Source organism: Phycodurus eques, chromosome 20 (assembly GCF_024500275.1).
Source record: "Phycodurus eques isolate BA_2022a chromosome 20, UOR_Pequ_1.1, whole genome shotgun sequence".
In the NCBI taxonomy this organism is placed as follows: domain Eukaryota; kingdom Metazoa; phylum Chordata; class Actinopteri; order Syngnathiformes; family Syngnathidae; genus Phycodurus; species Phycodurus eques.
This window is the reverse complement of record NC_084544.1, coordinates 115,001-237,500: the sequence shown is the minus strand read 5'-3', so window position 1 is coordinate 237,500 and position 122,500 is coordinate 115,001. Positions and strand designations below refer to the sequence as shown.

At 48.0% G+C, this 122,500-nt stretch overlaps 12 protein-coding genes across 39 annotated transcripts in view; 9 read left to right on the top strand and 3 right to left on the bottom strand.

Moving 5' to 3' along the window:
- Positions 1-15,251, top strand: part of LOC133395465 (zinc fingers and homeoboxes protein 2-like) — a 25,779-nt gene extending 10,528 nt beyond the window's left edge. For both annotated transcript variants that reach the window (XM_061664382.1, XM_061664383.1), the window contains exons 2-3: positions 3,358-6,009; positions 10,094-15,251. In XM_061664382.1, coding sequence (XP_061520366.1) covers positions 3,545-6,009; positions 10,094-10,103 — 2,475 coding nt within the window. In that variant the 5' untranslated portion in view covers positions 3,358-3,544 and the 3' untranslated portion in view covers positions 10,104-15,251. The remainder of the gene's footprint in view (positions 1-3,357; positions 6,010-10,093) is intronic.
- Positions 15,252-16,487: 1,236 nt separating this feature from the next.
- LOC133395463 (zinc fingers and homeoboxes protein 1-like) lies at positions 16,488-26,260 on the bottom strand. 5 transcript variants are annotated; one of them, XM_061664374.1, is made up of 8 exons: positions 25,798-26,260; positions 24,746-25,079; positions 22,332-22,985; positions 22,131-22,257; positions 19,741-20,859; positions 19,547-19,672; positions 18,525-18,826; positions 16,488-17,565 (listed from the first exon to the last, which is right to left on the bottom strand). In XM_061664374.1, the coding sequence occupies exons 2-8, from the start codon at positions 24,988-24,990 to the stop codon at positions 17,460-17,462; spliced, it is 2,679 nt and encodes an 892-aa protein (XP_061520358.1). In that variant the 5' UTR covers positions 24,991-25,079; positions 25,798-26,260; the 3' UTR covers positions 16,488-17,459. The 5 variants fall into 5 exon arrangements, with proteins under 5 accessions (XP_061520358.1, XP_061520359.1, XP_061520362.1 ...); XM_061664375.1 differs by having other exon boundaries at positions 26,105-26,260; XM_061664378.1 differs by having other exon boundaries at positions 17,472-18,300.
- A 3,418-nt stretch (positions 26,261-29,678) lies between these two features.
- On the bottom strand, positions 29,679-33,408 carry LOC133395469 (major histocompatibility complex class I-related gene protein-like). Of its 2 annotated transcripts, none has more exons than XM_061664397.1 (10): positions 32,991-33,408; positions 32,509-32,784; positions 32,071-32,361; positions 31,686-31,970; positions 31,349-31,465; positions 31,232-31,264; positions 31,090-31,143; positions 30,942-30,995; positions 30,809-30,844; positions 29,679-30,705 (listed from the first exon to the last, which is right to left on the bottom strand). In XM_061664397.1, exons 1-8 carry the CDS (start codon positions 33,238-33,240, stop codon positions 30,943-30,945), a joined length of 1,359 nt encoding a protein of 452 aa, XP_061520381.1. In that variant the 5' UTR covers positions 33,241-33,408; the 3' UTR covers positions 29,679-30,705; positions 30,809-30,844; position 30,942. The 2 variants fall into 2 exon arrangements, with proteins under 2 accessions (XP_061520381.1, XP_061520382.1); XM_061664398.1 differs by having other exon boundaries at positions 31,105-31,143; positions 32,991-33,405.
- On the top strand, positions 32,981-42,061 carry cibar1 (CBY1 interacting BAR domain containing 1). Of its 5 annotated transcripts, XM_061664406.1 has the most exons (8): positions 33,336-33,645; positions 34,688-34,922; positions 35,015-35,083; positions 35,174-35,332; positions 36,331-36,435; positions 36,504-36,617; positions 38,983-39,096; positions 39,170-42,061. In XM_061664406.1, exons 1-8 carry the CDS (start codon positions 33,617-33,619, stop codon positions 39,275-39,277), a joined length of 933 nt encoding a protein of 310 aa, XP_061520390.1. In that variant the 5' UTR covers positions 33,336-33,616; the 3' UTR covers positions 39,278-42,061. The 5 variants fall into 5 exon arrangements, with proteins under 5 accessions (XP_061520388.1, XP_061520390.1, XP_061520389.1 ...); XM_061664404.1 differs by lacking the exons at positions 33,336-33,645; positions 35,174-35,332 and adding an exon at positions 32,981-33,324; XM_061664405.1 differs by lacking the exon at positions 35,174-35,332.
- A 3,361-nt stretch (positions 42,062-45,422) lies between these two features.
- On the top strand, positions 45,423-52,676 carry LOC133395468 (zinc finger protein 112-like). Of its 4 annotated transcripts, none has more exons than XM_061664393.1 (3): positions 45,423-45,886; positions 48,543-48,961; positions 50,662-52,676. In XM_061664393.1, the coding sequence occupies exons 1-3, from the start codon at positions 45,526-45,528 to the stop codon at positions 51,808-51,810; spliced, it is 1,929 nt and encodes a 642-aa protein (XP_061520377.1). In that variant the 5' UTR covers positions 45,423-45,525; the 3' UTR covers positions 51,811-52,676. The 4 variants fall into 4 exon arrangements, with proteins under 4 accessions (XP_061520377.1, XP_061520379.1, XP_061520380.1 ...); XM_061664395.1 differs by lacking the exon at positions 45,423-45,886 and adding an exon at positions 45,899-46,370 and having other exon boundaries at positions 50,662-52,674; XM_061664396.1 differs by lacking the exon at positions 45,423-45,886 and adding an exon at positions 45,899-47,070 and having other exon boundaries at positions 48,517-48,961; positions 50,662-52,674.
- Positions 52,677-54,923: 2,247 nt separating this feature from the next.
- atf6b (activating transcription factor 6 beta) lies at positions 54,924-67,527 on the top strand. 7 transcript variants are annotated; one of them, XM_061664387.1, is made up of 17 exons: positions 54,924-55,965; positions 56,701-56,765; positions 56,843-56,924; positions 58,394-58,447; positions 58,579-58,649; positions 58,747-58,927; positions 60,912-61,064; positions 62,290-62,420; positions 62,584-62,763; positions 62,870-62,952; positions 63,619-63,789; positions 63,864-63,980; positions 64,148-64,238; positions 64,327-64,397; positions 64,469-64,568; positions 64,646-64,730; positions 66,973-67,527. In XM_061664387.1, exons 1-17 carry the CDS (start codon positions 55,890-55,892, stop codon positions 67,227-67,229), a joined length of 1,968 nt encoding a protein of 655 aa, XP_061520371.1. In that variant the 5' UTR covers positions 54,924-55,889; the 3' UTR covers positions 67,230-67,527. The 7 variants fall into 7 exon arrangements, with proteins under 7 accessions (XP_061520371.1, XP_061520370.1, XP_061520369.1 ...); XM_061664386.1 differs by having other exon boundaries at positions 58,379-58,447; positions 64,330-64,397; XM_061664385.1 differs by having other exon boundaries at positions 58,379-58,447.
- Positions 67,528-68,044: 517 nt separating this feature from the next.
- Positions 68,045-70,444, top strand: LOC133395703 (histone H3-like centromeric protein A). 3 transcript variants are annotated; one of them, XM_061664835.1, is made up of 5 exons: positions 68,045-68,125; positions 69,116-69,307; positions 69,370-69,491; positions 69,575-69,649; positions 70,210-70,444. In XM_061664835.1, the coding sequence occupies exons 2-5, from the start codon at positions 69,142-69,144 to the stop codon at positions 70,339-70,341; spliced, it is 495 nt and encodes a 164-aa protein (XP_061520819.1). In that variant the 5' UTR covers positions 68,045-68,125; positions 69,116-69,141; the 3' UTR covers positions 70,342-70,444. The 3 variants fall into 3 exon arrangements, with proteins under 3 accessions (XP_061520819.1, XP_061520822.1, XP_061520820.1); XM_061664836.1 differs by having other exon boundaries at positions 68,050-68,125; positions 69,056-69,307; XM_061664838.1 differs by lacking the exon at positions 69,575-69,649.
- Positions 70,445-72,659: 2,215 nt separating this feature from the next.
- ints3 (integrator complex subunit 3) lies at positions 72,660-89,789 on the top strand. 4 transcript variants are annotated; one of them, XM_061664940.1, is made up of 30 exons: positions 72,663-72,787; positions 75,079-75,453; positions 75,698-75,781; positions 77,236-77,319; positions 77,400-77,513; positions 77,586-77,670; positions 78,684-78,750; positions 78,821-78,962; positions 79,041-79,170; positions 79,904-80,001; positions 80,083-80,274; positions 80,362-80,449; positions 80,525-80,604; positions 80,677-80,768; positions 81,553-81,659; positions 81,736-81,852; positions 81,925-82,054; positions 82,142-82,196; positions 82,273-82,376; positions 82,489-82,653; positions 84,110-84,263; positions 84,331-84,399; positions 84,466-84,541; positions 84,615-84,728; positions 85,953-86,001; positions 86,135-86,302; positions 87,314-87,414; positions 87,523-87,595; positions 89,289-89,445; positions 89,527-89,789. In XM_061664940.1, the coding sequence occupies exons 2-30, from the start codon at positions 75,370-75,372 to the stop codon at positions 89,602-89,604; spliced, it is 3,057 nt and encodes a 1,018-aa protein (XP_061520924.1). In that variant the 5' UTR covers positions 72,663-72,787; positions 75,079-75,369; the 3' UTR covers positions 89,605-89,789. The 4 variants fall into 4 exon arrangements, with proteins under 4 accessions (XP_061520921.1, XP_061520922.1, XP_061520924.1 ...); XM_061664938.1 differs by having other exon boundaries at positions 72,662-72,787; positions 87,314-87,595; XM_061664939.1 differs by having other exon boundaries at positions 80,525-80,768.
- Positions 89,790-91,360: 1,571 nt separating this feature from the next.
- On the bottom strand, positions 91,361-99,053 carry LOC133396013 (GON-4-like protein). Of its 2 annotated transcripts, none has more exons than XM_061665403.1 (22): positions 98,822-99,053; positions 98,332-98,472; positions 98,092-98,270; positions 97,940-98,014; positions 97,819-97,869; positions 97,345-97,398; positions 97,183-97,278; positions 97,021-97,110; positions 96,813-96,950; positions 96,491-96,707; positions 96,282-96,383; positions 96,174-96,214; positions 95,809-96,096; positions 95,078-95,155; positions 93,904-94,072; positions 93,681-93,831; positions 93,453-93,600; positions 93,268-93,384; positions 92,805-93,176; positions 91,899-92,065; positions 91,730-91,832; positions 91,361-91,666 (listed from the first exon to the last, which is right to left on the bottom strand). In XM_061665403.1, the coding sequence occupies exons 2-22, from the start codon at positions 98,441-98,443 to the stop codon at positions 91,547-91,549; spliced, it is 2,868 nt and encodes a 955-aa protein (XP_061521387.1). In that variant the 5' UTR covers positions 98,444-98,472; positions 98,822-99,053; the 3' UTR covers positions 91,361-91,546. The 2 variants fall into 2 exon arrangements, with proteins under 2 accessions (XP_061521387.1, XP_061521386.1); XM_061665402.1 differs by having other exon boundaries at positions 95,078-95,164; positions 98,822-99,051.
- Positions 99,054-99,326: 273 nt separating this feature from the next.
- LOC133395537 (protein disulfide-isomerase A3-like) lies at positions 99,327-103,726 on the top strand. 2 transcript variants are annotated; one of them, XM_061664533.1, is made up of 13 exons: positions 99,327-99,617; positions 99,863-99,941; positions 100,020-100,137; positions 100,204-100,311; positions 100,388-100,517; positions 100,619-100,732; positions 101,422-101,547; positions 101,636-101,818; positions 101,886-101,994; positions 102,066-102,194; positions 103,166-103,245; positions 103,323-103,373; positions 103,460-103,726. In XM_061664533.1, exons 1-13 carry the CDS (start codon positions 99,472-99,474, stop codon positions 103,476-103,478), a joined length of 1,392 nt encoding a protein of 463 aa, XP_061520517.1. In that variant the 5' UTR covers positions 99,327-99,471; the 3' UTR covers positions 103,479-103,726. The 2 variants fall into 2 exon arrangements, with proteins under 2 accessions (XP_061520517.1, XP_061520516.1); XM_061664532.1 differs by having other exon boundaries at positions 103,323-103,380.
- An 803-nt stretch (positions 103,727-104,529) lies between these two features.
- Positions 104,530-113,679, top strand: cct3 (chaperonin containing TCP1, subunit 3 (gamma)). The gene is made up of 14 exons (XM_061665339.1): positions 104,530-104,643; positions 106,733-106,794; positions 106,878-106,928; positions 107,007-107,069; positions 107,142-107,238; positions 108,274-108,391; positions 108,470-108,656; positions 108,720-108,869; positions 110,536-110,668; positions 110,745-110,826; positions 110,891-111,071; positions 111,221-111,466; positions 113,361-113,492; positions 113,552-113,679. Exons 1-14 carry the CDS (start codon positions 104,616-104,618, stop codon positions 113,642-113,644), a joined length of 1,623 nt encoding a protein of 540 aa, XP_061521323.1. The 5' UTR covers positions 104,530-104,615; the 3' UTR covers positions 113,645-113,679.
- Positions 113,680-116,733: 3,054 nt separating this feature from the next.
- Positions 116,734-122,500, top strand: part of glmp (glycosylated lysosomal membrane protein) — a 7,436-nt gene continuing 1,669 nt past the window's right edge. The window contains exons 1-6 of one of the 2 annotated variants that reach the window (XM_061664521.1): positions 116,734-116,939; positions 118,418-118,582; positions 118,665-118,763; positions 119,247-119,402; positions 119,566-119,784; positions 122,033-122,310. In XM_061664521.1, coding sequence (XP_061520505.1) covers positions 116,850-116,939; positions 118,418-118,582; positions 118,665-118,763; positions 119,247-119,402; positions 119,566-119,784; positions 122,033-122,310 — 1,007 coding nt within the window. In that variant the 5' untranslated portion in view covers positions 116,734-116,849. The remainder of the gene's footprint in view (positions 116,940-118,417; positions 118,583-118,664; positions 118,764-119,246; positions 119,403-119,565; positions 119,785-122,032; positions 122,311-122,500) is intronic. The other variant, XM_061664520.1, reaches the window with a different exon arrangement.

Here is a 122,500-nt window from a genome sequence, read left to right as displayed (position 1 = left end):
TAGATTACAAAAACCAGCTGTTCTTAAATATCAAATGCGCAAATGTAAAAAGTGTAATACTGCACGTCGGCAGTGATTCTTTAACTTACCACTACAGGGAGCCTGCGTACCAGCGGTTACGAGTCCCACGTGTTGAGAATCGCTGCTCTAAGATATCGCATGTAGTCTCTTGTGGAGACGGCCATCTTTGTCTTTTCTCTCTCGCGAATTCGTGAGAATGTGACGTGAAGTCGGCCGTTCCGTTTCATGACGCAGCTTCAGTTCGTTCGCTAATATTCCGAAAGGACGAGCGGAATCCCGCCTGTTCTTGCGCGGTTCGACTTGCAACCCTGTCGTCTACGGCCTTCCCCCGCCCCCCGCAATAGGCGAAATCCACGAAGTAGCGACCGCAGTTTTTTGTGATTCATACATATTCTAAAGCTTTCTAAACCTCCCCAGATTCTTATTTATCTTCCCCACACTCCCGTTAACCTCTACCATACTCTTATAAACATGTTCTATTGTCTTCGACACCTGTTAAACATGCAATAATGCACAGTAGTACTGTACACCAAGTACGTTTTATTCCTTGTAGTGTGTTTTAATAGGCTAGGAAGTGTTTATTTTACCTCAAAAAAAATTACAGCATACACTCAAAATCCCACGCTAGGCGAATTATGCACGATATGACTGAAAAAAATCTGCAGTAGGTGAAGCGTGTTATAACGATGGAACACTACGATCGTCGTACAGCGTTGCTTTGACATCTCGGGTTTGGTTCGACTTTAAGGGGCGTGGCTGGACTCGCTCCTGTTGTCGTCTTTTCCATGCTCCTTGCGAGTGTTCTCATTTCATTCAGTCATTCCCTATGCCCTAATCAACGTTTAGAGATTTTATGTATACATTATAACTAGTTTATTTACTAGCTGATGAAAATGTCCACTCAAAATCTTTTTCTAGCAATACGGGAGTCAGGAATGGTGACGTTAATCATTCGCTCATTCCGACCTCCCAGTCACTAGAAGATTTTGTGGTGGAGGAGCTGTCTCGGTCCATTATGTAAATATCACGAGACAGCGCGACTGTGAATTGACACCTGTTATTGTATTGGAATTTCTTCTTATTATTTTTAACCCCAAGAATTCTTGAAAAAGTGGGGACAAACCACCAAAAAGCGTCACTCATCAGCAAAAACAATCGGAAGGCCAGATCGGATTTTGCAAAGAAGTACAGAGATGAGCCACAACATTTTGGGAACAAAGTTATATGGACCGATGAGACCAAGATGAACCTCCAACAAAGTGATGGAAAGGCCAAAGCATGGAGAGAAAAAGGATCTGCTGATGATCCAAAATACACAAGCTCATCTGTGAAGCTTGGTGGAGGTCACGTCATGGCTTGGGCTTGAATGGCTGCTTGTGAAACGGGCTCACTAGTCTTTATTGCTGATGTAACTCGTGATGGGAGCAGCAGAATGAATTCTGAAGTCTACAAAACCGTTTCGTCTGGCAGTTTACAGAAAAAATGCATCCAAGCTAATCGGGAGAAGCTTCATCGTGTAACAAGACAATGACCCAAAACACACTCCCAACACAACAAAGGACTTCATCGGGGGGAAAACGTGGAAGGTCTTAGACTGGCCAAGTCATTCACCGGACCATAACCCAATTGAGCATGCATTGTACCTCCTGAGGACGAGACTGAATTGAGAAAATCCCAGAAACAAACAAGAACTGAAAGAGGCTGCGGTAAAGGCCTGGAAAAGCATTTCAAATGAAGAATGCAACAGTCTGGTCAAGTCAATGGGTCGCTGGCTTGATGCAGTTGTTGCAAGCAAGGGTCATGCCAGCAAATCTTTCACGTTAGTCACTTTAAAAGTTCATTGAATCATGTCTGTTCCAATACCTTTGCTCACTTGAAAAGTGGGTGGCTTCAAACAAAAGGTTCTCCGTCCTGAGTTGCTTAACACGTCAAGAAGTAAATACCATGAAATAAAAGCTGGAATCCTGAACTTTTGTCTCGTATTCATCTTTTGATCTGAAACCCGAATGTCTTCAGTACACAACAAAAACAAAGGAATTGACTTTGCCGTTCCGATACTTTTGAAGGGCGCTGTATGGGCTCTGCTTTGCTCTCCAGCTTGTGTGTGTGTGTTTGTGCCAGTCCTTTTTTAAAGTTGCCCAGCTAAATATTTTTGCTCTCTGTCACGACGCCGCCACTCGCCGGCCCCGCGCTTCCCGTGAGACTCGGCCCGTTGCCATGGAAACAACCCAAACGGCACTGCTGGGAGAGTGCGTGCGTGTGTGTTTAATAAATGTAGTCATCCTCTTTTCATCTAATTTATTATTTTGGGTCTTTCTTGCCAACAACCGAATATTTTTGGCTCATGCTGTCCAATCACCTTTGTCTGTCAGCGCTTCCTGTTTCATGAGGTCCAGTCACTTCCTGTGGGCTTGGCCTGTGTGTGTGTGTGTTTACTCCCAATAAGCATCAGTGTTGGTTCATGTTTTGTGATGCCACAAGGGCACATTGTGTCTCCTCTGCTGCTGTTGCCATGGTAGCGTCAACACAATGTACCTCCCTCAAACCCCAAATCACAACACACACACACACACACACACACACGGTGGTCGTGCTCGTCTCATGTTTTACCAGCACGAGCATGCGCCCGTCAACCCACTGGCGCCGTTTGTGCTAGTGAGCGTGTTTTTCATCCCGCGTGTGAAGTTATGCAAATGAATACTGATGAAGTTCATTAAGATCACAACTCAAAATGATCAAAGTTTGTTTTTAGTAGAAGGCGCATCATCTTCCTCTTCTCATCTTTTCTTCCTCTTCAAACCGTCCTCAACACACCTGACAGGCCACCGCCCACTTCAAGCGACTTTCCTCCTGCGCTGTCAATCATGTGATAATGTCATCATGATGATTGGCTTGGTTGACTTAAGGTGGCGTCCCTGGAGGTCAACTTGAGTGATTTCAACCACGTCAACAAACACAATTAGCAATAGTAACTAGAGGATGCAGTTTTTGTCAAAATCGCATGTGAATGGGGAGACTTGAAGTTGGGAGGGTTTGAAGCAGTCAAGAAATGTGAAAGAAGGTAAATCTGTAAAATTGAAAGGAAATTCCCAAGGGTTCCCAAGAATTACTGATGGAGCTGAATGTTTCAAAGTTGGAATAGTTTGAATCGGTCAAAATGGCAGAAGTAAAGATGGAAAATGTTGTGAATGTTTTCACGGAAAATTGGAATAGTGGAAAACAGGGAATTCGGGGAATGCGGTAAATAGTTCCCAAGATGTCCTGAATACTTTGAAAGTTATGTTTCATCTTCCAACATGGCTTTCTCTGCAGTGACTCTCTCTTTCTTTTGGCCAGGTCTGGAATGACCCCCCCCGCCCCCACAAAGTCCGGGTCAGCTGACATTCCGCCGCGAATGCCAATGCAAAGCGAAACCCGGGCCGGCACCCCACCACACTCTCCCTCTGTCTTGCACTGCGGACCCTCCCCGGCCCAGAAGCGCTTGGAGCTGACGCCCTACTGACGGCAGCCCCTCATCGTCGTCATGCCCGGTCGCAGAAAGTCGTCCATTTCCTGCACGGTCCGAGTCGACCTGAATGAGGTGCTGGATGTCGAAATTTTGGACACGAAAATGTTGTCGGAAAACAATATGATTGACGGGTCCGGGCCTTGTGAGAAAAGTGATTGCCTTCGGAGTGCGGAGGGGTCGGACCAGGAAAATCTCCATCCTGTGACATTGGAAGACCAGCAGTCAAGTGAACAAGACAAGGATGATAAGGACGTGTCGCAGTCAGACTATGAGGCTCAGAAGAAAGAGCCCAAAGGCTATGAGTGCAAATGTTGCCCGTTCTGGTGCCAGAACCTAAAAGACTTTAAAGATCACGTGGACTCCAGCCATCCCAATGTGATTCTCAATCCACTGTATCACTGCGCCGTCTGTGACTTCAACACCCAGAAATTTGAGCTTCTCACAAAGCACAACAAGAGCCTTCATCCTGATGAGAACAACTTCAAATTCAAGAGGATCAAGAAGAACAATCAGACCATCTTAGAGCAGACAATCCAAGTCCAGGGTCGTCCCGATCCCGAAAAACATTCTGGAAGTGACGCTACCGTGTTCCCGCCCTACTTATCCAGCACAGTGAACTCACCAGAATACATCGAGTCCCTCCGTGGCGGCGGCCGAGTCTCCGACCAGAAGGATCCGATCACAGCACTCAACATCAATGGCACCGTCATCATTCCGGAGCCATCTGTCCTCCAAGACCTGTCCCACGTCAGCCCTGTGCTCCAGCGCCCGCCCAACTTTAACTGCCAACCGAAAATAGCCGTTCCTTTGAACAGTACCAAATACAACCCATCCCTGGACCACAACCTGACCCTGATCACCTCCTTTAACAAGTTCCCCTACCCGACGCACGCAGAGCTGTCCTGGCTAACCGCCGCCTCCAAGCACTCAGAGGAACAAATCAAAGTTTGGTTTACCACCCAGCGGCTCAAGCAGGGCATCACTTGGTCCCCGGAGGAGGTGGAGGAGGCCAGGAAGAAGATGTTCAACGGTTCCATCCCTGCCCCGTCTACGAGTCGAGTCTCTACCCCGTCTGCCGCAGCCTTCCAACAGGCTCCCGTGGAGCGTCGTTTCCCAACAGCCACGCCAAATTCTGTCAGTGTCATATTTGCTGAAAACGTTCCCGCTGAAGTTGCCGTCAGTTCCAGTCACTTGCTTAAACGATCCCTGATGACTCATTGCGGTCCCAAGTCCAAGAGACCTGTCATGGCAGTCGCCCCTAGTCAAGGAGGCCCTAAAGACAAGGGCCTCATGGCTCCTGTGCCAACCGTTCCCTCCCAAAAAGAGCACCATCCAATGGCTCCACCGTTCACAACGGGTTTGAAGAAGTTGCCCGCTGTTGTGCCTTTAATGCCGTTATCATCACCGTACACAAAGGGGAAGCTTCTCCCTTTGTCAGGAAACCCCAAAACCAAACCGGTGGTGTCACTTCCATCCATCGTCTTTCCAGAGTCCTTAACGAGGCCAACGATTGCGCCGCCACCCATCTTTGCCCCGCCATTTAAAAGCTCATTACTTCTGCCTCGACTTTGCAAAGAGAGGCTCCCTACCCCGTTGCCAGCCGCTAATGTGACATTCCCAAATTCACCTCCACTCGTCACCCCTCATACAAGGAGGCTCCCCATCATCCAGTCCGCGCGCACTCCGGCGAAAACCCCCACTGGCATGCCAGGGCAAGAAGAGCGGAGTGCGGAAGAGGAAGGCGGCTCGCGGGGAGCCGCGACGCTCAATCCCGTCGATCTTCTGCTTGTAGATTCCCATCAGAAATCCTCACTGCTCACTCAGTTCCCGCTGCTTGAAAGAATGAAGGGCAAGACTCCAGACCAGCTGAAGATCCTGGAGGAGCACTTCCTGAGGAAAAGCTTCCTCTCCCACAGCGACATGGACAATCTGGCGCTCACCACCCGTCTATCCCACCGCGAAATCGACGGCTGGTTTGCGGAGCGCCGGGCACTCCGGGATAACCTGGAACTCGCCCTCCTCAACTCAATGGGGACAAAGAGGACTGAGGTCGGCAAAGGCGCAACTCTGCCCCTAAATGGGCTTCGCAAGCAAAGTTTTGGTGCGGAGGATCTTAAAAGTGGCTCCCTGCCTCCGACACGCTCCTTTCAAAATTCCTGCTCAGCGGCAGTCCTCAAGGACCACTTTGCTCAAACTGAGGGGGCGACTCCATCGGAGGTTTGGCCCGGACTTGCCCGTGTTGGCCTGGCACGCTGGTTTTGCGACACCCGCTCAACACTGCACGCGGAATTATTCAACAACGGCGGACTGAACGGGGGTCCTGCGCTCCCAGAAAAACCTGCTTCTTCCAGCCCCCGTGGGTGCGGCAAGGAGGGCGGAGCTAAGGTTCTGGAGGCCGAGCTGGGCCGGCTGATGGAACAGCACGCTAACGGTCTTAGCGTGCTGCAGCATGGCGAGTTACAAGACAGCCTCGCTACCAGGTACCGTATCCACACCTCTTCTGCTAGCGTTCCTCCGTTAGCTCCACTTGAAACATTGAAGTGAAGCCCTGCCCATTTTCCATTCACAAATTCAACTATTTGTATTTTGTCCCGTGGAACCTAACTAACGACAATTCGTTGGAAAACTTCCCTTATCGCGGCAAGCCGTGTATTTTTGTGCTCCCAAAATACCAAATCTGCTCGATGTTGGAATCGTCGGCTGGCCATTCCTTCTCAATGAACTTTGTCGTTTTGGGGGAATTACGTCCCCACGGTAACACGGAATTCTTAAAGAAAACATGGTTACCAATGGAAATGAGCCTTTTGGCTAGAATTGGTGAACTGTTCATTTATGTACATTGAGAATCACCGTTGTGGACTAGGAACAAAGTGTGGTATGAGTACCGAGTTCCCTTTAGCGGTGCGTGAAAGACTCTCAGTCAAAGTACGTTCCGTTGTGGTTTTGCACTTTTGTGTCATTAAGCAGTGTTAATGTTTAAACTGAAAAATGTACAGTGGCTTACAATAATAGAATCAAAAATGTGAACACTTGGGCCTCCTGTGCTACTGTATTTTAATGTCGGGCATTACGGTGGTACTTTTGTTTTGTGAGTTAACCGCTGCTCTGGAACAAATCAAGGAAAAAGAAAAAAAGAATCCCAATCATCTGCCAGCCATTCCTTTGTCAGGGCAGTGTTGGAAGAGGAATTGGAAATGTTTTGGGATCTATTTTCCAAAATTATTCCATTTTTGCTAAGGGTCAGTTCCTGTTGGATGTTTTATGCCTGGTGTCTGATTTTCTTATTTAGTTCATTTTGCGCCACATTGTGTGTGAGCGTGCACGTTCTCTCTCACACACACACACACACACGCGCGCAGAGGATCGGCGTTTGTACCCAAAATAGCCGCGCCGTTGTCGGCGCCCCCCTGTGGCGCGAAAGCCATGAAAGCGTCCCGTTGACAAAAACATGCTAAACAAGGCGGCGGCTGTCGGCGCTCGTCAATAATCAATTTGCGAGTCTGAAACGAGCGAACGATGACCGTGACCTTCGCTCAACTACCGTCATGTCTCGTGTGTAAGACGTATTTTCGAGGGTGCGTGTCTTACAAATTGCACAGACTGCAGCAACCGCAACCTTTTAAGTTCAAAAAATATGTACAGTTGTGCTCATAAGTTGACAGACACTGGCAGAATTTATGCATTTTTCAGAGAATGTGAGTTTCTTCCACTCACGGTTCGTGCTTTGGTGAAGCCATTTATAAGCAAACAACTGTGTGGACGCTTTTGCAACCATAATGACAACAGAAACCACACAAATGACCCTGATCAAAAGTTGACATCCCCTTGAGATTTTGGCCTGATAACATGCACGAATGGGTTTGGTAGCCAGCCACGCCTGTGATCTGCCTGCTCGTAATCAGCGTGCGTACAAAGGTTCAGTGAGTTTCTGGGCTCCTGACAGACCCTTGCACTGACATCTCTGGATTCGGAGTCATGGGGGAAAGCAAAAGAATTGTCAAAAGATCTGCGGGAGAAGCTCATTGAACTGTATAAAACAGGAAAGGGAGAGAAGAGGATATCCAAGCGACTGAGAATGCCAATCAGAAGTGTTTAAACTCTAATTAAGAAGTGGAAAATGAGAGATTCTCTTGAACCCGAACCACGATCAGGTCGACCAACAAAGATTTCTGCCACAATGGCCAAGAAAATTGTTGGAGATGCAAAGAAAAACCCACAGATGACTTCAGCTGAAAGACAGGAAAAGAGGTGCAGATGTTTCAAGATGCACAATAAGGAGGAGGCACTTGAAGAAAAATGGGCTGCACGGTCAAGTCGCCAGAAGAGAGCCACTACTGCGCCAATGTCACACGGGGGGAAAGAAAAATCACGCTTGCAAAATGCCGAACGGCGCAGAGACGAGCCTCAAAACTACTGGAACAAAATCATTTGAAGTGGTGAGACCAAAACGGAACTTTTTGGCCACAACCATAAATGTCCCGTTTGGAGAGGAGTCAGCAAGTCACCATGCTGCTCATGGTTCCTACTGTCAAACATGGAGGTGGATCGCAGATGTGTGAGCTACAAAGGCACGGGAAACTTGCTCCGGATTGATGCCAAGATGAATGCAGCATGTTATCCAAAAATAGGAGAGAAAAACTTGCACTCGTCGGGACGCGCTCGGATATTCCGACGTGAGCCGAGTCGACCCGTCGTCGGCTACGGCAGAATCGAGCGAAGGTTGCGGAGTGGCCGTCTCGGACTCCCGGCCGCTCTGGGGAGGCTTTCGAGCGTGCGCTTCAGACAAGACGGCCCAAGAATTGACAGGAACTGGAGGCCTTTTGCCAAGAAGAACCATCCGCAATGACCGCAAAAGACGCCGAGCTGTCGTTGATGTTAAAGGGGGCAATACACGCTTTGAAAAACTGGCGGAAGTCAACTTTTGATCGGGGTCATTTGTGTAGTTTCTGTCGTCGTTATTATTTCAAAAGAGTAAACGCAGTTGTTTGATAATAAACGCCTTCACCCAAGCAGCAAGTAACCTCGAGTGGAAGAAACGTCATTTCTATTCTGTGAAACGTGGCCAAGAAATCAGGAATTGTGCCAGGGTGTGCAAACTTATGAGCACCACTGTAACAATTTCCACTGAGATTTGGAAGCTATTTCAGTGCCGCAAGACGACTCATCTAGCTAATTAGAGATCAAGTTAGAAATATCTGTATAAATTGTGACTTTGTTTTAATTGGAGCAAAACCTCGTGTTTCACAGTGCGGGGAGTGAGACCGTGTGTACGTGTTCCACTGAGTCGGAAGGCTCGCGACACGGAGGGCCAGAGTTGAGTGCTACCGGCGCTTCTCGGCCTTACAAGCGTACGACAAAACATGGATCTATATGGGTCGCCGAGTCCACGTCGGGCTCGTAAGGTTCGGCTGCCTTGCCGCGTTTTAGATCCGACTTCGGGAAGGGGGGGATCGGTGTCATTACGGATCTGGGCGGGTACCGGTACCGACTGCGCCCTTTTCGGCGGCACCTCCGCGCCATCTGTGAGCACGGTGTTTCTCCGGCCCGCGATCGCGTTGCTACGTGAGCTTCGGTCAGCGGCGGCGAGTGCGCACTTGCGAGAAGACTTTCAACCGGCGTGTCTTATATAACGAAACTGTGTTCGAGGGAGCATTAAATATTGCACTCTCATGAGCGCAACCGGATGAAATTTCTACCATCACGCACTGAAACACGGGTCGCCTATGCAACCGTTTTGGTCGCAGTCTCGAGCCCTGCGTGGAAGTACTTATTTTTTAGCAACCATCCTTTTCCCAAGCTAATTGCTGACGGGGGGCAAGGAAGTGTCCCAATGAGAAGCTCATCATTGCTAAAAGGATTTAGATTTTCCCCCAAAGCTATCTGTGCGCCCATTGGTGGTTGTGAAAAAGGTGTTCCTTCATTCCGATATGATATTTCACGTCTAATGTTATAACCTAATTTTCACCGCTCACTGAGAATGAAGGCGGTCTCGCAGGCGGGGCTCTATGGAGATGTTATCTTTTGCTGGTTATCGGATATATTCTGCCTACTTTTCCTTCGCAACACGGTCTCCAGTCGGCTACCGGGAAACTTGGCCCGTCTCGGATCGCTACTCCGCACCGCTGCGGAAGCTAGCTCCCGCGACTACCTTCTGCGGTTAGCTCCCACGGCTAGCTCTCGCAGCTGCCGACCTCTCCGGACTCGCAGCGCAACACCGCCTAGTGGATATACAGCCGATGACTCGACTCATCCAAGGCTGCGCAAGTACCCTACCGGACATCTACTGTCGTCGCTACCGCAAGTACCACTCGGTCCCGTCGGCGACCAAATCCAGTTTGCGGGCTCCGAACGGGATAATGATGGCCCCGTTCTTGTCCGGGTTGCACCGGCTGTGCTTTTGTCACTCTCAATTTCTTTGAAAAACCTAATCAAATATACGTTACTATGCCGATATATTAGTATGGAAAGCAGCAATTTGGGGAGTCCATCAAAATCCCCCTAAGGTGGATCGGGAGGGATTCCCTCCATTAGTTTTTGACTTTGTTTCTCTCGTCGTCCTTTCAGGTGTGAATAACAACAATCGTCTTATTAACCCCCTGCTGGACACGTCGAGAACGGCGGCACACTGCATCCTCGGTTGTCGCCTTGGCAACAAGAAGTGTGTCCCCCCTGGCCCCGAAGGATGATTGACAGGAGGTGTGTCCCAAACAGGATTGTGACGGTTAGCTGGCGCGGCTAACGTGTTTCGTTCTTCATCTGTGCGGGTGGGGCTGGCAGCCATTTTGATTCTGTTGCTGACTTTGGGCCTTTAGGGAGGCCTGTTGCCATGGAGACTGAACTACAACACACCTTAGGCACTGCCTCCCCCCTACTTGCTGCAAGCTTTAGCCATACCCACACTCGTGTGTGTGTGTGTGAGACTTTGTTTTAGTGCGTGCGCTACTTCTACTACGTGTGTGTGTGTGCGCGTGCGTGCGTCTGACTGTGTGTGCATGTGTGTCAGTCTGTGTGAGACGTTCTTTTATGTTTAAGTGGCCTGCTTCCACCCGTTAAAAACAAGAATGCCGCGTGAGAGCTCGGACACACGCGCACACGTAGTGCTTGGCAACACTTAAGTCAGTCGTCGATGTGTGCGGTGCCTGGAATTCCGCCTGCCATTCCCCTGCTGAGAAAGGTGGGGGGGGGGCATTTTGGGATCTTCACATTCAATCATACTCAAAAACAAAGAAAAAGCACCTATAGACTTTTTTTTTTTTACTGCAGCAGTGAAGTGCCATTTTTTTTTTTCTGTCATGGCGGACAGGCACACTTCCTGTTTTGTCCAGCCAGCTTCCTGTAGTCTCATACATGTTGCGTGTAACATGTTCATGCAACGTAATGAACATGTAGCACGTACACGCTACACTTGTTTGCTTTGCTAACACTTGCGAGCGTCCTCATGTAACGCGGACTCGCAACACATCTGGACCAAAACGCACCAGAAGTCAATCAGCTATGCGCGCACGCATGCACGCACGCACGCACACACTTTCACTGCAAAAACACAAACTCTTACCGAGTGAGTTGGTCTTATTTCTAGTGAAATCTTCCTTTACTTATTTTAACAGTTTGGACTTTTTAAATAAAATTTCAGCTAGTCTGTTTTAAGATACAAGATCTTATTTTAAGAATGTTTTCAAGTCAATTTCTGCTACTTCCATGGGCACATTTTTATACTTAAAACAAGACATTTTGCCCTCCGATTGGCTGGCGACCGGTTCAGGGTGTACCCCGCCTCTCGCCCGAAGACGGCTGGGATAGGCTCCAGCAGCCCGCGACCCGCGTGAGGAGAAGCGGTAAAGAAAATGGATGGATGGAAACAAGACATTTTGTCCCGAAAATAAGTTTTCAAAAACTGCCAATGAAACTAGTAGGAATTGAGTTTTAAAATATGATCTTGTATCTTAAAATGTCTTTTTGTCTTGCTGAAAATCTAGAAAAAAAAATCCAAACCTTAAAATAAGTACGTTGTTTACGTGTTTTCACGAGAAAAAAGATGAATACAAGAGGTAATATTTAGTTTTTGCAGTGTCGACGTGTGCCTGTGTACTTTAACGTAGGGATGCACCAATAATGTCGGGGCCGATACTGGACACCTCTATGCGCACTTGTGTAAAAAAAAAAAAAAAAAAAAAGTCTGTTACACAAAAACAGGGGTTGGTTGGGTTCCTGAGGGGAAAAAAACAAAAACCCACCAATCGGTGAATCTCGGGTGCTGAACTGTGAAAACGCGGAGGTCCACTGTTCACATATTCGTATTCAGTCTGAAGAAAATCGTGGTATCGGCGCGTCCCTACTTTTGACTTGTTGAATGTCCAAGTCGGCTTCGTTCCGTCTCACTTCGTCGTCGAGGCTTGACACGTGAATGTTGCTGCTAAGCCTAACGCATACGTGCTAATTAGCGCCCGATTCCTAACAATTCGCATTTGGAACACGCCCTGTCCTACACGCACACACGATTCGTCTTCGTGGCACCCTTTTTTCTCCTGCGTTACTTCTGGCTCACGTTTGTGTTTCCGTGTGACATCCTCCAATAAAACGCTTTTTACACCGCCATCTTGTGCTCGCCATCTTTACTCATCATGTGCGTTGGCACCGCTTTGATTGATTGTTGAACTTTGAGGATCGCATCTTAAAGCGTACCTGCCGCACGGCACCTAAAACGTGTTTTCCTAAAAGCTGGTGAGCGACTTTGGGAACGAAAGAAGACACAAATACAAAATGTTCGAATGGCGATCAAAGGCGGCAAAAGTTTTTCCGTTTTTAATTCCCGACAGACAAGTTTGTCACCCAAGCGCTCCTCAAACTCGATTTGTCTGCTTTTCAAGCGGGAGCGGCACACGGCCGTCGTTCCCGCGAGGTCGGTGCCGTTTACGATCACGCTTTCTGTCAGGCTGCCGCCGTTTCTGATCTCGCTTCCTGTCAGGGTGGCGGCGGCTCGCTTTCATCAGCGAGCGTTTCAACTCGCTGTTCAAACGCGGCAGAAACAAAGTGCCTTTTCTCCGTTGAGGCGCGTCGTGTTCCAAATGTCGTTCTCGGCTACGAGGGCCGAAGGACGACACGAGCGCGCGACACGGGTCTCCGAAATCCCGGAGGAGTCGGCCACGCCCGGCGGTCCGACGGGACCTGCGAAGCGCGACAGGCGACGGCGTGCGCGGCCCGGGCTCCTCCGGGAGTTGGCTCGGCGCTGGGGAACGTCTGGAAGACAGAAACGCTTAGTGGGAAGTGACAGACTCGAGCGCCGCTTTGAAGACCGGTAGACGCCGGCGGAGTTAATGCAGGTTAATGCCGACGCTATACATCAAAAGTGAACGTGACAGACGCAACGCGTTGACGCGGTATACGCTCGTCAGTTGTACTTGGTACCTTTAGCACAATGCCACGCTTTGTACAACAACCGCTTCTTCAAACCTGTAGCCGCCACAACACCTGTTCCAAGCGCTGCTTTCAAAGTGTTTTCTTGAGTGGCCGACCGTTACGCTGCCATTCCAAGTTGAAATCGGAGGTGAAGCACATATGCCGTCGGAATGACAGCAGTGAGGGCCTTGACGGCCTTCTCTGCTGGCCTAAATGCTATCAAAAGCGCTGACCTACAATTACAACTTAATTAAATGATTAACCCTTATTATTATATGATATAATACAAATATAATGTATATTTAGTCTTCCCATCTTACGGCCGTGTAACAGTATAGGTATTTTTTTTTTTTTTCAGCTTCTATTTGTTGCCATGTAAATGTAATCTGCCCAAGGCCTTCAAAATCACAAGCGCTGGCATCAAACACACACACACACACACACACACACACAGTTATTTCGTTCTGTAACCAATAGGGTTGGGCATTGAGAATCGAGAACCGATTGGAACCGGGGACTAACGTTCTGGTTCTCCTATAGTCGTTCAAATTTAAAAAGTTCGGTTCCCAGTTTCAATTCCTACAGTCCGCCCACCCCGAAGAAGAAGTGGCGAAAACCAACGAAGAAGAGCGCGCGCCGAAATGCCCTTGCGCCCAACGGAGGCCGCGGCGAACAAAAGTGAGTCTTAACTTTGTTAAAATGAATGACCAGTGGCCTCAGTGCAACACTTGGAATAAGATTATATTGAGCCAAGGAGTTTTTCCCGATGTGTATCGTCTGACGCGCTCCGAGCCTCAGCCTCCGCCGCGTGGAGCTTCAGGCAAGTCAGCTCTGTCGATTTGCGTGAGTGAAACAATAAAAGATGTCTATGCCGACATTGAGACAGCTAACGAGGTAAACGGTTGCTTGTACTTTTGCACTGAAGGTTTTTAGTGTTTATTTTAGTCTTCCAAAACAACGTAAGCATCGATGACAGGACAAAAAAAAGAAGCTTAACATTGGGCTAAAACTTCCCCGTAGCAACTTTACATCACAATGAATTGGGACAAAAGTCACATAAATGTTGTCTCACAGTATCACAAACATTAACCTTGTGTCTCATCAGTGGGTAGGGAAAGGAATCAGCCTTTTAGAGCATTTGGTTCCATCCATTAAAAAAAAAAATCAATCAATCACCGGTGCCGTGTGAAGTTACTTTTCGAGCCAAAATGCTGAGTCCCGCTGGGTACCCTTCAAAATAAAAGGCTACAAGCTTAAAACGTCAAGTCAAGTCAAAACTTGCACATATAAACCATTTGACGTGATGTAACAGTCCCAAATAACCATTTTAACAATGCTGTATTTAACCTTTAGCTGAAACATTAATTAATGTAAAGCACATTGAGTTACCTTGTGCATGAAATATATATAAATTGTGCGCTATATAAATAAAATTGCTTTGCTTAATGAATATTAAGTCAATTGAGTTAGTTCCACACACATTTCCTTTTAGTTCATAGGTTTGATATTGATACTGATTATAAAGAACCCCGAGTCAGATGTTCATTTTAGTCTATGCTACGCGTTGCTAAGAAAACTGATGTTCATAATTTGGACACCCTTTATTTAAACCATGCAAACATTTTTGACCCAGCTAAATAGTCTGTTTACCCCTCTGATTGGTTGAGCTGAATACGCGCACTGGGGAGGACGATGTCTGATGTGATTGAAAATTCATTTTCAAAAAACTCGACTTTGGGAGGTTCAGTCAAGACACAGACGGGCAGGAGGAAAGAATGAGGTCTTTGCATGTCTGTATCAGCATCTCTGTATTTTATTGTATTCTCTGTATTTTATGTCAAGTACCATAATTTCGCGTGTATAATGCACATTTATTCACCCAAAAAATTGTCAAAAGTCAATAGTGCGCATTATACATGGGTATAGGGGAAAATGGGGGGGGGGGGGACAAATGTATGCCGCCATCTAGAGGTTATGAAAAAGCTGTACACTTTCCTTCCAATATGCTATCGCCACCTAGAGGTTAGGAGAAAAGTGTACACTTTCATTCCAGTATCCCCCCGCCACCTAGAGGTTAAGAAAAAGGTGTAGCCTACACTTTCATTCCAGTATGACAGGGGTACGTATGACTGCATATATGTACAGTTGTGCTCATAGGTTTATATAGCCTGGCACAAAGTATGACATATTTTATTTTTAAATACAACTGATGACTGAACAACAACCATCATTAATTTATTTATGGTTATGTTTTGTTTAATCATAATGCTTTTCTGAAATGCTTGACAGTTTAATTTGAATCCCATTAAAATAACATTAAATGTGTTTCGCCTGGCCCTTCATGTTTTTTTTAAAGAACTTGTACACATCTTACAAATTCTGCCTGGGTGATCAAACATATGAGCACAAACGTGTGTTTTCTCCTTTACTAAATAAAAGCAGGGCTGTGAATTTCAAAATAAGAGCAAGTAAATAAAACGTATTACGTGTTCAAATAAAGTGCTTAACTTCGGAATAATTATTTGAAAAAACTAAACTAACAAAATAGATAATACTTAATATTTTGATCATATGGGTAGAAGCAAAATCATGCATTGTAAAAATGCATTATACATGGGTAGAGAGGGTTTTCCAGAGTTTTGAGGTCAACTTTGGGGGTGCGTATTATACACAACAAATTACAGTAGTTGTGTTTTGGTCATGTTATGAGATAAATATTGATTGTGAACTGCCGTATTGTAATGTATACACCACAACCTCTGTAGAGGTTTGGACATATTTGGATGTGAAGTATTGGAAGATGAAGGTAAGTGTGTTTCTGGCTCATGGTGTTCATCCTCAAATACACTACAAGTCTCTCAGGCCACGCAGTCATGTCAGATTTCAGTCAATTATTTGGGACGTGATGGTGTCATTAAGAGGCGGATTAGATCACTGAAGGCCCAGGTCTGAAGCTCGCCCCCCGCCACTGAAGAACACTAAGAAATGAGATTTCTGCAGTACATTAAAGCACACCGCCAGGGACACTTTGAAGTGCGCTGCTCGCTGTCTTGAGAGCCAATGTGTACCCTTAGCCTAAATCAGAGCGGCCGTGTGCTTGTGGCTCGAGCCAGGCGTACGAGCCTATGTACGCACAAAGTGCGTGTAGTCAGTATTTTGATGACAATGGACCTGTGGCTAAAAAGCGAAATGTGGCAAGTCTCTGTTGCCCAAATGTGCAGTCAAGGAAAGGGACTTTCATTGCCAGCAGCCTAAAAAAAAAAATCCACACTTCTCACCTGTTTCCTCTATTACGATCAAGCTAACAATCAGCTTTTTGCTTGACAATCGCGCCATTTTGTCTCTGGTTTAGTAAAATAGTATGGCAGAGTTATGTGGAGGCTCAAAACATTTTGCGATAAGGATAACGGGTTTTTCAGTTTTTCCGTCACAGGTGTGCATGGCGACCTGAACTGTGTGGACAAAGCATGGAGGGCAGGGGTCAGTGACCTTTTGGAAACTGAGAGCTGGAATATTATTGGGTTAGGGTCACCAGTTTGACACACACTCCTGAAAGAACAAATTTGCTGAAATGACCTTTAATTGTATGGAATTCTGAATCATTAATGTGGAGACACAAATTGTTAATCATTTCTCACAATGTTTAGCAAGGTAGGAAAAAGATGAATATCGCTGTACAGCATTTAAGTTGTATGAATCTCTGCAAGTGTATTCCAATATTCCTAGGAAATCACAATGTTCTATCTGTTTTTTTTTTATCATATCAGAACCGGCCTGCAGGCTACTCGTGGTCCTGTTGGTGACCCCTGATGTGGACCCGAACCTTATGACACCCTAAAGATAACTAACACCAGTACCGTGAAGACTGTTCGAGCAGTCAGGGGCGTGGCCGCAGTCAGTCACTTGCGACTTTGTAAAAAAACATCTGACGTCTTCATTTTTTTTTGAAAATGGCAAACAGACAAGGTTAAGAGAAGTGGACGAAGCCAAGAAGGAGAATAAATAAATCGGTGGTGAAAACGGCTTCAGGAAACAGGAAGAGTGTAAAGAAAAATCTAATTAAAAGCTGATGCAGGACTCGTCTCAAGTGCTTTTTGTTCTGCTGGAAAACAGTTGAGTCCAGGACCCGCATTACTGTAATATCACTGTTATATAACCAAGATATTCTCGTGTTCCAGGAATTGCACATGCAGGAACGTGCTCTCTGCGACTACGACGAGGAAGGAAAACCACAACGGCGGTAACGCCGTTCCTTCGAGACCCAGTAAAGGGACCCCAAAAAATATCAATTCCACACACCAGAGAGAGTAGTGTTGTTAGCAAGTCTGCCAAATCAGCTGCAGGACTGTGCGGGCGTGACCGCTGAGTGCGAAACGTCGAATCTTCCGCTGTCGGTCACGTACGTGCTTGTGGCTCTTTGCTGACGCTCCGTGTCTATTCAGCGGTCAACTTTCTTTGATACGTCGCTGCTACGTGGGCGTGCGCGCGCGACACACAAATCCGAGTGAGGCGGCGCCCTCGCACTGGTGAGCTCCTAATTTACCGCTATCTTTCCCTGAAGTGTCGCCGTGGTGAAGGCCGGCGCACCCGTCGGGTCAGTCGCTGTCTCGCTCCGCGCCGTGCGGTGCGCAATGGAGACGCTGTAAGCCAAACAACACAAAATACTTGTGAGATGTCGTATTTATTTTTGGGTTGGAGGCCTTGATTGACGGATGACTGCAAGCTGCAGTGGTAAAAATGGGCCAATTTTTCATCTATAGCTCCGAACTGCCACTAAAGGTGCTTGGTACTTCTATAGTGGGCGAGGGCCGACTTGTCAGATCCCAAAGTGCGTCACCCGGCCACCGTTTTGGCCACGCCCCAAAAATCCTGACACCTGAGATGGTGAAAGTTTAATGCTATATCTCAACAATTCAGTACGACATTGTTCTCACTTTTCAGTACTGACCTTCAAACATATTTTATATATTTAGAAACAAAACATCTTTAAGTGGAAATTGACACGATAGAAAACATTTCGATATAAAAAAGTGATTTTTATAAATGTGATTCACTGAAGACGAGTCTGTGGCTGAGTCACGCAAAAAAGTGCTTTTCCCAAATTGTCGTCTGCGGTGGCCGGCGTCCGTGATGTCGATAAAGTTGTCGGCAATGTTTGCGTCAGTGGAGGCCGGGTGTGGGTGACATCGTGATCTCCGTCATAACTTGACAAAAGTAAAAGATCAAATACAATTTCCAGACACGTTTGCACGTTCGATGGCACTGAGTGGACTTCCTTTCACTTTTCACAATAAAAGCCCGCAAATGTGCTTGGAGACAAAGCTGGAAACAGGTGACGTCTCCGAGAATCAGGTCAGAGAAATATTTGTGATGGTCTTCATACACAGTGGACCGAAGGAAGAAAGAAAAGGCCAATAAAAAACCGTTTCCGCCACAATAAAAGCATGAACATCGGGTAGCCGCGTCCTGAACGTTCTTCCCAAAGCCAACGACACGCATGCTGAACCCGTCACGACTGTGCCGCGGCCATGTTGGCAAAGAGCGGCCGCGTCTTGCATTTACTTTGGAAAACAGGAAGCGGCACTGAGCGGTCGCTCACGTTTGGCACTCCGATTGGCTCCCGCGAGGAGACGGTTCCTGGATCATTTCCTCGTCGGCGTCCTCACGGAGGTCTTTTGCCTGCGCGCCTCCTTCGCTGGCCGCCTCCTCTTCCCGCTCTTCATCTTCCCGTTGGTGGTCGCGCAAGGGCTCCTTCCCCTCGTCGGCCCGGCGTCGCACCTCGGAGAACCACTCGCGCCGCTCGCTCGTGTCCGACTTGGACGCCGAGTCGTCCGGGTGGTCCTCACTCCCGACTCGCTGCTGGAGGAAGTAGGTCCCCAGGAAGGCCTTCCCGCTCTTGGCCTGCCCACACACAAAAGCGGTTCTCTTCCAACATGTACAAAATGGAGGATCTCACAAGAGCGAGTGGAGCCCTGCTGACATTTTGATCTTTTCATGGGAACGCTGAAGAAATTCAGCTCAGACAAACAGGAAACGTGTAACGTGGAACCCCAATTTGCCAACGACTCAACGTTGCAACTATTCCATTTACAAACCGCAGACCTGAAGCAAAATATCGGCAGACAGGAGAACCGTGGCACATATTGTGGCACTGACTAACTGGGCTAATCTGGGACCTCGGGTATCATTTCATGCCATATCATATGTAAATATGTGTCGGTAGGACAAATTCTAAACGCTATAATTTAAAAATGTCTCCACATATCTCCTCGACCGCTTTGTTTGGTCTGCTACTCGGGGAAGCCCTTCTGACGAGCTTCGGTTAGAAATATCCACCAATAAGCGTGTATGGAATTCGGAAACTGTAACTCGTCCAAATGAGCGTGACTTTTCAAACGGCGTCCCTTGCCTTAACATCTCGACTTAAACTGCGCAAATGGAACAGAAGATGATCGGCGAGAAGAGCGGCAGAATCGGTCGTGTACGTCAGTCAGCCAAGTGTCCTTTCTTCAGGTCGCCCCACGGAATGATTGACTAACAGCCGAGGGCTGCTGTACTCATACTGCACGTTCTGCACACAGATGCACAAGTAGCGTTGAACCTTTATGTGTCTTCACAGACCTCGCTGGGCGCGTGCATGTCCTGTTTTCCGGCGCACGCCCGCCGCGTCCTCCTGGACCAACCCCGGAAACGCTTCCTGGACTTCTTGGGCATCCTGGCGGGTCCGTCCAGCGAGGTCTCGTCCACCTGCGGAGCACAAACAGGGTGGGTGCACGGTGGCGCCGTCTGGCGCTCGCGTGAGGCAATCTCCTGACCTTGCCGCTGTGGTAGAGGTCAAACCACTTGAGGTTGCTGTTCTTGGCGGCATATCGCGTGTCCCCGAACCAGTTGACCACGTAGTTGCGAGGCAGACCGCAGTCCTCCGCCATCTTGTCGTACTCTTCGGCTGTGGGCCACCGCGAGCGCAAAAAAGCTTTCTTTAGGATGTCGAGCTGCGCCGGAGTTTTCTTCAGCACTCTGCGGCCCATGGGGGGCGGCGAGGCAGGGGAGGGGGGCGCAGCCCCCTTGCGCCTGTCGCTGAACCAGGCATTCACTTCGCGCCGCGTCAGCTTGGTCTGCCCCCGCAAGCGCGTCAGCTCGTCGTCGGACGGCATGTCGCATTTGCGGAAGCTGGACTCCAGGATGGCGAGCTGCCCCGATGTCTTCTCCTTGAACTTCTGGGGCGTGAAATCCGGGAAGGCGTGGCGGAATTTGGCGCGGCGTTCCCGGGAGGTGCGGGGCGAGCCCTGGGCGGCGGGGGCCGAGGTCGGCGGGAAGTCGCCCGCGTCATCGCTGGAGTCGATGACGATGGCGGCTGCGGAGGAAGCGGGGTTGTCGTCGGCGTCGTCTTTGTTGTCGCTGGCGCCAGCTTGGCCGCCGCCGGCCGTGCTGTCGTGGTGCACGTCCCTGGAGTTCCTCTGGTTGTAGCGGGTGTCGCTGAACCATTTCTTGATTGCGCGCTTGGAGAGCCCCGTGACTTGCATGAGGCGGGAGATCTCGGCGTCGGTGGCGAACTGACGCCGGCCGTAGCTGGCCTTCAGCTCGGCCAGCTGCTCTTTGGACTTTTTGGGTTTGGAGGCGGAGTCTAAAGTGGCGGACGAAGAAGACGTTTCCGCGCGGGACTCGCCGGAGGCTTCCGCGGCTTTACGTAGGTTCCCGGGGACGCTGGCGACGGTCAGCGTAACGGGGGCCGCCACGGGAACATTGGCGACCGCCGCCCCGCCGCCAACCTGCGCCAAGACTAGGCCCGGCTGGCCGACGATCTGACATGTCTGGAAGATGGAGTGCACGCCGTTGGCGGCCATGTTGGCGGGGATGACGGTGATAGTCTGAGGGACGCTTTGATGGAGCGTCTGGACGGTTCCGTTGGACCTCTTCCTGCGCGCATCCTCCACCTGCCGTGAAAAGTGCATCAGATCACATCTCTCATTGGCCGAAACTCGTCCTGAAGTCCGACTTGCCATGACACCTGCTAACCCTGAGCTGGTTTTCTTCTGCCGAATAAGACACAAACACATTCTCTTGAAAAGACAAAAAATGGATCAAATGAATTACCCTTGAAAAAAAAAAAAAAAAAACAGTACCGTGGACTTTATGCTCCCAAAATGAACCATTACAGTGGAACCCATCCATCCATTCTCTGTACCTGTACCTGTACAACTAGGGTTGCGGGTATGCTGGAGTCAATCCCAGCTGACTGTGGGCGAGAGGCGGGGTACACCCTGATCTGGTCGCCAGCCAATCGCAGACAGTGGAACCTCGGTTCACATAAACTATTGCCTGGGTTCATGAAAAATCTCTGTACGGATGCGTTTGGCTCAGTTGTGCTTTTTCTGGCGCCACGTAACTGGCGCCAGTCACCGGGTCTGCACGTCACACATGGCAGCCGTCTAACCCTTTTGGCTCCAACGAAACTGAATCGCGCAAGTGGTAGTCTCATTAGAAAGCCAGAATTTCTTCTGGTGTTCGCTTTTGCGCAGTTCGTGTTGGCTAACGCTGCCATCTATCCTTTTGTTTGAGTCGATGCAGCGGAAGTCGGCTCATCGTGCCCGGAGAGGCGCGAGGTTGAACGGAAGGTGCCAAAGTGGGCCTCTACGCTGGCGCCATCCTCGCGCCTCACTCTCTGGACACGACGAGCCGACTTCCGCTGATGTTACAAACAAGGAAGCAGTAAAGGCAGCCCGTGTGGAGGAAGGGGGGACTGATTTGAAGAAAAAGGACTGTTTGTGTAGACAAATGAGAGAACTCGCTGGTGATCACTTGGTTAGCGATCTATTAACCCGATCCACAGGAGCGTTGCAAATGACAATCTGTTCTCAATTGCCTTACTTAAATCAAGAAAAAAAAATGCAAAAGGGTCAGACACGACTCAGTGATTTGCTAACACTGTGTTATGTCCTAAAATAGTGTTTCCACGTATTCCCATATTGTGCTGTATTTATTTACACCGATTAAAAACAATGTCAACGTAACTTGATTGTGGGGCAGGAACGCATTCATTCTCTTTCCCTTCATCTCAATGGAAAACATGGCTTTGGTTCGCGAACGTTTGGGAACCAATTCATTTGTGAACCGAGGTTCCGGTGTACTTTGTTTCTCAACAACTGCAAGATATTGGTGATCGGATCCAGAAGGTCGTGACGGCGCATATGAGCCCGGTACCGACCTCCTCCGGCGTCCAGCTGACGCCATGTTTCAGCCTCTGGGCGGAGAACCACACTTTGACGTTCTCCTCACTGAACTTGGTCTGCGACGCCAGCGCCACAATCTCCGACGGGGACGGATAGGGAAACCTGCGCACGGGTCAATGGGTCAGAACGCTGGAATCGGACCGCTGGGCTGAAGTGCGTCTCAGCCCCCTCCCTACCTGTTGTAGGCGCCCAGCAGAAGGACGTTGTTGTCCATGGCGGCGTTGTAGGCCGGGATGCTGCTGATGGGGATAAGGAGCTGACTCTGATTCTGCTTCTGCAACGCCGACAGAACCTGGGCCAGGGTGCCGGCCGGGAGGGCGCCGGCCGGGAGGGCGCCTTTGATTTGCAGCACGTTGTGGCCGTTGACCGCGAAACTCTGCGGCCCCGCCTGGATTTGAAGCGGCGCAGATACGGGGCCCTGCGGAGCGGGGGCGGTCACAAGGGCCGGAGGGGCAGGTGACAGAGCGGGCGGATCTTCGTACTCGTCCTCGCTCTCCACCTTGATGACATCTTCCGCGGCCGTTTTGTGCGAGGCGGTGAACTTCTTGGGCTCCGCCCGGCTCCTCATGATGGGCATCTTGCTGATGGCGATCTCTTTACACCCCGCGTCGCCCTCGCTCCCGCCATCCTCCGTCTTACGAGGGGCCGTGTCTTTACGCCAGGTGTCGTACTCCGCCCCGCTGTCCCCCATCTTGACCGAGCGGTCATCAGAGGCCGGGTCGTCGAGGGTCTGCCGGTAGACCGTCTGGTAGCTCCGTCGCGCCACTGTGTGTGTGAACTTGTCCTGGCCCGGGTGACGCCGTGCGTTGTGCTTCGCGAGCATGCCGTAGCTGCGGGTGGTAGAGAGAGAGAGAGAGAGAGAGAGAGTGAGACTGCACGTGAAAGCGTGACTACAAACACACCCAACGAACCAAATACAAATACAGTGAATAATTGAACCGGCCTAAAAGCGCCGTGTCTCATATGTTGCTCATGTGCTCCGTGGCTAACATCGAAAGCGGGAACTCGGAAGCCCGGACTGGCGAGCTAACCGAACTGAGCCCAATACGGCAGAACTGACAATGTCGACAAGCCAACGAAGCGCTCCGGCGAGCGTGGATTTTGGCGCAACGTACGTGAGCGTTGCGTGACATTTCCACGGTGACGGAATGTGCGTATGGGGCTGCCGAGGCCTTACTCCGGGGTAACAAAATCACTTTTTTGTTTGACGTACATCGATCTGTTCTGATTGACTTCAAAGTTAGGCTTACTTTGCTGTGTCATTCAGAATTTAGGCTTGAGATAGATGCCGGTGGTGCTTTTCTTCAAATTGTTTCCCAGCTTTTCTTTTTTGTGGTCCAGGCATCAAAACACAGTTTGTACTGAAATGTAGACCTAATGGGCTTTTGCCTGTCGATTGCAGATGTAAGTTTTTGTTGTTCTTTGTTTTTAAAAGGAAACTGTTTTCAGAGATTAGTTGTGTGTTCAAAAATCACTTTGTATTTCTGTGTTTGGGGAATACATTTCTCCACGTTTATGCATTATTGTCCTTCAGTAGGATCAAAATATTCATTGATGACACCGGCAGGTAAGACGTAGTTGCAAAATCACAAAAATTCTCAAGAGAAAATGTGCCTACTAGTGCCATTTCGAGATCGTTCAACGGCGGACTTTGCTCGCGCATCCGCTTGCCAATTCACAGAGGTTGGCGGGTTCAAATCTGGGCTCCGGCCTTGCTGTGTGGAGATTGCTTTGTTCTTCCCTTCCCTGCGTGGGTTTTCCCCGGGTACTCTGGTTCCCCCCCACATTCCAAAAACATGCATGCTAGGTTCATTGAAAACCCAAAATTGTCCTTCGGCACACTTGCGACCCGTCAGGAGAATAAGCAGGAAAGAAAACGAATAGGGCGGCACGGTGACCGACTGGTTAGAGCGTCGGCCTCACAGTTCTGGGGACCGGGGTTCGATCCCCGGCCCCGCCTGTGTGGAGTTTGCATGTTCTCCCCGTGCCTCCGTGGGTTTTCTCCAGGCACTCCGGTTTCCTCCCACATCCCAAAAACATGCGTGGTAGGTTGATTGAAGACTCGAAATTGGCCCTTGGTGTGAATGTGAGTGCGAATGGTTGTTTGCTTCTATGTGCCCTCCGATTGGCTGGCAACCAGTTAAGGGTGTGCCCCGCCTCCTGCCCGATGACAGCTGGGAAAGGCACCGGCAGAAAATGGATGGATGAAAATGAATAGATGGGTCACTGTTGCAAAGCGTGTGGACCTTTGCCCCGAGAAATCCCTTGCACCGCAGCCCTCCGAATATCAATTGAAGATCCCTGATCTGGGAGGTCCACAAGTTGAAGTGGTCATTCCAAGCAGACTCGGGTAGCAGTACTCACCCAGCCCTCATATTCCCCATCTGTGCGATTAAGAGAACCTTTTGCGATGCTACATTATCAGAACGGGCATTGACTGTAAATATTCCATTTTGATATTGATACTTTGGTACATTCTAGCGTGTATACTGCTTTCCACAGAAATTGAATTAGTACTTCTGCGTCGCCTTGTCTTTTTGCCACACGTGCATGCATTTGTGTACTTTTGCCCCATGTGGGCAGAGCGTACCTCCCGGTGCGGTAGTCGCACATGTTGGCGTCCACGTCGGGATGCTCCGAGGCCAAGTGCACGGTGAACGGGTTGAGCGTTTTGGTCCTGAAGTTGCAGTACTTGCACTCGTATCCTCCCTCCGCCGACAGCGGCTGGGAGACGCCGTCCTCGAACCGGTCCGCGTCCGCGGCGTCGCCGTCCGAGCGGAGCGCGTCTTGAGGCGGAAGCATGCACGGCGTGCTGGACTTCCTGCGGCTCGCCATGATGACGTTGGGCGGAGAGCTGCTTCAGTTAAGGGCTCCTCGCTGTGGCGTCTTCACATCCATTGTACGTGTCAGGGTTCCATCTTGAGCTGTCACCATGCAATATTTTTCCAATCACATATTCTGTTGATTATTCCACCGATTAAGTTGATCGCAAAATCATTTTTTCGGATTGCTGTTTATTAGCAGATTATTGTTTAATGATAAAAAAATGAATAAGTGACACAATATGACACGAGAGGGAGACAGCTGGGACAGGCACCAGCACCGCGACCCTTGTGTTGTCCTTTTTGAAAGTGAGAGCAACTTCTCAGCTACTAATTCGATGATCACAGCTGAGGCTGCTTTAGGTTCAACTACATATCAATTACATGTTATTCGTACTATGGCCGCAAATTTTCCTACTAGACTGTTTTTCATAGGATTCTGATTCAGTTCCCGGTTTGGTCCGTAATATCCATCAGAAAATCGGCAAAAAATGTTCAGTTGTTTTTCAAAGCAAAAGCGAATGTTTGGAAAGGTCTTATTTTGAAAAAAAAACAACCATTAGTCTGCTTTCATGGGGGACTACAGAAATAGGCGAATATTTACCAGCGAGAGCCTGAAATCAGAGGACTTTGACAATTGTAAGTTGAACAATAGTTCTACATCGATTATTTCATTAACAAAATTGTTGTTGATGAATTTGGTGATCAATTAGTCAATTAATTGTTGTCCCTCAAGTTCCCACGCAGGGGTTCGTCTGCCTTCCAAACTCAAAACAAAAAAACAAAACAAGCTTAATTGACAAACTTTGTTTATACGGACCGGAAGTTGAGAGGTGACCATCTCAAAAAGGCGAGCCGCAACAAATCCACTTCCGGTCGTGGTAGTGTCAACCAAATTGGCTTAGCTGGCTGACTTCAAAGTTTGAGCTTGACGCGGATGTTTCCCAGTAGCGAGGTCGCTGCTACTCTGTTAGCAGTGGGCTAGCAGCACTTCCGCTGCGTCGTTAGCAGGAAGGCTGGCGGCCTCGACTCGTTCGCGGTTAGCCGCGTAGCATCTCTGCTTCGGCGTGTTGATGGGCGAGCGAACCGCGCTCAGTTGTCAGTGTCGCTCCGTCTCACTCTTCTACCTTTTGCCCGACGACGAGTCTATCTGACGTAAGCGGACCGGGCCTCGAGCGAGCCGCCTACCGGCCGCTGTCCGCACTCTTGTTTTGTTTTTTTGTCGAGTTAACAACGGGGACAGTTTGTAGAGGGGAAAAAAAAAAAGCTGTCTGTCGCGAAGCCCTTAGCGAAGCCAATGTACATTTCCGGTTTGGCCTTTTCCAAGTAAATTTGATACTAACTGACCCATAGGTTTGCTCTATTCCAAAGCGTCTTCTGTTTGTTGATTGATGTTTGTCTTTATGTCAAGATGTGTAAAATTCGCTTTGTGATGAAAACTTAGCCACGAAAGGACAAATGAAATAATTTATTTCCCTTTGTTTTGAAGGACCACGATCGAAGCGTAAATGTCATATGACTTATTGATGAGAAATTTACACTCATCTAACTGTATGCGTGACGTCACACGTGAGCCTGGTTCTAAACATCAAGTTCAGTTATGTAGTAATTGAGTAGTAAAGTATATATTTTAAAATTCATAGTTAATAAGTAAAAGTACTGTGTGTGTGTGTGTGTATATATATATATATATATATATATATATATATATATATATATATATATATATATATATATATATATATATATAATATATATATAAAACCTTAAAAAGGCCGTTCATGCTGGAAAACTCTCCATTTTTGCTGAATTCAAACAATTCTGCAAGGAAATATCTCCACAGAGATGTGAAAGACACTTTGCCAGTTCTACAACCCCAATTCCAATGAAGTTGGGACATTGTGTTAAACATAAATAAAAACAGAATACAATGATTTGCAAATTATGTTCAACCTATATTTAATTGAATACACTACTAAGACGAGATATTTAATGTTCAAACTGATAAACTTGATTGTTTTTAGCAAATAATCATTAACTTAGAATTTTATGGCTGCAGCACGTTCCAAAAAAGCGGGGACAAGTAGCAGAAAAGACTGAGAAAGTTGAGGAATGCTCATCAAACACCTGTTTGGAACATCCCGCAGGTGAACAGGCTCATTGGGAACAGGTGGGTGCCATGATTGGGTAGAAAAGGAGCTTGCCGAATTGCTCGGTCATTCACAAGCAAAGATGGGGCGAGGTTCACCTCTTTGTGAACAAGTGCGTCAGAAAATAGTCCAACAATTTGAGGACAACGTTGTGGTGTGGTCCGACGAGTAAGCATTTCAAATTGTTTTTGGAAATTGTGGACGTCGTGTCCTCCAGGCCAAAGAGGAAAAGAACCATCCGGACTGTTATGGACGCGAAGTTCAAAAGCTAGCATCTGTGATGGTATGGGGCTGTGTTAGTGCCAATGGCATGGTTAACTTACACGTCTGTGATGGTACCATTGATGCTGAAAGGTACATACAGGTTTTGGAGAAACATATGCTGCCATCCAAGCGACGTTTTTTTTTCATGGACGCCCCTGCTTATTTTAGTAAGTCAATGCCAAACCACATTCTGCATGTGTTACAACAGCGTGGCTTCGTAGTAAAAGAGTGCGGGTACTAGATTGGCCTGCCTGCAGTCCAGACCTGTCTCCATTGAAAATGTGTGGCGCGTTATGAAGCGTAAAATACGACAACGGCGACCGGCTGAAGCTGTACATCGAGCAAGAATGGGAAAGAATTCCACCTACAAAGCTATCCGGCAGTAAGTCGGCCTCGTTCCCGGTGAGGGTTGGACTCCGCCAAGGCTGCCCTGTCTGACCGATTCTGTTAATAACCTTTATGGACAGAATTTAGAGGCGCAGCCGAGGCGTAGAGGGGGTCCGGTTTGGTGGCCTCAGTATTGCATCTCTGATTTTTGCAGATGATGTGGTTCTGCTGGCTTCATCAAGCCGTGATCTCCAACTCTCACTGGAGCAGTTTGCAGCCGAGTGTGAAGCGGCTGGGATGAGAATCAGCACCTCCAAATCTGAGACCGTGGTCCTCAGTCGGAAAAGAGTCCCTCTCCAGGTCGGTGATTAGATCCTGCCCCAAGTGGAGGAGTTCAAGTATCTCGGGGTCTTGTTCACGAGTGAGGGAAGAATGGAACGGGAGATCGACAGGCGGATCGGTGCGCCGTCTGCAGCGATGCGGACTTTGTATCGATCCGTTGTGGTAAAGAAGGAGCTAAGCCGAAAGGTGAAAGCTCTCGATTTACCGGTCGATCTACGTTCCTACCCTCACCTATGGTCACGAGCTGTGGGTCGTGACCCAAAGAACGAGATCCCGGATACAAGCGGCCAAAATGAGTTTCTGCCGCAGGGTGTCCGGGCTCTCCCTTTGAGATAGGGTGAGAAGCTCGGTCATCCGGGAGGATCTCAGAGTAGAGCCGCCGTTCCTCCGCATCGAGAGGAGCCAGATGAGGCGGCCGGGGTATCTGATTCGGATGCCTCCCGGACGCCTCCCCGGTGAGGTGTTCCGGGCACGTCCCGCCGGGAGGAGACCCCGGAGACGACCCGGGACACGCCGGAGAGACTATGTCTTTCGGCTGGCCCGGGAACGCCTCGGGATCCACCCGGAAGAGCTGGATGAAGTGGCTGGGGAGAGGGAACTCTGGGCGTCCCTGCTAAAGCTACTGGCCCCGCGACTCGACCTCGGATAAGCGCTAGAAAATGGATGGATGGATGGGTAAATGAAATCACCATTTAAAAACAGCATTTTAAATTCACTTGGGTTGTATTTGTCTGAGATTTGCAATTGTTTGATGATCAACATTAAAGTGGGGAAACCATGCAAGAATTTGAGAAGGGGGCATATATTTTGCCATACCTGGGTAAATAACGGTTCCATTTTTTTTTCCAAATTCGTAGTCGTCATGAAATGAGGCAGAATGCAAATAGGATACTTGTCGCCAGTTATAATTGTGAGAGCAAATTTCGATTTAGTTGGAGTCAGTCTTTTGACTAAAATCTAATTTGGTTTTCGTCATAATTTTGTCATTTAAATTGGTTTGGTTTCAGTGTAGTATTAGTTGACAAAATATTGAAGATTAGAGTTGACGAAAACTGTCTCAGATTGAAGTAAAGTAAAATGAAGAGTTTGTAAAGGCTAAACTGAAAATGTTGTCTTCACTTTCTGGTCATTATGTTCGCTTCGATTGGCGGTTCGCCGTGTGATACAAGTACCACCAGACAGGGCGCCCTCTCTTTTCTTTTTTTTAATCCAGTCCAGTACTTTTGTAAAATAAATTCAGTTGTATGAAACTTAAATTGAATGCAATTTCAATTAATCTCTGTTTACAAATATCCATTTCGGTCAGGTTTTGTCACTTTCGTGTGTACTATATTTTAATTGAATCATTTAAGTACAGTTTAATGGTCACACCATGCATGCATGTTGCAGTTGTTTACAATATTAAATACAGCTTTTAAGAATATACCCCTTGCCATGTTTTTAATGAAGACTTAGATCTAGTGCGCTTCTGTATATGGTGCTACTTGGAAAGCCAAGTATTGGTTGAGGTGCTACTTGAAGTCAAATGTTTGGAAGCAGCGATCGAGATGAAACGAAAATGGACAAACGTGTTAAGGAATGTTGAGGTATGCAATTCACACACAGACACAGATACAACTGATTTGGACCAAACATTTATTTGCCCGTAAAACTCAGCAGTGCCGTTAGTGCAAAAATCTAAAGATGGCAAGGAAAAAGTGCATACGCTATAAGGCCATCAGGCCTGCCCTCCCTGAATCAGAAAGAAAAACATCATAATCATAGAAACTCCGATCTGTGGCCGTGTGACAGGCGTGCCCCCGTCTGCTGCCACCTGCTTTCTCCTGAATAACAACAGCAACACACGCACGTCATCGTCCACCGACAGAAAGCGTCAACCACGACCTTCATTCACGTCAAGTTAGTTAGCAAAAGAACGGACTACAACATCTATGCATGCCGCTAAATGATCGACAAAAGACTTATTCTGAATGATTTTACACGCATTGGATTAGAGGCAGACCCTTTTTCGGGATGGGAGCGAATTTCACTATTCATCACGCGATTGGGCACAAGCATCACCTGATATCGTTATACGCATTCCCAACAACAGAGCAGGATTGACTGGCAGAAAAAAACGACGGGAGTGGGATGGGATGGGAGGGGAGGGGAGGGGAGGGGAGGGGACGGGACGGGACGGGACGGGACGGGACCGGACCGGAGTCAAAGTCCTCTCCCGTGTCAGCCTCCAGTACTGCGGACGTGGATTTGGGGACAACTGGACTGTAAAGTCTCCGCAAATTGGTCTTGTGCTTCGAAAACGCCATTCGCCGCCTTTCAAACCTCACGAAGCCGACGTCAATTCTGATTGGTCCTTTTGTCAACTCCTCCCACCTCTTCAAACAAAATGACTTCTGATTGCATCTGGTCTCCGACAGACGATTCCATCTTGTTTTGATTTGTCGATGACAATGTCAAAACATTTGGTCAATCGCTTTGTCCTCGTAAATGGATTTTTACTCGTTTCAGACATGAAAAAGGTCGTTGAGTATTAACTTGGTCCTAAATGTTCAATTTGCGATGGGCTTATGTTGATCCCGCCCACACTGATGAAGTCATCGTTACGCGTCAGGGAAGCGAGTCGGCAGCCAGCAGCCTCGTGCCGTCTACGGGGGGGCACATCGCAACGGTCGTTATTCAACATGGATCATCGTCAGCCGGCTTCAGACACGAGCGAACGATCGCCGAAGCCGACGGGGAGGATCTTACCCGGGTTGTCGCCAAGAGAGTCCCCGGAAGCCACGCCTACGAGGAGACAAGATGGCGGCCATCAAATCGATTTCCACTTCCCATCGTCACAGAACTGACCGATGGACAGTTTCTACTTCCTGCGACCACCTACCTCAGTCGGAGGTGCCGCAAGATTCCAAAGACTGGGCGGCGCCCATCTCGGCGGCTGCGAAGGGAACAGGGGAAACGAGTTTGAGAACGGTCGCCGGAGACGAGAGGGGAGCGTGAGAAGAGCGGTCGCTCGACTTTTTGCCACTTACAGACTGGCCCGTTACCTTGCTCGCGCTCCAGCAGCTGCAAACTCTTCTCTTGGACTTCACCAACACAGAGCACACGTTTCGTTTCGTTACGTCATCGTCACGATGTCATCACCCTAATTGTTTTCAATTGAAAAACAAATACCTGATTCCGGGGGTGTGGCCTTGCGAGCTGCACCTGTGGATGAAGATGATTGACGTGTGCTGGGATATTGACAATCTGGCGATGAATGGGTAACGGGGTGTTTCCATGGCAACCCACCTTCTTTGCCCTTCCTCCACATGAGCCAGACCAGCAAAATGGCGCCGAGAAGTCCCGCCACGCCGCCGCCGATGGCGACGCCCACGTCAACAGCGGGGGGGCTCAAGATCTTGTGATCTGGAGGACGAGCGTCCGCACTCAGTGAGTGAGTACAAATACTTCATTTCTTTTTTGCGTAATGACAATTTATTTTGCAGACCACTTTTTACTTTTACTCGCTACATTTTTGTATGTTGTCAGCGACAAAGCTGTAGTACACGAGTTGAATGCGTGCGTGGGTTTTGTTTTATCCGTACTGGTCCGTTATTCCAGAGTCTTGAGTACTTTGCCGCCTCACCCCAAAGCGCTTCCACGTGAAGTCCGGACAGGCGATGCCGGAGGAGGCACGTGAAGTTGGCGGCGTCGCTCTCGAGAACTTCCACGCTGTCCCGCCTCTGGAAGGTCCCGTCTTCGTTGGGCCGCGCGCCAGTGGACGTCACGCCGTCCTTTTTGGTCAGCGTGCGGCGGTTCCGGCCGATCTCCAGGCCGACGTCCTTGCGGCCGAAGCCGCTGGCGAGGCAGGTCAGCAGCAGCGTGCTCTTGGCGCGCATCTTCCTGGCGAACATGTCGACGGTGGCCGGCGCTGCAAACACGTATGTGGCATTCATCGGCAACTTTCACCGTTACGTAAGCGACTAACGGGGCCCACCCGCTCCCCCGAAAATGAGGCGCGGCGTACGTACGCGCGCGCTCCGCTCGATCGTGCTGGTAGCGGAGGTAGCGGCTCATCCAGGTGATGCACTCCTTGTCCAGGTAGGCGCGGGTGTAGTCCTTGAGGAACTGCACGTCGTCCCACCTCCTTTTGGTCTCCAGCGCCGCGGGGGCCGTCGCCACCCACTCGCCGCGCTTGTAGTCGAAGGACAGGAAGTCCAGGCCGTCATAGCTGTACGTGTCCACGCCCGTGCGGAAGGCCGCCATGCCGTTGGGAAGCAGGTCGCCGCTGCAACCGTGCAGCCACTGGAGGATGTGCACGTCTGAGGGGAAACGACGACGCGGTACCGTTTCAAAAAAGCGCACACATACAACCGGGGATCGGTCCGAAAAACGACTCCGCCCGCGCTTTAGCTCGGGACCAATGAAAAGCTCCGATATCATAGCGACGCGAGCGGTCGGCGACCCACCCGAGCGGTTGTGTTGCATGCGATTGAGCAGGATGTCCACGTTGACCTTGAACCACTGCTGTTTGCTCCTCCGGGACTGGCTGCCCTGCTGCCAGTACGTGGCGCTCAACTCCGCGGCCATCCACGGCAGCATGGGGACCTTCTTCATGGAGCCGCTGTCGTAGTAGTCGATCACGTGACCGTCCAGCAGGCCCATGGCTGTAAACTGGTGGGTGCCCGCCGGGAGCGCCGCCCCCTCTGACAGCCCCGTGTAGATGTACATCAGGCTGTGGGTGTCTGGGGGGGGGAAGAGGAGAGGACAGGACAACATTGAATGAGCACACACACTTTCCTATTTAACAAACTGGACACACACACACACACACACACTAAGGCTGGACGGTAATGGCCAAAATGATAATCACGAATGTTACATGACGTGCTAAACAGACTTTTTTTTTTTAACTTGGATTTGCGGTGACGTCGTCAAATAAAGAACTCACCGGTGTTTATGACCTTTGCAGCGTCGAACAGAATACTAACGATGAAGAAAAACATATCGGAATTGGCGAACGCCGCCGCCAGCTTGCATGTAAATGAAGTCGAATTTTTATCAAGTTGGGTCCGTCCAACGCAATCGTTGGCGATCTTTCTCGCTCGCGTTAGGTGCATGTAGGGCAACTCGGGAAGAAGCATTTGACTTCCTTGTTTGTGGGTGCGCCCACATTGCTTTCGTTTCCAACCAATGGGCATTTATCAGCTCTACTTTCAACAGATTCTATGGGAAAGCAGCTCAGCAGTCATCGACGTTGTCGTCGTGAGGACTTCATTGAAAACGTATTGGCAACTTCTTTTATTTAGGTCGTGAATGCAACACCACAGTTCAGTTGCCCTTTCTTTCAATTTCATCGACACGTTCAGGTTGCACGAGTCAGACTTGTTTTCTCTCTGTCTCGCGCTCTCCATCGGAGAAGAGGAAAATCCCACTTTTTGTCCGTTACGGGAACGCAACAGCATCCATGGAAACGCCTGCTAGCTTCCACACAAGCTACATGTTTCGTCTTTCCATGTTTTTTCTGCCTCGTGGCGTGACGCTCGTTTGAGTGTTTTCCCTTTTTCTCCAGTAGTGATGAGTGGAACTGTCGATGCGCGAGCGAGGTAACGCATGTATTCGTTTGTGTAGTGGCTTTTGTTTCTCGTGAAGGAGGATAGCTGACCTAGTTAGCCTACGTGTTGCTAACGTGTTGAAACTGAGAAACGTTGATTACAAACGATTCTTTTATTTATATATATATACATATATAATGTAAACCATCGCATTTGACGACCTAAACCTACCCCAAAACAAACGACAATTTGATGTTTGAAAATAGTTTGACACGATTACTACAGATCTTAGTGAGGATAAGCCGTTCAGAAAATGGATGGATGGGCTCACATCGAAAAACAATTTCCCCGCCGGCTCGCGACGAAACTTGGGATGCACGTTTCGCACCCCGAGACGTAGAACAAAGTGAACCGAAGCCATATCCTAAAACCAACAGCAAGTGAGTCATGATTTTTGGGAAATGTACAATTTTGCCATATTTGAGTTGTGCTTTCCTTTCGCGAACTTGTCCCACAGTTTTCATCCGATTGACTTCAAACTTGGTCTGTACAATCTCAAGACCTGGGACATTAAAAGTTGTTCATTACAACCCTGGTTTCTTCAGTTTCTTGTTCCTTTTTTAATGCCTGGTACAACTAAAGGTAGATTTGTTTGGCCAAATATAACGATAAAAAAAAAGAGCCCAAGAGTTTAAGAGTTGAATTTAAGAGTTGATATCGCGCCGTTTTCTTGATTGTTACCAAACTCATCTGGAGTACAATGAAGCGTATGTCAAATAGGGCATGAAGTTGTCTGGATTCAGCAGCATTGTGTCGTGTTTCTTGTATTCTTTAGGTAATATACCTCTCCCGAATCACGAGAAAAGGATTTTTAGTGGACATTTTAGGGTACTATCTATGAGGTCCACAAGTTGTAGTGGCCAGTCCAATCAGACTCAGCATTTTGGCAGACTAGATGCTACTGTGCGGAATCAGTGGCAACCTACAGGTTAATTGGACATTCTGCCATCTAGTGGAAGAGCACATCATTGTTCTGCCTGTCACTCTACGTAGCTAGAATAGATCGATGAACAAAGATACATTATTTGCTCAGGGACGAGCAGACCAAGAGGATCCAGGAGAGCATCGGCAATGTGGAGAAGCACTTCGGCGACTTGTGTAACATGTTCGGCAACTACGCCCGCAAAGTCGCCAAGCTGCGCGACAAGGCCGACGTCCTGGTGCGAGGGGTCGCCGACTACGCCGACACCGAGACGCCGAGCCTCAAGAAAGGCGTGAAGCAGTTCGCCGAACAGCTGGCGAAGATCCAGGACTACCGGCAGGCGGAGGTAGAAGCGATGGATGGCTGGATGGATGGATGGATAGCTGGATTGAAGAAGGATGGCCAGAGGAGGTGTGACGCATCCGGTCACCATTTCAGGTGGAGCGACTTGAGGCCAAAGTGATCAAGCCGCTGAAAGGTTACAGCGCGGTGGTCCAGCGTAAACGGGTGAGTGCCGCACATTGCTTAGCATCGCCGTTAGCTTAGCAAAGGTGGCGTGCGCTGGGCACGTGTGCATGTTTGCGCGTGCGTACGCAGGAGGACGTGAAGGCTGCCGAGTGCGCCAGGACGCGAGGCTCCAAGCAGATGCTGCAGCTGGAACGCACTCGCCAACGCAACCCGGCCGACCGACAAGTCATCGTATCCTTTACTCTCGTTTGCTACCGGCAGACAGCAAGCACAAAAAATAGCGCTGTTGTACAAAATTGATAAAAGAGAGTGGACACAAATCAACTGGTTCTATCAAGTCATTAAGCCGAATGTCACACTGCGGTATGTGCGTGTTGATGGGAGCCTTTGAACCCACAGATTTCTTTGCGGGAATACGTCGTATGTCCTACCACGAATCACAGCACGGTATTCCGACTAATATTGCGTTCGTGGAATAAGAACAAAACGGAGTCCAGCAAACTCATGGCGCGGCCATTTTAGCTCTGCTGGCGACCGACACTAACGTCAAACATGCTCCCGCGATGGTGACGTACGTCACGTGGCCAAACCCGGAAGCTGATCTTAGCAGGCTCCCTGCGTATGTTGCCATCGCTGACATGATCATTTGAACGACACCGTAGAACGTCGAGGTTCAAACGATCATGTCAGCAACCTGCAGCATACGCAGAGAGTCTGCGAACCTGTAGTCCAGGTTTGGTCACATGACATACGCAACCATCGCGGGGGTAGTTGGGACGTTAATTTCGGCCACCAGCAGAAGGTGATTTTGCCTAAAACGGCGGCGCCCTGACTTTGGTGTAGATTGATGAAATATTCTTATTCCACGACTGCAATATTCCCTCGAATAGCGTGTTCTGTTTCGTAATGGCACATAAAAGTGGGTTTACTTACTCTTTAAGGGGTGTGGCCTCATGAGTGCCATCAGGAGCTCCGACTTGAGCTCCCGTCTCCAGTTTGACACGCACTTAGATGAGTGGGAGCAGCTTCTCCATGCCCCTTGCGAGTGTTGTCATTTTGTATTTCTGTGTTTGACTCTGCATTGGCAACTGTGGCTCTCCTTGCCCACATGCCAGGGCATTATACTACCTTAATTGAATGGGTTTTTTTCACTTTGAGAGGCTGCATATGTGAAGCTAGACTGTTACTTCCTCTTCCCTTGACCCCGCTTCCAGTCTCTGGTGCGTTCACTGCCGCGCATTCATTCATCTGGTATTGTATGATGATGATCCTCTGGTGTGCGTCAGGCTGAGAGCGAGTTGCAGCGGGCCACCATTGACGAGGCGCGGACCACGCGCCAGCTGGAAGAGACCATCGATGACTTTGAGAAGCAGAAGATTCGAGACATCAAGGTGAGACAAGGGGAGGGTCGAAGCGCCGCCGCTTCCTCACCACGTGCCACTTTCTTTAACCCTTCCAGAGGATCATGTGTGACTTTGCCAGCGTGGAGATGTCCTTCCACGCCAAAGCCTTGGAGCTCTTGACGCTGGCCTACCAGAGCATCCACAGCGTAGACGAGGACGACGACTTGGAGGTAGGCTATACGTCGGGTTGGCCATCATTTGAATTTGAGCGATTCCGGTTCCAAACGATCCTCGATTGCGATTCTTACAGGGAGCTGGGTCAAAAACGTTTGCATGGTTTAAATAAAGGGTGTCCAAATGATGAACATCCATTTTCTTAGCAGCCCGCAGCATAGACTAAGATGAACATTTGACTCTGCGTTCTTTATAACCAGTATCAATATCAAACTTATGAATGAAAAGGAAATGTGTGTGGAAGTAACCCAATTGACTTCATATTCATTAATTAACGTTTCAGCTAAAAGTTAAATATAGCATTGTTCAAATCGTTATTTGCGACTGTTTTATCACGTCCAATGGTTTATATGTGCAAGTTTTAGCTTGACTTCCTCTTTTAAGCTTGTAGCCTTTTATTTTTAAGGTTACGCAACTTCACACGACACCTGTGAATTTTGAAAAAACGAGAGTAAACCTAGACAGCGAGAAAAAGAGTCATAAAGGGAACCAATAAGCTACAAAAGATCGATTCCTTTAGTTACCCACCGCTGAGGCACAAGGTTAGTGTTTGTGATACTATGAGACAACGTTTATGTGAATTTTGGTCCCAATTCCTTGTGATGTAAAGTTGCTAGTTTGACCCTGGGTGAAGTTTTTGCTCCATGTTAAGCATTTTTCTGTCTTCTTTTCTGTCATCGGCTCTTACGTTGGTTTGAAGACCACTATAAACGCTAAAAACCATCAGTGCAAAAGTGCAACCCACCGTTTAGCTTGTTCGCTGCCTCAATTTTGGCATAGAAGTATTTTATTGTTTCACACTCACCCAACTTGACTGAAGTTCCGCGCAGTGTCGGTTGAGGATCGGGGCAGACTTCTACACATCGTGGAAGCCTCCTTTGCACAATATCATCTGGTCATTTGTTTTAACAAAGTTAAGACACTTTCGTTTTCCGCCACCGTTGGGCACAAGCACGTCTTTGTGGACGTTCTGCTTCTTTGGTTTTCGCCACTTCGGGGTCGGCGGACTGTAGGCATCGAAACTGGGAACCAAAATTATTTTAATTTGAACGATCCGGTTCTCCTGGGATCCATTCTCAATGCCCAACCCTAGCCGCACGGTCGTCCCTCGCTACATCACAGTAGACTTTTGTGGTCTCACTATATTACGTTCCAGACCACCCCCACAGTAGACGAAATCCACGAAGTAGTGACCGAGTTTTTATTATATTGCTTCATGTTGTATGTATTATGCTGGCTGTATCACCAACAATCAGGATATGCATGTGAACTGCAGCTATTATTTTTGTCCGCTTGGAGTCACCGTCCACACGTTGTACGCCATAGAAACGCATATGCCTTTAAAAGGGGATCTGGTCTGTTGAGTCTGAGGACGTTCAATTGGCTAGCTGTTGCCTGGCTATCACGTTAGGCACTCTGGTGTTCAGTGACGGCGCCAGTTAAGGCCGTCGGCAAGTCTGCTAAAGAATGTGCTTTTGTTTACTGTGTTTTGTTTCCATTTGTTCAATAATGTGATTTTAAAAGCACCGGCGGCTGCTCCCATCCTCTAGCCAAACCACTTACTATGGATTACAATTTGTTCTAACTAGCATGGGTAGGGTATATTCAATTACCCAAGAATGTTTACATTACCCGAGACGTGTAGTTGCGTAGCTGTACTGTCGTGTACAAAATCCGCCATGCACTGAACCCGCCATAAGTGAACTGCGATATAGCGAGGGACGACTGGACAGTCTGGCAGAGCTCGCTAGAAGCAATTGTAACCCCTCCCGGCCCCGCCTTTTAAAGCCACAAACGTTCAAAGTCACGTATATACTACAGAATACAATGTGCAGATGGTGACCCCAAGTGGACAAAAATAATACCTGCACCTCACATGCAAAATGTTCGAATAATAATCAAAAAATATCTTCATTCAGGAACGTTTGCCAAATGAATGAAGACATTTTACAAATCGGCTTAATCCTTCCACATTTGTCAAGCACTTCAAACCATCCCAACTTCAAAATGTTCAGCACAATTAGGACATATTTGAAAAAAAATTTCGCCTTCCGAAATACTACATTTACTCAGAAGGCCAAACTTCCCGTTTCAAAATTGGAGACGTTTTTTTCCAGACTTCTCAACCGATTCCAACATTACAAATTCCTTTTATTCTGGCTACTATTTGTGATATTCCAAGAATTCACATTATTATAAGTTTCTCATTATTCCGTATTTCCCTCAGGATTTTCCCCAAATGAAAGGAGACATTTCCCCAATTCTCGTTCGTTTCAACTATTCAGTTAATTCGCTCGCAATTTTGTCACAAATGACGTTTTGTAGTTGTTGCGATGACGCCGATTGTGTATGCGTCGTCAGGTGTTCAGGAGCTCGCTGCACCCGCCCGACTACCCGGCGCGCTTAGACATCGTGCGCGCCAACTCTTTGGACGGGACCGCCTCCTCCTTCCTGACGCCGTCGGCGGCCTTCCAGGTAGACTCCGCCTGGCCGGCTTGGTCGTCTGCGCTGTGACGGCTTTTTGATTTGATGTGGTTGGTCCCCGTAGCAACAGAGAGCCTCCGGACGGCAGGACGAAGACGAGGAAGAGGAAGAATCTGAAGAAGAAGAAGAAGAAGAAGAGGAGGTGGAGGAGTCTGATGACGAAACTCGATGACGGGCATGGCTTTCTCTCATCATTATACACGCATATATATGACCATATACTGTACATGTGTACTAATATACGTACACTATACAGTATTCACTCACGTATCAGTAAATAGACCAAGATAATAGATAGCTATTGTTGACGATGATGTTGACATCCAGGCATTCATGTACAACCCCAATTCCAATGAAGCTGGGACGTTGTGTTAAACATAAATAAAAACAGAGTAAAATGATTTGCAAATCATGCTCAACTTGTATTTTAGTGAATACACTACAAAGACCAGATATTTAATGTTCAAACTGATCAACTTTATTGTTTTTAGCAAATAATCATGAACTTAGAATTTGATGGCTGCAACACGTTCCCAAAAAGCTGCGACAGGCTCATGTTTACCACTGTGTTATGTCACCTTTTCTTTGAACAACATTCAATAAACGTTTGGGAACTGAGGACACGAATTGTTGAAGCTTTGTAGGTGGAATTCTTGCCCATTCTTGCTCGATGTACAGCTTCAGCCGTTCAACAGTCCGGGGTCGCCGTTGTCGTATTTTACGCTTCATAACGCGCCACACGTTTTCAATGGGAGGCAGGTCTGGACTGCAGGCGGGCCAGTCTAGTACCCGCACTCTTTTACTACGACGCCACGCTGTTGTAACACGTGCAGAATGTGGTTTGGCATTGACTTGCTAAAATAAGCAGCAGCATCCATCAGAATCAGAATCCTCTTTATTTGCCAAGTATGTCCAAAACACACAAGGAATTTGTCTCCGGGAGTTGGAGCCGCTCAAGTACGAGAACGGACATTCAATTGACAGAGAACACTTTGGAGACATAAAGACATTGACAAAAAACAATTGTGCAAAAAGATGCAGAGTCCTCTAGCAGTTCGAATGACTAATATTGCAATGAGCATTGTGCAAAGGGCGCCGAGACTTCAAGGAGTGTATGGGGTTTAAAGTGACGAGTCGTGCGATCATCTGGGACAATGCTGGTTGTGCAAATGTTACAGATACTCCTCAATCAGTGTGCAAATGGAGCAGATGCTACTCTGGCACGAGTGGCCAGTATATGCAAATAGTGCAGCGTGGCTGGCGAGACAACGACAGTGAGTGCACGAGTCATACATCATTGGCCCCACAGAAATGTGACAACGAACTCAAGTCAAAAAATTGCCAGCTTGTTGTAATGGAATTGTAGGTTAAGAGTTTAAGAAGTTGATCGCATGAGGGAAGAAGCTGTCGGAATGTCTACTAGTTCTAGTTTGCATTGATCGGTAGCGTCTACCTGAGGGAAGGAGCCGGTGACCGGGGTGCGGAGGGTCCGAGAGGATTGTCTTAGTTCTGGCAGCGTGCAAGTCCTCAATGGTGGGTAAGGTGGGTACCAACAATCCTTTCAGCAGTTTTGATTGTCCGTTGCAGTCGGAGTTTGTCCTTTTTTGTAGCAGCACCAAACCAGACTGTGATGGAAGAACACAGGACCGATTCGATGACCGCTGTGTAGAACTGTCTCAGCAGCTCCGGTGGCAGGCCGTCCTTTCTCAGAAGCCGCAGGAAGTACATCCTCTGCTGGGCCTTTTGAGGACGGAGTTGATGTTGGTCACACAACACAAGGTCGTGACACAAGGCAGCTGGACAATGTGAGGGGCAGCTGTGGCGAAGGATCATCTCTACAGTCTTGAACGATCATCTACAGTCTTGAGCGTGTTCAGCTCCAGGTTGTGTCGGCCGCACCACAGCTCCAGCCGCTCCGCTTCCTGTCGATATGCAGACTCGTCACCGTTCTTGATGAGGCAGATGACAGTGGTGTCATCTGCAAACTTCAGGAGTTTGACAGTCTGGTTCGCTGAGGTGCAGTCGTTCGTGTAGAGAGAGAAGAGCAGAGGAGAGAAAAAAAACGTTGCTTGGATGGCAGCATATGTTTCTCCAAAACCTGTATGTACCTTTCAGGATCAATGGTACCTTCACAGACGTGTAAGTTACCCATGCCATTGCGACTAACACAGCCCCATACCATCACAGATGCTGGCTTTTGAACTTTGCGTCCATAACAGTCCGGATGGTTCTTTTCCTCTTTGTCCCGTAGGACTCGACGTCCACAATTTCCAAAAACAATTTGAAATGCTTACTCGTCGGACCACAGAAGACTTTTCCACTTTTCATCGGTCCATCTTAGAGAAGCCGGCGGCGTTTCTGGGTGTTGTTGATAAATGGCTTTTGGTTTGCATAGTAGAGTTTGAAGTTGCACTTACGGATGTAGCGCCGAACTGTATTTACTGACATTGGTTTTCTGAAGTATTCCTGAGCCCATGGGGCGATGTCCTTTACACATCGATGTCGGTTTTGGATGCAGTGCCGCCTGAGGGATCGAAGGTGACGGGCATTCAATGTGGGTTTTCGGCCTTGCCGCTTACATGCAGTGATTTCTTCAGATTCTCTGAACCTTTTGATGATGATATGGACCGTAGGCGATAAAATCCCTAAATTCTTTGTAATTGTACGTCAAGGAACATTGTCCTTAAACTGTTGGACTATTTTCTCACGCACTCACAAAGAGGTGAACCTCACCCCATCTTTGCTTGTGAATGACTGAACAATTCAGGGAATCACCTTTTCCAGCCAATCATGGCACCCACGTGTTCCCAATGAGCCTGGTCACCTGTGGGATGTTCCAAACACGTGTTTGATGAGCATTCCTCAACTTTCTGTCTTCTTGGGAACATGCTGCAGTCATAAAATTCTAATGTAAGTTAATGATTATTTGCTACAAACAATAAAGTTGATCAATTTGAACATTAAATATCTTGTCTTTGTAGTGTATTCAATAAAACATAAGTTGAACATGATTTGCAAAGCATTGTATTCTGTGTTTATTTATGTTTAACACAATGTCCCAACTTCATTGTAACAGTCTTGTTTTTTTTTAGTTTTTTTTTTTTACAACTATTATATTTATTACTGTTTTTGATTCGGTCATGAAACTAATTTGAGCTAACTTAAGTATTGCAAAATATTGTGATGCAGGTCAAACATAATAAACATAAAAGTGATATGAATATCTGTTAGTGTCAATCAAAAGTAAATATGCAATATCTTAAAATTGTGCAAGTCCTCATGTGATTGGTTGGTTACATAGTGTGTGTGTGTGTGTGTGTGTGTGTGTGTGTGTGTGTATATGTATATATATATATATCAGAATTAACTTTATTTTGCCAAGTATGTCAAAAACACAAGGAATTTGTCTCCGGTAGTTGGAGCCGCTCTAGTACGACAACAGACAGCCCATCCTTAACCGCCTGAAGTCCGAAACCGAACTATAACAAGCTGTTTTTTTCCGTCCAAATATGATACATGCTATGCGGCACGGTGGACGACTGGTGAGCACATCTTCCTCACAGTCCTGAGGTTGCGGGTTGAAATCTGGCCCCGCCTGTGTGGAGTTTGCATGTTCTCCCCGTGCCTGCGTGGCTTTTCTCTGGGTACTCCGGTTTCCTCCCGCATCCCAAAAACCAGGTTAATTGAAGACTCTAAATTGCTCGTAGGTGTGATTGTGAAGACCAATTGTCGTTTGTCCATATGTGCCCTGCGATTGGCTGGCAACTAGTTCGGGGTGTACCCCGCCTCTCGGCCGTATTTAGATGGGATAGGTTCCAGTGGTTAAGATCATCGCCCGCCACCGTGGGGGACCTAGGTTCAAGACCCCGACCGGACCATCCGCCGACATCCCCCGGACTCACGGCTGCGGTGTCCTCGAGCGAGACGCCGATACCCCGAAATGCTCCCCGGGCGCTTCGGCCGCCCCTTGCTCCGGTGTGTTCCACTAACGTGTGTATGTGTTCACTGTGATGGGTAAAATGCAGAGAACCAATTTCGTGTGCAGGCATGTTCGTGACAATAAAGGTGATTGTCTGACGAGAGCCCAAAACGGGTGCAGCAGGTGAGAGCCAGCGCACAGCTCACGCAGTCCCCAGCTTCAATGAAGACAGTCCTCAAAATGGAATCCGTCAGCTGTGAACAAACGGCGTCAATTATAAATTTGCTCATGTCCAATATTATCCTCTTTGAACAAGGATAGTATCATAAAACAATTATTTGTCAACATTTGGTAGCTTTCAGATTGATTTGTATTGTTTTCAGATTGTACAAATGTTGTTACAGCCACATGCTTCACAGATAAAGAAGTGTCAATCCACGTAGATTTGTCTGATGGCAAGCCAGTGAGTGTTTGTCATCAGCTCATAAATGTCCTTCACTCCCATAACTTGAAGACAATGAAATATTGATGCATGCCTGAAAGATGGGACTGACCAGTCCCCCGGGAGAGGACTTGACCGCACCTTTACTGGCCCGGTTCAAAGAGGTCTGAGGTTCCTTAAAGTGAATGGGATGCATATTACATTTTGGACATGTATGTACAACAATGAAAATTTGCCAGCCCCAGACAAACTGAATTAGGGTCTGTGAAATATTATCCATAACTCTTACCATGTCAATCTCAAATTTCCTCTTCCCGGAGATGCGGAGGATTGGTCGCAGAGATCCGCTGGCCATCTGGGCGCCTTCGTTGGTATAATGCGCAAATCTGCGACCATAATTGCAAAGATTAATTTAAAATGTTTACAAAACATGCTGCCCCATAGTCCTAGTATATCTTCAATGTTTAAGAGACCAGTACCCTTCAATCTCCAGGTTCTCCAATAGGATCGTGCGCCACCACCTACGCAGATCTGGGATGTCATGCTAAAATAGCAGAAGTACAATACATTTTCAGTAGGCTACAGGATTTTGCACGCTCTGTCTTAGTTCTGGCAGCGGGCGAGGAGTCCTCAAGGGTGGGGAGGGGGCTACCGGCAATATTTTCAGCAGTTTTGATTGTCCGTTGCAGTCGGAGTTTGTCCTTTTTTGTAGCACCACCAAACCAGACTGTGATGGGAGAACGCAGGACCGATTCGATGACCGCTGTGTAGGCTGGTCAGAATGCAAAAAAACCATTGGAAGTTTTGTACAAACAAGCAATTAAAGTGATGGATAAAAAACCAAGGCACTATCATCACTGCGCAATTTAAAAAAAATACAGTCTTTTAAACTGGGACAGTCTTCACATATTTGCAGATTTAAATTTGATTTATAAAGTACTGCATGATTTGGCTCCAGCTCCTCTGGCTGAGTTCATCAGCCAAAGAAACCGCTCTGAGCTGAGCGTGTCACTCGAGACTCTGTCAGAGGTGACCTTCTCATTCCTCTGCGCAGGAGCACTTTCAGTAAGTCAGCCTGGTCAGTGAGGAGCGCTGGTGAGTGGAAGGAGGTTAAACTGCTTACAACATACGAGGCCTTCACAAAAAAACTGAAAATGTGGTTAGTTAACACCTATAGCTGCCAACACTAAAAGACAAGTATGTTATGATGTTGTTTTTTTTTGTTATGATCAAATGATTTGTGGTTTTATTCTCTCTTAATAGTAAGTCTTTATGTATCCTGTTTTATATTATATTGTCTTGTAGATGTATTTTACTGCTTTTTTACATCATGGCCAGGGGACTACAGATGAAAACTAGCCTTCTGGCTAATTCTGGCTTTTTTAACCATGTGTATTTCATGTGTTTTATGAAATTGCATTGTCCCCTTTCAAATAAACTGATTAATAATAATAATAATAACCGCCTCAGCAGCTCCCGTGGCCGTCCTTCCTCAGAAGCCGCAGGAAGTACATCCTCCGCTGGGCCTTTTTGAGGACGGAGTTGATGTTGTTCACCCACTTCAGGTCCTGAGAGACTGTAATTGCCAGGAACTTGAGGGTCTCGACGGTTGACACAAGGCAGCTGGGCAGCTGTGGCGAAGGATGCCTCCTGAAGTCCACGATCATCTCTGCAGTCTTGAGCGTGTTCAGCTCCAGGTTGCGTCGGCCGCACCGCTTCCTGTCGCTACGCAGACTCGTCACCGTCCTTGATGAGGCCGATGACAGCGGTGTCATCTGCAAACTTCAGGAGTTCCACAGCCAGGTGCGGTCGTTCGTGTAGAGAGAGAGGAGGAGGTCTGTCAAGGAAATCACAGGCTTAAACCTATGCATGATAGCATTGGTGATTAAGCTACAGCTATATGTAGCAATTTTAGAAGGGTTTTAAATCCTTACATTAATTAGATGAAATGAATTGCCACTTACAGTCTGATCCGCCATGTTTTCGCTTGCTCTTCTCCACAATACTATTGGCTAATATACGACGGCCACGCCATTTTAAGTAGTTACGCCCCTTTACAATGCTACACCTCCTCCCTTCACGCAGCAGATGGACCGCTGTCAAACTTCGTGGGAATCCTGAAAATACGCTGTCACGTGACGAGGGGCAACCCGGAAGTTGGTGTGTTTACTTTCCGTCGCGCTTTGTCTGCAAAATGGCGGCCAAAGAGAAGGAGGAGAGGCTGCGGCCTCGGCTCGGGGGCGGTCGAGAGAGGAGCCTGAGGGCGGCCGTCGAGCGGCAGCTTTTGGCGGCGGCCGAGCGCGTCGTGCGGCTGCTGGAAGAGCGGCCGAGCCCGGCCGGGCGTCACTTCAGGCGAATGGTCATGGACGCCATCGCCGCCGCCGTCGAGCGTATCTTCAGCGAGTACGAGGCAAGCGGAGGTCAGTGTGCCGCCGTCCGACAGTGCGAGACTCTTTACGGCAGATGAGAGGGTGCAGTTTTGTGGTGTTGACGACATATCGTACGACGGACATTTTCGGGCCCGGCTTGCCCGAGTGTGGGTCGCGGAACACTCCCTAGACTGGTCGCCATTCAATTAGGGCACATAGGGACAAACAAGAACACAAATAACGGACTGCTCTGGTCGCCTGTCATTTTCAAAGTTGAATCGGCACCGAAATGTATGCGGGCATCTCTACTCGTTTCCGCTTCAACAGCATCCATCCATCCATCCATTTTGAACACCGCTTATCCCGGTTAGGGTGGCGGGGCGCCGGAGCCTATCCCAGCTGACTTCGGGCGGAAGGCGGACTACACCCTGAACCGGTCGCCAGTCAGTAGCAGGGCACACGGACAACCATTCGCACTCGCATTCACGCTGTCACCGAGTGGGGACTGAACCCACGCTGCCCGCACCAAAGTCAGGCGAGTGGACCACGACACCATCAGTGACCCACTTCAATAGCATCTGAATGAAGTTGGGGATTTTATGGACGTCAAGCGTTTTCTCTCCGTAGGCGCAAACGATACAGAAAACGCTTAACGACAATCAAAATCCAAACTATTGGGGCAATCGTTCTGATTAGACTTTACACCGTTTTTAACGGGCTGATCGGTATCGGCGGATATTTAGCATTTTACGCTGATCGGCTTTGTCATCATTGGCAGATCCGATCAATGCGCAAAAGACATTTACTCCGCGTCCAACAGCTAGTTTATTTTTAGCCTTGTCGCGTGTCTTTTAACGTAGTACTGTAAATATCTGACGGCCAATGAAGTTATTTATAAAAAAAACCCCAAAAAAACATGTTGGCGATGTGGAACAGGCAACACGTAATGCCCGGTCGGATCAGACGACAAGACAAATTTGCTCTTTCACGATTGCACTATGTCAGACTACTGCAATAAAATCTTGTATTCCGATACCACCGCATCCCGTTTTTTACGATCACCGGGCTTTATCTTGTCAACTCAAATGTGACGGGATACACTCGTTACCGTGGCGACGACGACAACAAGAGTGGATCGCGCCGACTGTATGATAAGGACAAAATGGGGAAAAACGTGTGTTGGTGGTCACCGGTGCTCAGGACAGGAGAGGACGTTCGTTGAAGGCTCGCTTGAGGTATGTTCCCGTACTTTTAATACGATACGGCTCGCAAGCAGGCAACAAAACGTTATGTTGCACGAACGGTTGGACGTAAACATGCCGCCGTTCTGTTTCGGTGTGGGTGAAGTAATTTCTTTAAAAATAACGTAATTTAATTACAGTAAGTTAGCGACCATTATTTCTGTCATGTTGTGTTGTTGGTTTGACCTGACTGATTAGAATCCACGATCTAACGAGAGCAGTGATTTCCAACCTTTATGGAGCCAAGGAACATATTTGACAATTGAAAAATCTCACGGCACAGCAACAAAACAAAAATGTCACAAAAAGTGGATACGTGAATGACTGTATGTACTTCCTGCCATCTAATAGAAGACCATTCATTTGTTCTGTCTGTCACTATGCCTCACTGGCATAAATAGAGGAACAAAGATAACTTTTTTTTATTGTAAATATAATTTTTGGAGCGAAGAAGTACACAAGTATATACAGTAAATGAACAGGTCATTTAAATAGACACATTCTTCTTGTGATCGGCCCCAAAAATCCTGACCGTGCTTAAGCCGAGTTCTGATATTCTCCGAGGTTGAAGTGGGCGTAAGTAGACATGTCCGTCAATTCCGGTGACGATTCATCACAGTTTTGTGGCATTAAGCGACGTTAAGCATTTTCGACTTACCCGTTGAAGGTTGGCTGTTGATTGGAAACTTTTTTTTTTTTTTTTTTTTTTTTTTTTGCATGACCTTGACTAAGGTGTCTCGATTTTATGCGAGTCAGCGCTACCTTGACTTACGCTTGCCCCGACTTTAGTTTTTCCTGTTAAGAGCCATCACTTGGAACCAAAATTTCAGTTGGCGAGCTTCAGATAGTGGGGGGGGGGAAGTTGCGCAATGAAGGCACTGTAATGCCTTTGGAATTGGGCAAGGAGAGCGACGTGCATGTCTGCCGAGGACGAAACAAAATGTTGTTCTTTCACCGTGATAGCTTTCCAGTAAATGACCCTCAATTCCAAGGTCATTTCCATAAATTCCCAAGATTCCTTTGGGAAGTGAGTTTATATTTTGGAATATTTTCCAAAATTCCCAGGTTTAAATTTGCATGGAAATTTAGCAGAAAAACTTTCCAACCCTTCGCAGCCCTGTTGTCAGGGAACATCGCGACAAACAAGGATTTTTCGCCAGTCGGTGTCGGCGGTCCCACTGGCTCAAGATTACACCTCCGGATAGTTTTTTGTCTTCAGTCAACCTAAGAAGCAGCTTTTTCTTCCGAGTAGCCACAGCTGAGATTTAAACCTCCGAACCGTGAGGCACATGTGCCAACCGCTATGCCCCTTTATGAAGGCTTTGTCGGAAAGTAAAGACTTGCAGTGACAAACTTACCAACTAAAGCACACGCGTATCGACTCGTGCTTTATTGACGTTGGAAATGTTCCTCAATAGCTGCTCTTTGTGCTCTTAGCAGCCAATCTCGGTTCTCCATCCTTACAGAGGCTGAGCCCGCTATGCCGTCACGTGAGCAACCCTGGCCCCCCGCCCGGGACGGGCCAGCGGACACCGATGCGGGCGAGTCGCACCGCTGCCGAGTGTGCGGGAAGCCATTTGACGGAAAAGGTTTTCTGATGAAGCAAGTGGACAAACACGCCGAGGACGGGGAGCCCGCGTGCGGCCTGTGCGGCGAGGGCCGGGGCTCCGGCGACGCCCCGCGGCACCGCCTGCAGACGCACCGCGACAGCGGCAGGACGTGCGACACCTGCGGCAAGAAGTTCCCGTCCATCAGAGCGCAAGAAACGCACCGAAGGCTGCACAAGGGCGAAAAACCGTTCTGGTGCCACGTGTGCGGGAAACGATTCAAGCGGAAGGGAAACATGAAGGCGCACGCCAGGATGCAGCACAACCCCCGCACGCAGGTGGGCCACGCAGGTTTTTTGGGTTATGATGAGTGGAAAACATTTTACTGTGACTGAGCAAGATGGTCTCACTTGCCAAACTGACGTCATCCAGTTAACTCGACTTGAAATTTAGTGCCGATATGGATTTTTGATTTTGGTTTTTTTAGGTCGAGTCCAATCTTTGGCAGGAGAAAATTTCAGACAACCGATTCATCAGCCTATTGATAAAATAGTTGCAATTTTATATTTTTACAACAATTTATAAAATAACTTCTGGGGCGGCACGGTGGATGACTGGTTAGCACGTCTGCCTCACCGTTCTGAGGTTGCGGGTTCAAATCCGGCCTCGTCTGTGTGGAGTTTGCATGTTCTTCCTGTGGCCCGTGTGGCTTTTCCCCGGGTACTGCGGTTTCCTCACGCATCCCCAAAACATTCATTGAAGACTCTAAATTGCCCGTAGGTGTGAATATGAGTGCGAATGGTCGGTTGTTTCTATGTGCCCTGCGATGGGCTGGCGACCGGTTCAGGGTATACCCCGGCCCCCGCCCGAAGATAGCTGGGATAGGCTCCGGCACGCCCGCGATCCGCGTGGGGAGAAGCGGTATGGTAAATGGATGGATGGATGGAACTTCTTTTTTGGTCCCTTAATGCTCACGACGACAAAGATTCTAATTACAGGCAGAACATTTGACTGTTTTAAGGCCTCTTTGTACTCCCGCGGTCGCGCGGCCGACCTCGCCCGCATTGCATGACGTGACCGACGAATTGCCCCGTGCGGCCCCTCAGCGTAGCTTGATGCGCACACGGCAAAAATTGTTGCTGTGCGTGCAACGCCCCGGAGATCATCTCTCGTGATTGGCCCGTTTTAGTCACACGCTGTGATGATACTGCGCGTTCCCCTCGGTTCCACATAGCACCTACGGCGCCGCCTTCTCTACCGATTATGCAGCATAATCAAACGTATCATCTAGGTCCATTTGTTCCAGCAGACTCTGTTCCACGGTCGCCATTGTTGAAAGTCCACCCGTGCCGTCCTAGCCAATACCAGGCGTAGCGTGGGTTGCGCTCGAGTATAAAGGCAAATTGCCTGCGGGATAGCCGCAGCGATGTCAGCGCGGCCGCCGTCCGCGCGAGTATAAAGAAGCCTTTACACTACCGGTGCTGTAATATTTCTTTCAATGTGTAACCGAGAGGAATTTTCAAGTCCAAAACATGAAGATGCTGAAACTCACCCAAAACTTTCCTCAACTCAACTCTGCTCCTGGTTGTCCTTCTGGGTGTTCTACGCGATGGATTTAGGAACATGTTATATACTGTTCTCCATCTTCACTTCTGGATGACTGCGAGGAGCAAACGATTTTGCCGTAAAAGCAATTTCATGCTCAGGAGCTTCGGCAGCACCACCTAACAGGAAAGCTACGTTGTTGTACATGTTGGCGGCCGTGCGAGAACTGGGACAACCACGTCATCGCCGAAGGAAAGATGCCGATTGGATTGAATGGAGTCGGAGCTCCGTGGAGCGGACAAACGGCGCAAGGACATTATTATGCGTGACACATTTACTGGTTCATGAGAAGTTAAGAATACATTGGCATTTCATCGGCAAAACTGCAGCCGATTATGATTATTTTGAAAAGGGACTCCGCTTGATTTTTGCCAGAGTAAGCCGGGGACCCACTTGAGACTTACTTGTGACTTTCTCCTACCTCTTCCTCCAGAAACCTCAGACTCCCCAGAGTACCACCGGCACAGATGACCACAGTCCCATGGCAACAACGGGAGCGTACCAGGACCAGGCCGACAGCAGCAAAGGATGTGCACAAGGAGACCGCTCTCAGCAGCAGGACGACCACCAGGACGCTGACTTGTCTGGTCGCGGCTTGGAGGACCGCCTTCAAGAACGCAGTCCAGATCACGATCAGGATCAGGTTCAAAACGGTGTTGAAGAGAACTTTCAGGACTGCCTTCAAGACCACGTTCAGGATCACATTCAAGACGGCATTGAAGACGCTATTCGGGCCCGCACGCCGAAGTGCGTCGGCACCTTCCTGGACGCTGACCGGTCAAGACGCAGCTTGCGGGACTGCTTTGAGTTCCACCTTCGAGACCGCCTTCAGGAGCACATTCAGGACGATGTTGAAGACCGTGTCCGGGAAAGTGTTGAAGCGCCCGTCCAGGACGGCGTTCGGGACCGCGGGCCGAAGCGCGTCCGCACCTTCCGTGACGAGACGGTCCCCGCGAGTACGCCGCCGGCTTTGTTGTGCAAAGAGTGCGGCAAATACTTTCCTCGTAAGAGTTCTCTGGATCGCCACGAGAGGCTGCACGCGGGCGACAGGCCGTTCATCTGCGAGTTCTGCGGAAAGACCTTCGCAGAGAAGGCGGTGCTGAAGCGGCACCTGAAGCGGCACACGGGCGGCAGGCCGCGCGTCCACGGCTGTGACGTGTGCGGCAAGAAGTTCACCGTGAGCCAACACCTGCAAGTGCACAAGAGGATCCACACGGGCGAGAAGCCGTACGCCTGTCGGGTGTGTGGCAAGAGATTCCGGCAGGCGGGTAACCTGGACGCGCACGCCAAAATCCACACGGGGGAGAAGGCCTTCATCTGCAGCCTGTGCGGCAAGAGCTTCCGCCAGAAGATCTCGCTGGAGACGCACGAGCGCTTCCACAGGAAGGACAAGGTCTTCGGATGCCACGCCTGCGACAAGAGCTTTGTGCAGAAGGTGGACCTCAAGAGGCACATGCTAACGCACTCGGGCGAGAAGCCGCACGCTTGCCGGATGTGCGACAAACGCTACCAGGAGAAGCGCTCACTGGAGGCGCACATGAGGGTGCACGCCGTCGTGACCGACAGCTCCTGCCGCTCCTGACCATTTCCCGCAACTTTGAGGCGGGCCGACAGTCCTGCCGACGATGACGTCGTCAATGGCGCACCAGTAGTGTTTCAAAACAGTTTTTCATTTCACTCATCATGACGCAACGATATAGTCCACTATTCCAAAATCCCTTTGTGTTGAACCCCCGGTACCCGCAGAGCATAGAGACCAAATAGTGAAAATATGAACTTTGACCTCACTGTACGTACTTGTCTACTAATACCGCACGTCAGTGATTGTGAAAGTGTGGTACGAGTGCTCCCTCTAGTGGTATGCAAATCAATCACTGCCGCAAGTACAGTTCAGTTGTATTTAACTTTAAGTTAAATACATTTGCATTTAAATCTTTAAGACGTCTGTTTTTATACTTTTATGTCGGCAAAAGTTTTATTGACCTTTTATGTGCAATACATTTTCAACTAGTCTTTACTTAGGCAGTGTATTGCTAAAATGTTAAGTTTTTGCCTTTATTCCTGTAAAATTACATATTTTACCTCATATTTTGACTTTGGACTATTTTTCCTGTCGTACAACAACTTTATTGTTGTTTAAGTCGGGTTATATTTTTCCTCTGTCATATATTTTTGGGATATTTCTTGTATTTTGTCTTTATTCTCGGATCATTTAAAAATGTTTATTTTATTCCGGTTAACCGCTCTTTTGTTTTTCCCTGTCATATCACAACTTTGTCCATAAATGTTTATTTTTTTTTTTTACTTGTAATTTATGTCTTTTTGTAATTTGAAGGTTTTCCACGTAAATTTTATTTTACTGTTGATAGGAAAATGTCTTATTTGTCGTAATATTACAACTTTAGGAATTCAACTTCTGTCTCTTTTTTCCAAAATATGTAGGCCTAGTGTGTGCTACTTGAAGAGACCATTTTTTGGGTACTTGGTGTAAAACGTATGAGAACCACTGCTTTCTGTTACATACATTACATGTGTACTGCATACATGAGGTATCCAACTACAGTGGGGCCTTTTTTTTTTTTTTTTAAATCAATTTATTTGAAAGGGGACAATGCAATTTCATAAAACACATGAAGTACACATGGTTAAAAAAAGCCCGAATTAGCCAGAAGGCGAGTTTTCATCTGTAGTCCCCTGGCCGTGATGTCAAAAAGCAATAAAATACATCTACAAGATAATATAATACAGGATACATAATCAAAGACTTACTATCCTATTAAGAGAGAATCAAACCACAAATCATTGGATCATAACATGAGAACATCATAACATACTTGTGGTTTAGTGTTGGCAGCTGTTGGTGTCAACTCGCCACGTTTTCCGTTTTTTTCGTGAAGGCCTCGTATGTTGGAAGCAGTTTCACCGGCGCTCCTCGCTGACCAGGCTGACTTAGCGAAAGCGCTCCTGCGCCGAGGAATGACACGGTCACCTCTGGCAGAGCCTCGAGTGACACGCTCAGAGCTTTTCTCGGGCTGATGAGGAGCTGGAGCCAAATCGTGCAGTACTTTATCAATCAAATTGAAATCTGCAAATATGTGAAGACTGTCCCAGTTTCAAAGACTGTATTTCTTAAAAATTGCACAGTGATCGATGGTAGTGCCTTGTTTTTTTTATCCATCACTTTCATTACTTGTTTGTACAAAACTTCCAATGTTTTTTTTGCATTCTGACCAGCCTGTGACCAACTGGTAATGCAATAGTTGAAGTGACTAAGAATCATTGAATGCAAGTACATTTTGGCGGCTTCAGTTGACATTTCATTTCGTATTGCACGAAAATTTGATGTTTTTACACAATTTGTCAATATGGGCTTTAAAGGAAAGCTGTGAATCTATTATTAACCCAAGATATTTGTATTGGCTGACAACCTTGAGATATGAGTTTAATTCGTTCCGGCACCTTGCTCTGAACTTTAAAAAAAACAAACCAAAAACTTTTATCTGAAAACATATTTCCCCATTAAAATGTATGGAAATGCAATGAAGTCGTTCCAGTCCCCCCGAAACCCACACAATTTCAAAAAAAAAAAAAAAAAGACAAGTAGCAGTATATTGTAAAATATAGTCATAAAGGCATCGTAGAAGTGAATGGAAAGATATTAATATATATAGTGTAACCGAGCCAAAAGACTCGCACACGCACGTACACGCTGAAGTTTCATTTGCGTGCCTGTGCTTTGAAATCTCCACAAACGTCTTTGAGTCAAATGTTTCAATCTTTTCATAAAGCGTGGACTCGACAGTGCGGCATTGCGTACAAACGCTCGGTCACAACATTTGCACCCCGCATGACGTTGACTTCTTCTTTCATAAAGTTCTGCGAGTCCTCCACCTCAAACGCTCGAGTCTTATGCAAATGTTTCTCCAGAACTTCCCCGGCAATCTCTTTTCCGCACGTTTAAATAGTTTGAAGCACACGGCTGGTGTTAATTAGATTGCATTGTATTTTTGTGTGATGTTAATTGTTCGCCGTGTAGCTGTGGTGTTTTCCATCGTATGCTTGAAGGAGGCGGTGCTTATTCCCAAGACACTCCGTGTTTTGGAGTTCCTTTTTAAGTCAACTCCAACCGGTCGTGGCAATGTACAGCTCGAAGCCTCTTTTTTGAAGAACATTTCGCCATTTTACCAGCCAAAGTGGTGCTTGTTGTCAAGTGGGCGGAACCCCCTGCCGCCATACAGCACTCGTTTCTTTCGTTTAGGCTCGCGAATCAAAGCAAAAACTCGGCCGATCGGCGACTCGTAGCTCGACAACTCATAAGTCGGGTCACTCGTATCTCGTGGCACCGCTCGACTAGGGTACCTTGCCTTACGAGTGACCCAGCATAGGACTTGTTGGTCGACTTTTTTTTTTTTTTTTTTTTTTTGCAAGGTGTCGTGAGCGAGGAAGATGCGGGTACGGCGCCGCTTGAGTGACACGGGGGAAATAACGGGGCGGTTCAGGTACTCCGATGCCCGGCCGTGCGGACAAGGAGAGCCGCAGTTGCCGTTCATTGAACACACATGGAAAATGAGAACACTCACAAGGAGCATGGCGCAAACACTAACAGTGAGCAAAGTGAGAGTTACACCGCCAATCCGACTGACGGCTGTCACTCACTGGGCCACGCCCCTTTACTCGTTGGCTGCCAATGACATCAGCACACAAATGCAGTGTGTTCGTGTGTGAGAGAGAGTGACTTGGTTTAATTCCACTTCATAAAACCAGTTATTTATTTACAGAATTGTTTTTATGTTATTTTGTGTTTTTTGGGGGTCTGGACTGGATTAATGGCCTTTAATTCATTTCAATGGGGAGCCGTGACTTGACATGCGAGTAAATGGAGCGACGGTCTCGGGGACTGAACGAATTAAACTCGTTAGTCAAGACACTACTGGACTGCATCGAAACGCCTGCCTGGAGTTCACCCGCGAGTCGCTTGAAGGCGCTGCGCTGGACGCGGCTGTTCCGCAACACGTCCAGAAGATGTTTCCCGGAATGTTCCAAAAATAGGATTTGGTTATTATTGGTTTTTAACAGGCACAGGCATATAGGAACGGACTGACGTCCTCTCAGCAGGTCACGCAGCGTGTGCACGTTGGCTGCTTCATTCGGTTTCCTGTTTTTTGCTTTGTTTGTGTATTTATTGTTTTTGGGATGTTTTGACAGGAAGCGGCCGTTCGTAAAACGTGATCGTCTAGTGCTCGAATGTCATTGGCTGACATAGGTGTCACTTTAGAAGCGGGCGTGAGACTTCCGTTCCCGTCAATCGAAAGCTAACCATCCTATTGGCCTACGTCATCCGTAACCCGCCACAGTCTGTCCCTCCTCGAAAGCACCGCCCTGACGTCGCCCTCGTACCATTGGCGGCTCGGCCTGTCCATCACGCGGATCTTGGCCGCCTTTGGCGAATCAGCGCTAGGTGGGCGGGCCTTCCCGAAGAGGACATTTCCTCGTCGCTTTCACGAAGGTTGGGGAACATCGAAGACGAAAACGCCTCCAAAAGTGTCCGTTTTGAAGCGGAAGAAAGGTTCGAATGCGTCGAGATGAAACGTGCTTGACTGCGGGACAGGCGGAGACGAGCTGAGATGAAAAAGAGGTCGAAATAAGCCGAAGCTGAAGACGATGAGTCTGGATGTGTTGTGCGATTCGGACGTCGGACGATTCTTCGCCGACAATCTGCTCACCAGCGACGACTGGGGTGAGTCCAGCATCGAGGTTCACTTCACGGCGTCGTGCTAGCATTTTGTGCGTTTGCTCAGAATTTGCAGCTCTCCGTTCGTCTATATCCACGCTAGTTTTCGCTTTGGAATTCTACTGTGTTGACTTCCGTTCTTCTATGACGTGTTGTGCCACGCCTTCTTATGTGCTGGTTAAATAAAGGTTCGCGTTGACGCCATCATACTTGTTCTTGATGCTTTCCACGCGACCTCGCGCTTCCTCATTGCTGCATCCCGGATATGGCCACTTCATTAGGGACACTTCTCAGGACGCTGCGAGTTAATTCATTTCCAAAGTGATAATATTCCTAACTGAGCAGAACACTAAGGGGAGCTCATGATATAGTGTTCCTAATCAAGTGGCCAAACTGGACTTTTAACCACGTGTGCTGATGGGGCCGCCAATGGAGCTTCAGTGTTGCGTCACGTGGGGTGAAGCGGCTTGATGGTGTTTTCTGGAATTTGGTGCGCAGTGGCGGTTCGAGCCCTTTTTTAGCGGGGTCCAAGTGTATTTTCAGGGGGGGGCGGACTACATCCGTCAAGGGTAAAAAGTAGGTCTGTCCCATTTAATTTGTCGACGGGTGGCCGGCAATTTTTGTAGTCAATTCAAATGTATCGGCCGGGGGAGGGGCCACTGAACCCCCGATACGCGCACACACAAGAACCACCACTGTTCGTACCGTGAAAACGTGACTTGTGGTCGCCATGTTTTTCAGATGCGTGTTTGTATCGCTGCGACGGTGACGACCACATGGGCGTGGCGCCCGAGTACGACACTTCGGTACGTAGACCCCCGGAGCAGCCTCACTTTTCCAAATCACGTGACCGTCACGACCTGTTCTGTTTTCCTTCCGCCAGTTGGACGACGAGCTGGTGCTGACGCTGGATGGTGACGCCCCTTCGTCACCGTGGCAACACACCCACCACGACCCGCTCACAGGTGAGTTTGTCACGTGCGCTTAGGGTTGGGCATCGTTTGAATTTGAGCAATTCCGGTTCCAAATGATTCTCGATTCGGATGCTTTTCGGGGGATGGGTCGAAAAAATTTGCATGGTTTAAATATAGGGTGTCCACATTTTGAACATCCATTTTCTTAGCAGCCCGCAGCATAGAGTAAAATGAAAATTTGACTTGGGATTCTTTATAACCAGTATAAATATCAAAAGGATGAACTAAAAGCCAATGTGTGAAGAAGAAGAAGAAGAAGAAGAATCACCTTTTATTGTCATGAACATGCATGCATGCACCCGAAATTCGTTCTCTGCTTAACCCATCACAGTGAACACATACACACGTTAGTGGAACACACCGGAGCAGGGGGCGCCCGAAGCGCCCGGGGAGCATTTCGGGGTATCGGCGTCTCGCTCGAGGACGCCGCAGCCGTGAGTCCGGGGGATGTCGGCGGATGGTCCGGTCGGGGTCCCCCACGGTGGCGGGCGATGATAACTGACTTAATATTCATGAATTAATGTTTCAGCTAAAAGATAAATATAGCATTGTTAAAATAGTTATTTGGGACTATGATCACGTCAAATGGTTTATAGTTTTACAAGTTTTAACTTGACTTGACGCTTTAAGCTTGTAGCCTTTTATTTTGAAGGGTACCCAGCGGGACTCAGCATTTTGGCTCGAAAAGTAACTTCACACGGCACCGGTGATTGATTGATTTTTTTTTTTTAATGGATGGAACCAAATGCTCTAAAAGGCTGATTCCTTTCCCTACCCACTGATGAGACACAAGGTTAATGTTTGTGATACTGTGAGACAACATTTATGTGACTTTTGTCCCAATTCATTGTGATGTAAAGTTGCTACGGGGAAGTTTTAGCCCAATGTTAAGCTTCTTTTTTTTGTCCTGTCATCGATGCTTACGTTGTTTTGGAAGACTAAAATAAACACTAAAAACCTTCAGTGCAAAAGTACAAGCAACCGTTTACCTCGTTAGCTGTCTCAATGTCGGCATAGACATCTTTTATTGTTTCACTCACGCAAATCGACAGAGCTGACTTGCCTGAAGCTCCACGCGGCGGAGGCTGAGGCTCGGAGCGCGTCAGACGATACACATCGGGAAAAACTCCTTGGCTCAATATAATCTTATTCCAAGTGTTGCACTGAGGCCACTGGTCATTCATTTTAACAAAGTTAAGACTCACTTTTGTTCGCCGCGGCCTCCGTTGGGCGCAAGGGCATTTCGGCGCGCGCTCTTCTTCGTTGGTTTTCGCCACTTCTTCGGGGTGGACGGACTGTATGCATCGAATCTGGGAACGGAAATGTAAAAATGTGAACGATTCCGGAAGAACTGGAACGTTAGTCCCGGTTCCAATCGGTTCTCGATGCCGAACCCTACATGCGCTGTATGAAAAATGCTGATAATTACAAAAAAAAAACAAAAGCATGTTCGGCGGCAGGGGGCTCCACGCACGCGAAGCTCCACAGCGACGTGGATGAGCCGATGGAGCTAAGTAAGTGTTTCTGTGGTGGGGTGTGCATCTTGGCTGTCAACGCCTGTCTGATTTCTTGGCTGTTACGGCGGCACAATGTCTGGTTTGTGTCGTCGGTAGTCAAGACAACGTGCGTTTGCTCCCGCGTGCAGTGTTCCAGGTGAAACCCGAGCCGGCGTCTCCCGCGTCGTCGTCGCCAGAGGCCGAGCCCCCCGATCGTCCGGTGGGTGCGACGACCTTACGCCCTGTTTGTGAGCCCGCCCCCTCGCAGTGTCCGTTGGTGTGACGAGCCGCTATTTGTCCGTCTGTCTCTCGCACAGCTCCTTGTGAAAGGCGAAACCCCCCCAACGCCTCCCTACACGTTCGGAGACGTGATGTCGCCCCCGCCGGGCGGCACGGAGGTTACCCTGGCGACGACGGCCGTCTTGACGTCCCACGTGGTGTTGGGCGCGCGGACGGCGTTAACGGCACGACTGCCCGCCGTCCAAACGCAGGCTCCAGGTGCACTTGATGATGTCATCCTCAGTCTCACAGGACGTCAAAATGGGCCTTTTTTAGAGATAAAAAGTTGAAATTCATATTTTTTCGAGGAAAAAACCCCCGACGTATTCTGCTGGATGTAATGTCATCTTTCGAGACATGTTGTATTTTTCCAAGATAAGGTCAGAGTATTGTATTCAAGTCAAACGAGGGAAGAAAGTCCCATTTTAAAGCGGAACAAAACCCTTGATGTCAAAACTGCCTGTTATATTGCAAATGTGCATAGCTTCTTTCAATTATGCTTTTTACTTAACTCTACAAAGTATTTATTCCCCCCCAAAAAAGGTTTAAAACACCAGATGTATTCTCCTATGAGGGCCGCCGTTTTGACGTGGTTACGTGTGCAAAAGTGGCCCCGTTGTCAAAAAAAAAGTCCCCCAATGTCCTTCGGGCGAACGGGAGGAAGTGACGTCGCAGCGAACGTACCTACGAGCTAGCTCATTGCCCTCCTTTTGAGCAAGCCTGGTTTGTTCAAAACGGATCGGCATCAAAGTGCGCGCATTCATTTTCGCGATGAAACCGCCACCCAAAGGTTGTCCTCCGGCTGCCGCCGGCCTTCCGGGCGCTCGCTGGCGAGCGAGCGCCCAATTATACCGCTTCACCAATGACAATGTAATAAATTAGTGATTTTTTTTCGTAATAAATGATCAATTGAAGGTGATTTGGGCGGTGTCGTATGTGACGGGAATACGAACTGCTGTTCGCCATGACGATCGTTCCCGCTAAACTAAACTCGGTAACACGTCGGTCGAGGAGCGACTTCAAAACGAAAGCCTCACCAATAATACATTGGACGTCAATGCCATGTTAGGCTTTTATTTTGAAGTTGCCGCTAGTTTATGGTTGACAGTGCGTTACAGTAATGTTTAGTTGGTACGATCGTCATGGCGACTGCCTTGACTTTTTGCCTGGAGGCAGTTTAGATTACCATGATATGCTGTCCAACAAGTTTGAACAATATTCTAGCAAATTTGCTTTCAAACCATCACATTGTCAACTCGTAGTTCTGCCGGCTCTCGCAGCATACGCGGGGAGTCCGATATCCCGCTTTCCGGGTTTGGCCACTTGCCACGCTCATTTCAGCCGCCCCCTAAAAAAGGTGAGAGAATTGATGAATTCTCGGTTGAGTTCTTGTTCCACAAACGCAATATTCATCGAGTGGACGAGTGGGGGCACAGACTAAAAAAAAGTATTTTTTTTGCCTAAAATCCGTTGGCGTTTCCTTCCCCTTTAATAAGTGAATTTTGAAATTCAACTTTATTCTTGTAATATGAGGCTGCTGCCGACTTTACTCTCCAAAGAGGAGAAAATACACATTTTGATCTCGGGGGTGGTGGGGGGGGGAATAGAACTTTATTTCTGTCATAATTTGGGGATGTGAGATTGATTGTCAGATCAATCAATCATCGTAATCAGATCGAAGCTTTTAATTGGCCCAAAGCTCGTGGGGAGGAGTCATTGATTTATTAGTTTTACTGGCATGGGTATGCACTTTTTGAAATGATACAACTACAGGTGCAACAATTCATCAATTAATTGACAACTAATTGATTATCTAATTAATCAACAACTATTTAGATCGTTATTAATCATTTCGAGAGCTCGTTCAACTCAAACTTGTCCAAATCCTCCTGAATTTTCAACGCAGACCGAAAATAATAATAAAATAAAGCATTTGCAAAGATCGTCTTTACTTTGGAAAACGGTGATCGACAGTTTTGCTGATTTTCTGAGAGATGTTACGGACCAAACCAGGAACTGAAGCTTCGTCAACTTATCTTTGGGTATTTTCTGCACCGTCAATTTTTTTTAAAGCCCATTCATCGATTACTCAAAACAATAATCGCCAGGTTACTTGCAGCCCTAACTTGTTGCAAATGAGTTTGATTTTGCGGCGACACGAAGCGAAGGAACACCGGTATGACCTGTGTGCGCGCCTCCTCAGTTGTTCCGGCGCTGAAGACGGCCCTCCTCGCCGCCAAACCCCCCGTCCGGCCCCGCCGCCTCTGCCCGGCAACCCTGCCCGGCCCCCGAACGCCCACGCCCACCGAGACCCTCCTCCTGCACGGCGTAGCCGCCATGGAGCCCACGCGACCCGGTGAGACACGCACGATCGCGACACACGTCACAAGTACGCGCAGTTAAGATGATTCCAAAATGTTTGGTGAACAAAACACTTCCTTATGCCCACTTGAGTCTGAGGTCGGCAAAGGTGAGCTTTTGTTTCACGAAGGATACGCACATGATGTCGAAGGCTCTTGGCTGCTCCATCGCCATGGCAACAGGCCTAAAGACACCCTATTATGGACTTCCTTTTGACAGCACGCCGCCGCTAACGAAGTGCAGCTCGTTCCCACGGCTTGCGAGGTTGACAACATCGCTGCTCACGTGTCGTCCTAATTACACACTTGTTCGCGCCCCCCCCAAAAAAGAGACAAGATGTCGGGTTTCCACTTCTTTCGATTTCTTTGAATTCAAAGTCGGTCGGAACACGATCACGATCGTGGCTCATGGCTAACGGGTGTAGATGAGTGCCACAACTTCCTGCTTCCGTACCTGCAGGATGATGGGAAATGTAGTCCTGGTAGCTCGAACCATAACTAGTCTACATCCGCAATCGTCTTAAATCTGACCACAAATGATCATCCGGTGGACCCCCGCAATTGACGGGGATGGGGGCCGGCCAGGACCGCGACTAGCCAAAATCCGCAGATACGACACCCATGACGCCCATTTTTCCCCCCAATGGGGGAAAAAAAAAAACGTTTTTTTTGTTGTTTTTATTTTGGTTTTTTTTTTCAGTTTTATTTTTTAAACCCCAAACATTTTGAAGTGGGGTTTGTTGCCCCCCGCCCCCAAAAAAGAAAAAAAAAACAGAAAAGAAATTGGAAAAAAATCTGCGGAAAGGTGAATCTGCGATAGCAGAGCCGCGACTATGGTGGGGGCGGGGGTTCCACTGTATGTCATTATTACAGCTCTAAATTTGGTCAAAGAACCATCTGATGGAAATCAGGGTTAGCAGACAATATGTTGAAAGATAAAAAATTGGGATGAATGCGGGAGCGCATCAAACAACACAACATCAAGTACGACCGACGCGAACCAATGAAGCTCGAACGGGAGACCGGACGGGTCGCCGTCCGGCGGCGGCCCTGACGATGCAATAGCGGCCCGGATCAATGAGAATTTTGTTCGGCGAGGGCTGAAGGTCAAGTTAGCTTGCGCAAATACTCCTCGAAGGCAAACAGACGCTGCCCTTCCCTCGGTCGCACATTCCAAACTTGACAACGAGTCCGAGTTAATTGCGTTCGCGACGTCTCCAGTGGTCTGCCTGACGTCGGCCCCCGCCGTGATCAAGATGGAGCCCGTCTCTCCCGTCGTGGCCCCGCCCGGCGCCAAGCCCATCGTCCCGGCGACCGCCGCCAAGCCCGGCACCGGCAGTATCGACGTCGACGTGAGTTTGACCGCCGCGCCGCCTTTGCTTCACGCTTTCCATGTTATGGATAAGACCAAAGAATCATTTGCCGATTGTTTTAAAAACCACAAATAACAATCAATACATGGTAAGAAAGTGTCACGCGATGACTTCGGAATCCGGGGTGGTGTTGTCGTCGCAGATGAAAGTTCTGAAACGGCAGCAGAGGATGATCAAGAACCGCGAGTCGGCGTGTCAGTCGCGCAAAAAGAAGAAGGAGTACGTCCACAACCTGGAGGTCAAACTGAGGGAGGCCCAGCAGGAAAACATCCGACTTTGCCGGGAGAACCAGGAGCTGAGGGACAGACTGGAGGCCCGGCAGGTGCGCGCCCGCCACGCTTCTTTCCTTTCCGACACCGTGGGAGGAAGAAGCCAAAAAAGCAGCGATGTGTAACACAACTCCCTCTCTACGTGCGTGCGTGTTGTAGGGCGGCGAGCCTCCGAGCAACAAACGAGCCGTGTGTGTCATGGCCGTCCTTCTCTTTGTGACCTTCAGCTTGGGACCGGTCAGGTAACGCAACGCAACGCAAATCAAATATTCGGTGGCCCGACGTGGTTGTGCGACGGGTTTTCATGAACTGACTACATTGCAAGGACGGCCAGTTGGAGGAACCGTGCCAATGCCAATTAGGCAGGAAATCCCCCGTGCGCAACGTGTCCGGCTGGTCCGTCATTCAAGCAGAGCGCAGTTGCCTTTAGGAGGCTTGTGGAGAGTGCGTGGATGGTGACAAGTGGCCAAATATAATACCTGCACCTCTCTTAAAGTATCACATATTGGGATTGAATTGCAGTTGTGAATTCATAGAATAATACAATAAATAATTGGACGCAACTTTGCCGATTTCATTTATTGCAGAGGTTTTCTGGAGCTTAAGCGACCCCCGCGATAAACGAGCGTTTGGCGTGGGCTGGGGAGGGCCCGCGGGCAGGTAGTCGATGATGGATAGCATCATCGTTCAGACTGTTAAGTGTCCGTTGCGTTGGTCTGCAGGCGACGAAACTATTGATGTTGAATCCTTCTCAGATCAGTGCCAAGATACATATTTTTGGACATGCAGTTATGTTCATCCTCCGTTTCTTAAGGTGCTCCAAAAGGCACTTTAAACATGGAAGCTTGAGTATTTACTGGGTTTCAAAATCTGTCCGTCCGCCCAAAGTTAGTTTTGCCCGCCCGCAGAATCTTGGACAGGAAGTGGGCGGCGGGCTTTCGGGACGGCGCCAGGTCGTTTACGGGTCGGCGGCTCCTGGAGATGCAAACAGCGCAGCGGCCTGCGCGTCGCCGGGAAGTCGAGAGCGCGACGCGGGACGGAGAGACGGAAGCGTTTGCGGCGGAAGGTTTCCCCTTCAGGTGACGCCGCTTTTCTCGTCTTTGACCTTTGGCCCGCCGGCCGCGCCCGTCCAACTTTTGACCTCGCGCCGCAGGAACGCCAGCTCTGTCTTCGGCCCGGCCAAGGAGGACCACAACCTGCTGCGGCGTCTGGAGAGATACTTCAGCGGCGACGCGCACTGTCCGCAGTTCAACCGCTCCGAGTCCCTAAGGTAAGCGGCCGCCACGCGTCGCCGTCGTCATGCTCGTTTCCGTGGTTACCACCTTCTGCCTAATGGTTAGATGACGACGACGCTTTGATAGTTGAGTCAGAAGTCCACCGAAAATGTCGCGATTTGGGAGTCTGGAATGGCCGTCCATTTGGTTTCCTGCTTTCCAGGCTGGCGGCAGAACTTCGCGGTTGGGTTCAGCGTCACCAGATCAACCGCAAGAAGTCGGGCGGGAAAGCCAAGAAGGCCAAGATGGCTCAGGTGGGTCACTTCCTGTCGGAGCGCCGCTCGATTTGCGCTCGACGTCTCTGACCGACGTGCGCGCCTGTGTGTTTGTGTGCGTGCGTAGCAGCGGGGTCAGCTGAGGAAGGCCAACGTGTCGAGATATCTTCCCATCCAGACGCACCGCTCCATCGAAAGGTGCGACCGCAACTCGGCTGTGGGTTTCCACCTTCCCGTTTCCTAAGCTGACTCTTGTGCGCCCCCCGCAGTCAGCTGCAGGTGGTCCCCGGACCCGAGGTGACCTACAGCGACTTCCTGGACGCCATCGACCGGCGCGAGGACACCTTCTACGTGGTGTCGTTCAGACGGGTCGGTGTCGGAACGCCCGACGACGTCATTTGTCGCCGGCTGCTTTTTCACCTTTGTCACGTGGTGTGTGCCCGCAGGACCACCTGCTGCTTCCCGCCATCAGCCACAACAAGACCCGCCGGCCCAAGATGTCGCTGGTCATGCCCGCCATGTCCGTCAACGGTAAACGGGGCCTCTCCTCCGAACTTTTTGTTGAGGAAAAAATACAAACATTTTCACATGAAATTAGACTTTATACCAATTTTATCAGGCTGATCGGTATCGGCCGATATTGCGCATTTTATGCTGATCGGCTTTGTCATAATTTGTCGATGATCCGCAAAAGACATTTACTCCGAGTCGCCGCGTGCACAGTATATCTGAATCCAAAAGCTAATTTATTTTTAGCCTTGTCGCGTGTCTTTTGACATAGTATTGGAAATATCTGACGGCCAATAAAGTTTTTTTTTTTTTAAAACACGTCGGCGTTGTGGAACAGACAACACGTCTGAGACAGGCGATAAGACAAATTTGCTCTTTCAGGATTGCACTATGTCAGACTACTGCAATAAAATCTTGTATTCCGATACCACCGCATCCCGTTTTTTACGATCACTGGGCTTTATCTTGTCAACTCAAATGCGACCGGATACACTCGTTACCGTGGCGACGACAACAAGAGTGGAGCGACCCGGCTCGACTGTATTCTAAGGACAAAATGGGGAAAAATGGGGAAAAACGTGTGACCGGTGCTCAGAACACGAGAGGACGTTCGTTGAAGGCTCGCTTGAGGTACGTTCACGTACTTTGAATACGATACGGCTCGCAAGCAGGCAACAAAACGTTATGTAGCCTAGCAAGCTAGCGGTGGCACGAACGATTGTACGTAAACATGCCGCCGTTCTGTCGAATCATGCTCTAAAGTTTCGGTGTGGGTGAAGTCATTTAATTCAAAATAAAGTAATTGAATTACAGTAAGTTAGCGCCCATTATTTCTGTCATGTTGTAATGTTGGTTTGACCTGACTGATTAGAATACATGACCTGACGAGAGCAGTGATTTCCAACCTTTATGGAGCCAAGGAGCCTATTTTACAATTGGAAAATCTCACGGCACTCCACAAAACAAAAATGTCACAAAAAGTGGATACGTGAATGACTGTATGTACTTCCTGCCATCTAATAGAAGACCATTCATTTGTTCTGTCTGTCACTATGCCTCACTGGCATGAATAGAGGAACAAAGATACATTATTTATTGTAAATATATTTTTTGACTAAGTACACAAGTATATACAGTAAATGAACAGTTCATATAAATAGACACATTCCTCCATCTTTTGATCGGATCGGTGATTATTTTTTTTTTTTTAACTCTCCGGTCGGACCCAAAAAACCTGATCGTGTAAAGCCTACATGAAATAGGGACTTTGGTCATCCCTCGCTTCACTCATTGTGGATTCAGTGCATCGCCATCGTTGAGTTTTTGTTTTGCTGATCAGTATAGTGCAGGTAGTCACATGCACAACTTTGGTTGCGTTAGTCTTGCTGGCTACTTAATGTGGCAGCAGTGACTCGCGTAAGGGCAAATGGACTCTTGGCAGGAAACAAACTCTTATGGAGCATTTTCAACTCGCACATTTGCCATTGGTTCACACGCAAGCCACAGTCTAGCGTTTCACAAAGTAAATTCACTAATACCAATCTAGCCTGGCATGCAGTAGAACTAGTGCACACACTCGGAACAATATGGAACAAAGGTCAGTCAAGAGCAACGCTTAGCTTGATTTTCTACAACCTGCATTTAAAAAGAGCTCCGCCAGGAATTCTGGGAAACAGCAGCATGATCGTTTGCGCCGCCTGCAACACGGAGACCGTCGCTGTGGGGCACATTGCCAGATGGTTTAGCCAGCAAATCGCCCGTCTTTTGGACATCCGCATGGGTTGACTTTCCCTCGGATCACAGCTGCCTTTTAAAGGCTTGTGTGTAGTGTGTGTGGATCGTGATCTCAAGTGAACAAATAACTGCACCTTGCATATATGAAACTTCAAAATGTATCTAAATACGCAGTAAATAATGGGTTGCTACTCGGCTGATTTTGTCAATAGCGGGAACATGTAACATGACGGCCTCAATAAACGAGGTAGTATTGTATATAGCTAATATTACTACTGAGACTGCTTTTCTCAAAACATTCTCATCAAAAATACTTTTTTCTTTGTTAAAGTTATCTAAATATTTGTGCATTTTGTATGTAAAAAAAAAAAAAAAAAAAAAAAAACTTTAATCAACGTTTTGATTTCTGACACGAATATACGTATTTCTTAAAAATATTCTTGAATCTCCTCATACGATGGCTTTTTTCATCTGTTTTATTATAGCAATTTTTTCCAGATGTTTTTCTTTCTTTGCCCTTTCCCTTCAGAGAGCGTGTACAACGCGTCGCACGGCTACGAGCTGATGATGCAGGTGGACTGCGAGGTGATGAACACGCGCACCGTCCCCATCAAGTCATCCGCCGTCCCCCCGTCCCTGCGGGACCCGCCGCCGACGTCCCCGCCGCACGGCGCCGCTCACCAGCACGCCAACCACACGGCACTGCGCGGGCGTCACCAACACCACCCGTCGTCTGCCTCGCACGCCCGCACCGACTATCTCATCAGCCGCTCGGGGGGCGTCTGAACGAGAGGAGTGACGACGGGATTTTCCCCACGGAAACTTCCTGACGTCAACGGAAGATGCCCGTCCGTCATTGGCAGGAAGTGGAACTCATGAAAACATGCTGTTTTTTTAATGTTTGTATATAGTGACATTTTTGTTTAGTTTTTTTTTGGTTACGTTTGGCATCGAAAGAAAAAAGTGTCAATGTTGTTTTTATGTTTAGCTTAAACAGAGCGTCAACGTCGGCCACGTTTGACATCAGAAACGCGCATTCGTCATTTCCTGTTTCTTTATTGGTTGAATTAAAGCTGGAGCGCCACCTGCTGGCGGCACGGAGTCTTTCTTTGAACCAGGTGAGATTGTCAGTACTTGTGACATGATCACCACTAGCTCTTTGGGGGACAACAACCAAAATTCACATTTATAATTGTTTCTCAAAGTAACAGTTCACGCACGTTTTTTGCAGCAACAAAGTTATGAAACATAGTACATACTTAATCAGTAGTAGTTCACATAATAGCCATTGTGTAGTTTTTTCCCCCCACGTAACTTGTACAGTTTAGCACACTTCTGGGTTTGTGTAAATTGTAACAAAGTCAAATGGTATATTCGTTATTCGATATTTGATCAGCTCGTGCCGTGGTTTTCTCGTCAACGTTTTAATTTTTTTTGTGGCATGCCGAAGCAAGGGTGCGTTTGAGCGCGAACGGTGACCCGCCCCGCCGGGCGATACCGGTCAAATGGCGACGCGCTCCCAGACTTTCAGCCCCGCCCCCTTGCTGCACGTCGATTGGTCGAAGGCTCATCGAGGCGCCGTTTGAATTTGTGGACTTCCGTTTCCTTCTGTTTGGACGATTCTCAACTCTCAAGTTGGTTTGAGCGACTTGACTCGGATTTGGGACCTTTTCCACGTCCTGGTAAGTTGACGGCGGAGCTCGATCCACAAGCGAATGTTGCCCACCGAGCAGACGAAACTCGTTAAACAAAGGAAAGCTCACGTGCCGGCAATATGGTGTAACGTGACGTCCAACTTTGACCTTACGCCGCAGGGAGGGTTAGGGTTAGGTAACCTAACCTAACCTAACCCATTCATTCAAAATCAGGAAAAATCATCCAAATGTAATCAAATGTTATTAGTTATGCAACTTTGAGAAAGTCATTGGAATAGTTACATTAAGATTAGATTCTCAACAGGGTAACTTGTAATTTAACAAGTTACATGTCCAAACTTCCCAACACTGGTCACTAGTAGCATGCAGTTGTCAACCAGTGCTAGCACTTTTCATACATACAACGCAACCCGAAGTGCTTGACATGAATGGAAATAAAGCCCGCACCACCACCACTTGTCCACCAGGACACAGACACGCACAACACACACACTGGTCAAAAGAACTCGGAATGACCTGAAACATACAGCCTCGCATACAAACTAGTTCAAAACCTGAGACTGAAGTGACCTCAGAAACCCAGTGAAGAGAATTTATCATACTTCTAATGAATGGCTGCTAAATTGTCTGAAAATTCTGGAATAAATGTCTGTATACTGTCACGCATAGAATTGGGGGCCTGTTACAAACACACGTGTTGATGCGAGTTAGCGTGTGTGTTGCGTGTGCGTTGTGTGTTAACATGCGTGTCTTGTATAAATGCCGTGTGTCACATAATAATAATAGTAAAAACTATTATAAAGCGCATTTCTTGACACTCAAAGACGCTTAAGTCCTTAAGAACAGATAAAAAGCTGATCTAAAACAAAAACATAATGTGTGAAAGACAAAGGAGGCTTTCTGAGGACTTTTAAAAGGGTCTTGGTGGCGCACTCACGGATGTGTTTTGAGTTCCAGAGGCAGGCGCAGCAATGGAGAAGGCGTGACCGCCACGTGCTTTGTGTGGTCGACGTTTAGGTTTACGCGCGTCCGCGGCCCGCGTCATGCGCCACGACGACTCTGCCAGCCGGAGGAAGGGCACCGCCCCGCGCCGCCGACACCTTCCTCTGCCGCCGACACCCCCCGCGGCATCCCCACGTGGGCGCCGTCCGCCGGCGTCCCCCAGGCCGGGCCCGTCCGCGGCCGGCCGGCCGGGTCCCCCGGGGCGCGGTGAGTCCACGATGCCAGCGCCGACGCCGTCTCGACCCTTTGTAAAAGTTTTGCGTTTCCAGGGCAGCCGCCTCCGTCGCCCAGGAGGCGAAGGTTCCGCCCGGGGGCCAGGGCCCTGATGGAGATCCGCAAGTACCAGAAGAGCACCGAGCTTCTCCTCAGGAAGGCGTCGTTCGCTCGCCTGGTGAGGCGTCGTCGCTCAGCTCGCCTGTTCGCCCGTTAGCCGCTTGCAATAAAGTGAGCGCCGCCGCCGACCTCCCCCCGCAGGTCCGTGAGGTGTGCCAGGCATCCGGCAGAGGCTCCTACAGGTGGCAGGTCTTCGCTCTGATGGCGCTTCAGGAAGTAAGCTCACCGCTAATGGCAAAAGGTCAAGCTACAGACCGCCACACAGTGAACGATGCGGCCAAAGGCGATCTGAAACATCATTTTTGTCGTGAAAGATCATGCGATGCAAAATGACCTTTTTCATTGGCTGTTACGCCTGCGACCTCGTTGACCCGCCATTCAAATTTCCGGGGATCCCAGACGTCCGCTATTTAGGAGGGGGATTCTGGAATTTGTATGGCGTTACATTAGCGTCGTACCGCTTTCCTGAAATAAGATCTAATCATCTCCTCCCATAACTCCCCAAAGACGTATTAGCCATAATTTGTCACTGTTAAACCGTATTTGTGGTTGCAATGTGAAAACTCCAGCGATGCAGCATGGCGCCTTTGGCAGTAAACCTCTATACCCATGTCCGCATTGTCGAGAAGACTCCTATACAGCCTTTTTAAATTGTGCGAGTTGCGTCTCTGTGACATTATCGATACAGTCCCCTCCAAAAGTATTGGAACGCACCCTTTGTTTGAACGGCGGCCTTGAGCCCGTGGCGTGCTGACGGTGTGTTGTGCTCCTTCCAGGCGGTCGAGGCCTTCTTGGTATTGCTGTTCTCTGACGCCAACCTGTGCGCCATCCATGCCAAGCGGGTCACCCTGTTTCCCCGGGACCTCCAGCTGGCCCGACGCATCCGCGGGGCCCAAAACCCTCTCTGAGCAAGATGGCCACTGCACCGTTGGACAGTTAATTGTTTACATTTTGTGTTGTTAATGTTTTGTCATGTTTATATTTTCTAATAGAGTTATTGTTTCAACTGGATCATTGGTTGGCCCACCCTCTTATTCTCCAGGCAGCCAATCAGGTGAACGCTAACGTTTCGGATGAAGTGTCAAAGGGGACATTTGTATGTATCGGCAGAAATGAGCGTTTATGAAGCGTTTTTGTTAGTGAACAGATGTTTGCGTCTTTGTCCAGTCAGCACCCTCAAGGACCTGCTGACCCACAATGACCTTTGCTCAACTATATAGGTCAGTTTCTTATAATGGCCGACAGCAAGCAAGCCGCATGTGGTCCCACCTCAGTCGGTTGAGTAAAGAGAAACACTGTGCGTCATCACGCTGCCGTTTTTCTCCTCACGGAGGCCGCTGTCACAGATGCCAACAAAGCTATAATCCGTGCTGTGGTAGCACACATGACCCAATCGAACTGTTTCTTCACCGCAAGAGATTGGCGGGATTGATGACACGGAATAGCTTAATCAAAGGTTTGGTGACCCTAAAAACATCCGTCTTCTACACCGCTTATCCTCACTAGGGTCGCAGGTATGCTGGAGACTATCCAAAGCTAACTGCGGGCAGGAGGCCGGGTACACCTTGAACTGGTTGCTAGCCAATCGCAGGGCCCATATAAACAAACAACGATTCGCAATCACATTCATACCTACGGGCAATTTAGTCTTCAATGAACCTCACATGCTTGTTTTTGGGATGTGGGAGGAAACCAGAGTACACGGAGAAAACCCACGCAGGCACGGGGAGAACATGCAAACTCCGCACAGGTGAGGCCGGATTTGAACCCGCAACCTCAGAACTGTGCTAACCATCGTGCCGCCAACCCTTTGAGCAAATGTATCCACTGAACGCAGAGGCCATAGAGCGCAAGATAATTAAGCCATTTTGATTTTGTCTAGGGGGCACGGCGACCAAATAGTTAGAGCGTCAGCCTCACAGTTTGCACGTTCTCCCCGTGCCTGCGTGGGTTTTCTCCGGGCACTCCGGTTTCTTCCCACATCCCAAAAAACATGCATTCAATGGAGACTCTAAATTGCCCGTAGGTGTGAATGTGAGTGCAAATGGTTGTTTGTTTGTATGTGCCCTGCGATTGGCTGGCGACCTGTTCAGGGTGTGCCCCGCCTCCTGCCCGATGATAGCTGGGATGGGCTCCGGCACGCCCGCGACCCGCGTGAGGAAAAGCGGATCAGAAAATGGATGGATGGATGATTTTGTTTAACTGTCTGGTCAGTTCTACAAATCACAACATTTTGAGGTTCGGACTCTTGCCCTGAGACTGGACTTCTAACCTTAAACTGCATATGTCGGTACAGAGTGTATGGTAGGGTATCGACTAAAGAATTTGAGACAACAAAATTAGCCTTTGCTAAACGTTAGCATTAGCGTGCCAGCGAATACCATTGAGGAAAACAACACACGTACTTATGTTATGTACATTACACATCTAATACTGTCCTAAAAATCACATACCGACGCTGCTTTGTTGTTGTTGGCAAAGTTTTTCAGGGGCCCAACAGTGCGTCCATGTGTAACAAAGGTCGCTGCGGTAAACATGGACAGTGGCCTAATGCTTTCGAGTGGTGCAAATAAGCTTTTGCATTCTTTATTGCCTTGAGGCAGAAATTTGGCGTCAACGATTTTTTGTGGTCGACTTAGCTGATTTTATTTGTTTCACAATAGGAAAATTGAAAAGTTCACTCATTCCTGACTCCCCGATCCCTAAAATGTGATTTTTCAGTGGAACAATCTACTGCATACTGATTAGGTAGTTGGGAAAGAAGAATCACCTTTTATCATCATGAACACGCATGCATGCACACAAAATTTGTTCTCTGCATTTAACCCATCGCAGTGAACACGTACACGTTAGTAGGGGGCTGCCGAAGCGCCCGGGGTATCGGTGTCTTGCTCAAGGACACCGCAGCCGTGAGTACGGGGGACTTTGGCGGATGGTCCGGTCGGGGTCTTGAACCTAGGTCCCCCACGGTGGCAAGCGACGATCTTAACCATTGGGCCACGGCTGCCCGTGGAAAGAGTGAATGGTTGCCAACACAGTTGCGAACTTCAGTTTGGATAGTAGCTAGCTCCTAAAAAATGGAAACAAAGTCGATAGTTTATGAATCCAAGGTCACGAGGTAAGCCACAAGCGAGGACGTGGAAGAGCGCAGAGTGTTATTGGCGCTTGGCGTCATGGAGATGTTTTTGTGCTCCAGAGCACGTTAATGCAATCAAGCTGTTGGGAGGCACCCTGCGCCAAAATGCTCGCCAGCGGGCCAGCGGTCGAAGGCCACCGCTGACCTTACGGCACGGAACACCTTATAAAAGGGTCGACGCGTCAATTTTGGACACTGCCGCTGCAAAGTCCACAAAGGTAAGAAAGCTTTTTGTTGAACTCAAATGTAGAGAACAAATGGTTAGTCTAATTGCGTAATCGCCCAAGTGGTTTTTGAATGTTTTCGGAAAACGGGAAAAAAACTAATGACGAGTCCAGTTGTCTCCATTCAACATTTGCGGATTCGCATCAACTGACAATTGACACAGAAAAATAATTTGAGCAAGCGCATCATGTTTTTTATTGATATTGCGACTGCAAGTTAAAAATGACTGGACGTGATGCGGTTAGGCTGATGAAATGGAACACAATGTGATTTTTTTGTTTCGTTTCCCATCTCGACACATTAGTTTATACCTGATGTAATTTGAATCGATTAGATTTCTTCTGACTTGCTCCTCCAGGTGCAGCTCAGTGAATTTGAACATTCTGGAAAAGCTCATTTATTTCAGCGGTTCCATTCAAAAACTGAAAGGGTTATATATTCAGAAAATATGCACAGGGAAATATTTAGATTAATTTCTGTTAATTGTAATGATTATGAGTTATAGCTAATATCCATCCATCCATTTTCTGAGCCGCTTCTCCTCACTGGGGTCGCGGGCGTGCTGGAGCCTATCCCAGCTGTCATCGGGCAGGAGGCGGGGTACACCCTGAACTGGTTGCCAGCCAATCGCAGGGCACATAGAAACAAACAACCATTCGCACTCACAGTCATGTCTACGGGCAATTTAAAGTCTCCAATTCATGCATGTTTTTGGGATGTGGGAGGAAACCGGAGTGCCCGGAGAAAAGCCACGCGGGCACGGGGAGAACATGCAAACTCCACACAGGCGGGGCCGGGGATTGAACCCGGGTCCTCAGAACTGTGAGGCTGACGCTCTAACCAGTCGGCCACCGTGCCGCTTTATAGCTAATAACGCCCCTCTAATTCATGATCTCATAAATTAGAATATTGTACAAAAAAATAAAGGTTGTAATAAATTGTACTGTACATGACTTGGAAGAGCTGCAAGGGATTGTGAGGCTTGGCGCGCTTGAGTAGACCCTTTCTCAGATGAAGGCGTGTGCGTATTCAGGCAGCTCCCAGCCGGCCCTTCTGTCCCTGACCCTTCTGCTGCCGGTCCCCCCCACCGTGACGTCTCACCCCCGGCCGAAGCCGCCTGCTGTGGGGCTGACCCAGCTGCACTCTGCGTCCTTCGCGGTCTCCTCCTCCTCCTCAGAGGTGTGGGGGGCGTGGCCCGGCAGGCCAGAGGCCGGCGGCCTCAGGAGCGGTGAGGCCCTCACCTACGTCCTGGGCGGCCTCCAGAGCGTTGGCCGAGAGAAAGGCGGATTTGGCTTTCGCTTCGGCAGGAACTCCTGAACGTGGAGGCGAGGACCCTGAGGCCGCTCAAACGGAAGCGGCGCCGCTGTGCCCCTGAGCGCCCATGTCTCTATACTCGACTAATAAATGCATGAAGCGCGTTCGTGTTTCTCAATGTGTACTTCACAATAGGGAACTTGCTTGATGGGAATTAGAGTTTTGGGCGTGTATCTTGAAAACAGGGTGTCTGCCCCAGTACTGAGGTCACGGTTCAAATCTCAGCTCCGGCCTTTCTGTGTGGCGTTAGGTCCTCCCTCTGTGTTCCACAAACTTGTTGGCATCTTAGCATGTTAGCTTCATTGAAGACTCTTATGTCCCTCAGTGTGAATGTGTGTTTGTCTTTGTCATTGACTGGGGTCCAGTCCATTGTCTTGTTTGACTGTCCAGTCCAGGTTGGATATTATAATTACTGTACAAATTGAAATTGATCCCTCCTAATTTACAAAAATCCAATTTGGGAGAAAGTTCCAAATTGAAAATGGGTTCCAATTGATTTTGAATGTATTGTGTCAGATGTGAAAGTCCAGGAAGTTAAGGCTGCCCTAATCATATAAATGATTTACTGATCTTTTTACATAGTGAATGTTGTTCTTCCAAAAAGTTAAAAAGCATTTTGTCTATACGGTTTGAAATCTTAGTTTACATCAAGAGATAAAGTAGCTTATAAGGCGGGATAGTACCTCAGCTTTCGTGAGTTGAATACTTCCTTTAAGACTTAAAGGAGCGTGATTTACAACTTAAGGTTTAAGTTGTAAGTCGCGCTTGCAACCATTGGTTCAAATGTTTTACGTGTTTTTTTTCAATATGGATATCAAAATTCGAGGTGCACCTGTTAGTGATTGTGGAACAGTGATAAATCATGGCATGTTTAACTCTACAATTTAACAAACAGAAGGGGGCGGTTGCAATTGCTCTGACCTGTCTCGGCCACCGTAGGATTCAAATGACGTCACCGTTTGTTTTCCAGCCCAGGTTGCCGATTGGCTCCAGCTCCGCTGGAACGCGCCTCCTGCAATTGGTCAAACTTCACGTCACTCAGATGCATCGCAGCAGTGATTGATGGAGAAGCCGGTAGTGATGGCCGTTCACTTCCTGAAGTCGAACAGAAGCTCGGAGCGGGACGGGAGGGAAGTTCCTCGAGTGGAACTTTAATAAACAAAGCATTTCCTATTCCTCCCCTCACATTTTGTCCTACTTCCACGCCTGCGCGCCCTCCAGCGGCTTCAGCTCGGCGGGGAAGGCGAAGCGGCCGCTGCAGATGGAAGCTGCACCGGCCAAGGCCAAGCCGCAGGGCCGCCTCCTGGTGTCCACGCAACTGGACGCCAAAGACGACTTGGAGGAGGTAGGAACGCCGCGAACCCCCCACGGAGGTTATGTCACCTCCCGGGACGCAAAACTACACGGCCGCTAGTAGGCTAGTTAGCATGACTAGCGAGCGCTACGGCCGTTAGCTTAGCCCGTTAGCGTCTATCTTGGAATTGGGGGGGGGGGGAAGCATACCTCCTACGGCAACAAATGCACAACAACAAGTGGAAGTGCGCATGAGCTGCCTGCTCACTTGATTGTATGTGTGCTTCTGTGTATAGAAACTGGAGCGTTGTATTGGAGCGGTTCACTCCTTGATCAATGGCCTTTCCGAGAGAGAAGCGAACGACGCTCTGACCGCCAATGTAAGTTCATGACGTCATAATCATAACGCACGGGCTGAATCTAAGGGTACGTTCAGACATTCAGAGCGTTGTTGGAGTGTCCCGTTTGGGCTATTCTGAGCGCCGCACTCCCGCCGACAGAGCAGCCGGAGCGTCAGGCAGGAGGGGACGTTTACAGGCAGAACTGACACGTTCAATATGGCGGACGCATTGACGTATCCCAATGGCCAACACGCTCGTTCGTAAATTCATAGAAACTGAGGTGCGCTGTAGCTCTCTGAAGTGCAGTGAGAGCGTCAAATTGAATTTACGAACGTACCCTAAATTTGTATTTGCAACCTCCACGCTCCTCTGTTTACATGTCAGCTCCTCCCACAGAGAAGAACGAGACGTCAATTAAAGATGACGTCATTTCGTCGATTCTTGTCAAAAGTCAAGCGTCGCAGTGGCGGAAATATTACTAGTACTTTCCCAACACGTTGACCACTTTGTTTGAGTTCATGTCGTCAAATATGCTCAGCTGTGTTATTGTGAGTGGGATTCACCAGCCGTCCCCCACGCAGCCCGTATAGCGCATAGTTGGGGTGACTAAAATGTTGCATGAAAAGTGTTGTTTGTGTTATGTTGAATGCAACGACAGTGTTGAACCATCCGAAGGTTTTGATTTTCATGATGCGGCCCAACGCGTGTGGCAAAATGACATCTCAATTATTATACACTCAGTTGAGTGAAGTCACTTCACTATTAAACACAGCCCAAATAAAAGAGAGAAAGACTCAGCAAAATATGATATGTTTAGTTGAAGTGAAATAATCAAGGAATGACAAAAACACAATCCGGTCCAATCCGCTTTTAGAGATGAAGTTGACCAAAGTGCTTAGGACGCAATAAATGATACAAAGACATAAGCACAGCAAAGAACAATGCATGTAAATAAATAACAAGAATATACTTTAAGACCAACGTAAAACTAATTTAGCGAAATAAAAAAAATAGTCGTAAAAAGACAATATAAAGTAGCACAGGATTAAAGTCAACATCTCAACCTGAGTTGAACTCTAGAGGGGAAAAAAAGGTGTGCTGTCTAAGGTTCAGAGGTCGCTCCTTCCACAACTTCAGGGCAGCAACCGAGAGAGCGGGGTCAAGTTTTGTCGAACTAGCAAACGTCCATCTGTCGACTGAAGGGAAGGCGAAGGCCGGGTGCGGTGGGGCCGGAGCGGCTCGGACAAGTACTGCGGGCCGAGACCACCGAGGGATTTCGGAATTTTCAAAGATTGTGAATTTAAAGCTGGGCTTGTTACTCTGCGATCCCGACCCCTCGATTCACGATTGAGAAGCTCGGTAATATGGCGGCATGAGAGAACTTCCGGGTCGCGGTCGAAGTGTTGAGGCGCTCGGAGCATTGATGCACAAATGAGACCCCCGCCCGCCACCACGGGTTTTGATGGCAGTTTTATTGTCACCATGGCAACCAGGTGTGTAAAGGCCAGCAGCAGCATGAGGAGGTTTGTCTCGGTCTCTTCGCTCTGCTCCTCACCGAGCCGGCTCAGGCCCAGAGGGTAAGACCGTCCCCGTCCCCCTGCCGCCGCCATGTTTGACATCACCATGGTGACACGTGTGTGTGTGCGTGTCCGCGCAGTGTTACAGAGACCTGACTTTGGTGAACCGAGATGGGATGAATGTGGTCCTGGTGAAGATCAACCAAATCTTAATGGAGAAGTTCCTCAAGCTGCAGGATGTCCCCAGAAAGCAGGTGAACACACACGCACACGCAGGCACACACACGTTCATTATCAGGGTGGTCTTAAAATCTGTGTGCGTGCAGCTGGTGTGGCTGGTCAGAGAGTTGGTGAAGAGCGGTGTGATGGCAGCTGATGGCGTTGTCATGACGCTGCTCAAACAAATTGCAGGTCAGACGCACACACGTACACCAGGGTTAAATAGTTTGGGATTTTCCATTATAGTTAGTTTTTATTTCATTTTGACTTTTTTTCCCCGAATCCATCCATCCATCCATTTTCTGAGCCCCTTCTCCTCACTAGGGTCGCGGGCGTGCCGGAGCTTATCCCAGCTGTCATCGGGCAGGAGGCGGGGTACACCCTGAATTGGTTGCCAGCCAATCGCAGGGCACATACAAACAGACAACCATTCGCACTCACATGCACACCTACGGGCTATTTAGAGTCTCCAATTTATGCATGTTTTTGGGAGGAAAGAGGAGCGCCCGGAGAAAACCCACGCAGGCACGGGGAGAACATGCAAACTCCACACAGGCGGGGCCGGGGATTGAACCCCGCTCCTCAGAACTGTGAGGCTGACGCTCTAACCAGTCGTCCACCGTGCCGCTCCCCGAATCCAGTTAGTTTTAATTAGTTTTTAGAGGAGGTTTGTTAGTTTTTATTTTTTCAAAAATGCTTTGATTTAATTTACTTTATATATATATATACACACACACACACAAGATATTTGTTGAGTATGAGATTTAAAAAAAAAGTCAACAAAAAATACCATTTTAAAATAATGTATTAACCTAATAACATGCCAGCAACCATCCGCAAATCAAATACGACTGCTAAACTGTATCACAGTCCAACAAATCTGAAGCAGCGGCCTATATCTTGGCCGCTCCCCAATGATGTCATTTCTAGGCGACACACAGTAAAAGAACTAGACTTCCCAAACGACCATTGGACCTTCCCTGTTCTGTATGGCCGTACCAAAATAAATACAGTAACAAAATCAACCCCGAAAGCTCACGTATGAAATTGATGGATGAAAACTAAGGAAATTTTTGCTATAACTAAAGTTAGTTTCAGTTGTTGTTTTTTAAAAACATTTTCGTTTTCAGTTTTAGTTTGTTTACTATAATAGCCTTGATGCACACGCACAGAATGATCGTGTCGTTTCGTGTGTGCGTGTGCAGGAGGAGACGTGTCCACAAAGAACTTGTGGTTGGCTGAGAGCGTCCTCGACATCCTGTTGGAGCAAAAGTATGACGCACACACACGCGCACACTATTCCAAAGCAGCTTGTTAACTGTCTGTGTGTGCGTGTGTGGAGGGAGTGGGTTCTGAAGAGCGGGATGCTGATAGCCATGTCTGTGTACACATTCCTGCGCCTCATCGTGGACCACGGCGCTCCCAACCTGCTTCCTCTACGTCAGAAGGAAGTGGACTTCTGCATCGGGATGCTGAGGGAGAAGGTAAGGAGGGGGGCGGGGACGACGCTTCAGTCCCCCGTGCGGTCTCGCGCTGAATCCTCGTTCCGTCCCGCCGCGCAGTTCTTGGAGTGCGTGATCATTGGCAGAGATTTGGTGCGCCTGCTGCAGAACGTGGCTCGGATCCCCGAGATGGATCTCCTGTGGCGAGACCTGCTCCACAACCCGCAAGTCCTCAGTCCTCAGTTCACCGGTAAGACCGTGAGATCGGGCTGGGCGATTATGCAAAAAATAATCATCACAATTATTTTAATTGGTATTGAAATCAGGATTAGATTATGCATTGATTAATGCATTCAAAAATTATAAATACCTGCTGTTCCTGCTGTGCGTGCCTTGGCCTCTTAGGGGCAGTGTGGTGCACGCACGGAGATACACTCGCGTTAAGATTGCGAGCAGAAATTGGCCAACTTTATTCATTTAGATCATTTTTCACAGATTAGAAGAATATAGGCGTGCAATTTTTGTTACATTACCTGTATATTTGTGTTACTACAGTGTTTGTGTAGGAATATTTGTAAATTGAAGGTAAATCCCTCCTGTGATGTCTAATGCTAATTTTTGCTAGCCGGTCAATGGGTCTTTCCATAGATTTTTTTAGCATTAAGCTGGTGAAGTTTCTAAAACAAATATAACAATGTGTGTTATTGTTTTGCTGTGCGTTTAGGTTTCCAGCAAACTCCACTCGGGGAGGGTGGGTGGGGCATACGTCACTCGGTGCGTTCGGGGTGCTTTTACCATGCACCACCGGCACCGTCCAGCACATTCTTGTTTTTTTTTTTTATTATGTTTTTATGATTGTGAGAAGCCAAAATTGAAATCTCGATAAAATTTCGATTAATCGCCCAGCTCGACCGTGAGGGGAAACCCCCCTCTCGTCTACTTGGCGACACTGTCTAACGTGCGTGCGCGCGTGCGTGCGTCAGGCATTCTGCAGCTGCTCACAGCTCGGACTTCCCGAAAGTTCCTGGCGTGTCGTCTGACCCCCGACATGGAGACCAAGCTCCTGTTCATGACCTCCAGGGTAAGCGGAGACTTCCTGCGGCCGTCAGGTGACTTCCTGTGTGCGTCGGCACTGTCTCGCTCTCTCGCTCGCCCCGCGCAGGTCCGCTTCGGGCAGCAGAAGCGCTACCAGGACTGGTTCCAGCGGCAGTACCTGTCCATGGCCGAGAGCCAATCGCTGCGCTGCGATCTGATTCGTTACATCTGCGGCGTGGTCCACCCGTCCAATGAGGTCCTTAGCTCCGACATCCTGCCGCGATGGGCCATCATTGGCTGGCTGCTCACCACCTGCACGGTAAGCGTGTGTGCGTGTGCGTGCCTGTCCAGTGGCTGCAGCCTTTCACCTTTGTGTGTGTGTGTATGTGTGTGCGCGTACGCGCAGTCAAACGTGGCTGCCTCCAATGCCAAACTGGCGCTCTTCTACGATTGGCTGTTCTTCAACCCTGACAAGGACAGCATCATGAACATAGGTGACACGCACGCACGCACAACTCGATGGATCCGTCGCGATCGCTCGTGACAGAGTTGTCGTGTGTGTGACGCAGAGCCGGCCATCTTGGTCATGCATCATTCCATGAAGCCTCACCCCGCTATCACCGCCACGCTTCTGGACTTCATGTGTCGGGTGAGACTCCGCCGTCACGTGACCCGCCGACGTCCCGGAATCACTTGGCTCCTCCTTTCCTCCTCTCCTCAGATCATTCCTCACTTCTTTCCTCCGTTGGAAGTTCAAGTTCGTCAGGGCGTCTTCAACTCGCTGACGTTCATCATGGAGAAGAGAGTGCTGGCGTAAGACGCGCACACACACGTACACTCACATTATTGTGTTGGAGTAGCAACGTGACAAGTTTAGCCCGAAATGAAAAATGATGTCAAAATGCTGAGGAAGAGTAGCTTGTCAAATTGAAGGCCCGGGAACCAGATCCGGCCCGCCATATCATTTTATGTGGCTTCCAATCAATCAATCAACTTCCATGATTCCTGCTAAAATCTCAAACAAAATTTCAAATTGTCCCATGTAATACATAATGCTGAAATATTATATTATCAACATTAATATTATTATATTGACCAATCCCCCCCCCCCCCACCCCCTTTTTTAAATTTAGTATTTTTTTTTTTTATAAACACCAAGTAACCAACCTTGGCAAACAAACAAATGCACTTTTATGTCTGTAATGGCGTGTCAGTGGCTATACCTTTTGTAGTTGGACCGGCACTGAAAAGGAACATGAAACAAGGCTGCTCCAATCATGTATCCTGGAGCCTTTCGTTTCGTCTGCTACTTGGGGAAGCCCTCCTCCCATTGGCTGGAAAGTTTTAGTTGCGTCCAAATGAGTGTGACATTTCAAACGGCGTCACTTGCCATAGAAACGCAAATGAAATAACGTAAGTGGAACATTATTGCTGAGAAGAGCCGTAGAATAAATCATGTACATCAGTTATCAGTTGTTGTTTCTTTCCTGAATTTGTTCTGGAGGATTTTCGAACCCTTTGAAGTGCTCATTCCATATTTTGGAGAAAATTCCACCAAGATGGCGGCCTGCGCTACTTTTTGGTTTTACTCTGGCAGGCACTTGGCGCCGTTGTTCGACAACCCGAAGTTGGACCGAGAACTTCGCTCCATGCTCAGAGAAAGATTCCCAGAGTTCTGCAGCGCCCCCTCTCCACCTATGGAAGGTGCGTGTACACGCGTGCGCTTGCGCACACGCTTCTATGCTGCGTGTGGACGTAATGTGTCTGTGTGTGTGCGCAGTGAAAATGGAGGAGATGACATGCATGGAGATGGAGCACATGATGGACAAGGAGGAAGGTTGCTATGACAACACAGAAGCAGCCTTCAGTGATGATGAGGAGGAGGTCAACAACAAAGGTCATCTTCATCATCCTCACAATAACAATAATAATAATTCCTATTTATATTAGTGTGTGTGCGTGTGCGTAGGGAAGAAGCGCGAGTTCAGGTTTCATCCAATCAGAGAGGCTGTAGTGGAGGAGCCTGCTGACATCACACCCTGGCTCGACCAGTTAGAAGACACCATGAAGGAAAAGGTTGTCCAGCTGCAGAAGTCAAGGTCAGAGGTCAACCCGGATGCAGAAGTTGCTACGTTCAGTCGATCGATCAATAATCATTCGGTAAAAATGAAACTGATTTTCCTCAGTGACACGGAGACGCAGTGTGAAGTCATGCAGGACATTGTGGACCTCATCCTGGAGGTCGCACGCGCACACACACACACACACACACACACACACACATCCATAAGCCACTACAAGGTTGTGTGTGTCACAGGAGGACTTTGACACGGAGCAGATGTCGGCTTTAGCGTCGTGTCTGGCGGAAATCTTTAAGGAACATTTCCGAGGAGACGTCCTGCCTGAAGACATCACTGACGAGTAAGGCTGCCGGCCGTGTGTGCGTATGTTTACTTGGTCTCATGTGTGTGTGTGTGTGTGTGTGTGTGTGTGTGTGTGTGTGTGTGCGCGCGCGTGCGTGCGTGCGTGTCAGGTCCCTGGAGGAATCTGTGTGCAAGGCGGTGTGTCTAGTGTTCAGGAACCTGGTGACCATGCAGGAGGACAACAGCGGCTTCTCGGTTCTTCTGGACATGCTGGCGGAACTTTACCAGAAGCAACCCAAGATCGGCTACCACCTCCTCTACTACCTCAAAGCCAGGTGACGCCTCCTCGTGCCAAGGCGAGACCCGCGGGCCAAATCCAGCCCGCCGTGTCATTTTATGGGTTCGGAGTTCTGTTCAAAGCTGGCAATCCAAATGTCAACGATGAAACGAAGTTCCAAACGTCCAAAACTGTCACGTACATTTTCAGGTGAGGCTCAGGAAGTGGAACCGACTCGCACTCTAGCCACGGACGTAGTCTTTAAAACAAACACAGTGCAGCTCAGCTTCTGCCAGCAGATGTCACGGCGAGCCATGTTTTTCAAAAAACGGAATTCAAATGTAACTCCAAGAGGCTTTTAAACAGCCAGATCAAGCTAAAGCCACAACAAATTCCATCGCAGTAATTCCACGCTATATTGCGGTTGACTTTTTGCAGATTCAGCATTGTTGATTTATTTATTTAGTTCGTGCTGTTACTCACCTGCACATTAGGTTAGCTAGATTGGCTATTTGATTTGAATATGGCAGCAGTACATGGGTGGCTTTTCTCCGAGTACTCCGCTTTCCTCCCGCATCCCCAAAACATGCGTGCTCGGTTGATTGAAGACTCTACCTTCGCCGTAGGTGCGAATGTGAGTGCAAACGCTTGTTTGTTTATATGTGGCCCGCGATTGGTAAGGAAAACGGACGCAGGGATGGCAGCAGTAATGCTGATCATTCATTCAGATAACTCTAGAAAGCAAGTGCCTCAGCTTTGAGGAGCTAATCCGGTTTCTTCTGTCGGAAATGATCTGCCCTTTTTGGCCAACATTCCCTCAGGAGGGACTGACGTTGCGACGGTGCACGTCTCCAGCGTCATTAGATACACTGGAACCTTCATGAATAATATCAGGCTAAAATGCTTGTCTTTATTCGTCCATTGCACGGATGAGTGTCCGGGCGGGTTCTTGTCTTTGGGTTTCTCAATACATTTGAAATGTGTCCAGATTTTAGGCCTTTTCCTGCGACCACTCCTTTTCTTAACAATTCCTTACCAGCATGTTGGTGGTTTCTCTTGTTTTTCTTATCGTCTTCCTTCCTCGTCTGTGCGCTCCCGCGTCTCCGTCCCCGCTCCGCACAGTCGGAGAGGGAGACGACGCCAGACGTATTGACCGGTCACATGCGAGCTCTCTCTTCAGCGATCGATGAGAGGCTCTCGTCGGATCTTCGAGCCGTTTCGTTCGTGACTGACGCGTCACTTTTCAAGTAACTTTCTGAGCCTTTTAGGAGTACGGTAGAGGTTAATAAACGATAAACGGGGGATTACCGTAAACGTACCGATGACCTTGAAACAAGGTCCGTATACACAAGCGGCGTTTCTGCTGTCTTCTTACAGCCCTCGCCATTCTACATTGATTTATTGTTAGAACAGACCCGGAAGGCAGCCTAAACTACAATACGGCCCGTGAGCAAATCCAGTTTGACGCCCCTGCTCTAATGCGTGCGTGTCTGTGTGCGCGTGCGTGCTTGCAGTAAAGCGGCAAATGGCAAGATGATGCTGTACGAGTCGTTCGCCCAGGCCACGGCGCTCGGAGATCTCCACACGTGTCTCATGATGGACATGAAGGCGTGTCAGGAGGACGACGTGCGGCTGCTTTGCTACCTGACGCCCTCAATCTACTCGGAGGTGCACACGCACGCATGCGCACGGCCACACACACACACACACAGGGTCTGAACGGGTTTGCTTTCAGTTTCCAGATCAGACGTTGCGAAGCGGCGAGCTGCTGAACATGATCGTCGCCGTCATCGATTCCACCCAGGTAGCGAACGGAACGGCTAGCTAGGGGCTTAGCTTATTAGCATGGCGGTGCTAACGTGCCGTGCAGTTGCAGGAGCTGATGTGTCACGTGATGATGGGAAACCTGGTCATGTTCCGAAAAGACTCCGTCCTCAACATCCTAAGTGAGCACACGCTCGCCGTGGTCTGCGGACAGCAGGTGGCGCCGGCTGACGGGCTTCTTCTTGTGTTTGGCAGTCCAGTCTTTGGATTGGGAGACGTTTGAGCAGTACAGCACGTGGCAGCTGTTCCTAGCACACAGCATCCCTCTGGAGACCATCATTCCCATCCTGCAGCACCTCAAGTACAAAGGTAGCTTCATCATCGTCGTCATTATCGTAGGCTCGGCTTGACGCTCTAATCGTTCCGTCCACAACTTGGTGAGAGAAACAAAAACTCCAGATGCTCCTCTTGCTTTCATTTTAGCCGACTTCAAAATTCGAGCTTGTGCAAACATGACTGCGAGATAATAATAAAAAAGAAAAATCCCAAAAAAGAAACAGCGGAAAGACGCACGTATCTTTAGAACACAATTCAGTTGGTGCATACATACGTGAAAAAAGACACAACATATTCTCCGACATGATGAGAGCTGTCTAACCTTTTTCCTAGGTCTGTATCGAAACCACCGTTCTCAAATTCACGAAACGGTGTCGTCTTAAAATGGCAGGATCGCGAACCAGCGTGCCTGCACACGCCGCATTCAGCCGAGATTTTGCCAACCTGTCATTACAAACGTCGGCCACTGAGCGACAGTGCGGCAAGTCATTAGTCGCGATGCCACACTCACTCACGAGCCCAAATCATTAAAAACACAATTAACAAACAACAGCGGCAAAAAGAGGGAACATGAACACACAAAAAGTCTATCAACTAACATGATAAGGGGCTAATTACCACTAACTAACAAGAACACAACATTCTGACAACTATTTACAAAGACGCTCGGCATGCTGGGGATTCCTCCAATGCTACAATATTGTTATTTACTTTTAATTTAATCTCTGCTTTACAGCACAAACCGGAAGTCTCAGAGACTTTAAAAAAAAAAAAACAGTTACAATCGTGTGTATTTAAGTGTTCTAAATAAATAGTCCAGTTTTTGCCGTCAATCTTTTTTTCTTTTTACCCCCTACCCGCTGAGGTAACTATTGTTACAGCGGGACCACATTTTCCAGTTGTCGCTGAGTTGCAACTTTCATTTAAGAACAGTTGCAGTGGCATTGACTGGCAGATAGTGTTTAGAAAAATCTAACCCTGATTCCATGGTGACTGTGGGCCCCGCCGGCTTTGGAGAGGCGTCAACAAGGTCTATACCGTCATTTGTGTAGTTTCTGTTGTCATTATGATTTCAAAAGAGGAAACACGGTTGTTTGATAAGACGTCGCTTCACCCAAGCACTAACCATGAGTGAAAGACAGGTTTTTGTGTTATCGTTCATATTCTCTGAAAAAGGGACAAGAAATTTATGAGGACAACTGTATGAAGTCACTTGGAGGTGCTGACAGCGCTTTTACCTTTTGTGTTTGTGTGTAGAACATCCGGAGGCCTTGTCCTGTCTGCTGCTGCAGCTGCGTCGGGAAAAGTAACACGACACGGCCGCTACTGCTACGCGACTGCACAAGCGCACCTTTCACATCTGTGTGTGTGTGTGTGTGTGTGTGTGCGTGCGTGCGTGCGTGCGTGCGTGCGTTCGTGCGCGCGCGTGCGCGTGTCAGGCCCAGTGAGGAGATGGTGAAGATGGTTCTGAGCAGACCTTGTCACAGCGAGGACCAGTTCACCACCAGCCTCCTGCGACACTGGGCGTCCAAGCACGACGACACCCTGGCCGAACACATCAAAGCGCAACTAATCAAGAACAACAACCAACCCCGAAAGAGGCAAAGGTACTAGCATGCACGCACGCACTCGTACTCCGAAGGACTCGTGAAGGGTCGCTCGGTCGCAGTTCCAGTTTAATTTGTGCGGTATCAGGCTGTCGCATGACTTGTGGGTCGAGTCCAGCAGGGAGCAGTAACACACACACACGCACACATACACTGCAAGTGTCAACCCAGAAGAAGATGAGGACGTTTCCATGACAACAACTAGGGACGTCCCGATTCCAGGCACGTGATGGAAAATCGGGGTCGATCGTGATTTTCAGCCGATCCAGATCCGGTGAAAAAGATCGCTTCTTTTCATTTTCAGACAAACACAGTCTCTGCATTCCCTGAGCCTTCTTTAAACTGTTAAGTGACACGCGAACCAAACGAATTCAACATATTGTGTATTTAAACACAAGACAGACATGAAGGATTTAGAATTCGCCAACAGTCAATGGAAAACCCCATTGACGGGCAAGCTAGAATTAGCATTAGATCACGGGAGAATTTACCTTCAAATAAGGAATATTTATACACAAACTACGTAGTAACACATACAGACAGATAATATGACAATACTCACAGGCATCTATTCTCCCTAATGTGTGAAAAACGAGGTAATGTTCTTCTATTCTTTTGTAGCTTCCTGCAAAGGTGTAGCTCCATGCGTGCATCGCACCACGCTGCCCCTTTGAGGCCAAGGCGCACACAGCAACATTTTGCCCCCTGGATGTCTGACATGAAATCAGTTTTTCCTCTTTTAGATCAATTAGGATTACTACAGAATGATTGACATTTTCTAAATGCTCAATATTGTTATTTTTATATTTATTTTTTTGTATATTATTATCTTTTTGCATGTATTTATTTTCCGTATCGGACGGGGACTCTGCATCGGCAGATACGTAAAGTCGAAGACTCTGACTCGGGACATCTCTCGCAACAACGCAATGTGCTTCTCACATCTTTTGTGTAGCCCTCGGAGTGCAAAAGAGTCACCACACACTTACCACCGTCCGTGCGTGTTTGCAGTCTCCGGAGCTCCAGCAGCAAACTGGCTCAGTTGACTCTTGAACAGATCCTGGAACATCTGGACAACCTCAGATTGAGCCTGAACAACACCAAGAACAGCTGTCAGTACGCGCACACACACACACACACACACACACACACACACACACTTGCATTCATTGATCGGTCGGTGGCGGCTGTCCTGATGGCGAGTGTTGGCGTGTGCTCAGTCTTCAGTCAGACTCCCATCCTTCAGGCTCTGCAGCACGTTCAGGCCAGTTGCGATGAAGGACACAAGATGAGGTACGCACAAAAGGCCGATGACGTCGGGCTTTCGGGTGAAATTTCCGGATGAACCTAAAATGCGGATACAGTGGACGCCTTCATATTTATAATTGACTTTATATTCATGGAAAGAATGAGTCCTCTATTCTTGCGATTTTCTGCAACATGGCAAAATAAGTCTGCAAATCTTGATTTTTTTGGATTATTTATTGTATGATAGTGTCTCTTTAATTGAGACAATAACGTTAAATGTCGGGTGTAAACGTGCCCAAAAAACGTCAAAGCGCAATCAAATTTGCACAGCGGAACGTCGTTTTGTGTGCGCCATCTGGGCAGAAGTTCCACGCGCTCACTCGCCCCGCCCCCAACTCGCTCAACCAATCACAAATCTAACTGCAGCTGCCTTAGATTTGGGAATGACAGTCAGCGGGAGGTTCAGATAAGACGGCGGCGCCCGTGTCTGCCGCGACTGCTCTGGCCAAACCAGGACTAAACACGTCTAACGTCAACTCGGCGGAAGGTGGCGAACCCGATCGACGAGCACCAGTTTTTGTTGTCGCCGCGTGCGTCCGGCGGCCCCCGGTCAGGAAACGCAAGCGCCGTCCGAGAAGCGGCCGAGTTCCCGTCGGCACCATCGATGCCACTCGTGCGTTTGCTTTTAAAATTGCACTGCTAACGCTCTTCATCATCATCATCGTCCTCAGAATAGTTTCTTTAGAGGTAAAGTACTGTTTGAAATGCGAATGAAGTGTTTTGGGATCATAACGGTGCTATTTTGGTGGTTGAAACTATTCGAATGGGCAAATGTGCCGCTTATTGGTGAAAATTGCCAATTGGCGGTTTAGCAGACGTCCTTCTGTCTGTCCGCTGTCAAGTATTTCCAAGTGAACGCAGCTGTTGAATGTTTCTGGACTTTTTGCGCGACTGTTTTTAGGACGAGCCGGTACGTGTGCAACCAATTTACGCATTCGGCAAAACGAGTCGAAGGTCTTCCTCTCGGTTCGGGTGAACGGCGATGGGGCGGAGACAAAGCAACCGCCGGAATTTTAAACCTCTCCAATGTCCTTTTTTTTTTTTTTTTTTTTTTTTTTTTTTTTTTTTTTAATATATATAAATACACAACAGAGCCACTAAAGATGACAGTAATCCATGTTTAGGCTTTGTACAAATAAATGATCCCCACACACTCGTGATTTGGCACCTGCAGATTCTCTGAATTATTTATTTATTTTATTTTTTCAATGCAATTACGGGCATCAATTATGCGCAGATTTTCACTATTCGCGGCGGGGCCGGTCCCAGGCGTTCCAGCATACTTTCACTTTTGTCCAAAGACACGGGCCAGAAAAGAAAACAAAATTTTAGCAAGTTGGCCTTCAAACAATCACATCATCACACCATCAAACGTCATGTTCGTTAGCGCAGCATACACAGGAAGTCCGCTACCCTGTTTTCCAGTTTGGGCATGTGGCGGATTGTTCGGCGTCGCCTGGCTCTCCTGTTTCATCCACGATGTTTATTTATTGTTGTGAATTTTTCTGTTGGTTGTTGCTCCAAAAGTCCTGAAACATTCAACAGTCTTGCACAAGGTCAAATTAGGTCCACCTGGAAAGGTTCTAGAGTAGCTTCGCTTCATCGCGAACTTTGACCCGGAAGCCCGACCTCCCGAACGTGGTGTCGGCGCAAATGATAACGCGACCCGTCGGTGCAGGTTCAGCGACCTGTTCGCGTTGGCCGAAGAGTACGAAGACTCTCAGGCCAAACCGCTCAAGTCTCGCCGGAAGGCGGCGGCCACGTCGCCCAGGTCCCGCAAGGGCGTGGCCCCGCCCAGCAACAACGAAGAGGAGAGCGCCTCCAGCAGCGCGTCGGTACGTTTGCGAGCGCTCGCCAACGCGTGGAGCCACTTGGGGGGTTTCTGATGCCGATGTCACTTCCTGTTTGTGCCTCAGGAGGAGGAAGACTCCAAGCCCAAAGCTCCCAAGAGAAAGAGGAAATGCTCGTCGGCCGTAGCGTCTGACAGCGACTGATCCCGAGGCCCTCGGCGGACGCTACCGAATTTTAGCTCGCCCTGACACGCGTCGGCCATTTTCCCACAATGCACTGTGACCTTTGTCTTTTTTGAAACTTAAATTGTGGACGTTTTGACTTCCTGTTGTTTTTAGCAGCTCCTTCCTCTTTGTCCCGCTGCAGTAAAACACTTTGTATAAAGCCTGCCGCTTTTAGTCTTATTTTCAACGCTTCCTGTTTAGCATCCTGGGTCATGTGACAGACAGCAGGTGTCCTGTCCCCAAGATGCCCCGCCCACATCATCATCCGTGATGGACAGCAGCTGGGCGGCCGCTTCAGCGGCTTCTTGAGGACCGACCGGTGCCCGAAGGAACCTCTTGAGGCCGCTCGCGTGGTAGTTCCGAACAGGTCGTCGAGATTTGTTTTTAACGGCCGTCATGTCTGCGGCGAAGTCAGGGTCATCTCTGCGGACTTTGCTAGTGACTCCAGAACGAATCCCGGATTTCTTCGTCCCGCCTCGCAGTCCGCGGTTCCTCCTCTCCCCGCCGCACCGCCGGACCACAGCGGGCGAGAGCAGGCCCCCTGCCGCCCGGGACGACGACGATGACTTTCGTAGTCCGGACCGCCGGCCGCTACCGGGGGCCTCGCCCCGCCTGTCGCCGCTTCCTCGACGCTCGCCGACCGAGGCGTACTCGGACTGTGACCCGACGACGCGCGCGGCCTTGTCGCTGCCTCATGTGGCCAAGGTCACGACCCCTTATGGCTTTCGTGCGGTTCTGGCGTGGAGCCCGTGCACGCGGCGCCGAGAGTCTCTGTTTCACCGGAACGCCGACAACGGCCCCGCCATGCCACACCTGACTCACGGGATGGGATGCCAAAGACATGCGAAGGTGGAGCCGTAGTGATGCCACTTCCTGGTCAACCACTTTTAACTTCCTGTTTTCTAATAAAGAGAATTTGAAAAATGATGTGACACTATGACCCTTTTAATTTAAATGTATTCCAAGAATTGGAGAATTTTCAGACGGTTTTCATTGAGCTAAGATGACAGCTAGCTTGCAGCTCTTCGGACGTCTTCCTTCGACTGGACTTCTTGTAAGTACTTCATTGTTTTATTTATGACTTCACTGTATTCCTATGCTTGCTTGCTCGTCTTTGTTGATTTTTACAGTGGAACTGTTGCTTAATGACTCCGCCACGGGATTCTGACGTTTCCTTGTTGCGGTCAAAACTTTTGACCACAAAATGGAACTAATACTTACTTCATTTATTTTTGTCTTTTGTTAATAAAACTGGTAGACATCATTTGATAAAAGGAAAAAAATATATATTTTAGTGATGGCAAGCACAGGGACAAGTCTTTCATATGGTTCGTAGCGCCAGTGTTATTGGTTTGACCAAGTCAACTGTTAACATCCACGCTACATGTTACAAATTAAACTCATTTACTGTTTTTTGCTATCAAAAGAAATGTTCCTCATGACCACTTATATTTTAACTAATGACACCTCACCGCACTGTCTCAATTGTGACTGCACAAACAAGTAGCCACGTAGCTGTAGATGAGTCCAATTGTAATCAGCGGAATTTTGCTTATCTGGAAAAAAAACAATTTTGGAATCAGCCTGCCAATTTTAGTTTTAATCAGCATAAAAATCTAACTAACATAAAATTGTTCCCCCAGTGTTATGTATGTATACAGAGTAGATTAGTGACAACTTGAGTTCAAGGCTTTGAAACTGAACAAGGAACTCATTCCATGAAGCTGAAGGGTGACTCATTTTGGAGATTTCAAACTTTATTTACAACGGTACATCAATATCAAAAGATGTTTTGCTACAACAGAGACCTCATTCAATGCAAATGTAAACATTTGGATGACATCATCCAGTAAGCAACTTATATATTTTATTTATGTATATATATATATATATATGCGTAATCAACTTTTCTACAAGCTTGTCAGGGCTCCGTCTGCTTTTGGGCTCCGGTTTCCGGTTCTTGGGTGGCGACAGAGGGACAGGATGCGGGTGTTGTGGCCACGTGAAAAAGGCGAAGGAGGTCGTGGAAACGCAGGCTCACCTGGAAAGAAGTCCGTTACAACGTGATCGCACCCACAGCCGCACAAACGCCGCCGTCTCTCACCTGGCGGGCGCTCTGGTTTCCCAGCTGGGCGGAGACTCTACGGAACGTCCTCCGATTGGCTCCTCGCTGCTGGCAGGCCGTCAGAATCAGGCGGTCCGCTTCTCTGAGGCAGGAAGTAGACAAGATGAAACAGGAAGCACGCGATGGAATCGACGTCAGCGGGCCTCACCGGGTCCAGACAACCAGCTTTTCTCCATTGACACCCGTTGAGACGTTTTTAGCAAAAACTGGCACCATCGTTTCCTGGTGGGCATGCGCATCCCTTCCTGTTGTTCCGGGCTCGCTCGCTGCAGTAGACCACTCGCACACTTCCTGTCGTGGGCCCGGCCGGACTTCCTGAGAGAAGTGTACGACACACCAACAATGCGCTTTTAACTACGGAACCCTCTCAAAAGAAAGTACCCAAAGTGTTAAAATGCTCAGTGGGGTTTGAATGGCCACTTCAACTTGTGGACCTGCTAGATAGTTCCTAAAATGTTATTAGAGCATCAGGCATGCGCACACACATCCACTAGGTGGCGCTCAAGCACTTCATCTTGCCCTGAACCAAAAAAAAAAAAAAAAGTGCTCCTTTTGCTGCAGCCCTTTCGGAGATGGGTGTCCATTTTTTTTGGTTTGAGACCCTGCCCCAACAATGTCTGCACACGTGTCTGGTTCCAGTGATTAAGAAGTATTCGTTTAGGGCCAGATTCTCCCGTGCGTGCGTAAGTCCCTTTTTTACGCGCCTGGCTTGCGTGCAATCAAGGTGCGCCAATTCTCCCGACTTCTGCGGCAGAGGTCGTTCTGAATGAGTGAATGATTGCGAATGCAGTTACTGAGTTTGCAATAATTCACTTGTTCCTTACTCCCGAATCACTGCAAAGGAAATTTTAAATGGACATTTTAGGGATAATCTAGGAGCTCCACAAGTTTAAGTGGTCCATGTAACCACATTTTTGACATATTTAGGAAACCTAAAGTTAATTTGTAAAGCTGATTTTCTTTTTTCGAAGCTTCTGCAGGTGAAAGCGCGTCCTCGCCATCATGGCATCACAAACCTATACCTATGCCCCTCCCATGAAGCCCACGTGTGTACCTCGAGCAGAGGACAGGAAGTTCCACCATCAACTGTCATCTTGGCCACGCCCACGTTCAGAGTGGAGTTCTTTGAGGATTTGGACAAACCAAGAAGCTCCGCCTCGCCAACCTTCTGCACGGCTGTCGGAGGGGCGGGGCTGCGCCGAGAGGGTGGAGTCTGGGGGGAGAAGCCACCGGGAGAGGGCACAGTGTGGTCGGGCAGCGACGGGGTGCGGCTGGCGTGCTGCACGAAGCCCACCCGGCGGTAGTGCAGGTTGGGTGGGAGGCGGGGTGGGTAGCGTGTGGAGGCACAGTCAACCGGAGTCATGTGACCAGAGGATTTGCATGCGGGGAGAGGGGTAACTGTTTTGGAGATCACAGGAAGACTCCTCTGGAGGGGGTGGGACACACAGACACAATACTCACAACGGGTACGCGTACGTTTGTGTGTGTGTGTGTGTGTGTGTGTTGAGGCATCTCACCAGCAGCCACAGGGGCATGAGCCTCACATCTCTCTCCACGGGGGGGCGCTGCTCCGACGCAGCAACACGAGCACATGCCAGCGGCATGCGAGGAACAACACGCTTGTGCCGGAATGCCTACACACACGCGCACACGCGCTTAACTTCAATCATACATAGGATTTGTGCATGTGCGTGTGTGTTACCTTGACGATGTTGTCGGGGGTTCCTGGTCTGCAGCACTGCAGGATCCGGCGTCTCACCTGATCAACACTTTTGGCCAGCAACAAGTCGCACAGTAGCCTGGCGGGGTCACGTGCCCCCTCCAAGTTCTGCAGACCCACAACCAGCAGACTGTATCCACACACACACAATTTCCTGTTTGGCAGGCTCCAATTTGCTTGGTCTGTGGTTGACTGTGTGTGCGTGTATACCAGTCTTCTGCTGCAGTGAATGCCGCTGTCCTGCGGGGGGAGTAGAGAGCCGGATCCAGACTGACACGCGGCAGAAGTTGTGGGTAGAGGAAGACGGGACGCGTGACAAAGATCCACGCCAGCTCAGCGGGCATCACTGCAAAACGTCGCACTGGAAAGACACGAACACAGGTCGCTAACGGCACAACACAAAACTCAAGCCGCAACGGCGAGGGCGACTGACTTTTTCCGCGTGCGTCGGGCATGTGTTTGCGGCGCACGTAGGCCACAGGTTGCTCCCGCAGCGCATCCAGCAGCTTTAGCGCCCCCTGCAGGTTGGATGCCCTGAAAGCGCTGCTACGCTGCGATGACATCATCAGCTCAGCTCGCTGCGCCAACACGTCCAATTCAAACTAGCACACGAAACACAGCGCGGGTAGTGGGTGAACGGCGTGTCGTCACGTCATGTGCGCGTTTCTTCGCTTTGGGAATCATTCGCTACCACGCAACCACTATACAGGGATTTTTATATAGCGCGTCGAAATAGTTCTGTAAAAATCCATATATACAGAAAGGAGTGGGGAACGAGTGAATGATTCCAAACGCAAACGACTGTGTTCAGAATGATCATTTCCACTTCCTTCAACAGCCTTTTAATGCAGGGTGGGGCAGAAAGTACAGATGTTTCGGAAACTCACAAAAGAATAAATGGAAGCTGCACAAATGTTATTGACAATGCGTTGGTATTGAAATAGCATTTGACACAATCGAGTATGGGAGACAACAGCCATCATGTGGTGTACGGCCGTTTTCATTGCTGCATTTGTGAAGGCGGTGATGGAAGTTGGTTTCCACTCTCTACGACATCGCTGTTGATTTGCTCTCGTGTGATCTGTGTTAACGTTGAGATGATGAATAACTTCGCTCTGCCTGAATTGCGACCAAGACACATTCCTATCCGACGTGCGCTTTCACCAGCCAAATGCGGCGTCGATGGCCGTTCTTCCTCCTCTTTTCGGTAACCGCCTCATTTTCAGGTTTGGTGCTCTGCCCCTAATTTGTCCATGTGTTGTTATTTTTGGTGAGGACACCAAGGCACGTGTGTATGCGCATAGACCCCGTACACTGGACGAGTTGAAGGAAGCTCTTCGCGTGGAAGTCACCCAAATGAAGCAATGAAAACGGACACCACGTGATGGATATTGTCTTTCATACTTGATTGTGTCTATTTCAATACCAACACTTTGATGTCAGTACAGCAGCACTGCAGCTACCATTTATTATTTTGAGAGTTTTCAAAAATGTCTGTCCTTTCCACTCCACCCGGTAAAACATTCCAACAGCTCTACAAAATGGCCGACTTACTATATAGTGGTTGGAGAGTGATTCCCAACAGATTTCATTTGTTCGTTTGTTACCAAGAAATGTTGAGTCGTTTCAGCCTCATTGCGAAGTTCTTCCACAGGCGACGTTAGAAGGTGGATCTGTACCAGCAGCTGCACGTGCTTTGCATGCACGCACCCACACACACACACACACACACGGTTAGATGTAAGGCTGCAAGCTATCAAATATTTTTAGAATCAGTCATTCTACCTGTTAACCAATCAATTAATCGTATAGTCGAATACAAGTAGATTTTGCATGATTAGACTATGAAATGTGCATGTGAGGTTCATGTACTATTCTATTCCACTCGGGGTCACTTGCGTTAAGTTCTAACTTGTAGCATTTGTGACTTTGAATGTGTGTGGCTTTAAAGACCTGGTGCGGCGAGTGACATAGGTGTCAGCGAATGAGAGCGTTGAGTTGGCTGGCTGCAAACTGGTTAACCGTTAGCCAGTTTGCATGCTAAGTGACTGGGCGTCAGTTGTGGCCATGCAGCTCGTGTTAGGGTCTATTTTGACGATTGAAAGACCCCCTATTGATGTGCCTCCCCTCGCCCGCCTGCGGAGGCATTAAGATATGTTCTAACTCGCGCTGGCAGGTTATACTCAATTAGCTAACGATGTTGACTTTAGTGTAGACATGCGGTCGTGTCAGTTAGCCCTGCTTTCCGCTCGACACGTTGCACTTTAGTTCACTTGTTTTTTTTTATGTGAAATAAATGTGAATGTCTTTAAATGTGAGTGTGTGTACGTGCGCGTACCTGCTGTACTTGCTGCTTGAGTGTGTTCCTGTGTCGTGTGTCCAGCGTTAGTGCGTGTGCACGTTGTGCGTGTTGTTGTGCGCTCTTCATGAACATCAACTGCTGCATGACGGTACGCCGCTCTCCCATTGGTCGGCCATCCTCTGCCTCGCCGCCGCGTGCTTCCTCGGTTGTGTGACACGCATGTGCGGCCGCATCATGCTTGGCGTGTGTGCGTGCGTCCTCCTGGGACTCCTCTTCCTCGTGGCCTTCATCGTCCACTTCCTGGCCCGCCAGATCCTCTTTCAACTAACACGCGCACACACATAGATAACTTTGCTGTGTGTGCGTGTGTGTGTGTGTGTGTGTGTGTGTGGGTCTCTCACCGTTTCAAAGAGCTCCTCCATCAGTTCGTTGACTTCCTTTTCTGTAGAACATCATCACCATCACATTGGGGTGAGTGTGTGTGCGTGTGCGTGTGTGTGTGTACTGACTGGTGATGCGTACGGCCTTATCGTCGCGGTAATCCTCCTGGTCAGGTTCATCGACGTCAGCTAGAAAGTTGTACTCTGGATCATCCTCATCATCGCACTCCTCTGAACACAAACTCACACGTCAAGTTGTGTGTGCGTGTGTGTATATCTATGTATATATATATATATATATATATATATATATATTATTTCAGTAGTTGACTCGTCACCGTCGTCCATGTCAGAGGTCATCAGGCCTCTCAACCAATCAGTCCAGTCCCTGTCCTCGTGGGCGGAGCCACAGTCGTACATGTCCGGCGTGATGTCAGGCGCTCGGAGTTCCGCCTCCAGCTGTCCGAGCGGGACGTCCCGAAGGGGACGTTTGGAGCGCGTGCGGTACGCCATCAAACCCCCCTCGCCCGCTGCCTCGCCCGCGTCCTGTAGAGGCTGGCAACACATTGCGGGATTGTTAGCATTAGCATCTTTACCATTCCTGCATGTGTTGATGTTGCACTTGCACAAATATTGCTGCTAATGAATTTGGCGTTCCACCTGGTACGGTTCCATGCACACGGCAAGCTCCGCCTCCACGGCGTGCAGCTTCTCCAAGAAGTTGTCTGTCTGTGCTGAGGGAGGCGGAACCTTGGGAGGGGGGGGTGGACCCATTGAGACAGACTCTGCCCTCAACATCTGAGGGGAAAGGAAGTACCTCGTGTGACATCCCACGCACACATGCAAACACGCGTGTTGCCGTGGTTACCTTTCGGGCGCCGTGCCGGCTAACGTCAGGGTGCGGTCCGCGTCCTCGAGGGGGCGACGCCGCGCTCTCAAAGTCACTCTCCTGCAACGTCTGCCGCATCAAAGTGCCGTTAGTGACGTCGTCAATGCATCCTGTCAGCGGCAAATCAGATCGCAGCCTCACGTCTTCGGCCGTCTCGTCCTCGTCTTCGTCGTCGGGACGATACTCTTCATCGGAGGAGTCTTCCTCGGCCAGAGGGATGTCCACAAACTGATGAACCTGAAAACACAAATGCATCTTGGCTACCTTTGACCTCAACAACAAAGGTCAACTTTAAGCTTTGACCTTGCCGATGTCTCTGCTCTTCTTGATGGGCGAAATGTTCCAGGCTGGGATCACCTGATAGGAAGTGAGCGGGGACAGCAATGATGTCATTATCGACGCCCGAGTTAGTGTTCCAAAACTATCGTTCATTTGACTGATGAGACAACTGGAGCAGAAGCCCTACATAGTGATTAGGTAGAATTAAATTGATCATTTCCAATTAGGTAGTATTCAATTAATTGTATTGATTAGGGAGTATTAGTCATGTAGTTGCTATCTAAAAAAAGCCCCTTTTTGTGATGTGGGAGTCGGGAAGGAGCCAGTGATTCCGAGCAATCATTTGCTCATTCCCGACACCTGAATCACTCTGACAGGATTTTTAGGGTACTTTTCAGTGAACTACTGCAAATTGTCCACTATGTAAAAATCCCTCGGAGGAGGGAAGGAAGGGAAAGAGTGAAGAGTGAAGGATTCCCAGCACAGCGCAAGTCTCACCACGCCTTTCTCCACAACTTCCTTCAGCTTGGATCGGGTCATTTTGGGCTCCTGTTGAAGCAATCGCTCAATCGGTCAATCAATCAATCGATCGATGGAGACAAACGCAGTCAGAACTTACGAACGGTGGCACGGCTTCCGTCTCATTGATGGCAGCTTTCATCATCGCCACCACGTGCTCATTGGTGATCACTTCCTGCGGGGCAAAGGTCAATGTCAGGAGAAGGTCTGGGCAAGTACACGCACACACAAGACACACACACACTCACTCACGTGGATAATGTTGCGAACGTTGACGCTGGTCAGCTTGTGTTGTTTGGACTTGCTCTCCAGCGATTGGTCGAGCTGTCTGTCGATCGCCAAGCCTTCTCCCCTCCTCTCTTCATCACCTCCCTCCTCCGTCGGCTTCCTCCGCTTCCTCCTCGCCGTTCTACTCCCGACGCACTCGTCATCTGACACGCAGAGTTGGCCAATTAGATGCCGGGATGCTGTCGCCGTGTTAGTGTGCGTTACCCGTAGTGATGATGAGTTTGGCGTCCGGGTCGTCGTCGTCATCGGCGGCACGCTCGGGCGAGGGAAGGCCGAACGCTTCCACTTTCAGACGTTTGCAGGCAGTCTTCATCATGGATCAACATAACCTCTGAACTCTCTGAACTAAGGGTTATGAATAGACAGGAATGAAAATAAAAACAAACAAGCTCATTTCAATTGTTGTCAAATGGAGCTATAAATGAATGGTTTCGTCGACCCCCTAGTCTATTCATAACATTTAGAACATTCCCTACAGCTTCTATTTCAATGTTGAGGCAATTTTACAAAATAAAACGTACACAACGTTTCACTTTCTACATTTATACTTTGACTTAAATGGAGAGAGCAATTAACCTCAATCAGCTCACAGTTAGCGTCTATTAGCATTTGGAACGGGAGCTAACATGCTAACAAACTCAAAAACCTCCGCGGCGGAGGTTATAACAGTGTCGAAAGATGGACACAAACACACATCAGATGGACATCTTCATCATCTTTAACTTCATCTTCGTCATCTTTGTTGCTACAAGTGACCGTCTTCCCCCGCTGTCGCCGTCGTCTTCTTCTTCTACGTGTTTTTAATCTTCATCTCCTCCCATTAGCGCCACCGTGTGGAATCCTGGCACACGACAGCACATCGTCGTGTTGGGCGTCTACTTACTTCAAAAGCGTAAAACAAAATGAAATACATACATATAACTGAATCGTGAACGCCTTCACTGCTCCAATCACACCATACGTGACACTTGTTGTGTGTTGTGTAAGGTATATTTATGAAATGCAGTTGGGAGGAAGGTAATAAGCGGTCACGGTTTCTCCATTTACACACACTTCAGAATAAAAGTAGACGACGAGGACTTCACTTAACTCCAATGTTGCTATTTTATACTTAATACTACTTAGCCATTTAAGAGTCAATTGTATTTTATTTCCCTCAAATATATTTCGTTGTGACGTCATTGGTAAACTAATCAGCTAAAGTCTCGCTTTTATTTTAAATGTTGTTTCCGGAAACAATAGCGAATGTTTGAAATTTGACGCTGAAGGATGAAGCCAGCGTCGCCTTCGTCTCGCGCGTTGACATGAGTATTTTTTAACGCCTTTTAATCGTTGTTCGTCGTCATGACGGCCGCCGTCACGTTTTTGCTCTTCCTGCTTTTTCCGGCGTCGGCGTCCTTGCGCAGCGACGTGCTCGTGCTCGGGGACGCAGACTTCGACTACCTGGCGAGCGAGCACGACACCATGCTCGTCAAGTTCTACGCGCCCTGGTAACGCGCACGCGCACGCTTTAAGACAACACTCACGTCATCCTTGTTGATGTATATCATTCTTATGATGCCTTCAAATCACCCTTCCGTGCTCCATCCCTCCATTTCTTTCTTCTTTCTCCCATCGTCCCTACGACCCTTCCGTCTTTCCTGCCTTTCTTGCTCCCTCCTCTCATTTGCTGTCCTCCTTTCATCCAACGACGCTTGCTCCCTTCCTCTTTTCCATCCTCCCTTCCTTCGTTCAGGTGTGGTCACTGTAAGAAGTTGGCTCCAGAGTTTGAGAAAGCAGCTGGCAAACTGAAGGGATCTGTGCAGTTAGCGAAGGTAACATCGTGTGTGCGCGCGCGCGTGTGCGCCACCCTGCCAGCCCTTGTCTGACGCGTGTGTGCACGCGTGTGTCAGGTGGACTGTACATCTCAGGTGGACACGTGCAGTCGCTTTGACGTGTCGGGGTATCCGACACTGAAGATCTTCAGGAACGGGAGAGATTCCGGCTCCTACGACGGTCCTCGCTCTGCTGGTAAAACCTGCCCACGCACTTACACGACGCACGCGCACAGGGACTGATGTTGCGCGTGTGCGGTAGAGGGGATCTGTCGGTACATGACGAAGCAGACGGGTCCGGACTCCGCGAGGCTGCTGAGCGACGAAGACCTGCAGACGTTCGTCCGCCACTACGACGTGTCCGTCGTCGGTACGAACGCGTCACGTCGACCCCTCGACTCCCCCCTCGCTTCGTTGCGCTGACTGGAGTGCGTGTGCCGTGTCAGGTGTGTTTTCAGGTGAGGAAAGTTCCGGTCTGGTTGACTTTGTGAAAGCCGCAGGACTTTTGCGAGATCAGTTCCGGTTCGCTCACACGACGCAAATGAAGCTCGCCGTTCCCTACGGACTCCAATCAGAGTTGGTCTTAACTCTTTGCACTCCGAACCTCAACGCCGACATCGTGTCTGAGTCTGTCTAAACTTTGTGTGTTCGCATGTACGCGTGTGTGCGTGTTTCAGAGGCGTGCTGTTGTTCCGGCCTCCCAGACTGGCCAATCGGTTTGAGGACAGCGTTGTTGTTTTCAGAGATTGCGTGACCATCCCGTCTCTGAGACGCTTCATCCGAGGCCACGTGTAAGTGTGTGCGTGTATAAGTTACGCTCGGGTGGCAACAGTCCGCACATTCTGCACTGAAGCAAAAGTACAGACGCTTGTGTCAAAAGTACTGATCCAACTCTTTTAAGAGTAAACAGCACAGATTGAAATTGACTCAAGGACAAAAGTAAAGTAGTGTTTACAATACCAGTTTTGATAAGATAACAGAAAACTCTAAAATCACTAAATTAGCTATTGAAGAAAACTGGCGAAATCAGATGGATGGAATTTGTGAAGAGCAGAAGTGCTTTTTAGGCGGGCACAAGACGCAACACATTCGCCACCAATTGTTCTTCGAGCCGACAATATCAAATGATTCTCTTTAATAAGGCCATGGATGTGGAATATCTTGCTTCTCCCTGGTTCATGTTCCTCCTTGTCACTGCTATCTCTGTTTTTCTACTTATTTATTTTGCCTCATAAATCTGAAAGGTGTCAATCAAGATTTCAAGCACGGCTGACTACCTCAAAACATCTTCAAAAGTAACAAACATGTTTTGGAAAAGAAAGAAAGGATACAAATCTATTTTCAAATGTGCAGAAGAAAAGTAAAAACTCGGCAAAGAAAAAAAATGCTCAAGTGAGGTGAAAAATACCTGAAAAATAATTTGCCCTTGATTACTTTCACCATTGGCGTTTTGTGTGTGTGTGTGTGTGTGTGTGTGTAGATTTGGACTTTGTCCTCACATGACGTTGGAGAACAAAGATCGTCTGAGAGTTCGTGACCTCCTGACGGCGTTTTACAACCTGGACTACGAACACAACGGCCGAGGCTCCAATTACTGGAGGAACAGGTGACACACACCCACGTACACACGTACGCACGCGCATACTGGACTGTTGTCACGACGCCCGTCCTTCCCATCCGTGCCCCGTCGCCAGGGTGATGAAGGTGGCATCTAAGTATGCGGGGCGGGGCCTGAGTTTCTCAGTAGCCAATCAAAAGGACTTCCGGGCCGAGCTGGAAGGCGAGTTCGGCGTGGGGATGTCGGACAGCGGAGACGTTCCCGTCGTGACCGTCCGCACCAAAGCGGGTCACAAGTACGCCATGAGGGAGGAGTTCACGTAAGTAGCACTAACATGCTAACGGGAGGCGGCGGGGCCTGACACGTATGACGCGTGCGTCTTCCAGGAGGGACGGCACCTCTCTGGAGAGGTTTCTGGACCAGTACTTTGCCGGGCGACTCAAGCGCTACATTAAGTCCGAGCCGGTACCGGACAGAAACGAGGGCGCCGTTCAGGTGAGTAAGATGAGGGGCGGGTCGTTACTAGCGGTGAGAGGAAGTGACTTCACAGCGGGCGTGTGACACAGGTGGCGGTGGCCGAGACGTTCGACGCCGTCGTTAATCAGCCTGCCAAAGATGTCCTGATCCAGTTCTACTCGCCGTCCTGTCTTCACTGCAAGAAGTTGGAACCAGTTTACACGGCACTGGCTGAGACGGTACCCTTCACCTGCATCCTCATCATCACTTTCTGCCCTTTTCCACTTCATGGTACCGACTCAAGCTGATACACTGAACCCCTGTTTTATTGGCAGGATATGCTCTAGAACAGCCCGTAATAGGTGAAAATACAAAGATCATGTTAAAAACGTTATTTGAAGTAGTTTGACACATTTGAAAGTATTTCCTGTTCTCACGCTCTGGCTCGCACATTTCTCCAAAAAAGAGGCCAAGCGTGTTTGCCTCAAGCTGTTTATCTGTCAGTTCCAGTTAACTCATTCCCTCCCAATGCCGTCCAAAGACGTAATTCAGAATCAAACTATTTCCTGCCAATGTCGTCTAAAGACGTCAATGGCGTTTTTTAAAGTTTACTGTAAAATTCACAGATAAAACTAATGATTAAACATTGTGTATTAAAACACCAAAATCTTCAACCTTATCAATGTGTCTGATCAAAGTCCGTTAGCTTAATGCTAACATATTATTTGAAACGCCATACACGTGCTAACGGAAATTAGCATAGATGTTACGGTAATTCTAACCCCTTCAAAGAACTGTTACTTAACACAAATGGAGCAACAACACATACAACAATACTCACAGCCGGGATATATTTTCTCTGCAACGTCGGAACGACGACCTATTGGAGCTTAGTTGGGCACCTTCTCTTGCTCCTAATTATGCTGCATCTCTTCCATTAGAGCTCAGTGCTGCCTCGCGTGTTCTGGCACAAGGTGGTACTACACTGGTCTAACGTCAAACTTGCATATATACTGTAAACCCCCAAAAACGATTGCATAAATATCCGAGATATAGCGGTCGTACCAGCAGGTGAGTGTCGAAAGCAGTGCTGCGCACGCATTGGTCGAGCGGTTTACACTCCGCAGTCTCCACTTAGTTGCAGCTGCCCTCGTTCTCCTTACACCTAACAAATAGTGTTTGGTGGGTCTTCTTGCTGTCCTTTTCTCAGCTGTCTTCAGACGCAAACGTGGTCATCGCCAAGATGAACGCCGTGGATAACGACGTGCCGCCCAGCTATGATGTCCGAGGGTGAGGTCACATGACACGTTTGCCGCACACGTCTTAAACCGCCACGCGCGCAAACAATTGACGCTTTGGGTCCTCAGCTACCCGACCATCTACTTGGCTCCCGCCGGCAGGAAGGATGAGCCCGTTCGGTACGAGGTGAGGCCGCAGGCTTCCATTTTGTTAATTTCCTCGCCATGGGAAGCGCTTGTGACCTCTGACCTGTTGTCTGTCACAGGGCGGGCGAGAACTCCTAGACTTCCTGCGTTTCTTGCGGCGTCAGGCCGGCCGAAGCGACGTCAAACAGGAACTCTGACGAACGGCGGTAACCTGACCCTGAAACAAACCCAAACCTTTGAAAGACTTCAGTTCTACACACACATTCATTGATTGGACTATTTATTTATTTATTTGATTGTTTGTTTATTTGTTTGTTTCCTTATTTATATCATTTGGAAAGACTTGATTCCTATGTAGTCATTGGTGGATTGGTCTATTTATTATATTGGTGTATATTTATTTGAAATTGTTTTTTTTCAAAAAAAAAAAAAAAAAGGAAATCCAACTTGGCATTTGTGGTCATGTTTGTGTCTCTTTTTTTGTCTGTTTTGTAGAGTTGAGAAACATTTGACTGAGTCTCACACAATCATTATGTTTCATTTAAATCACTCAACTAAAAACAATCATATGTTGTAAATATGAATATAAATAATGATGAAGAATTGACCTGAGTATCACAAATGCGCCGTCATGAAAGTTGTGGCGTCGTGAAACTGTGATCACAATCAGATATGGCAGGAAAGAAGGGATGGATTCAAAACAAAAGATAAAGAATCAAGTTATTAGGTAGTAGGCAGAGGAGGGAGGAAACGATGCTAACAAGGTTAAGGCTGGGACACTGTGGATTAAATAAAACACTAAAGTTGTTAGGGAAACATGAGCCAAGTTTGTGAGTAATGTGTCTGAACACGCATTAATGAGCTGAAGGAGACTGAGAGAAGGGATGAGGGAGAAATGAAGTAAGATAGGTTGTGAGGGATGTTAGTTTGGAAGCAGTACTGGGAATGGCTGATTGGGAACATCTTTGTATAAATAATATATATTTATTGATAATAATTGATAAAATGTTTAAGGGACACCAGTTTATATGTTGAAGTTTGGTTTATATGTTTGGATTAAACATCCGTCGTTTGGGACACGAGGAGGCGTTAATGCTCCATCAAGATGGCTGCCAACCGCTGCAAAAAGGAAAAGAAGCTGGGATGCATTCTATTGGTGGATGTGTCCGCCGATCACGCTTGTCGTTCTGCAAGCCCCACCCCATTCGGAAGCTTCGAGTCGTGTGAAGCCGGTCGACATTCTTCCTCATCTTCGTCTTTTTCCTTCTTTTCAAGATGTTCGGCCAGCAGGTTCTCGTCCTCAGTAAGTAAACGGCCCATGTCGCCGCTTTGTCCTTCAAGTGGCTTTAATGGCGACCCGCGAACGCCGAGTGGCGCACACAGCGCTCTGAGTCTGTGTGTGGCACGTGCTAAGCTAGGCGTTTGAGCGAGCTAACTGTTAGCCGTGTTAGCTTGTGCCGGTGCAGTTAATGGAGATACAATGGCTGTGTAATGTATAGCGGCCGTCACCCTGTCAGTTGCTAACATTTTAACGTGCCTTCTACTTGACTGTCGTCGATATTGAGCCGCTTCGGCCTAGCAGTGAGATGTGGCCATTAGGCCACACCCTCGCCGTCATTGAGCGTGTGAGCTCACGTAGCTAGCTGATGCTAACCGTTAGCATCTTAGGGTGCCAGCATTAGCCACCAGTTTCTCAAGCCGCCTTGGGAACCGCATTAACTGATTTCACAAGGAAATCTTTTGGGATGGAAGACATAATTGCTCGTATTCGCCCTTCACGTTCTTCCAAAGTCGTTGGTTTGGTAGAATAGACTTACTCCTTTAATCATGGAACATATACAAAAAAAATGAGAAAAATATTACAGCATGTGAATAAATTATAAGAATTTTAAAATAGGGAGTTACTTTTCAATCACCCTGTATATATGTATAAATATATACATATCATAAATGCAAATCAGTCGCCTTTTGGTGAAATCAGCCGTTTTGAACTCAAAATAGGCCATTTACGTGAATCGTATAGATCCGATGAGTTTTTCCAGTGTAGGGGGGGGGGGGGTCGCTGTCGTCATAGGCTGTTTCGTACTCGTACTCCTTGAATGCTGGCAGCTTGATCCATTCCACACATCCGCCATCCACACACAGATGTACTTGTGAATATTACTCCGCGGCGGACTAATATGCGAGCACATTGGCCTGAGGTTCCACCTGTGCGGTTGGGACCTACATTGGATAAGTCACAGGAGTTGACGAGACCACAAAAAAAAAACTTCAGTCGCTTCTGCTGTTAAGAAGTAACGGCACTTTTATTCTGTTACAAAGATCTTAATGTCGCTCACTACTTTTATTGATCAATTATTGCTTATATATCAACTATTTCTTTTGACAACACGTCTCTGAGACAGTCAAGACGTAATGCCCGGATCAAACTACAAGACAATTCTGTTCTTTCATGATTGGACTGTCAGACTACTGCAATAAAATCTTGTATTCCGATACCACCGCATCCTGTTTTTTACGATCACTGGGCTTTATCTTGTCAACTCAAATGCGACCGGAATCACCCGTTACCGTGGCAACAACAACAAGAGTGGATCGAGTTGACTATTATAAGGACAAAATGGGGGGGAAACGTGTGTTGGTGTTCACCGGTTCTCAGTAGAGGAGAGGACGTTTGTTTAAGGCTTGCCTGAGGTATATTCCCGTACCCTTTAATACAATACAATACAATACGGCTCGCAAGCAGGCAACAAAAACATTATGTAGCACGAACGGTTGTACTTAAACATGTTCTGTTGAATCATGCTCTAAAGTTTCGGTGCAGGTGAAGTAATTTAATTAGAAATACATTTATTTAATTACAGTAAGTTAGCACCCATTATTTCTGTCATGTTGTAATGTTGGTTTGACCTGACTGATTAGAAGACACGATCGGACTACAGCAGTGATTTCCAACCTTATGGAGCCAAGGATCATATTTTACAATTGAAAAATCTCACGGCACAGCAACAAACAAAAATGTCACAAAAAGTGGATACATTCATTACTGTATTTACTTCTCGCCATCCAATACAAGACCATTCATTTGTTCTGTCTGTCACTATGCCTCACTGGCATAAATAGAGGAACAAAGGTACATTATTTATTGTAAATATAATTTTTTGAGCAATTCAGTACACAAGTATATAAAGTAAATGAACAGGTCATTTAAATAGACACATTCCTTAATCTTGTGATCGGATCGGTGATCTGTTTCCCTACGCCTGAACCAATCATAATTAATTGTCAACTTCTACTTATTACTTATTGTCAATCAATAAGTGTTGATTTGGTGCATATTGATTAATATCATGAAGCAAAGACTTCAAATTAATAGGACTTCTTTTTTACAGACCAGAACGTGAAGAGAGAATCGGGACGAAAAGTACAGACTGGAAACATCAATGCAGCCAAGGTAATGTTTTTTTTTGTTTTTGCACATCAGAGGGTGAGCAATTAACAACTTGATGAACAGCAATTGAACGTTTCGTTTCGCAGACCATCGCAGATGTCATCAGGACGTGTCTGGGCCCGCGCGCCATGATGAAGGTGAGCTACCTGCTGACTGGTTGGCTAGCAGTGCTAATGTTCGCGACGAGCGCTAATGTTGGTAGTGCATGTGTGCAGATGCTGCTGGACCCCACCGGAGGAATTGTCATGACCAACGACGGAAACGCCATCCTGCGAGAGGTGAGCCCTCCTACAGGTCGACACGTGTAGTGCGCCCATCGTTTGACCGCATCCACGTCTCCATGGCGACAGATCCAGGTGCAGCATCCCGCAGCTAAATCAATGATCGAGATCAGCCGCACGCAGGATGAAGAGGTGGGAGATGGGACCACGTCGGTTATCATCCTTGGTGAGGAGCGGGTGTGTTCGAGTGTGCCTGATCGCTCGCGTGTGATTTCTAGGGTTTGAACCAGTTGTCGATGTGATGACTTTACCACTCTGCAATGTCGTTTAGAGCTTGAAGTCGATGAATCTCCAATCACCTGTTTTAACAACACGGGCGCCTCGTTTGAACCCGACAGGCATTCGGTTGGCGCGTTAAACTCACAACGGTGTCTCATGCGTGTGGAAATATTCTACAAAAAATGAGACCAGTAGCACGACCACTTGGAAAATCTGCAAGTCAGTCCTCAAGTATCGTAATTTCTCATGTATAATGTGCATTTTTCTCCTCAAAAAATTCTCAAACGTCAATAGTGCGCATTATACATGGGTATAGGGGCAAATAGAAAAACCGTTCACATTTTATAAATGTATGCTCCCATCTAGTGGTTATGAAAGGACTGTACACTTTCATTCCAAAATGCCACCACCACCTAGTGGTTATAAAAAAATAAGTGTAGCCTACATTCCAATATGACAGAGGTACGTGTATATGTGTGTATATATATGTATATATATATGTGTGTATATATATGTATATATATATATGTATATATGTGTATGTATATATATATATATATGTATGTATATATATATGTGTATGTGTATGTCTATATATGTGTATGTGTATATATATATATATATATGTATGTGTATATATATGTGTATATATATATGTATGTATGTATGTATGTATGTACAGTTGTGCTCATAAGTTTACATACCCTGTCACAATTTCTGAAAAGTTTTTGTTTTTTTAAAAATATGACTGAACAACAACCATTAATTTCTTTATGGTTATGTTTTGTTTAATAATGGCTTTCTGAAATGCTTGACTGTTTAATTTCAATCCCATTGAAATAAAAATTTCACCTCGTCCTTCATGTTTTTTTTTTAAAGAATTGTCATCACTTTAGCATCCGCTACAAAAAAATACAATGTGGTTCAATCCCGAGTGTTTGCGCGTGCGTGCCTTTCAAATGCCCTGATCTCACTGCGCTAGCTGGCGAGATGCTATCGGTAGCGGAGCAGTTCCTGGAGCAGCAGATGCACCCCACCGTCGTCATCAGCGCGTACAGGCGAGCCTTGGAGGACATGTTGGAAACGTTGAAGGAGATCAGGTAGACGCCCGCCCACGGCAGAACACCTGTCGTGGCGAGACTGCATGCCGTTGACAAATTGACCTTTTCCCCCGGAAGCGTCCCCGTGAACACGGCGGACCGCGCAGCCATGCTGCTGATTGTGCGCTCGGCCATCAACACCAAAGCGCTCAGCCGCTGGTCGGAGCTGGCGTGTGGCATGGCGCTCGACGCCGTGGTTACCGTGGAGATGGACGACAACGGGCGCAAGGAGATCGACATCAAGAAGTATGCGAAGGTGGAGAAGGTAAGCGAATGCACGCACGCGCCGAGTGAGCCGCCATCCCACCGCGTTTGCTGTCTGCTGCAGGTCCCGGGCGGCATCATCGAGGAGTCGTGCGTGCTGCGAGGCGTGATGGTCAACAAGGACGTGACGCACCCGCGCATGCGCCGCCTCATTAGAGAGCCACGCATCGTCCTCCTCGACTGCTCGCTGGAGTACAAGAAAGGCGAGAGCCAGGTGAGCGCAAACGTCCTAACGAGCGCTTCTTAGGAATCGCAAAAGCATTAGTTGATTTCAGTTTTGCGTTGATTTGTTTGTTGTTGTTTTGTTGTTTTCCATATGTTAGCAATCTTTCTTACCGTCCAGCAACTTCAAAGATAAGGCTGTTAAACTGAATTGTATAGACAATTATTGACCTACTGCATTAGCCAGTATCTTGTCTAAAGTACTGGAGAGAATCATATTACCAACGTTAGAAGTGTTTGTCCTTATCACTGACAACCAGTTTGGCTTCAAACAAAAACCGGATACCTCCTACTGACCTTCGTATTGACGCTGTCAAAGAGATTGTATCCAAGGTACACGTCTCAACTCATCTGTATTTTTATGCTTGATTAATGCCACTAGGGCTTTTGATAGGATTAACAATGAAAACTGTTTTTGAAATTGCTTGGTAGAAGTGTTCCTACATTTTTGGTATTTGTTTTGGTATGCCCATCAAACATTTCAGGTTAAATGGGATAATGTTGTATCTGCTCCATTTTATGTTAGTAACGGAATAAGACATGGAGGAATACAATCCACTATTTTATTTAATGCCTATATGAATGACCTGTCAATTCAATGCAATGGATCTATTACAGGTTGCCTTATGGGCAATTCTATTGTAAACCATCTTACAGTATGTATGCAGACGACATGGTCCTTGTCAGGCCATGTAGTGCTGAGTTGGTTGCAACAGATGCTGAAGGTGTGCTCCAAGTATGGCACAGATCATGACATTCAATGTAATGCCAAGAAAAGCCACATAATGATAAAAGCAACAAGGATAGGAAATGTTCTAGCATTTTATTTTTCTAAATGTTCTCTTGATGTATGTGAGGAAATCAAATACCTTGGGTCATATCTGAGAATTGGATGGATGACAAAGACTTTGTTGGCGCTGCAAAATATATTCTCAGGTTAATATGCTGTTTGGGAAGTTCTCTATGTGCTCTGATTTTGTGAAGTGTTCACTATTCAGGTTTTTCCATTCTACACTGCTCAGTTGTGGTCCAACAATACGAAGTTGAGTATGCGGAGGCTTAAAGTTACCAAGAATGATGCACTGCGGCTTTATCGCACACTCTGCAAATACAATGTATGAAAAACAAAAACTAATAAAAAGTAAACTAAAACAAAGTATTTTTTAAATTTAAAAAAAAAAAAAAAAATGAACCTGCTCTAAAAACTAATTAAAACTGAATTTAAAAAAAGAAAAGTCAAAACAAAATAAACACGAACTATAATAGAAGATCCCAAACTGTTATAACCCTGCTAGTGAGATGAGAATGTTAATATAAAAAACTTTTTTAGTAATTAGTAGGGCTATGCACAAATGGGTGTTGACTGGAATTGGCATTTCAGTCCGCTGGAAAAAAAAAAAATGAATCACAATTTTCAGATTCAAATCGGCTGTTAGGTCAAGCAGAGAGGAAGCTATGTATCCCTTTTATGCTGGAACAGTTTTATATAACTACTACAATGACACATTGGATTTGAGTGTTGTATGGGTCAGTTCTACAACCTGTGAAGAAAGGACTGGACAGGATAGGAGGGGAAGCATGCAGGACAGGGTTCATGGAACTGAAGTGTGGTGGGAGCAGCTATGTAAATTATTGTGTGTGTGTGTGTGTGTGTGTAGACTGACATTGAGATCAGCAGGGAGGAGGACTTTGCCAGGATCCTGCAGATGGAGGAGGAGCACATCCAGCAGATGTGCGAGGACGTCATCCGAGTCAAACCCGACTTAGTCTTCACCGAGAAAGGAATCTCAGGTTGGTCCGCGCCAATGCGCTGTGTCAGTTGTTGTTTCCTTACTTGTAGCGTGATGTTATGGCTCCGCCCCCTTAGACCTGGCTCAGCATTACCTGATGAAGGCCAACATCACCGCCATTCGCCGCGTCAGAAAGACGGACAACAACCGCATCGCCAGGTCATTAGCGTTAGAGTATCCTAAGTGTGAGGCGCTCGCGCCTTACAGTGCCATGTCACCTCAGGGCGTGCGGCGCTCGCATCGTCAGCCGTACTGACGAGCTGCGTGAGGACGACGTGGGTGCGGGGGCGGGGCTCTTTGAGGTCAAGAAGATCGGCGACGAGTACTTCACCTTCATCACTGAGTGCAAAGACCCCAAAGCCTGCACCATCCTGCTCAGAGGGGCCAGCAAGGAGATCTTGGCGGTGAGCTTGCCCATGTCTTGTGCGCAATTTAATTTGATACATTTTCAGGTCTGGAAATTTTGGGAACATGACTCATGAGAATAATGAAATCTGGTCATGAGTGTGCGGAAAAGGAAGGGCACTTTGAAATGTGAAACACGTGTGTGCAGGAGGTGGAGCGAAACCTTCAGGATGCCATGCAGGTTTGTCGCAACGTGATGCTGGAGCCCTCCCTGCTGCCAGGAGGGGGCGCCGTAGAGATGGCTGTGTCCAAGCGACTGATGGAGCGTTCTCGCGCCCTGGTGGGCGTGGAGCAGTGGCCCTACCGCGCCGTGGCCCAGGCCCTGGAGGTCATCCCGCGCACCCTCATCCAGAACTGCGGCGCCTCCACCATTCGTGTGCTCACCTCACTCAGGGTACCCCAAATTTCTGCCTTCTTAACGTTTGTTCGCCTTCTGTCGCACGCCTGACTCCTTTCGACCAATCAAGACAAAGAAGCTCTCCTCCTTTCCAGTCCCACCTGCGCAACCGCTAGCGACTCCAATCAGGAGTTCGGGGATGCTCGTTCAGCTGAACGGCTACTCATGAAAGAAAAAAATAATAATTCACTGGCTCCCCACTTCCTACCCGATCCGATTTCAAATCCTCATAAGCACCTACTGAGTCATCCTTGTCTCTTGATCTGACCTAAACTTACGTCAGTGGCCAATCCTTGAATGCCCCCAAGAGGTCATTGATGTTTTAACTTTTGTCTGAAATGCTAGAGAATAATTTTGAGCTGGGATGGGGTCCAGCACGCCCGCGACCCTAGTGAGGATAAGCGGTACAGAACATGGATCGATGGATGGATACAGTACTCAGTATACAAGTATATACAATAAATGAACAAGTCATAAAGTACACAAATATATACAGTAAATGAACATTTCATGTAAATGGACACATTGCTCCATCTTGTGATCGGATCGGTGATTGGTTATCGTTTTTTTTAAACTTGCTGATTGGTGATCGGCCCCAAAAATCCTGATCATGTGAAGCCCACTTGTAAATGTAGGTTGTCAGTGATCCAGATTGTCATGGTAATCCGCAAAGGTTGAATCAACGCAACTGGACTCTCTCACCTTACATCCAAAAGGCTTTTTCAGTTCTAAATGTTCAGTGTGGAGTCTTCCTGTTTATGCGTTGGTGGGTGTGTCCCCTGGGGGTAGTCAGCAATAGAGGGTTGTTGCTGTTGCTCGGCATGGTCAGTGCAAGGACCGTTCTGCATAACATTCGGACGTTCAGTCGTCCTCTGGCAAAACAGGTCATTAGGGCCACTCTTCCCGTTGAATAAGCTGGTCTTTAGGGAGAGAGATTTCAGGACCACCTCTTCTGTTTACAGACGGCTTTTGTTAATTTGACATAGATGGCTTCTTTTTACACCTCTTTGCGCGTGCGTGCCTTTCAAATTCCCTGGTCTCACTGCGCGTGCGCTAGCTAGCGATATGCTATCGGTGGCGGAGCAGTTCCTGGAGCAGCAGATGCACCCCACCGTCTTTCAAACCAGTGCTCCTTCCTATCCAAAATTTGGATGTTGTTGACTTCGAATAAATCTCTCTCCTTGAAATGCAAATGACCGCTGATTCTTGACTTGAAGAAGCCACCCGTTGATGCTGTGCCATGCGCATGTGCAGCGGCAGCTTAGTCTCTCCAATATAGGGGTTATTGCACTCTTTGTTGCACTGCGAAAACAATAATGGTGAGTTTGCTTCTGGGGAATTTGTGGTTGGGGTGACCCAGCTTTTGTCAGAGGGTGTTAGTGGGTTTGCTTATGCTAACAAGAAAAAGTCCAGTTGCTTTGATTCAACCTTTTCGGATTTTTCAAAGTGTTCTACACAACCGCCCGAAAATACAAATGGTGATCGTGCCTTCCAGTGTTTGTTTAATTTCTCTTTGATGTTTATTTTTTTTGTTCCCATTTTTACCCTTGGTGTTTTGCGTATTTGATGTGTGTAGTAATTTTTTTTTTTTTTGTCTTTATTTAACAAAAACAAATCAACACAAGATAGCTTATAAGTAGGAAGAAGTGAAAAACTTATCGGGTCCTACCATAATTCTGAGTAAAGATTTGACTTGTATACTAGTAATGAAATAGGACGCTAATCATATACAGTTTACTCTACGTGATCCAAAAACAACTGGTCCATGTAAACCAATGACGACATTTAGCTAACGTTGCCAACTGATATCATTCTCATCATCATCACTTGCACTTGGTGACTTCTGTGTGTGTGGAAGTTGCTCTCAAAACCCCTTTTTGCTGGCTTCCAGGCCAAGCACACGGCACAGGACGGCGCCTCCTGGGGCGTGGACGGCGAGACGGGTTCTCTTTGCGACATGACGGCCGCCGGCATCTGCGAGCCTCTGGCTGTTAAGGCGCAGACGTACAAGACAGCAGTGGAGGTGAGACCGCTTCCCGCTTTCCTTTTGCCTTGTGGGCCTCTCACCTTGTTTTTCCACAGACGGCCATCTTGTTGCTCCGCATCGACGACATAGTGTCGGGTCACAAGAAGAAAGACAAGGACCAGGCCGCAGGAGGACCCGGAGCAGAGTAAATTCATTTAGAAGTCAATAAAGTTCAAAATCACCACCCGTGTTTGTTTCCTTGAATGTGTCCACCGCCACCATTGTGGAGACAATTTTGCACCTTCACCAGTTCAACAAGTGGACCGCGGATAATTGACACCCATTAGAATTGCAGAGAAAAAAATTACAGCCCTATGGGGGGCACAAGCCAGTGCAAACTGTACGCTGGTCCCAAGCTGGGATAAATGCAAATGCATAAAACTTTGCCAAGTATGACCGTTCATCCAAAGAATTTTGTACCGGATCGGTCGTGGCCCAGGTTAACATCATCTGCTCTGCCATCGGCGCTGTTAACCTACAGTGCACCGGTGGAAATTCAGCTACTGTGGTTTGAAGACGAAGGAGAGGTGAAAAGCGGGTTCTTAGGCAGAAAGACAAGAGGAAAGCACAGACTAGAACTGTGGGGACTCTTGAATGTTGAGACTATGATAGGAAAAGCTCGGAAGTTGGTTGACATGATGATTCGGACAAAAGTTTAATATATTGTGTCCAGCAGAGCAGGTGGAAAGGCAGTAAGGCTAGATGTTTTAGGGCCAGGGTCAAAATTAGTTTACCATGGTGTAGATCAGAAGAGAGATGGAGTAGGGGTTATTTTTCCAAAGGAATAGTTAGCTAGTGGCTATGCTACCACAGGTAGGATGTGGCCTAGAGGTGAATGAAATTCTGGAAGGAGCTAGACAAAGTAGTTGTGAGCATCCCAGAGAGTCGTGATTGGATAAGATTGTAATGGACATGATGCGGAAGGAAATGGGTGATGAAGAAGTCCGGCATCCAGGAAAGGAACTTTGAGGGACAGATGGTGATAGACTTTGTGAAATGGCTGTAGTGAACACTTTCAGAAGAGGCAGGAACATAGGGTGACCTACAAGAGCGGCGGTAGAAGCACGCACTTGGATTACATCTTGTGCAGACGATGTTACCTGAAAGAGGTGACTGACTATAAGGTGGGAAGGGGGGGGGGGGGTTTAGAAGACAAAGGCAGAGCAGAGAACCATGTGGTGGAAACTGGAATGGAAGTGGTGTGTGGCTTTTTGAGAAGAGGTGAGCAGAGAGCCTGTCTCCCAGAAGACTGGACCACTCAGAGAGGCAGGCAGGCGAGTACTTGGTGTATCTTCTAGTAGGAAAGGGGAGAAGGAGACTTGGTGGTGGAACCTCAAAGTACAGGAAGTTATACAAGGAAAGAGGTTAGCTAAGAAGAAGTGGGACACTGAGAGGACCGAGGAGACAGGAATACATTTGAGATGTGACATAGGGCAAAGGTAGAGGTGGCAAGGGGCAAATGAGGCATATGATGACATGTATACCAGATAGGATACTAAAGAAGGAGAAAATGATGGCTAAAGGTTGGCCAGACAGAGGGATAGAGATGGGAAGGATGTGCAGGAGGTTAGGGCGATAAGGATGGAGATGGAAATGTGTTGACTGGTGCCAGTCGTGTGCTGAAGTTGATGAGCCACACAATTAGGTTATGGGAAAGAATAGTGGAAGCTAAGCTCGGGACAGAAGTATTTGCGAGCAACAATATGGTTTCCTGCCTAGAAAGAAGTCCCACGGATGGATTATTTGCCTTGAGGGTGTTGATGGCGAAGTATAGAGAAGATCAGAAGGTGCTACATTGCAGATCAGAGAAAGCCTATGACAGAGTACCCAGAGAGGAACTGTGGTACTGCATGCGGAAGTCTGGAGTGGCAGAGAAATGTTCGAATAGTACAGGACATCTATGAGGGCAGCAGAACAGTGGTGAGGTGTACTTTAGGTGTGACAAGAGTATAAAGTGGACTTGGGATTGCATCAGGGATCATGCCTGAGCCCCTTCCTGTTTGCATTGTTGATGGAAAGACTGACAAATGAGGTTAAACTGGAATCCCCGTGGACCATGATGTTCCCAGATGACATTGTGATCTGCAGGTGAAGGAACAGTTACCAAGGTGGAGGCATGTATTGGAAAGGAGAGGAATGAATATTAGCCAAAGCAGACATATGTGCATGAATGAGAGCGGTGGAGGGGGAAGAGATAGTGAGGGTGGAGGACTTGAACTAGTTGGGGTCAACAGTCCAGAGCAATGGTGAGTGTGGTAATGAAGTGATGAAACGTGAAGTAAAGAAACGGGTCCGAGCAGGTTGGAACGAGTGCCAGAAGGTATGAGGTGTGTTGTGTGACAGAAGAGTCTCTGCTAGAATGAAGGGCAAAGTTTAGAAGACAGTGGTGAGGCCAGCCATGATGGACGGATTAAAGACAGTGGCACTGAAGAGACAACAGGAAGCAGAGCAAATGAAGATGTTGAGGTTCTCATTAGGAGTGAGCAGGTTGGAGAGGGTTAGAAATGAGCTCATCAGAGGGATCGCCGAGGTTAGTTGATTTGGAGACAAAGTTAGAGAGAGCAGACATCGATGGTTTGGACACATCCAGAGGAGGGAGAGAGTATACTGGTAGAAGGTTGATGAGGATGGAGCTGCCAGGCAAGAGAGCGAGAGGAAGACCAAAGAGAAGGTTAATGGATATTGTGAGGGCAGTTGGTGTTAGAGAGGAGGATGCAGGAGAGAGGCTGACATGAAAAAGGGTGACATTCCCCAAAGGAAAAGAAGAATTGCATAGAAAAAACGTTTTCTTCTTTTTTTTTTAAACCAACTATTCTTGAAAGAGTCGGATAAATAGCCAATAAGTGTTTTGGGGTTTGGTTTCCCCCACCAAAATAGAGGGGGGAAGAAAGATCTGTAAATCAGTGAATTCACAGGTGCTGAGCCATGAGTATGCAGGGGTCCACTAACCCTAATTTACACCAACGGGTCTATGTTAACTTAACTAGCTCTCTTGCCTGGCAGCTCCATCCTCATCATCATTCTACCAATGTACTCAGTATTTCTCCTCTGGACGTGTCCAAACCATCCAAGTCTGCTCTTTCTAACTTTGTCTCCAAAACATCGAACCTCGGCCGTCCGTCCCTCTGATGAGCTCATTTCTAATTTTAACCAACCCGGTCACTCCGAGAGCGAACCTCAACATCTTCATTTCCGCCACCTCCAGCTCTGCTTCCTGTTGTCTCTTCAATCTTTACATTCGCTCTTCTTAATAGTCACAAAATGTGACCTTTTTTTCTGTCCCCAACTCACGTGACTCCTGGGGGCGGGGCTTGTGTAGTGACCACTTCTGAGCTCACGTGACAAGTCACAACAATGATGGCGGCCTCGAGGACTCCGTGCGACGTTTTACTCTTTTTGCTCTTTTCGACCATTTTGTGGATGTGTGCAGAGTTCTCCAGAAACGTAAGTAAAGGTCACGACTTCTCAGCGAACACTTCTCTCGTACACTAATTGAAACGTGGCAATGTTTGCTCTTCCGCTACTCGGAAAAACATTTTCTACTTGAAGCACCTCAACATTTGGTCTGTTACTTGAACTGTTTACTTCATGGCGCGGCGTTTATTTTGTAGTTCAATAACATGAAACCTTTTCGGCATGTATTGGAGGATGTTTGTCACGTGCAATGAGCGACGAACATTCGCGATTCATAATCGATCGAGTTAGGACTGCGGTCAAGCCAGCCTCCACTCGTACAGTAGCAGTCAAGCCAGCCGCCCCTAATTATGTTCATACTAGGCATTACGGTAATAAGTCGCCAATTTGCGGCGAAAGCCACCTTCAAAATAAAAGCTTCCCAATAATACGGGCGTCAATGCTCTTCGGTTAAGGAATGCAACCATTAAGGTTAATTTGAATCTTGAGACTCATTAAAAAATGTAGTTTATTTGATATCTTGTGAAAAATAAATGGTAAATGAACTGCACTTGTATAGCGCTTTATCGACACCATCACAGTGCCCAAAGCGCTTTACGAAGCCTCACATTCACACACAGATTCATAAACCAATGGGCGACTGCTGCCATGCGAGGCGCTGCCAGGCCCAGCGGGAGCAAATTAGGGTTCAGTGTCTTGCTCAAGGACACTTCGACATGCGGACAGTCGTAGGAAGGATTCAAACCTACTCTACCTACTGAGCCAAAGCCACCCCAAAATAATCCCATTGGTATTGTCTTGACAAGTCCAGATCTGTGTGACAGACCACCAAGAACTCCACAAAAAGAGGTTCGATGAAGATCTGATATTGTATTTCAAAATAAAAGTCTCTGAAAACTGCATATTTTGACCTGCAGCACACAGCACCTGCAGGTATGTGTAATTCATCTTGGCCTCGGCAGAACTGAAGTCAAAAAATCTGCAGTCACTTTTGCCATTTAAGTGTGTGGCTTTCGTCATTCCAAATAGCTACCATTCATTCGCCAATATCCGCAACTGATTTGTAGGCATCTGCTTCTTCAGTTTGAGATAGCTACAATTTGATTCTGTGTTGCCATCATTCCAGTTAGCTATATCTACAGCAGAAATTGGCATAACGATATCTTCAACTGGAATTATGACTTGTCAGAATCAAGCTCTAGATATCTCAAACTGGAGTTAAAAATATCTACAATTCAGTCATTTTGTCCTTTTGCAGCCGAATTGTAGATATCTGTAATGAGAAAAAGCTTACACATGAATGGCAAAAGCGACATCATTTGTCCTAAGCAAAATTACATTGCAGATATCCGAAATGCCGATTGTGGAGAGGAAGAATGCAGTTGCGGATATGTGAGATGTTCTTTTTGACGAAGCGAAAGCGAACGACACGTAACCAGTCAAGCTGATTAATGTTAAGCGGGTGTGCCGTAAGGACCTGATTACTGTTTGTGTGATGACGTCATCAGCTGTCGGTGGAGTTGAACCCGGGCTCGTCGACCCCGCCTCCAGGTGGCGACCTCGTGCACGTGAGAGCCGTGGGAGACAATGACACGCTGCACTTCCTCTTCTGCAGTCAGGGGGCGCCCGCGCTGCTGCTGGTCCACACCGACGTCACTTCCTCGGACGTCTCGGTGCGACTCGCTCCACGCACGTGAGGTCGTCGCCCTCGGTCGTTTTGGGGGAGCTGCATCGTGGTGTTTTCTTTCTCGTCAGGTCAACTGGCCGCTCTTCTTGAGCCGCAACACCAGCGGCAGTCTGCGGGTGGAGCCGGCGAACAGCATCATGTCCAGCACGGCCCTCGTCTTCAGCCGGGTCACTACGCACACTCTTTTCGTCATTGATAATCGCAAATTATTATTGGTCGCCAGTCAGTGTGAGTGCATATACAGACAAACAATGGACCGGTCACCAGTTGATATCACTTACAGGCAAACGAGCACTGACCGCCACATTCACACCTACGGACAATTTTGGCTCCGGGATTTTTCCTCTCCTGGGGCAAGGCCGAGAGGTGCGGGTGCTGAAGAATTAATTGATTTTTATGACTTGAGGAACTTTATAAGGAGGTTCTCATTTTTTGTTCCAATAAAAGCAGCTGTGATGGACAGCACGAGCTTGTTCGATATAAAAGTAGTTCAACTGATTTTGGCCAAAGAATATTAATCAGAATAGTTAAGCCTAATACAAGTGACTGCAAGGCACTAGGAAAAATATTTGAAAAATAAAATGATATGAAAATGACCCATATATCGTTATACATACTTGTGATAACGTGCATTTGTACATTTGTGGCAGCTGTTGGAATACGACGACGTCAACGACACAGCGGAAGCGCCCTTTGACCTTTTCCCGCCATACCAGCTGCATGATGTCACGTGGTCTCGTATGGAACTTTCGGGGGCGGCGGCCCGACTGTGCGGCGCTGTGGCCCAAGGGTCCATTTGTCTGCACGTACGTCACGCGTGAATCCCGAAGTCAGAAGTCGGGAATGATGAGCGGTTGCGTTCGGAATCGTTCGGCATTCACAGCTCCCGAATTTCCACGATGGGATTTTTGGTAGAGGCGCTATCTATGGCAAGTACGTTTTTGTTTTGTTTTTGTTTTAACATGGCAGATGTGGGTGTTTGCGGGGGAGGGGCGTGATGAGAGCTGGCCCCGCCTCCTCCACACGGCAAACTCCTCCCAGGTGGCCGTGCGGCTCGACGGCCTGGCGGCAAGGTCGCAGAGGTCGCGTTTCCTGTTGGAGCTGCAGACGCTGGGTGGAGCCTACCCCCTCGACGCCGTTCGGGTTCGGCGCTCCATCGACGACGAGTTCACGCCGTCCATCTTTAAGGTAGTGTAAAGTACGGCGTCGGTCTTTAAGGTACGACGTCCGTCTTGAAAGTGCGGCGTCCGTCTTGAAGGTACACCGCCATCTTGAAGGTACCCCGTCCATCTTGAAGGCTCGCCATCCTTAAAGGGGTATAGAATGTTGCCCAATGTGAGGCAATATGGACAATTTATATAATAGCCACTCCCACACCGAGTTCCTCAGCCAATGGTTGATCAGCTAGGATGTATTTGGTCCAGATCACTTTCAAGCACTACTCTCTCCAAGCCGACAGATTAGCCGAGCTGAAATGTTAGCACAGCTCAGCGTTAGCTATCAGGGTTAGCAGCATTAGTTTCTGATGTAAATGTTCTAATAGAGGGCTGATCTCATTTGTCTATTTGCAACTTCCTAGGACCTCGCTCCTCGTTTCCATGCTAGCTCCTCCCACCAGAGATCCTATCGAGGAGCAAGGAGGTAGGGAAGTGAGGGTCGAGGTGAACAGCCATTCCTCAATGACATCATTTCAAGCAGACGTCTAGTAAAGATGACGTCACATCATTGATGTGTCATCAACTGTCTGCGTGTCCAAATTATTACTATCAGCACGTGTCCACTTAATACTTCATATTTCAAGTGGGGTTACATTAAAGTTTCTCATCACTCATCATTAAATGCAATCAACACTGTTACTCTTCACAATTGTGAAGATACAAAGATGATCGTGATTGGTCTATCCCAAGCCTGCGTCCGCGCACAGCGCAAATTTGGAGTGACCCGTAAATATGTTAAGTGTTGATGTGTTGCTCCTGTATTACGTTGAATGCAAAAATGGTGTAGAATTAACAAAAAGGAGATCTCTGATGCGCACCAGGGTTAGCTGGTGTGTATTCACGCCTGCACAGAAGGTCCGGACCAAGAGGGAAACGAGCAAACAGCGGCAGGCGTGAATAAACCCGTCCTTTTTGAGGTGGTCTTGGTCCAATTCCAAACGGACTCGGCGCGGTTCGTTTGTGCTGTGAATACAAACCGGCCCTGATCCGACCCAACGGGTCAATATCTCAGTTCATAACGATATTGAATGTCGTACGTCATACCTAATGCGCGGTCTAGTACAATATGAAAGACATCCCACCGACAGCGCACCTTGACATCTCCGTTGTTCGTCGTCGTCAACATTTACTCACGCAAACCAATGTTTACCGAAGCTTCAGAGCACGATTTGGCAGAACGCGGCAAGTTTACATACTGGCTGGCTAGCTATGCAACGTTATGCTGCCGCCTGCTCGCGAGCCGTATTATTAAGCATGTGAACATACCTCAAGCTCTCCTTGAATGGACAGCTGGGGGGTCTGATTTTGGGAAAACAGTTGATTGTTGTTGTTATCCAAAGTGAGTAAAAAATGGAAAGAAAAAAAAGTGCCATGACTTTTTTTTTTTTTGGTGTGGACCTTAAATGTTAAAATTCTATTGGACGTATGGATTGCTACTTCTACAAGTCATTATCTACCAATGAATAAGTGTCGAGAATCATTGTTGGTTTAATTGTGACTAGTACTGGTTTGATGAACTGTAATGTGATGACTTTCCTGGAACAGTAACGCGTTACATTGCTTGTTACTCAAAACGGTTACAAAGTAAAGCGTTATTCCAAAATGGTCGCCATTTTGAGGAAGGCGTTCCTTTGCACGCGTTAATTCTGTAACACGTTACTCCAAAATGGCGGCCATTCCGAAGTAACTCGTTACTCCCAAATGTAACGGGTTACATCGTTACTTAAACTGGGTAGACACTGTGTAATGCACTACATTACCGTTACTCAAAAGAGCAGCCGTTTGGAAGTAATGCCTTATTCTGTAACCATTTTGAGTGACGACTAATGCATTACATTGCCTATTTGTTGAAATACTATTGGACAAATGGGCTGCTACTTCTGCAAGTCTGTCTACAAACTAGACAACCAACATGCTCCCTTTCAAACGATTTCAGGAAAATGACTGGGAGGTCATTGTTTATCATGCAATCCACAGTTACGGTAAAGTCATATAAACATTTCACTGTCGCCACACAATTGTTGTTATTTTCCTTAGTAAAAAGTCTATTTCATTGTTGTTACCTTTTTAGTTACACAAGAATGGAGTTTTACTGGCGCGCAATGCTAGTCAAGATGCTCTTGAATGGCTGGCAATATACGGGTTTTCTTTCTGAAAATTGTATAATCGGTCGAGCATCTTTTCAGATTGTTCCCAAGTGTTGACCTCTACCCTCTCAGGTGTCCGAGTGGACGTCCGGAGCGAACGAGAGTTCGGAAGATGGGGGCGCTTTCATCCTTTGGAAGCAGGTCGCGTATCGGCGTTCGCCGCCGGCGCTGGAGGACGCGTCGCCGTGCCGCCACTCGGACCCGCGGCGGCGGAGCGGCCGGGCGCTGGCGGAGGTCAGCGGCCTCGTGCGAGCCTTCTTCGCCGACGAGGAGGAGCGGGCCTTCGGACTCAACGTGAGCTTCGGCCTGGCGGGGGAACCTTTCTACAACGCCACCAAGTTCCTCAGCTGGTTCGTTCTTCTTTTTCGTCCCGTTCGACCTTTTACAAAAAAAATTCAACTTTGAATGAAAGTCGGCGGGTAAACATCTTGGCGCCCTGACCCGGAAATGCGTTGCGTCATTAGATGAGGCAACAGAAACGAGCAAAAACATTTGACTCATCATGAACTAAATTATTTTGCTGTCTGATTCAGTTTGGGA

Coding starts and splice junctions, on each gene's coding strand:
- LOC133395537 (XM_061664532.1), top strand. CDS start 99,472: ATGACGGCCGCCGTCACGTTTTTGCTCTTCCTGCTTTTTCCGGCGTCG. Junction 100,733..101,421: donor CGCTTCATCCGAGGCCACGT/GTAAGTGTGTGC, acceptor GTGTGTGTGTAG/ATTTGGACTTTGTCCTCACA. Junction 103,246..103,322: donor CCCAGCTATGATGTCCGAGG/GTGAGGTCACAT, acceptor TTGGGTCCTCAG/CTACCCGACCATCTACTTGG.
- LOC133395469 (XM_061664397.1), bottom strand. CDS start 33,240: ATGCCCATTGGTTGGAAACGAAAGCAATGTGGGCGCACCCACAAACAA. Junction 31,265..31,348: donor GTGGAGGAAGGGCAAAGAAG/GTGGGTTGCCAT, acceptor CTTCATCCACAG/GTGCAGCTCGCAAGGCCACA. Junction 31,144..31,231: donor GGCCACACCCCCGGAATCAG/GTATTTGTTTTT, acceptor GTGTTGGTGAAG/TCCAAGAGAAGAGTTTGCAG.
- LOC133395703 (XM_061664835.1), top strand. CDS start 69,142: ATGCGCCACGACGACTCTGCCAGCCGGAGGAAGGGCACCGCCCCGCGC. Junction 69,308..69,369: donor GCCGGGTCCCCCGGGGCGCG/GTGAGTCCACGA, acceptor TTGCGTTTCCAG/GGCAGCCGCCTCCGTCGCCC. Junction 69,650..70,209: donor CTCTGATGGCGCTTCAGGAA/GTAAGCTCACCG, acceptor TGCTCCTTCCAG/GCGGTCGAGGCCTTCTTGGT.
- LOC133395463 (XM_061664374.1), bottom strand. CDS start 24,990: ATGGCGAGCCGCAGGAAGTCCAGCACGCCGTGCATGCTTCCGCCTCAA. Junction 22,258..22,331: donor CTGCTGGGCGCCTACAACAG/GTAGGGAGGGGG, acceptor ACCCGTGCGCAG/GTTTCCCTATCCGTCCCCGT. Junction 19,673..19,740: donor ACCTCTACCACAGCGGCAAG/GTCAGGAGATTG, acceptor TGTGCTCCGCAG/GTGGACGAGACCTCGCTGGA.
- cct3 (XM_061665339.1), top strand. CDS start 104,616: ATGTTCGGCCAGCAGGTTCTCGTCCTCA. Junction 107,070..107,141: donor GAAACGCCATCCTGCGAGAG/GTGAGCCCTCCT, acceptor CCATGGCGACAG/ATCCAGGTGCAGCATCCCGC. Junction 108,392..108,469: donor GAAACGTTGAAGGAGATCAG/GTAGACGCCCGC, acceptor TTCCCCCGGAAG/CGTCCCCGTGAACACGGCGG.
- cibar1 (XM_061664406.1), top strand. CDS start 33,617: ATGAGTGGAACTGTCGATGCGCGAGCGAG. Junction 35,084..35,173: donor CGGTGGTCCAGCGTAAACGG/GTGAGTGCCGCA, acceptor GTGCGTACGCAG/GAGGACGTGAAGGCTGCCGA. Junction 36,436..36,503: donor AGAAGATTCGAGACATCAAG/GTGAGACAAGGG, acceptor TAACCCTTCCAG/AGGATCATGTGTGACTTTGC.
- ints3 (XM_061664937.1), top strand. CDS start 75,370: ATGGAAGCTGCACCGGCCAAGGCCAAGCCGCAGGGCCGCCTCCTGGTG. Junction 78,963..79,040: donor TCGGGATGCTGAGGGAGAAG/GTAAGGAGGGGG, acceptor CCCGCCGCGCAG/TTCTTGGAGTGCGTGATCAT. Junction 81,853..81,924: donor GGAGGAGGTCAACAACAAAG/GTCATCTTCATC, acceptor GCGTGTGCGTAG/GGAAGAAGCGCGAGTTCAGG.
- LOC133396013 (XM_061665402.1), bottom strand. CDS start 98,443: ATGATGAAGACTGCCTGCAAACGTCTGAAAGTGGAAGCGTTCGGCCTT. Junction 91,833..91,898: donor AAGCTGGTTGTCTGGACCCG/GTGAGGCCCGCT, acceptor TTCCTGCCTCAG/AGAAGCGGACCGCCTGATTC. Junction 91,667..91,729: donor GAAACCAGAGCGCCCGCCAG/GTGAGAGACGGC, acceptor ACTTCTTTCCAG/GTGAGCCTGCGTTTCCACGA.
- atf6b (XM_061664385.1), top strand. CDS start 55,890: ATGAGTCTGGATGTGTTGTGCGATTCGGACGTCGGACGATTCTTCGCC. Junction 58,928..60,911: donor CGTCCAAACGCAGGCTCCAG/GTGCACTTGATG, acceptor GCGCCTCCTCAG/TTGTTCCGGCGCTGAAGACG. Junction 63,790..63,863: donor GCGGAAGGTTTCCCCTTCAG/GTGACGCCGCTT, acceptor CTCGCGCCGCAG/GAACGCCAGCTCTGTCTTCG.
- LOC133395468 (XM_061664393.1), top strand. CDS start 45,526: ATGCTACACCTCCTCCCTTCACGCAGCAGATGGACCGCTGTCAAACTT. Junction 45,887..48,542: donor CGAGTACGAGGCAAGCGGAG/GTCAGTGTGCCG, acceptor CCATCCTTACAG/AGGCTGAGCCCGCTATGCCG. Junction 48,962..50,661: donor AGCACAACCCCCGCACGCAG/GTGGGCCACGCA, acceptor CTCTTCCTCCAG/AAACCTCAGACTCCCCAGAG.